This window comes from Tenrec ecaudatus, chromosome 14 (genome assembly GCF_050624435.1).
Source record: "Tenrec ecaudatus isolate mTenEca1 chromosome 14, mTenEca1.hap1, whole genome shotgun sequence".
Lineage (NCBI taxonomy): Eukaryota > Metazoa > Chordata > Mammalia > Afrosoricida > Tenrecidae > Tenrec > Tenrec ecaudatus.
This window is the reverse complement of record NC_134543.1, coordinates 72,962,427-73,106,605: the sequence shown is the minus strand read 5'-3', so window position 1 is coordinate 73,106,605 and position 144,179 is coordinate 72,962,427. Positions and strand designations below refer to the sequence as shown.

General features: G+C 42.2%; 1 protein-coding gene across 1 annotated transcript; it reads left to right on the top strand.

Moving 5' to 3' along the window:
* Positions 1-46,177: 46,177 nt before the first annotated feature.
* Positions 46,178-129,843, top strand: AKAP6 (A-kinase anchoring protein 6). The gene is made up of 4 exons (XM_075532213.1): positions 46,178-46,372; positions 78,850-79,065; positions 118,088-121,416; positions 126,773-129,843. The coding sequence occupies exons 1-3, from the start codon at positions 46,178-46,180 to the stop codon at positions 121,373-121,375; spliced, it is 3,699 nt and encodes a 1,232-aa protein (XP_075388328.1). The 3' UTR covers positions 121,376-121,416; positions 126,773-129,843.
* Positions 129,844-144,179: the final 14,336 nt, after the last annotated feature.

Sequence of the window (144,179 nt, the reverse complement as noted above, 5' to 3'; positions counted from 1 at the left end):
TCCTTTTCCTTGAATACTCTACTGTATTATATTTAATGAGCCCTGGTTGTGCTATCGAATAAGCATGGGACTCCAGACTTCAAGGTCAGTTGTTCAAAGTCACTCCATAAGATAAACATGAGGTTTTCTACTCCCATGACAAATGACCACCTCAAAGACCCTACACAGCCTCACTGTAAGCCTGACTCAGCTGAGAGTTTTAAATGATAAATACACACACACACACACACACACACGTACAGTCTTCCTTGCTGGCACAGCATCCCACCAGTTTGTCCGTCTGGTTAACCAAATGAGAGAGGCACAAGGAGAGAGAAATGGGGACCATAACTGAAGAGGTACTTTTCATATGAGCACATGTATGTTAGTCCTTCCTTATTAGACACTCTCAGAGGTGAGAAAGACAAGTCTAGTGGTTAAGAAAGAAAATCACTGTAGTGACTTAATTGGTTTTTATTACTTCCAAACGAGATATGATTTTCAAAGTTCTTGGTACTCAAGTGTTGCCTCTGGTCAGAAGCATTGGCAGCACCTAAAAGAATCTCAGATTTTCAGACTTGACCCTAGAACTGTGGAACTAAGTTCTTCCAGCCAACAAGATCCTCACCTATTTTCCCCATACTCGGTGCTTCTGAAATTTCTGGCTGTATCAACCAACTATACCCACAGCTGGCATTTAGGAAACAATTGTTAGCCAATGCCCCTTGATAGCCAGTGACTAGTCTTGCCCTTGAGTACTTAGGGTCCTATGAAGGATCCATACGGTCATAGTAAAGTAATTAGAATAGAAATTCTAGATATAGTCTTCCCTCAACACCAGACACCCTTCAATTTTTTGACAGATCTATTAAGATTAAGTTGTAAGTTATTAAAAGTGGATGTTAATTTTTTTAAAGCAGTCATTTAATATATAGCAGGAGGTAGGAACAAGGTAGTAATAAGGTACTCGCTTGATAATCCCAGATTCACCCCTGAGGCTGCTGCTTCATTAGCACTCTCACAGGGCTTTTCTCAGGTATAGTTTGTGAAGACTCCAGGATTTCTTGTAGGGGATGATTTTTGAAGGGAGGACAATGTCATAGTTTTCAGTCTGCACTTTCATTTCCTGATCACAATTTTTTTAGAAGAATCTGTGCTTTATGTATTCTCCAGGCTTTCAATGGAGACTCACATTAATCCTTTTAAGCTCCTTATTCTAATGATTTATTTTGTTGAAACCATAGTGATCCTCCTTTGAATTTTAATGATTGCTGGCTGTTCAAGGATTCATTGTTTTGACTTCCTGTCCTTACCTTTGTTTCCTACATGTCTGTGGGGAACACCTGTCTAATACTGGATCTGCCCCTGCCTCTCACTGGCTTACCAGAGTCATTCAAGCCTAACTCAGTGTTAAACTGAAATAATGGCTGTTCATCCATGATAATAAATGTAGGATCTATGTTTCCAGAGATAGGCTATAGACAACAGAAGGACAGATAAATGATTGAGTCATTTCCCACCGAAAATAATAATTTGGATCTGAGACGATATTTTGATCACCAGAGAAATTAGTTAAATGTATTATGCTTAGTCATAAACCTATTAAGATTTTATGTGGATGAGAAATCTAGCGGACAAGAGCATGCCCAAGTTCAAAGAGCTCTAGCGGCATCGCAGTGAGAGCGGCAGGCTGCAGCCTAAAGGCCAGCAGTTGGAGCCCACGAGCGGCTCCACAGTCTACCCCTAGAAGGTTTCCTTCTCGGAAACCACCCTGGGAGTCAATTCTGCACCGTCCCTCGGGGCCGCTCTTTCTCAGTATTCTGAGAAACCTTCCGTAAGTCTCTGACCCTCTGTTGTGCGGCCTTTCAACATGGCGCCGTCCTTTCTCAAGGACGCCACGGACGCCATTCTGTTCAAGACCTACAAATCCTCAACCATGTTCAGCAAATGGAAATTGCCATTGGCATGTCCAAAGTCCGGGCATTGGAATCACACGTTATGCTTTCAAAGCCTAAACAACGGCCGGGTCACGAGCCGAAGTTCTTATTGTGCCCACTGTGTGCCCACTCCGAGAATTTTCCCCTTCTCTTTTCTCAGGTATCACCAAGGAACACCGTGGGTTTTCAGGAATATGTTATTTTATACAAGATTTTAAGAACTCCACTGTATTTTTGCATAATACATTTTGTGTATTTCTCTTCAGGCTTCTGGACTTTGATTCAGAATATCAGGAGCTCTGGGATTGGCTGATTGACATGGAGTCCCTTGTGATGGACAGCCATGACCTGATGATGTCAGAGGAGCAGCAGCAGCATCTTTACAAGGTTAGTACCGCCCTCCCTGTCTTTACCTTGCCGTGGCAGATCTGATTAGCCTGACAAGTCTCTCTCTCACAGGATACCTTTGTGTTCATTGTACGTATCATGGTATCTATTAGAATTCCCTTCTCTGTCCCCAACCTCATTTCCATCCCTTGTGTGCTGACAGACTGTACCAACATCATAATTGCTAGAAAGTTCCCTTTATCACATTCTATTTGGTGTAATTCGACGGAAGGACAAAGATTTATCTTCAAGATGAATAGCAATAAATGAAACTGCATTAACAAATAGACTAAAAGAAAACTGAAGGCTAAATGGACTGGGAACATTTAACAAAATGTGTTTTGATTGGAACAGTCAGATTTTATCCATTCCTCAGATCTTCCCAGAAAAAAAAAATTATGCCTTCCGTTTGGCTTGCCGCTGCCAGGGTACAGGACTCCTCCAATTTAATGTTTATTAGTGATACATAAAGCAGACGTTGTCATATTAAGTCAATGCATTTGCGTCTGATTTAAGAAAACTGGCTTGGAACTCATATTGATTGCAGGCAATCCATCTAATAAATATCTATATTGCTTTCCATGTCTGCTAATTCACCCTTAGCCTAGTGTATTTTACCAGTTGCACTTAGCAAATGGTCTTAGGAGGCCCTCCAAGACAGCCGTGCGATCCTGACTGAAGCACTGCTCCAAGCTTCACCGTGCCTGCAAAGGCTGCTGGGGGAGGGAGCAGGGACTTCCCACTGAAATACCAGTCTGCAGTAAATCTTCCTCATTTAGGCAATTTTTATTGGAGTAATTCTGACAGTTGTCATCCTTGAATTGCTTTGAGCATATGGCATATTTCAAAGAGCAGATTGTGAATCATAAAAAATAAAATTAATAACTAACCACAGAATCAGCAACAGTATAATGGCAAGAATCAACTACTCTCTAGCTTTTTAAATTTTCTTATAGAACAAGAAGGACATCCAAGGTCAAACCAAAGTTGTTTTTCCTCTCTTTCTTCCATTCCATGATTTTAGATTTCTTCTTCCTTTGGATATCATCCTAACTTTCACCTCTTCTAGGAAGGGGTATTTGCGCTTTTCCAGGGCCTGGGCAACTTTAATTACTATCCTCTGGGATTCGTCCTGGTTAAGAAAAGATGTAAACTCCCCGGATGCCCAGCAAATGGAGGGGCATTGCGCTCTGGAGAATTGCTCCGACGTTAGTCATGCTTGTTGATTAGCTGCGCTTTTCTGTCTGGGACCTGTCTGTGTTTAGTAACAAAACTATCTGATGTCTTAGAAACCTTCAGCAAGGTTGAGGAAAAATCCCATTATCTTTCAGTTCCATATTTCCATGAACTTTTTGAAGTTCCCTCGTACCTTCTGGCAAACACAGACTGTAACAGTCGTAACCTAAAGGAACGGAGCCAGGTGATTTTGCATTTCATATCAAGGTCAATGATTATATATGAAAAATTCTATATATTTATTTTAATGTAGGCATATAATAATATTTGTCTCATTACTAAAACTTAGGCATCAAAATTTGAATATCAAAAAAATTACTTAATAAGTAGGGCAGTCCTAATACCAAATGACATTTTTAAATCCATTTTGTCAAAACAGTGCTATTTGTCAAAATCACATCCATGTAAATTGGATCACAATTAACGAATAATCATTAAACAAAAGCACCGTCTTATTTTTCTTGTTATTTCCTTGCATACAAGCTCTCCATGCCTGAGAATTCCCATGTTGGCACATTACAGACCATTATTCCACCCACTGAGTACTTCTGAGCTGTAGCGCTTTCCCAAATATTTTCTTGACTAGGGTTCTTGCTTGTGACTCCTGTCTAGTCATCGCCCCTCTGCTTTCAGGTGCTCAGCATATTTCAGCTCATTAAGAAAAGTAACTTTGCATTTGGCCAGTGCTTTCTCGAGATCTACTGAGCAACATCTTGGGTGGTGGTGGCGGGGAGTTGGAGTCTTTTGATCATAGACTTCATAGGGGTTACCCACCCCCCAAACAGAATGTTTTCACCCAAAAGCTATGTATTTAACAAAGTTAACAAAATTTATCACCTTCAAAATACTCTCCATAACACTTAATACATTTGTCAAATCTGCGATTCCATTCTTGGAAACATTTTTCAAACTCATCCGTTTGAATAGCTGACAGCACCTCCTTTGTTTCTTTCTTCACCTCTTCAGTGTCCTCAAACCTGTGTCCTTTCATGCCCCTTTTCCTTCGTGGAAGCAGAGAGAAGTCACACAGAGTAAGGTCAGGTGGAGCAACAGAGGCATGTTGTTATTTTGCCCCAAACTGTCGCACTGAGATGGCTGTGTGCAGGTGCACTGTCGTGGTGGCAAAACCGGTTCCCCTCTGCCACAAATCTGGGCCTATTTGTTACACACTGCTTTCAGAACCTCTACACAGAAGGCGTCAGTACCTGTCTGACCTGGTGGAACAAGCTCCAAATGCACTGTCCCCACACATCTCAAAAACAAGTGAGCATCCTCTTGATCTTTGATTTCACTTGACGAGCTTTTTGGGGGGTGAGGTGACGATGACGTCTTCCATGTCTTCCACTGGCTTGATTGATGTTTGCTTTTGGGGTCATAAGAACAGCACCATGTCTAGTCAATAGTAATGACCTTGGGGAAACCCCAGATCACTTTGGACCTGTTCTTTCAAAGCACGACAAAGTCTCCAATGGACTCTCTTTTTGCTGGTCACTCAGCACCTGAGGCACAAATTACACAGCGACCCTTCTCATTCCCAAATCATCCATTAAAATTTGCCGAACCGAGATCCAAGACAGTCCAGATAACTTCCCCGTCTCTTCAATTGTCCATTGTCAGTCTTCGAGCGCAAATACCCAATTTTTTTCCATGTTTGTATCCCTTTGGGAAGTTGACAGGAGTTCAGAATGAGGCTTGTCATCAAGAAACTAGAAAACCACTCACACACTTGAGTTTTCCTCATAGCGCTGTGTCCTTGTAAGCTGGGTTCAACATCACAACAGTTTCTGCAGCATTTTTCCTGAGCAGGAAGCAAAATGTCACACTTGCACGCTGTTCTCTTAAATCTGCCATCACAAAAAAATGAGGTTCGAGTGACACTGCTTTTACGAAAAAAATTCACTGTGAGCAGAGAGAACCTTCCCTGGCAATGCTACTGGGTGCACTAACTCAGAGTGAGTTGCTGGATGCTTGCCTAGTGGGAGAAATGTGTACTACGAAAGCTCCACCCAACAGGGCTGTGTTCCATTTTGGGGGGTGGGGAGCCCAAAATGATTTATCAGCATTGTTTATCAGGGGCACCATTGACATTTGAGGCCAAACAATGTTTTCGCTACCTTGTGGGACTATCACCTGCACTGAAAGACAGCTGCAATTCATGTTCCCCTGTGTTTGTGATAACGCAACACGGCCCGGCTCTTCCAATGCCCCTCCTTGACAGAGCAGAGTTTTACCTCTTGGTATCTGAAACCACTGCTTACCCGTTGAACTGCCTTCTGGTTTGGTATGAATTATGCATTGTTGCAGCATGTCTCATCTAGCTCACCTTTATTCTCTCTTCCAAGCCACCGAGTGTATGTCAAAAAGCACTGGTGCTAAGACCCCACTTCACAAAGCATGGATAGCTTCCAAACAAAAGATGCTTATACAGTCTTTGCAACAGTGAGTCGCTGCAGACAGGTTCTCTCAGTCTTACATTTGCCCTTGTCTCCTTAGTGTGACTTCCCAAAACAAAGGTCTACTCCATACAGTGGTGTCTAAGGTGATTGACTGGGCGAGTTCAAGTCAACGCCAAGAAGTCAGCTCAGCTGGTGATGGCACCTGGTTTGGGAGAGCCCACAGGGGTCATCTTGATAGCTTTTCTTGAAAGACACAGTGCAATCCTGGGGTCTTAGGATGAAGAAGTTTCAAGAAAATCGGACATTGCGTTGGTCAGAAAAAAGGCCAAGGAGGTTGCCCCATGAACTTGCTTTTCTTTTCATTATTACATTGTTCCTGTTGCCCCTTCAGGGTTAGCCAGGGAGATCCTGTGAGAAATTCCTCAGGATGCAATGTTTCATTCACCCAAAAGCCCTGATCTTGCCCCTTCAGACTTTTTTTGTTTTTGTTTCCCAGATTCAAAAGAACCTTGAAAAAGGACAGCGGAGGAGTGAGTCCTTTGAGGGCCCCAGACGTGCCATTTTGACATGGTGTTCGTTGAAGATCTCCTGGGAGGGGCTGGAGGAAGGGAGACCCTTCTTTCAGAAGCATGTACACCTAGGAGGGGGCTGTGTCAAGACATGATCGTTTCACATTCTGATATTTTATTCCATAAGGGCTCGATAATTTTATACCAGTGCTTTTCACTTAAACTCATTTTTGCTAATTCTCCATAAAGGAATATTGACTAAGAATGTCCCCCCGCCATATTTATAACCCTCCTTCATTCAGCTAATGTCCTAACTTCATTTTCAGGCCTTAGACAAGCCTATCAATTTTTAATTTGTTTCATTGGCTTCAGGTTTTTAAAACTTTTATAGGAAAAATACTTTGTATTCTTTACACAGTTGAGAAAACATCTTACATAGTTGATGATGGAGTAACAGTCATTGAGTAAAGGATTAAGGTTCGAAGCTCACGGTCCCTGGAATTAGTGAAAAGGAGGAGTGTGAGACTTATGGGAGACCTTCAGGGAACTGTAGACAGGGATGTTTCAGCACGCAGCGCCTCTGTGGCTCAGCTAGCCCTGTCCAAACTCTGACCCCTGCATTTCCCAGCCCCAGATGGCTCCCCACACCCATCTATTGGAAATGTTAAGCTAGGGACTATCTAGAAAGATGGTTGTCAGTGATGATAAAGCTCATTTTACCTTTTCATGATTGGTACCACCATCTTGAGTTTATCTATTTACTATCTGTTCTGGTTTCTTTTAGAATAGCATCTAGTCTTAATTCCGACAATAGAACTAGCAGATAAATACCTCAGGCTATCCATTCAGGAGACATCCTGGATGGGCTATCTTGTGATGGCACAGTCAGGAGAATGCAAACGGAAATTATAAAGGAAAAGAAGGGGATTTGACAACAAAACAATGTATTAACACAGCCTGACAACATTTTCCAGTTGCTGCGAACCTACTCACTGCCATCCAGCCTCTGTTGACCCATAGCCATAGTGGCCCTAGAGGACAGAGCCGAGCTGCCGCTGTGAGTTTCCGAAACTGTCGCTCTTGATAGGAGCAGAAAGCCCCATCTTTCTTCCGAGGAGCGGCTGGTGGCTTTGTACTGCTGGTTAGTGGATCACCCCCCCCCCCACACCCGTCCCCTGGCTCATAGCCTCTGTGGCACCGGGGCTTCTCCAGTTGCCTGAAGTGAACTCTAATCCCTGGAACCCCTGTGTGAGGAGTTGAGCTGCCCGCCATAGGGTTTCCAGGGACTGATTTTTCTTCCAAGGTAAAAGATTGACCCTCCAACCTTCCAGTTAGCACCTGTGCTGGGACTCCTCATGTAATTCAGAGACCTTATATGACAATGAATGTTAAGGTATAATTTATAGTTAGATTATTAGACATTTTAGTTCTTTTCTTTTTTTTTCTAATTCTACACGGTAACATCCTAGAAAGAACCCACTTTCTATTAAAAATTAACCACTTCATCTTTGTTGTGTCTTCCCTTCTCCCTTCTCTGTCTTGCCCCCACTCTGAATCTCTTCTGCAGGCATGTTCCAGTAAACATTGGCAGTGTCATCAGCCCAGACCGTGCAGACCCAGTCCTCCCCTCCGGGCTTTGTTCTCTTCCCCATGATCTCGCAGTCACCTCCAAGGGGAACTTGCTCCCACGCGCTCACTTTCATTCTCTACGTTCCTCCCACCTTAAGTAGGACCATTTCATTTGTCAAAAGTAACCACCGTGATTTTGAAAGTTCAGGTCCTATTTGTACTAGAGTTACAAAGCCAGAATTCATAATCACAGGGAGCTGTCACTCTGCTGGTCTGCATGTGCATTAACTATTAATAGAGAAATATTTAAACCCACTCGCAAAGGAAAAGCTCGTTTTTTTTTTTCATTTCTGCAGATTAAAGGTGGCATTATTCTTGGGTTCAGAGATGCTTAAAGCAACTTCTTCCCCACTCATGAATTTTATAACTCAGGGACCTGGTAGAATTTCAATTCGACAGCTGCAGACTTGTAGCTCAGGCTGCTACTGCCAGTGCCATGCTTCAAGGCATTCACAGCTGACTGGTATCCTCCGGTGTGCCTGTTGTGGCTCCTTATCCAGCGTCCTGCTATTGTCGGCTATCTAGCTACCACAAACGACAGAAAATGCACTGCTGTTGAGTCAACTCAAGTGGAGGTGGACTCATAGTGACCTTGTTGGGTTTCTGAGACTGTAAATCTTTATAAGAGCAGAAAGCCTCATCTTTCTCCCAACGAGCAGCTGGTTGATTTGAACAGTGACCTTGTTATTAGTAGCCCAGGTTACCTACCAGGGCTTCACAAACAACAAATTCCCCCTCAGTCCTGGATTGGTGTGGGGTTCAAGTCCCAACTGTTAATGTCACAGGGCAGATTGCGAGGCTGCAACCTTAAAAAGTTCAATGAATGTCACAATTGAACAAGAGTTGTTTTCAGATAGTATGGGATTCACCAAAGCAGTGCGTTTACAGATTTGTTGCTTGAGTTAATCGTGGTTTGGCCAGTCTATGTCTATAAAATGTTGGATTATGTGATTTTTTAAATTACGTCAAACTTAAAAACAGTATGAGGTTAGCATCCATTTCATCTTTATTCATTCAGGGTGATATACTAAATATTTTATATTTAATTGTGCAGCTTAATTATTCATGTGGTTCTAGTTTTATTTGGGAAGAAAATGTATGTTTCCTGTATTTTCTCCTTCAGCATAAGTATCACCCAGTCAAAGAAAAAGGAAAGGCCATTTATTTTGCATAAGGTGCTTTTGAAATCAATATCATTTTTATCCTGCTATAGATTTGAGATTATTTACAATAATCCACATAACATATACTAAAAATAGAAATATAAGTCAGAATTGGGAAAAACACACTGACAAGAGAGTTCTTTTTATGAACAAAGTTAATTTTGCATATGATATAAAATCCTGTGTAGTTACTAAAGATGATTTCAAATTTTTCTTTTGAGTTTCCTGGTAGTGAATGCAAAAAGAGGAATGTGTTCATTTGAAAGATTTGCAATTTCCATGAGAAATAGCATAACATTTTCTCTGGAAGAATTAAATTTGTTCTGATATTTACATAAGAAATATCTTTGGGGAATTGGTTTTATATGAAGGACTGGAATAATAAGCTAGAGAAATTTCTGACCGTAGTATTTCTTACAACCAAATTTCTAACCACAAGATTTCTAACAAGTCAATTAGTTATTTGTTCTACAACTGTCTCCCCAGATAACGTTATAGAAATTTTGAGCATAACTCTCATCAAGAGATGACTCCATTTGATAAAACAACATGTCCACTGGGACGATTGTGTATTAGAAAAAGAATATTAGTCAACTGAGAAAGAAATACAACCACTGCAGAGCAAGAAAAGCAAGTAATATGAAGTTAAATTAAAAAGATAAAAGGGAGCGGCTCATCACTGAAAGATGGTTTGATGAGTCAATGGATGAGAAAATGCTGAAATTCAAAATGCGAAAAATTTAGTACAAATCAATGAAAAAACTAAACAAAAGAAGAATTGATTTATAAAGGAATTTTTTTAAAAAACAGGAAAAGAAATCTTAAAGGAGTAGAGGAAAATATAAATTTCCAACATTTTGGAGGAAAATACCAATTTCCAGCATTTGGGCATGTACTCAAAGACAAGCGTTATGACTTTTTAAAAGAAGCACAGGTTTGGACTGGGGTGAGACCATCTTGTGGAATTAGAAATGTCGAGTAAAGGAAGCAAAGGGATACATAGTTGACTGGCTTTTTCATAACTGTCCATGTCGAAGTGATGTTTCAATAACCTGATCGCAGACGTCAGAGTAATCACACCGTCCCCATAGTTTATCAATCCACAAATTTCAACCATCTGGATAGATTTAGCTCTTTCATTTTGTTCTGGTCAGATTGATGTAAATTATTTCAGATGTGGCTTTATGACTGAACTTTGAGATCCTTGAGCCCCTAAAAATGTAATGCCGGTCCAGTTCACAGGACCAGCGACAGTAGCTTTGCTTAAAACAGAAGCAAATGTGTTCACTTTTAATTTTTACTATTTTTTTAAATTTCATCTATCAGTGCATGGAATAGAAAAGTACATGTCAGAAACTTAAATTCGGTTAATTAGACCTCATGCTGTAATTTCAATACCGAATTTCACATTGTACCTTGGTTATTCAAAATGAAACAAATTGCTGGTTATCGAAGCAGTGAAAGTATACCAGGCACAAGAACTTAATGATAATTTTTACCTCTTTCCCAGAAGATTAATTATATAGCTTAATTGTATGTTAGATTAAATCTCCATTAAGTAAGAATATGCTTAAAATCATTATAACATTTCAAATAACATTATCTAGTCATTTTAACAGTGATCAGAATGGAAACACTTCGACTGCCTCCCCCACCCCACCCCTACCCCCACCATCTAGAAATGAATTTGTTGTACCATTTCGGTAAAAGTTCAAAAAGTCTTTAGACAAACTGTCATGCTAACTTGTGCTTTGATGAATCAGGGTTTGCCACGAAGTCTTGAAGGTGTGTGTGTGCGCGCGCACGCGCGTGTGTGTGTGTGCGCGCGCGCGCGTGCAAAACTCAAGCTGAAAACGTTTTGGCGGATGAGAAGAAGAATGTGGTTTCAGAGCAGTGTGTGTCACGCCGTTGTGCTGGGCCCATAATTCCTAACTGAAGCCCCCTTTAAAAAACAACTTTAAAAGAAAGGGCAAAGAGAACGCACGGTGCGGAAGAGGGTGCCAGGAAAGCGCTGGGCGGCGGGCGGAGGAGGAGAGGCCCAGTGCATCCCGGCTGCCAGCGTCTGTCCCCAAGGGCGCTGCCTGCCCTGCAGGCGCGTGGGCCCAGGGGGCATCAAAGGAGCCCTGGGGAAAGCTCCCCTCATTTGCATCCCTTCTAGACAGCCCTGTCCTACTCTCTGCCGACAGGAAATCACTGTCTTTGTCACCTTTTCTCAGGGCCCTCCTTTTGGCAGAGATGGACCATGTGACCAGGCTCATCACAACAGCAGCCCTGGCCCTGGCCTCAATGACATGCTTTCCTTAGTCCCTGGATAAGCAGGGAGAGGAGTCAGGAGGAAATGACTACATCAGTGCTCCAGTGAAAAGACCATTAACACGGAAGGGCTGATGCTACCCCTATGAAGTTATTCTTCAACTGGAAGTTAACTTTTAAAAAACAGTCTCCTATGATGGGACTGCATTTTTTTGTTTGCTTCTTTCATTTTTAAAATTAAAAAAAAAACCTGGAATAGTAAGAATTGGGTATATGTAGAGGGCGAGTGGGGAGAAGATGGGGGGGGGAGCGGCAGAGAGGGAGGGGAGGAAATCATAGCAGGCATAAGCTATGTTTGAAACAGCCACTTAAAAGTTCCACAGCTAAGCAGAGAGGCCGAGCTTGTAAAACGCCCCCCTCGATGATATGAATGGGACACCGGCGAACAAAAGCCGCAGTGTGCTCCTGGAAGGCTCTGCTTCAAGGAGTTTCCTTGGCAACAGAAATGCAGTTCCAAAAGTAGACAGAACTTTCCTCAGAAAACATACTATTAATAACAACCTTCCGGAACAACTTGGAACAATCTGACGACTTGGCAGTGATCACGGCAAGTGCTCTGCAAATGAATCTCACACATAGCAGCCATGCCCTCCCTGCCCGTCATTCTGCTGGACTCTAACCTAGAACTCACTGCTCTTCAGGGGCACAACTGTGAAAACATGCATCCATTTCTAAACGCTGTCGTGGAAAAAGCAAACCAACAGCAATGCAAGCGGCCAGCTGTGGCCAATGATGGGCTCAGCCTTTTGGAACCGCCGAGAGATCGGGGTTTAATGAGATGAGCTGATTCCAATTAAAACCACTGCGTTGCGTCTCTCATGCCAGCAAAGACGTTTTCCACGAGCCTGCCCTGTGAAAGGGTTAGAGCCTCACATTTGCTGTGATGGGAAGCACATCTTGAGGCCATCGGTTATATAAATGGAACAGTTCACTAAATATGTGCTGAGTGGTATTTTTAAAAGCATCATCATTTCTTGTCAGCCCAGAGAATAAACTAATCTTGGATCTCCTTGGCCAATGAGAATCATTTGAATTCTCCTGAAGCTACACGTTTGCCAGCCAAGAGAGGTAGAGTCTTCCCTCCTCTGACCTTTCCTGAATCCTTGGATCTAAAGGTTAAAAGTAATCAATAGCTCATTGTGCTGCTTGGTTTCAGGGTAATAAGTAATAACCATCATGCTAAAATCCAAATGATTACAGATAGCACTTAAATGAGTTGACCTGTTTGGGAGCTTTTATTAATTGCACTCAGGGTAATCATTAGAGTTTGCTAATAAAATTTCGGATTAAATTGCAAAAATTCTCAGACGTTACCTTTTTGAAAAAAAGGCAATCACTTAATTAGATGTGAATGCAATATACCCTCGTGTGGTGAGCCAAGGATTTTGCCTTCATCCTGAGATATTTGAAGATGCCGTTCTGGTTTCTGTAAAATAAGTCTGAGGAACATTTACATTTCTAATAAGAACGGGTATTTGGGTCACTGACATCTTTGACTCCTGAGCTACTCAATACTATGTGTATGTTTCAGGTCAGTGACTTAATGGAAATCTTCCTCACCTGGTTTTTGGTATCTCTTACTTTTAAAAAAAACGACTTACCTTGAGCGGCTACATTCATGCATTGAGGTCAACCTAGTTTGAAGTGAAAGCATTACATGGTGTGCGATTGAATTTTACAGACAACCCTGGTGTGAATTTAATGTTACTTATTTTGTAAAAAGAGGGATAGATCGACTGCAGTGTAAAAATGTAAGATATTATCATTGACAAAGAGATCTTGATAAAAAACAGATAAATATTAGGTTTAATGTTCCATGTAATTACATCAGGAATTATTGGTTATCATTACTGTAGCTGCAAGGAAGTATAATATATATGTATGTATGTATGTATGTATGTATATATATATATATATATATATATATATATATATATATATATATATATATGGAGGCTTCAAAAACTTGATGGAAATATGGAGTTAAAAGATAATGGAAGCTTTCCACTCGCTTTCTGAAGTCATCTATGGATCTGAATATATTTGGAGCCCAGGTGGCAGGGTGGATTACTTGCTGGACCGCTAACAGAGTTAGCCATTCAAAAGCAGCAGGAGAGAGATGAGACTTTTTACAGTGGCCAACAGTTACAGTCTGAGAAACCCACAGGGGCAATTCTACCCCGCCCTGTAGGCTTGCTATGAGTTGGAATTAACTCGATGGTAGTAAGATATATGTATCTTTGTACCAATATTTTCTTTGTACCATTTTCCCTATTTATTAGAATTCAGTATATGTATTCCTGAAGCCCACCACTTGCCTGTCAATCATTCTGATGGACTGACACAGTGGCTGCAGCAGTGGGCTCAAACATAGCAATTGTGAGGGTAGGGTAGGCCCAGGCAGTGTGCTGTTCTGTGTATGATGGACCAGAACCAACGTGAAGACACCTAACGAGAACATCAATGTTCCTAAAGCAGGAAAGTAAGACAACAAAGCTGCCCAAATTTCAGTTATTTTGAAAGAAATTCCCAGGAGCACGTTAGAATCAGCGACTGGGAGCTAAAGGCAAAATGTAGCCACCGGGTTTTCATACTTCCTTCCTTTTTGACCGAATCTCACGTCTGGGCTTGATTTTGTTGTGATTGCGATCCTGTCACTCACTTTGTTCCTAGTTGCCCAAGAGACACCCACCCACTTATGTCCCTGGACCGAACATGTGCACTGCCTCAAATCCCATCTGAAGGTTCACTTCTTTGGTGCCAGTGAAAGAGCAGGCACTCTGTTGGATGTGAAGGCGCCGTGAGGGCAGGAAAACAGCTGCTGCGGCTTGATGTGTTGATTCCCACCCCCGGGGACCGCATGTGGCCCAGTAGAAACGCCTCTAAGGGGGTTTTCCAGGCTGTGATGTTCATCTTTCTCCCGGGGAGCCGCTGCGTGGGTGCAAGCCACCCACCTTTTGGGTAGCAGCTGGGTGCTTGACTATGTGCCACCCAGGATCCTTGGGAGAACGAGACTAGATTGAATCCTAATGTTGACCTGGAGCTTAATTGGAAGGATTCTGGGAGAGGAGAGGAAGAGATGGAGATAAAATGGGGAGGGCTAAAAACCAGATGTCTACTTCAGCATGTGATAAAAGATAAAAGGTGTTTGTGTGTGTGCCCGTATGCAGGTAAGTGTGTATATGTTATGTGGTGGGCCTGGGATAGAAGTAAGCTAACATTAGCGGAATCTTACTGTTTGTAAATGCAGTGCCCTATTCATGTTGCCTTATTAGATGCTTCCAATGATCCTGGAAGCCACGTGCACAATTCTCCTCCTTTCATAGACTGGGCATCTGAGGCGAAGAGGGGTGATATAAAGATATAGAGCCAGTTCCCCAGTCAGGTTGAGTTAGGGTGTGCTGAGATAACAAATAACCCAAACTCTCAGCAGCTTAAAAGACAAAGATTTATCTCTCAGGCATACTGCATGTCCATCAGGTGGTCTGTAGACTCAGCCTGGCAGTTTACTCTCCCTAACCCTCAGCATAAAGAGACACTCTCCTCTCAAATACTCCCTCAGTGTGGCACAAAAAAGGAAGAGCTAGTGGTTGCGTCAGAAAACTTAGGGGACAGAAGGCCAATCCTGTCCCTCACAACAATTTAAAAATTATTCAGGAGCCATGAATATACTTTTACAAACTAATGAAAGCACCATTATCTGAATAATATCCTTTAAAATTGGAATAAATGCAATTACCCTCGTTTTATGGTCATTTTTGATTTTACTTCAGAGCCACATGAATACACTGAAAGAGCCGCCTATGGCTTAAGAGCCACTGTTTGCTGACCTGTCATCTAGGGGGTCTCCCTGACCATTAAACCTTCCTCCCGGAAGAGACATGTCACTTTTGCCAAACTTACTGCTGGAACAAATCCTATGGCTCCATCCAACTTCAAAGTAGGTAACGGAGTACAACCCTACTCTGTGCCGAGAAAAAAAAGAGAAAGTCACAAATATTTATTAGGCTATGCCAATGATGATGACAGGAAACACGTCAATGAGTGAGGACCTTCCTTCATGTACGAATTGCCTGTTCCTTCTTGTCCTGTGTCCTCTCGCTCCAACAGGTAGAATTCTTGCATGCACTTTTGTACTAAGGTGGTAAGAAATATGTCCTTAATGTTAGGGGGCATTTCTGCAGTCCAGCGCGGTGGACTTGGGCTGGCTTTTTAACTAATCATCAGGCCCGCAAGCACCTCAGCCCCTGGGGAAGTTTTGCCCCACTGAGCCCCACGGGAGCCTGCTGTGTTTGGTTAGATTCAGGACCCTAAAGCCGAACATAGCTTTGTTTGGTGGGAGATGCACTGACAACAGCATTGCCCTGGGAGGATTCAACCTCGTGGTTCCTGTAATTTCCAGAGGGAATTCCTTAAGAAGGGCCCCAGAGAGGTGCTCTCTAGGAATAGCATTTGCAGAAAAGTCTCTTTTTCCCAGCCTGTGGAGGCAGCAATTTCAGTTGGAAGCAACAAGGCCATCCACCCCCAAGCATCTTTGACTGTGGGCTTGCATGACACAGTCTGAAACTGGGCACTCGGGAGACCCCCCTACCCCTAATGAGGCACATGGGGGTAAGCTAAGAAAGAAAGAACCATGAGTTACTTGCCTAAGACACAGCGCACATGCCCGCACACATTTCTTTTCTTTTTTCGTTTGTTTCTCTCTTTTCTGCACTCGTTTTGCGTTTGTGGTTGGTTTACACGTTTTCTTAGCAGACGACTGAGCTCTCGCCTTTCTCCAGAAAGCTGTCTCACAGGCCTGAAACTCACCTGCACGTGTTGTTTCAGCTGCGGTCTAAGCAGCAGATTCCATAGGCTCTTGGACGTTCACACCGAGAAACGGTGTCCTGAGGCCGACGCCCTTGTCATCTCCTGTCAGGTTTGAAAACGGGGGCTTTGTGCTGTGTGTCAGGGTCTGCAGGTGCGTATGGAGGCACAGCCATGGACACATGAGCACAGCCATATAAGAGCTATTGTGTACTATTTCTGAAAGTAGCTCTTTCATCAGGACTTAAATGGGATGAAGCCAGAGTCTTTGGACTGGACATGCTGGTAGTCACAAGATATTCAAATCCCACATATTTAAATAACCATCAAAGATTTGCTTGTATGTCAAGTTTCAATCTGGAGCATGGTGGTACAGATCTTGGCATAATGAGTATTGCTACCTTCATTATAACGGTGTAACCCCCTCTCCATACTTACAAGTTCTACCTTAAGAAAGTTTGCCTTGGGAAAAATTGTAGAAACTTCATTATTAATTAACTGCATAGTTTTAAAATAATGATAAAATATTTAGACCTTATAGTTTAAACTTGAGGAGTTGATGTGATTTTTGTTAGCCCACACCTCCAAGAGGGCAGGGCTTGTTGCGTGTTTGTTTTTACTGAGTTATCTCCTCTGTCATACACGGTGCCTGGTGCACACTAGAAGCTCCATAAAAATATATTAAAACACATAAAACAGAGCTTATTCCATGACCTGTTAACTAAACTATCTTCACAAGAGCTATGCTCCAAGTCATTGCTTTTCCAAGAAAACAGTCCTAACCCATTCTGCGGGGGATTGAGCCCCTTATGTTGAATATCAAAACAAAAATAAAAGCCAAGGTACATAAAGGGCAGTCCCTGGGGTACTCAGGAGACTCAGCTTTGGCTAGATGAATACCAAGGCGGGCGAAAGGGGGTGGAGGGAAGTGAGGGACACAGCACACCTATCTGCAACATCTACGAGACAGCAGTGTACCGCGAAACCCATGGGCAGTCTCCAACTTCTTAAACCAAAATACTCGCTGATGTATCCTTGACTATGTATGTAAAACACACACCAGTATGATCTTTGTCCATAGGAGGACAGTAAGTACTGTGAATATATGAAACCTAAAATAGAATAATAGATACAGGTAAAAATGAGTAGTCACTAACAAGAGGACGTACATTAGTACCATTGATTCTCACACCACAGATAGCAGGAAAGCTTACTGACATATTAATTGTCAAGAATGAAGTTTGCAGATTAGTGTATGCTTCTAAAAATGTAGTCATAAAGGGATGAGGAAAAAGGCAAGAGATGTGGATTTGGGCAGCCTCTTAAGTCCAGTTGCCTCATGACTTGAGAGAGAGGAAGGGAGAGAAACACTGAAGTATCTTTCCAAAGCTGTAACTAACTCATTCAGAAAATGGAAAGCAAAGACGTAAATTCCACTACTGTGTCAGGAGAGGGCGGAAATGTCATTTTGAAACATTCTCTTCCCCCTTCATTTAAAAAATCACACTGGTTCTAATATTTAAAATAATCATCATGCAGGGTTGTTGATTGTTTGTTTGTTTGTTTTACTAATGAGGCCTGGTGGCATAATGGCCACCCAAGGCTGCAAGGTCAGCAGTTCTCGAGACTGGAGAGAGACGAGGCTTTCTATACCCATAAAGAGTTGCAGTCTTGGGACTCCACGGGGGCAGGTCTACCCTGTCCTACAAGGTCAGAGTGACTCTCTGGCTGAGAGGGAGTGACTGCTTATGAACATTAATGGTTTAAACCAATGAAGGGAAAGTTTCAAACATGCTAATACAAATTAGAATTTGTGAAGCGTTTGTAGGGATTTCTGTCTTCCCAAAGTATTTTGTCTTTTTCCCCAACTTGCCTCAGCTGGGACATCCTGAGATTTGAACATACAGCATTCAAAATTTTCCTATCTGACAGACAGCCCATTCAGGGAAATGCAATAAAAGACTCCCATGTTCACTAAAACTTACAGATAAAAGGAATCTCCTGACAGCTCATTGAATCTTCTTGTTCAACATGGGCATGCGCCCAAACCAATTCATATTTGGCTAGCATTTTACAGTCTGTGGTTTTGGGATAGTTTCACAAGTCTCCATCGGCCCAAGTGTTAGTTGGGAAGAGAATAAGGCATGGAAACACTGTCAGAGGGGTTTTCTGTTTATTAAAAGATCCAGGGATACCATGACTAATGCCAGAAACCTCATGTGACCGCCAGCACTGAGGGGATTTTTAAGTCACTAAATTCAGGAAAGGGGTGGTTCCAGATTGGCACACGCACACACGCGCGCACACAGACACCTACTTGTTTGTTTTTAAATTTTGAACTGAAATGAATAATTATTTTCCCTGTCCCTTACCCGTACTGCCACTGACGTGTGCCCTGCTGGGGTGGACCTCTCCCTGGGCTTGAGGCTACTTGGAACTTCCTAAATGCTTTCTGAATGGAATCCGCTGCATATTGACTGTTTTCATCCAAATGCTCCAGAGTGAATCTCTAAGACGTTCAGTACGGTCATTTAATTCCATGGAAGGAGACAATTTTACCTGGGCTTTCAGGATTGCAAGTGGCCTTGAAAGGACCTTTATCTCATCCCTTCTTTTTCAAGGATTGTTTTTTTGTTCATTCCAAATAGGAAAGAATTTGTCCTCCATTAAAGATCTTTCCAGAGGGAATTCCACAATCTCCCATTAAAATGTCTAACAACTCTCCCTGCCATGAAAGTCGTCTGAGATAGCTAGTGTAAACCCCTTCTGTTAGGCTTAATCGTCAAGTTGGCCAGAATCCACGCTCTGTAATTTAACCTCCTCGCTCAGTTTCCTGTAGTGCTAACAATTCTTTTCCACCTCGGCTTTTGTGGTGTTCCCCGCCATTTTAAAGGGGGGCATTTTTAATTCTTCGATTTCACTTTTGCCTATACCCCATCTGAGTGACACCACTTCTATCTTCTTTGGTAGGAAAAACACATGCTAATATTGAGAGACTGCTGATAAATTCATAGCTCAGTGTTTGAGGGGCTTTAACAAGCTCCCTGAATCTCTCCATCAGGTTTTTCATCTCTCTCTTATTAGTGCTAATGAAATATAGTTCATGGATCGTTTGTAAGTGAAGGTGGCCTGAGATGGTATAACCAATAGGTTGCACTTGGAGGGGAAAATAGAAGTGAAAGAGAAAATGATATAAAAACTGACAAAACCAACCCTCTTTCCATTTAGGGGCAAGAGCTGCTGCTTTCCCGGTAGATGATAATATACAACTTATGTCCGCATGAGCATAGGGCTTTCGGCCCACGTTCTACTTGGAGCTTAGAGAGGATGACAGTTTCCTCGACTCATTGTCGCGTATCTGGCTATCAGTTTTTAATACATTGCTTTTGTCTCTGCGCCATGCCTGCTTACATCTGTTGTTATGAAAACTGACATAAAGTTTTGAAACATAAGAGAGGTGATGGAGAGATGGTAAGAGACAAACAAGGAAGAGTGGGCCAGAGAAACAGAAGCAAAGCCACCATTCTCAGCACCGAGGGAAACGCAAAGCGGCTTCTACAAGATGAATGGGAGGGAGCGTCAGAGGAGCGTCTGCAGTCACCGAGGGGAAACAGCCATGAGGCTGCACAAAGCATGCCTCCGCCAGAAGGCATTCCCCAGCGAATTACTCCAGCCTGGCTAGCTTCAGCTTTCAGGCCCGGGAAATAGCACCCACCTTGGAAAGTCATCCTGAAAGGATTCAGTGAGGTCACGTGTGCAGGGAGCCAGCGAGCTGCTGGTAAACAGAACGTGCTGTGTACACAGTGCAGCCTCAAGGGGGCCAACTGTGCCCCACCGGCCAAGGGCAACCAGCCCAGAGCCTGTTTTGATCGACACAGTCTTATTGGGCCACTCACTCCCTGGCACATTTGTGTCCATGTTGGTTTGGGCTACTTTTACACCCCCGTGGCAGAGTTGAGGAACTGCCAAATGGCCAAAGCCTAAAACTGTTCACTGTTGGGTGCTTCACTGAAAGGGCTTGCGATCCCTGGTACGAATCAGTAAGTGCGAGGGCAGCTCTCTAGACACATGAAATTCGTCCTAGAGATTTCAGTGGATTCCCAATGAAAATTTTCTCTCTGCTCTATTTCAATAGGATTAGTACCTCTTTTCTATAATCAGTTTGCCCTCAATTTTCCTTCCCCTTTTGTGACATCCGAAACCCTACCTGTTCCTCTTGCTTTTCCAGCCTAGCATTAAATGGTGAATTGGTTCTTTTTGCCACCAGGTGGCCTCCTAGACTCTATTGTGAGGGTGTGACCCAGAGGAAAGCCCAGAAAGTGGATCTCCGTGCACTTCTTTCAACTTGAGCTCTTGCTGTTCTCCCATGATCAGGACTGGTGGTTCGGTGGCTCTGAAATCACACTGTAGTCCTTCCATTTCATGTTATTCTCTGAAACATAAATGCACACTGGCCTCTTAGGAAAGTGCATCCTAAATCAGACTTATGGAAGAAGCGAAACAAAATATTTAAATGCAAACACACACACACACACACCGAACTATAATTTTAATAAACAAACTTGGTTGATCAATCTAATATACCACGACTTATCCCTGCTCGCATCTGTATGCTTAGCAGGGTTCAGTGATCGTGATGCTTATGCAGGAAAGACAAAAGCCACTGAGGCTCCTCTCCATTGTGGCCCTAATTTCTCTGGAAGGGAAGGCCCGGGCCTCTGGGCCTCCGTCTCCTCCTGCTCTTTTATTCCATGCAAGTCACCTTGATTGTGGGTCCAGCTTCACGCACAGCCAGTGTTGCAGAGGGAAGCTTGGGAGGCAATGTGAGAAAGATGGATTCTTGTTTAGACTCTTGTCCTCTCAGATATCATTTTCCTCATCTGTAAAGTGAGGGATATATTGATAGATGGCTATAAGGTTCATTCATTCCAAATTCATGATTTCCTCTTTGGTTAACAAAACACTAAAAACTAATATTGTTTCCATTAGTAATTGAGTTTGCCTGTAAGCAATTTGGCAAAATCAGACTTTTAGGAACTCCATTTCAAAGGTTAGTAGAACAGACTGATGGGTAAATAGAAGTATTTTTCTGTCTAACATGAAATGTGTGTAATTTCTAATCACTACCCTAATTTTTATTCATTTCATATAGTAGTCATAAAACCCTGTTTCATGAATGCCCCTTAGACCTTTTTCTTTCATTTTATTTTTATTCAATGGTAGATAAACAGTCAGTGGGATACTCCATAGTGCCTTTTACTAAATCTCTCATGGAAGTCCAGTTCATTTTCCTTTGACATCTGATTTTTCCACATTTTAATTACCTTTTTCTTTTGGTAGAGTAACCAAATGTTTCTCATATTTTTCATAACACCCATTCCTATATTTCCATAAAAATTGACCCTCTCCTATCAACTGGTTAGCTGTCCATGAGGAAAGACCTGAAAGCCCTGGAGGGTATTTTGGTTAAAGAACAAGCTCATGTTTGAATTCAAAACCCATCCTGGAGATCCAGTGACAAGCAGTCACTCTTGTTTCCTCCTTTCCTATTGGGTCTACTTCTCAGGAGAGCAAGACAGCCAAAGGCTGATTCATAGTTGCATGAGGAAAAAATCTATTGCAAGTTTTCATTTAGAAAAGTAAGACACAAACACAAAATAATTTAAAAAAACAGTACATTTGCTTTATAAAATAATGCTCTCATTACAAAATGATGGTTACGGAAGAAAGGCAGGTTGAGCGTCACCTTGTTGAACAGAATGTAAATCTGTGACAGAGAGCTGCCACACAGAAAAGTGCAACAATGGGAACTTTCAGATCTGCACGTTGGCGGGGCATGTCCAGGACACAACTAAAATCCCAAGGGCACAGTGGGAAAGACGAGGAGACAAGGGTCCGATCATAAAAGCTTCTTCCAGGTAGTCAGTCCAACCCAATAAATAGAGTGCTGTCTTACTGGATTGTGTTTAGTAGTGAATCCTAGAGTCAATGTTTCCTTTAGTGAAGAAAAGTCACATCCACAAATATACATATTAATGGACTTCAAAAAGTTCATGAAAAAATTTAATTGAAAGACAATTGGGTTTTCCCACAAACTTTTTGAAGCTCCCCTGACCCCATATTAGCAGCAAGAAAGGGATAAGAAACATTATCCTACAGTATGATTTTCTTACCACGTGACATTTGAATCAAATTTAGCAAACAATTGCATACAGTGCTTACTGGGTATGTAACAGGGCGTAGGCTAAGATCTTAGTACACCAGTGCTTTAGCTCATTCGATTCTCACAGCAATCTTATGAAATATTTTCATTCTTTTGTGGATTGGATGAAGGTTTACGGAGTAGGTCCATTCTATACACAACAACCCGTGCACGTTTGTTTCGTGTTACTGACTGCAATGTACCATGGGATAGCGTGTATCCCATTTCCACCCTGGGCTCCCCTTTCCACTTGTTTCTTTGTCGCTCACCCTTCGGAACCGTATTCTTTGGCACACACTGCTGCTTTCACTGCAAATGGATGATCCTCCAGGGAGCATGGGTCTCCCTAAACTTACTGTCCCCTGAACTTTTCAGTGTTTGACTGAAAATTGATCCACAGGAGTGAGTTCATTATTGCTATTATTCCCAGATGAACACAGGCTTGTCCTCAGTTAGTAAACAATCCGAAGATAGTTAAACCATGGGCACTCTGGCTTCAAGTGCATCTTTTTACTTTGATTTTTTAAAATATTGAACTACTTGTTTATATATCTATTTGCCAATATCCTTAATCACCTTGTATTACAGATCATGACATGTTAACTCTTTACACCACCACGTTTATAGCAGGTAGTGGTTGAAGTGTGTGTGTGTTGGTGTGTGTTAGAAGCCAGAGCACTGCGCATTACCAACAGGTTCTCTCCTCCTTTCAAGGAAGACAGGGGAAGATAATGACACAGGCCTGGTGTATGTCCTAATTGAATAGACATAGCACCTTTCTATAAGTCTACAAGATGTAATTGACGCTTTAATATTGCCAGACAGTATTTATATTACGTTTAAAGCAGATTATTAAGACCACCAGGAAATTTGCAGTCTTGTTGGCAAATGGTTGGTGGTGGTCTTTCTGTTACGTGCCATCGAATCAACTTAGTTCATAGTGACAGCCGAAGGAAACGCTGTCCGGTCCTGCACTATCCTCAGCGTAGCTGTTTGCACCCATTGTTGTTGCTTTCCGAATGAAAGTCTCACTTACACGCATGCACACACAGACAGTATATATTCCATAGAGATCTGGAGTCTCTTAAAAAACACAGCTATTTATTTTTGAAAGATCTGTAATAAGTAAGTGGCAAGAGCACCCTTGTCCTTGTTTGGCGTATTTAACCTGGATGGCATGTCCACAGAAAAGCGAATGACTGGTCTGGGATCATGTAGCAAAGCAGTATCAAAACAAAGACACATAACAGTTACAGGACAGATAATATTCCATGCAGGGCCTTCCTCTCAGTGGCACTGAGGGAAAAATCCTGGCATCTACAGGTCTTTTTTTTTTTAACATTGTATTAGGGACTCATACAACTCTTATCACAATCCATACATATGCATACATCAATTGTCTAAAGCACATCTGTACATACTTTGTCCTAATCATTTTCAAAGCATTTGCTCTCCACTTAAGGCCTTTGCATCAAGTCCTCTTTTTTCCCCTCCCTTCCTGCTCCCCCCTCCCTCATGAGCCCTTGATAATTTATAAATTATTATTTTTTTCATATCTTGCCCTATCCAGCGTCTCCCTTCACCCCCTTTTCTGTTGTCCGTCTCCCAGAGAGGAGGTCACATGTAGGTCCTTGTAATCGGTTCCCCCTTTCCAACCCACTCACCCTCTGCCCTCCCAGTATCAACCATCACACCCCTGGTCCTAAAGGTATCATCTACTCTGAATTCCCTGTGCCTCCAGTCCTATCTGCACCAGTGTCCAACCTCTGCTCTATCCAGACTTGCAAGGTAGAATTCGGATCATGGTAATGGGGGCAGGGGGGAGGAAGCATTTAGGAACTGGAGGAAAGCTGTATTCTTCATCGGTGCTATGTCACACCCTGACTGACTCATCTTCTCCTCTAGACCCCTCTAGGAGGGGATCTCCATTGGCCGACAAATGGGCTTTGTGTCTCCACTCTGCACTTCCCCCTTCATTCACTATGGTAAGATTTTTTTTTTTGGATGATGCCTTATACCTGATCCCTTCAACACCTCGTGATTGCACAGGTTGATGTGCTTCTTCCATGTGGGCTTTGTTGCTTCCGAGCTAGATGGCCGCTTGTTCACCTTCAAGCCTTTTAGACCCCAGACACTATCTCTTTTGATAGTCGGGCACCATCAGCTTTCTTCGCCACATTTACTTATGCACCCGTTTGTCGTCAGCGATCGTATCATGGAGGTGTGCAGCCAATGATATGATTTTTTGTTCTTTGATGCCTGATAACTGATCCCTTCGGAACCACATGATCACACAGATTGGTGTGTTCTTCCATGTGGGCTTTGTTGCTTCTGACCTAGATGGCCGCTTGTTTATCTTCAAGTCTTTAAGACCCTAGACGCTGTCTCTTTTGATAGCCGGGCACCATCAACTTTCTTCACCACATTTGCTGTTCACCCGCTTTGGCTGCAGCAGTTGTGTCGGGAGAGTAAACATCATAGAGGCATCTACAAGTCTTAACAAACATTTCTTCTTGGAAAGTTGCCCACGTTTGATGCTGTAAACTATGCTAAATGGCCATAGCCTTGTGGTTCTACTTCTTTTGTTTCCTATCTCCTGAGTGAATTTCTTCAGACTTTATGTAATTCTCATGTCATCACCATGTTTTTTCCATCTGATAGTTTCAGAGAAGTCACCCACCTCCTCGAACTATGATTTCCACCCTCTTCTGCATCATGCTGTATACTTTCATGTAACTTTTATGATTTGTCACTGTAGAACAGTCATTGGTCCCGCTATCTGATCCAACTTTTACAGTTTCCCTTATCATTTCCTACCTTATCTCAGGTCGTTTATGCGATTTCTTCACTTTTAAAAATCAGGCCTTTCTCTTTCTTATTATCACTATTGTGAGTCACTGTACACACACACACACACACACACACACACACACACACACACGCTCCTTGATGGAGCTATTTTAATAAAATTTCTTGAAGGTTTTGGGTAGACTTCTTAAGTAGCTTGGACAAGGGTCACCATCCATTAGCAGAGGAGAGGTTGTCTCTGCATGGTCCTAGTTTACGCCACTAAACACCCCCCACACACATTCCAGGGTCTCTGCACCGCAAGGCATCATCCCTCTACACAAAACACACGAGCGCCCCCCCCCCCCCCCCGCCAGCAACTCTCCTGTTGGCCCCTTGAGCCTCACCTTCGTGCTATTCAAAGTCTCATCTGGGCAGATGAGCAACATCAAATTGAATGTTCCCATAGACGCCACAAAAGTTGCTTAGTTTGTTTTGGCCACTTCTGAAACACTCTGAAGGGCATGTTGAGCTTAATTCCATTGTTGCTTACATTATTTATTTACATTTTTACTCTGACCCTCACTCACTGCCACCAGAAATACATGAGAAATAAAACTTACCGTTCTCTCTCTGTCCTCGAGTCAGTGCTAACGCATAGACTCAGTGCTCACTCCCAGTCAGTGCTGACCTGTGGGTTTCCGAGGCAGAAACTGTTCATGGGAGTAGAAAGCCCCATCTTTTGTGTGCGGAGCTGCTGGTGGTTTCAAACTGCCGACTGTGCCACTAGGCCACCAGGCCTCCACCAGTTCCTTCAAGTGTGTAGACTGACTTCTAGAGATCCATTTCAAAGAGCAATAGCATGTCCGGAATTCTTCCTGAAAGTTCTATTTCTGGGTTTTATCACTGTCTTACTGACCTTGGGCAAGTCACTTAGCTCTGTGTATCAATTTTTAATCTGTGAGACAGAAGTGATATTACTACCGCTCCCCGTGGGCTTGCCATCGGAGAACAATCTATTGAAACGACAGGCACGCTTTCTGAGGCTCGAGCAGCAAACAGTGCTTAAAGCTTAGAGCCTAAAATCTCCGAAATTTATTTTCTTAAACTCTCGCTGGTAAATATGGGCAGGGAGGGCAAAGATACAAAAATGGGAGACTGGGGTAGAAATGTTTTTCAAGTCGATGGCAGACAGATATTGGAAGTGGAATTGGGACTCAGCCGCTGTGTCTTGGTCACATGTTCCTGTGCTGCCGTAGCCTCATAAACGGTGAACAATTGCTGTCACTTCTCTCTCTCTCTCTCTCTCTCTCTCTCTCTCTCTCTCTCTCTCCCCCCCCCCCGCCCCCCCCAGTGGATAGAAGCTCTTCTTGTGTCAACCATTTGGTTTGTTTGTTCTTTGACATTTTCTTGTTATTTGGGTAAAAGTTTACCGAGCAAATTGGATTTTCATTCAACAATCTATATACATTCTGGTTTGTGGCACCGACTGCAGTCCCCATGAGGTGACAGCCAAGCACCTCCCCCCTTCTCCCTCGGGGGCGCCATTTCCACCCTCCTGTCTCCCAGTGGGTTGGAAGCACTCACTCGGGGGTTAGGAGCCCAGCAGTTAGTGCCCGGCGCTGCCAGGATGTCTTGTCTTCGCGTTCCCCCTGGGAAAATGTGACTCTTTTGGTCTGGTTCGAAGGGGTTTCAAGAAAGTCCATGGAAAATGGAGTTAAAAGACAATGAAACATTTCCACCGATTTTCGTGTGCCCCTTCATAGGATGGATTGTTTTAAGGTGTGCATAGCTCCCTGGTGTTACTGGTTTCATTGTCTGCCTCGTAGACATATCACGCAGCTCAAAGCAGACCAGAGGGGCGAGCGCAGTCCAGGCCTGAAGGGTGCCCAAAGACCTTAACTCGGGGCTAGGACACTCTCTATCAGCCTAGTAAGCCTGGCCTTTTAAAAAGGTATCAGGATCTCTGTTTAGATCATTCCCACTCTATCTAGAAACTCCTATCATGATTCCTGTCAGACTGGTCAGCAGTGTTAGCTGAGTACCTGCTAGGTCTTTGGGGTTCGTGGTGATGGAAGCTGAACTTCGCATGGTCCACTAGTCATGTGGGCTAATTTGATTCATCGTTGGGTTTCGTCCCTCCTCTTGGAAAAGCAAAGACAGAGTTGCACCTCAGATGGCTGCTCAGCAGTTAAGATTCAACAAATGACGTTGTCTTGGTAGACTCTGCTGGGCCACTTGTCCCCATGAGTCAGGATTGACATGATGGTAGTGAGTTTATGCCAGTTGACCTTCGTGTCCCCCAAGAATATAGTCCTGAAGCCCAAGGACCAACTGTACGTGCTCTCAACGTGGTTTTTTATGTCTAGGGAGTTTTCATAACGTTGACCTATCACATTCATTGCTATATATACAGCACCTATAAATCAATACATGTTGAAATGTCCTTTGTCCAACCTGTGTTTGTGAGCATAGTCCTATTTGCCTTCCCATACTTGTTCAGTTTGAGTTTCTATCGATGGAGGTTGTTGTTGTTATTGTTATTGCAGGGCTGGGTATGTAAGTAAACCTTGATCACTTGGCCCAGCCCTTCCCCTTATTACATATTGCCTTTCTCTGCATGCAACTTAATACGTGTTTACCCTGCAGTTAGAGATGTACCTCGTTCCCACCAGTGGTGACCTTCAACTACTGTGTCTTGCTTTGTACAAATCTTTTATATATATATTTTAACTTTTTACAGTAGTTGTTTCATACGATATATGCCCTTTGGTGATTGACTGATTTCACCCAGCATACTGTGCTGTAGGTTCCGCCGTGTTATTTGGCATTTTGCAAATGCATCCTTCTTCTGTAATGTGTCATGTAGTCTGTGGTGTGTATCTGCCATAGTCTGTTTATCCTTTCGTACAATAGTGACTACTTAGGTGGCTTCCATCTTTTTACTGTTGTGAAACTGTGATAAACATACCTGTTCTTGCCATGGCTCTTATTTCTCTAAGGTATATACGTAGTAGTATGTAAATTGGTATATAGAGAATCTATTTTTCATTTCTGATTCTTAAAAAAGAAGCTTCATACTGTTTCCCACCATGGTAGTAGCATTCTATAGTACCAACAGCAGCGTATGAAAGCTCAGTCTCTCCATTTCCTTGCCAACCTCTGTGAATTTCTCATGTACTTGTTGTTGTTTATTTGTTTGTCTGGTTTGTCCCACCATTGTTTTAATTAGCATCTCTCTGAGTGCGCCTACCAGTCTTGACCAATCTGTTTATAGTTTCTACTGGAAATTGAATATGATGTTGACTGCACTTGTGAGTCAGTTTTTTGACCAAGAAGGAAGTTTAGAGATGAATCAGGAGCACGCTCTTCTCATTCTGTCTCCCGACCCTGTATCTGGCGTGTAGTTCAGTCTGTGTTGTGTTGTCTCTCGTTGGGGTAGTTCAAATGGATATTTCACAAGTGCCTTTTTAATGTAAGCCACAGTGCTAAGCATGGCGGCAAATAAAAGGTGGAGAACGCATGGTCCTTAGTTTTATCCAGTCATTGTAGGAGCTTATAATAAAGTGCACATCTGCCCCCGTCACAAGGAAAGACAGCAGAGACAGCCTCAGAGAGTGACCTAAGACACGGAATGTTTTTCAGGTCAAGCAGGCCAGGCAGCCTACCCACAAAATCTCATTGGAATGGGTCTCTTGACCTTATAAATGTGAAAACACTTTGAAATTTCAAAATGCCATACATAGATGAAGTCCTGATGAATACACAGAAAACAGTGATGGCTTTTCATTGTATTTTGGGGGTGGGCATCCTCTGAACAAGATGATGGTCTCTGTCTTACCACCTAACCGTCCCACGGAACGCTTTGGATGCAGACACAAAGGTTGCCCACTTGTACTCAGCTTGCAAAGGTGCTTTATTGAGGATGACAGTAAAGGGCTCGTGCCTTCTGCCTTCATGCGAGGCTCTGATTTACATCGATTTCTAAAGCCATCTGCCTAGCTACACCTTTTGGGGCAAGATATTCTCCTCGAAGCATCATTTTCAACAGAGTCCCCATAAGCATTGTATAGTCTTTTCCTTATGAAATTAATTTGGCATTATTTTTGAGGTGCACAACATCTTGGCAACTGCTTTGGTTTAAAACTCTATGTGATTTGGAAAAAGCACGTTTCAGAATGTTTAATTCAGCGATACAAAAGGCACTAATGAAATATGCATGTATGAATTTTATATCATATTAGTTCCCTCTTTCTTGAAGTCTGAATAAAAGCCAAACATCTGGATTACGTTGAAAAGCCTGAATTTCCAATTTTCGGAGAGATTCAATCTATTTTGACATTGCGCACTTAGCCCTGACGTTTACAGCGTGCTATTAACATTACTTGCAATTGTGGGGGAAAAAGTCCAGATTTAAACAAACTTGGTGCCTCCTAATGCTAAAAATATATCTATATTTGAAATGGCTGTTGCTGTGCTACTATACACGCTCATAGTTTTGACTTCATCAGCGTTTCCATTATAAATACTTGCACTGAAGGCCTGTAATCCAGCCATAAAGATAGGGGGTAAGCTTATAAATTCTCCTGTGATTGTCTGCTACAACAATGAATAGCATTTCATGTATCACTTGGCTTGAGAGCTATTTATTGACTCGGTGTTTTTGGAAGCCTCAACTACTCCATGATTGACCAAAGAAAGATATAGCGCTTGTGTTTTAAGAGTTTATTCTTCTTTACAAGACAAGTACATAGAGTTCTGTTTTTTACAGTTGGGCATAGGTAGTTTTTAGCAGCTAAATCAACAGTAAGCAAATATTGATGTGTTTTAATTTAAGGAAATACGTATGGATAGCAATGTTTTATCTATTTCATTATCACTGTGCTTTTAAGACACCGTTCATCAAATTTTGCGAGGCATCCAAAAATCTCCCCACCTTAGAGTCAATTCCGATGTATTGAGCTACCTTATAGGACAAGGTACAATTGCCCCGATTGGTTTCTGAGATTGTCACTCTGGAAGGTTCATTATGAGATACCATATCAGGCCTGTAGAAATCCTCACCTTGTCTTTCGCCCAAAGTGTTGCTGGTGGTTTCGAACTGCTGACCTTGTGGTTGTCACGATGGGCACCACCCACTAGGCCACCAGGGTTCCTTGAGAGATGGGGCAAAAACAAATGCTCTGCCTGCACAAGAGATCAAGGAAGACAGAAAACGCAGTGTGATGGAAGTTTGCACGGCAGTAAGCCTTCTGTGGACTTTAATTTCTGACACTTAAATTTTGCTAGATTTCTGACAGAATATATTAGGTGAATCTTGTTCTTTGGATGGAGAACTACTAACACTGAGAAACTGTCTTTTCTTGTCTTCTTCATATTATTTTGCTTCATTTAAAAAACTTAAATTATATCGATATTGTAATTACATGAAAATAAGAATGTATGGCATTTATGTTGGTTTAGCAATAAAAAACAAAAGATGATACTTTTAAGTAGGAAACTTTTTTGAAGGGGAAAACCAAGTGGCAAGGCATTACTTGCTGCCCCTCATTTTCTTTTCCACCATCCGCTGCAGACGCTAACAGATACTACGTAACCGCATAACTCTTCATGCTGTGTGCCGAGATGACATTAGGACGGCAGCCCTGATATGGTATATCATAATGAACCTGTAATTAGAGCAGTCATGATATATTATGGAAATGATCCACATTGTCACTGAAAGTGCATTGAAATGCACCCAAAAAAACCCAACCCACCACAATGTGTCGATTTTCAACATAATGTAGCAAAGGTACGACATTTCATAGCATAGAGGAAAGATTACCAATATGCCAGCATTGGTAGCAACAATGATTATAGGACATTTCTTAGGTATTTGTGGAACCAAGATCTGTAACAGAGAAAAAAAGGAGGAGGGGGAAATGCCATTTGTGAAGTTTTTATCTTTCAAAAACAAATCTACAAGAAGGACCTTGTTTGAAATATTGGAATAACTGATCCAGTCCACTTTAGAAGTCTTCAATATTTATCAAGTAAAAAGCCCCGAAAGATCTCATTCAGGACCTCAAGCTCCGTGAAATGTCTCCCTCAAACAGGCTGGATGGAGGACGGAGAGTTTTCCGTCGGCTTCGTCCCTCCTTTTGGGTCTCAGTGTTTGGTCTTGAGTTTAGATTGTATAGCTCATATTTTATGTGGTTGCGTCTTTGCTCAGTTGTGGTCCTTTCAGATTTTCCTGGGCGAGAACTTATATCCAAGTCAGCTTCCAGCAAGTGGCGGTTTCGCCTTAATGTGGTGTTTGTTTTCCAGGCTTGAGTGTTCGTTTGCTCCGCGAGTAAATGCGATTGTTATGGCTGATTGCTATGAATGTGGCCGGAGCGAAGGAGCTCAACTCTTCTGAAACACGGAGGAGCTGTGGACTCTGTTGTCTAGTCCAATGCTCTGCCAGTGCCTCATTGTCCCATAAAATATCCTAACCAGGTCGCTTTCCTGTCTCTGTCTGGACACTTCAGGTGCCTGGGAATTCATTCTCTCCATTGCTACATATGGATTTATGCTTCAGCCGTTGATCCAAGAGATCAGATGAAAGCAATTGTTTTTAATGTACAGGTTCTCCACCTCAGAAATTTGCTAACATGTCAATTCCCTCCCTTCTCTCACCTCCCAATCTGGTTTTCTCCTGGTCTGAGTACGTCCAGCTCCGTCAATAGCTTGCTCCTGGCAGAAGTGTTCAAGCTTTTCCTGCCTTGAGTGCTTCTCTGTGGACACAGAATTCATTGCGTAGGTCCCTTTAGGAAAATGGAATCCAACCGGAACCAAGAAAACAGGATTGGAACTAATAGATCACAGCCCAGCTGGTTCATTTATTACGTTTCTTATATATTTTTAACTATTTTATTGTGAAACTGCTGTGAGTTCATATTTCAAATGCTCAGTTTTGTATTCAACAATTTAAACTGCTTATCAAAGCCCCCAGTAGCTGGCCCTCCCTCACTTTGATTTGTCATCTTTCTTTTATGGACTACTATCTTGCCCATCACCCAAAGTAATTCCTATCTACCCAGTGGTTCTCAACCTTCCTCATGCCCTGACCCTTTCATACAGTTCCTCATGTGGTGGTGAACCCCATGCCCAACCATAAAATTATTTCCGCTGCTACTTCATAACTGTAATTTTGCTAGTTATGAATCGGGTGACCCCTGTGAGAAGGTCATTCGACCCTAAAGGGGTTACGACCCACAGGTTGAGAACCGCTGCTCTAGGCGATGGCTTCTTCCCTTTTCTCAGTCCAACCCTGAATGGTGCTTACTCTCCCTGTTGTCGGCTGATCCATATTGAACCTAAAGTAAGTGAAGCCTTGTCTCTTTCCTTCTTGCTGCAGTGGGTCTGGGGTTTCTTTTTAGGGGGAAGGAGACACGTTGGGAGAAACGCTACAGGAATGAGTTGCAGAGCAGACCTGAAATATGCATTTCTCCTTCTTTCATTTGATATATTATGCTACTTGTTTTGTCTTCTCTAAAGTTGAATATTATCATCTAAAATAGAGTTTCCAAATGGTTGCCTACAGTTTCACTTCCCACTCCAAGACATAGTTTGGTCTATAAAATGTTAAAAAGTAAAAATGCAACATTAAAAAATATTACATTCCACATAAAAATAAGGATTTTGGGTTTCTCTTAAACATACCTGGCCACAATGAAGCCACGATGCTGCGTGAGACTAATCAGCAGAGCTGGGCAGCGGCTGTCCCTTTGAAGCAGGACATGTTCCCTCTTGTAGGGTACCAGCCCCCACAATTGAATGAATCTGTGGGGCAGTTGTGTAATTGAGGGTGAGATTAAAAAGCCATCGGACAAGATGAGGCAGGCAAGTGCTCACCTCCACGACCACCATGACTTCAGGAGCCAGGTCCGCACACTGAACGAGAATGTATTTCCAAGGCTTATGTACACTCGGGGGCATGCAAGCACCCCTAAGTACAGGTAACCACGTATAGAACAAAGTGGGCTGTACCCTAGCCCTAAAGGACCCTGAGTTCTTAGGAGGAGTAGCTTAATACCAGTGCCGGGTGGTGCTCATGGTAGTGCTCATGGTGGTGCTCATGGTGGTGCTCATGGTGGTGCTCATGGTGGTGCTCATGGTGGTGCTCATGGTGGTGGCGGCGGTGGTGGCGGCGGCGGTGGCATTGGTGGTGGCGGCGGCAGGTAAGGGGAGTGGCTGTCTTCAGAGCCTAGAGAGAAATAGCAATTGCTGCTCCGGTAGTGAAAGCTTCAGGCTAGACAGCAATCAGACATGGGCTTGCAAGAGGTAACTTTAAGGCAGCTCTATTATGGGAGGAGATAGGGGAATAATATTAATTATGAGAATGATTGGGAATCACCTCTAACACACAAGGGTGAAGGCTTCCTCCAGCCCACAAACCCAGCTTGCCAGGCTGCTTAATAGATGAGAGTAAAGGATTCATCTGCATACACTCTCTTCCCATTATCTGCTTCCCACACCCTCTGACCTCTCTCATCATCCACAGCCCACATTACTTACAAGTCTAATTGTCCCATTGATGTATTTAGCTTTGTTTTGGTAGAGAAAATTTTTCTTTTTTTTGTTTTTCCATGATACCAGTACTAATTAAAGACCCCAGGCAGTGCTGTTGGGTAAATGTTGGACTACTAACTACTGATTGGCAATGGAAACTCCCAAGCCACTTCATGAAAGATGAGGCTATCTGATTCCATAAAAGCATAAAGCCTTGAAAACTCCATGTGGGATCACTATGAGTTGAAATAACCTTGACAATAGTGGATGGTAATCACTAGAATATCTCAGTTAGAAGGCTAAACTTTGCCCAGCCCAACGCCCTCACATTCCTTGTATTGCACTGCGTGTAGACCTGGCTAGTTCTGCCTTATGGGAGCCGAGTTATTAAATACTCAGCAATAGGGAAACTGGAAACCCTACAAATCAGGCATTTATTTTTATTTTTCCAGAGATCCAGTTTACCAGCTCACCATTTACTTGTAAGAATTTGAATTTAGTATATCTGAGCTACAATACTTATTCTTCATTGATTAATGATATTAATATAATCTGATAAATATGCCATAGATATTTTGACTAATTTATACCGTTAGTAAAAATGTTGAGTAAGACAGTCATAATAACCAAAAGCCAAAATCAAGAATACCAAAAATAAACCCACAGCCATCAAGCCAATTCCAACTCCTAGTGAGCCAGAGACTACATCTTTACTGAAGCAGAGGCCTAGTGTTTCAGCAGCTAGTGGATTTGAACAGCCAGCCTTGTATCTAGCAACCCAGCCTCTAGCCCACAGGGCCACCAGGACTCCTTCTATAGCTTAGTACCCAAAGCACTGCCATTGGTGTTTGAGCCAGTTGATTCTGGCTCGAAGTGACTATAAAGGACAGAGTAGAACTGCAGGGTTCCAGGATTGTACATCTTTACAGGTTAGTTCTTGCCTTTAGTAGCCCAAGGCCTCCCCACTACACCAGCAGGCTGCTGCAGTGGTGTCGTAGTATCCAACCAGATATCTTTACACACACGCTCGCCTGACTGCTCAGAGGTTCTCTGTGATATTGCTGTGCTTCTCTTCTTCCCAGCGATGGCATCCACCCGCTCCCGTCATGCGTATGAACATCTACACACACCCGATCCAGGAGTTCACATCCTTGCTGTAGGAATTTAAGCCATTAGATTTGGGGTTATATGTTCTCAACAATTTAATTATGTTTAAAATCTGGATAGTGAAGTAACTGATATTACAACAAAATTGCATTGAGAAGGTAATGGGATTGAATTTATACACAAGTTGACACTCAATTAAAATTTCCATATATCCGGTGAGCTAGCCAGTTCTTGGCCAGAAAACAAGAGCAAATGCCTTCCCCCTAAGCTGATCACTTCAAAACCAGCATAATTTACAATAAAGCCAAAGCAGGATGCAGTAGACCAACTAAAACGTGTGCGCGGCTTACCCCATACAGATCAAAAGTAAGAAATGGACTGAAGAGCACCGTGGGTATTTCTTACTTAAATTCTTCCATTTATGACTGTCACTGAAGGATAAAAAATCACACATTAAAATCTCCTCCGTGAGTTCCTGTCCGAAACCAAGAGCTCCCTGGGACTTGTTCAGCTAAAAGCCACAACAGACTAGTAATGCAGTGATGTAATCTTGGCTTTGTGTCATTAATATTCAACCGAAAGCAATCACAACCACAACCACCACAACAGAACAACAATTTTTTTCCTCCAGAGACAGGCTGCCAACAATATTGTTCGGGGTGGGTTTTTATTTGGATCACTTCCAAACAGTTCGCATGCCTTCACAGTAACACATCATGCTTGCTTACATTTTTTCCCCCTGAATTCCAAAGTTTTCTCCTTTTCCTAGCATTCTGTTTTTCTTTTAAGGTCTCAGATATGTTTGTCAAACTAAGCAGCTCCACCACAAAATTAGGATGTATCTTGCAGAGTGCATTCATTTTACTTTTTGCATATTTTTCCCGAGGTCATGTCAAGGTTAGTTTGAATTCCCTCCTACATTAAGACTTCTTTCACAGCTATTTAGCTCGGCAGCCTACTCCCCGCTGGGGTCTGCCCCTTGGGCACGTCAAAGCTTCAGACCTGACAAATCACACACAGATGAAGCTGTACAGTTTTTTAAACAGTTTCATCAGTAACTTTTTTTTCCCTCTTTCTGTTTCAGGATTCTCCTTCATGTTCTCCCCCCACCCTCCCCCTGCGTTGTCGTTTTGGGAATGTTGATTCCTGTTGGAGACAGTGTGGTATTTTTTCAGAGTTACAAGCTAGCAAGACCCTTTATTTGAAAGTAATTGGGATTTTAAAGTAATTGTGCTAATTGCCTTTGAGGCCCCAGCCTAGAGAGCTCCAGCCCATTCCTGACTGCACAACTGAACTGGAATGGCATCATGGCAATCTTTGTGTAGCAGGCGACTCGGGTTGGAAAGGTGACTATATCACGGTGCCTCCTGGAATGGGGGGACTGTGAGCCATCCCAGCGCGACCAGTTTAGCGTGTATTATGAGTTGAGCCTGGAAACACTTCTCAAATGGAGAGTAATATGCCCTTATCAGTATTTTAGCAAATTGGGAAACTCATGGTGCGACTCCATTTTGGGTTTAATTGATGGAGTGAGGACAGTGTGTTTGCTAATGAGGTGTTAGCAAACAGTGTTCCCTCATTACTGGCTGGAGAAGATCGGAGTTTTCAAAGCAGCTTTAGAGGATGAGAAATCCTAACTGACCAAAACTTGCTAGATCAACTGAAGAATGGCTGTCATGTGGTGTAACTATTGTTGAACCATCATTCTGGCAATATCAGGTGACCAGATTATGCATCCTCACACCTGCACTCGAATATAGGTATTTTCTTTTGTACACCATAGGTGTTTTGTTACCTGTTTATTCAGGACAAGCGATACCTCAAGATCTTAACTGCCGACTAAGCAGAAAACTTAGACCTGGGGGGGGGGGCGGATACTGGAAGATTCTCTCCTCCTCCATCCCCCTTGACAGTGAGCTCAGGATGAAAACACCCAGGCAGGGTTCTATACAAGACTGGCTGCTTGGACGAAACTAATTAAAGACAGGTCTAAAGAGAACAAAGCAAAGGGGATCAGAGGAATGACACTGTGTCAGGATGTTTGTTGTTTGGGCCACTGTGTTTCCATTTTTGCAATTCTACTTCACGCAAACGCTGCATTCTGAAAGTGCCCACCTTTTTGCCATAACTCCACATTTGCATTATTTTTGCAATAAGATATGTGTCAACAGGCAAACAGCTTGAAGAAATCATTTCAGCATTGGCGCATTAACGCATGATGGTGCAAAGAAAGGCTTGCGCTTTTCACGCAGTGCATTTCAGTCTTCAATTAATGTGCAAGCACTACAGCGCCTACGCAGCTTCTCTTGCCTAGTGGTGCACCATTTATCATTGCAGTTTTACATTGACCTTGACACCCACTTCATTAGAATAAAGATTGTCTACCATTTAGGTTACATTGTTCCTCTGCACAGAGACCCCATGCAAATTTCTGTTCAGATAGAAGAGCTGGGAGGCTGTCAGGGGTCATCTGCATTAAATGATGGCGGCTATTTTCCAACTGCTTCTTTTCATCCTGCTCAATGCAGCCTAGGAGGATCAATCAAGTCCTCTGGCTGAAACAGTGGGACTGCTGGGAATATAACTGTTTTGGGTAGGAGTGGATCTGCCCTAAACAGTATTAAATATTTAATATAAACTCATTAAAGGCCATGCAAAAGCTTCAGAAAGATAGAAAATGCACAGGAAAAAACTACAAGAGGCTGGAAAACCTTTTTATAAAATAACTAGACTAAAGATGATCAATTTCCCAATTTTAGAGGCTATGATCAGAGTAGTTCTTGAACTTCGTGAGTTTCTACCCTAGGAAACTTTGTTTCCCTCCCTTGACATATATAGACAAGGGGTTGGATGGGTCATCTTGGTGCTGCTTACAGCTTTTTAGTTACTAGTGTGTATTATTATTATTTCCGTTCTATACCAATGAGTTCTGTGCTAGCTCTATTTATTAACAAAGCCTTAGGTATTTGTTATGTGAAAGAACTGGTTGGGGAAATAAGTTGCCAGGTCTCCTACTTAAGTTTCTGAGTGATATAATTGGAATTAAATTATTAATGGGAGATACTTTAAAAAAGATTGTTTTATGATCTTCTATTAGGGAATTTGCAATTCATTTTAATATTTGTAGTTTGATTTATATTAAAGATAATGCAATCTATGTCCAATTAACAATACATGGCCAATGTAATGTGATTTCCAGATCATGCAAATGGAATAAGCTGGAAAAGGTGGGGGCGAGGGGGGGGCGCAATTCTTAACCTCAGATGTAATTTGCTGTGCTAGTTCTGGCAATTTTAAATGACATTGCACTTTTTAATTTTTCCAAAGGCTCAGCAGCAAATTTATCCCAATCAAGAAAGCCTATTATTAATTTACAAGGACAATTGTAGGAGTCTTTATAATTTCTTTGTGCAATTATTCGCTATAAATCGCTTGTGGTAAAATACCAGGCGTTTGCAAGAAATAACGACTATTATTTGTCTCTGGTTCGAGCCCTCTCCTCCAATACAGAGCACCTTCCCCAATCCTGGGCGCTCTTGGCTTGGTGTGAAAGCTCACCCGCAGTGGGTGTGAGCGGATGCTGGTGTTCTCAAAGGGGAGCAGCACCAGAGCTGCTGGGAAGGCGAGCCTGGTCTCTCGCGGATTCCTGCACTGACTGTAGAGCTGAGCTGTGGGCCCTGGGCTTTGTATAAAAAGACTCTTTGTTAACCACTGAATGGCATTAGGCATGGCCTTGCTGAGGGGCCACCATGAAGCCTCGCATGAGGAGGGCAAACACTAGCCAGAAAGCACAATGCAAGAGTCATGGACACATCACTGCATTTTTGTGGGGGGACAAGAAGAAATTGCATCTTTTCACACGTAATTTTGCTAGCAGTTGGGTATTTGGTATTTTCCGAGCACATGTTTCCTTGTCACTGAGCTAGGACGGATTTGGTCTTCTCTCTCTCCTGTCTAGCTGGTTAGCTTTCTGTTTTTGCTGCTGCTCTGTCTTGCGTGTGTGGGTCACGCTCGATATCCAGGAGAGAGATGTAAACTTCTCAATATAATAGCGGGATCCGTCTGCTTTTCAAAAACTTTCCTCACATGGACCCAGTTAAAAGTAATAATGGTGCAGGATGTACATAAAGCCTCAAGCCTCGGTGACATAAAGTCTGGCAGACCCCTGTTAGTAATCGAGAAAGCGCTCTGGTTAATTCTTGTTTCTCGTCGCCAAGCCCCGCTCTGCGTCCAGCAATGTCGGGTCTCTTTTCAGCATAACCAACAGAAGCGCCATACAAAAGTCTTACAATGGATGTCTTAATCTCTCTGTGTGCTTTTAGAACATTATTTTGAATTCCATCATGCTGCCTTTTTTCTTCCCTCTTCTGAAGTTTTATTACAACAGCAGAATTCCCAGGGAGCTTTGAGGGCAAGGTTCACATAATACAGCCCTGAAGTTTTGCTTACGTGGGACCCACCCCCAATCCCGGCCATCTTTTGATGGTCTTTCTATTTCAAAAAGATTCACTGGGTAGAGCCTTGCAGCATTAGCTGGAGGTAGTTTGCTTTATATATTTTTTATTTACTAGACAGTGAGCATCAGGATGCTTTCTTTCTCTGACCTCTCAGTGACAAGGCATCTTGTTCTTTAACATTGAGGAGGCAGAAAAAATGCTTGAGTTACTCAATGTGTGCCTTCGATACCAGTTTCAAAATGGCTTATTCTTCTGGTTTCCATGGTGACAATTAACACTGTTTCCAGGCATTGTTCCAGTCTCCATTTGGGCAGAATTTTCGGTGTGATTTTTAACAAAAAAATAAAGAAAAAGAAGAAGAAGAAAAAGAGGAAAGAAAGAAAGAAAAAGGTTTGGGGGCTGTCTGTAGCATAACTGTCAAGAAAGTTATCTCAATCACGTCTTCACGCATTTCTGAGCATATTTCAGAAATCCCTATTTTTTGCTGGCTTTGTCTTAAAACTCATTTTTTTAGCATTTTCTCTTTAAAAAGTAATCACTGAGGGAAAATAGTTTTTAAAAACTTTGTCACTTCTTAGTTAAAACAATGCACTAATGTTTGTGGTTATTTTTAATTCTTTTGAAAGATATGTACATGTATGTATTATGACATTCGCATGTGGCATTTAAGAGTGGGCTGTGTCTTTAATTTAGACCATTCACATATCTATTAGGCAGCTTCATTAGTCAAAATTGAATTGGCCAAGCAAATACACTTAATAATGTAAATATGCCCTTTCAATAGAGTATATTTTATTTTTGGCTAGACAGAGAGGCCCACAGCAGGTGCTGTGGAGAAATTCAATACTGGATGCTTATTTACCTTAACACTCCAGAAAAGCCATCTGACTTTAACTTTGCTAATCTCATTTTTGGCTATTGAAGAGTAGTCTCTGTCACAGCATCCCCAGAGGACAGGACACAATGGGATAGTCTTTGCTCACTTTACTGCTGTGGGGGGAGTGAATATGAAGATTAAATTATCTTCTCACCACAGGATAAAGTAGCCCTACTCGAGAGACCGGTGCAGACCAGACCGAGCTGACACTTGATTCTCGCCCAGCTAATGTTTCTGAAGAGTTGGTGGAGAGAGAAGAGCAAAACCGAGTCATATCCGCAAAAACACACCTCTCCTGACAGTACTGTATGCCCAGCTTTAGACCCTAAATCTCATCAGATTCAACCTCCAGAGTGCTTCCGAAATCAAAATAAATATTTCCACCGTCACTCACCAGTCATTCTGCTGCCTTTCATTCACACACCACACAGCTTTCTGCGGAGCTGGATTCTCTTAGCTCGCATAGTCTGAAGGTTTTGTCCAGCAGTCACATCTTCCATCCTGCTGTTTACATTGCAGGTTACATGGTAACAAAGAGCGAGCCTATATAAGACAAACTTTTTAAATCTAATAATCTTTTATAATAACTGGTGCAGACCATTTGTACCACATTTCACTGAGACGGTTATTTTATTATGTTTAACATTAAATGAATTGCTTTTAACATTCTTATTATTCCAAGACTATCATTTTCATGGTACACATCTAAACTTGTTTTCTTTCTAGACTGATCTGCTACATAGGAGCCAGTCGAAGTCGGGGTAACAAGCTGAGCTATGAACTTGTTACAAGTTCAAATGACAACTGGTCTAGGCTGCTACCAGGTGGCCCAACCAGAGGCAGTCCATTAATTCATGTGGCATAAGGAAAGGGTTTGAATGGGATTCCTTTGCTTGCCTGAAATATTGGCTTTCTTGATCTTATGTCAATGTTTTACAGAATTAATTATGTAAATCTTTGACAGTTACAACATCTTTAGATGGAAATCTGATTACAAAAAGCAGATTGTCCTCCCTTCCAATCATCACGCTGATGAATAAAACACTATATTTCTAGAATACTTGTTGAGTATTGAATCCAGAAAACTCAAGTGGACAGTCTGTTCCCTAAATGTCAGAGTAATGTGGATTTAGTTATTGCCTGCAGCTAGGAAACGCAGTCAGAATTTCCCAAGTATCACATACAAAATTCTGAAATCACTCTAAAGCAACCCTTGATTTTTTTCCTACCATGCATATTCATGCAATTTTGGATACTCTAACACCCTGATCAACATTCATTAATAACATGAAATGCTTTAAATCACCTCATTTAAAACATTTTTGTTCTGTGAGCCACAAATGACTAACATTTGGAGAAGTTTACATAATACAAATGATGTGCATGTTTAGTGTAAATGAGAGATTAAAATATGAAACTAAAAGTATGCAAACATATGCATGCAAATGCTGGAGATCTATTAACTGAAACCGATTTCGCACCTTCTTTTCTTTTAAGCGGCTTTCAACTGTATCTTGGTTTGAGATTTTATATAATATGATATTAATACAATGAAAAAATCACCCACATGTTAGAGCACACTTTGAATTTGTGGATTTGGCCGAGACAAAGCTGTTCTTACTATCTGACAAGAAGGCTTCTCTTAGCTCCTTCAGGGCAAAAGACAATGCTACCAAGGACTTGAGTGACCTCACTTTGTGCCCCAAGGAAAGGAGTTTGGGGATTGCCATCATGTTTTAGAAAGGTGCTAAAAATGGTAAAAGGATTTAATGTTTTTATACCTCATTTTTAAACCTGGTTTTTCTATTCAGAAATGTTCTTATATCTGCATTTAAAATACAGTTCTAAGAACTTATGCCCATTCATCATATAGAACTTTATAACGACGAGGTTACCTAAAGAGAGATATTTGAAGAGAACACCATAGTAACTGTCCTATGAAATGGCACTTACACGATCTCTAACAAAACATCTTGTAGGAGAGGCTCAGCTTGGCAGTTTGTCAGATATAATGTATATTGAGGGAGAGGGTTTTGTAGTCAATTTTGATGTTTGGGGACACGTTATAGTAATCGATAAGGAAGCATAGATGAGTAAACATTGCCAAAGCATTTGCTTTCTTTTTCTCTTTCGATGGACCTCCTCCCCAAGTCCACTCCGGGTTCTTAAGTAAAAGGAAAATGAGAACAGAATATTCCCTGGGGATTCCTTGGGCTTACGGGATAAGAGGGAGGTCACGTCATCTTTCTGGATAAGTGTATTTGTACCATTCAGACTGGTGCTGTGGGGACACCGATGTTTAACTCACCAATATTAAATGAGATTTAAATACATCTTCATCAGAGTTTTTTTTTGTTTGGAACAATTTAAAGATCTAATATGCTGGGAAACTTTGGTTTACAAAGGCACAAATCTTCATCAACCCACTGACATATTCTGATGTTTACGTACGGGGGTGTGGTAATAGTGTGCAAGCTGCTTTTGCCGAATCCTCAATGAATCAAGGTGTTAACAGTTAAGTCTGATCCTAAATTTTATTGGAAATAAAAAACTTTCAACACTCTGGGTTCAACGTTTTCTGAGCAGAGTAATGAGGGCTCTTTCTCTCTTCTGGTTCTAGCGATACAGTGTGGAAATGTCCATCAGGCAACCGAAAAAGACCGAGCTGCTTAGTAAGATTGAAGCTTTGAAGAAAGGTGGCGTTTTACTACCAAATGATCTCCTTGAAAAAGTGGATTCAATTAAGAAAAAATGGGAACTGCTTGGGGTATTTGCATTTTTATTACTGTTTGTAGGTTATGTGTACATTTTTTGTGTCGTGAAGTACTCTATCTGTCTGATTTCTAATTTGAGGCACAAATATCTCTCTCTTTCAATTCACTACCTACATTTCAAACAAGCTATTCATGCTGTTATATGGGGGAGACACGGCTTTTCCTCTTCTGTTGATTTTTTTTTTTATTCTGAGCTTGTCTCCTCTCAGATTTTAATAATTTTGGTTCTTTAATACATAAAAAAGTAAGTAATATATGCCATGTATTATGGGTATGCACCCAGTCAACTATAATATAGTATATCTGATATACACTGACTGTCATGCGTGAATGAATGTTAATAGAATTTATTCTGAAGGTACATGCCGGAGACATCCACTGTTTAACTATTTACTGTACCCTTGCGATGAAAAGTGAGGATGTCACTACGCTTTTCATGTCACATGGAAGCAGCCAAAACAAAGATGCAAATTGGACCCAAATCTGAATTGCAGAATTAAGTCAGCCTCTGTTTTGTGCCTCAATTTCCAGCTCACTTTTAACAAAAGCCACCCCCACCCCCACCCCACCACCCCACACACAACAACAAAAAAAGTTTTATGTAATTCATTTCACGCAATGATGGGCTGGGTCTCAGCCAAAGATTGAGATGCAAGATTCTGGCAAAAAGGGACTATCGAGATCCTGTTACCCAGAGACCAGGATGGCACTGCGCAGGAGCCAGGGCTGTCCTTTTGTTGGGAGGCAGCTGAGAGAGAGGTGAAACTATATTTTTTCATCAACTTCCCTCCTAAATTGCCTTCACTTCAAATCAAGGGTAAGCTAAATTTGTCAATTACCTCAGTGCTTCAGTATAAGAGCTTAGTATGGGTGGTGTCAGTTATGAAACATAATTTTGCATGCTTTCCATTTTCCGCCTTTAAATTTTTTCAACCACATAATACTCTAAAAAATATTTTGAATGAACAGCTCTCCATGAACCTTGATGACTTGGAGAAGTGCCAGGGTTCCGTTTATGCCATGTTTAATCTAGGTGATCTTAAAAAAACTGCATTTCAAACCCTTGCTTTCTCATCAAAATGCGGTACACTCTGAAATTGAGCAAAGTAACTTAAAACGTTGAAAGTTTTTTCTTCGACCTCTTCTTACATTACTTTTTCATAGCAATGAGTGGCAGCCACTCTATGAAGCTGCGACTTAATTCAGAAACGACTCTATTGAGAGTGAGCAGTGATCCAACATGGGTGTGTAAAAAACATGCGTGTGTAGTGATATTTTACGAGGTTATATACTAAATAGAGAAGAGCCGTGTCTGCTCAGTAGTTGAAAAGGTGGTCTGTTTGCGTTCTATTCGAGTGTCTCTAATACTAATATGATAAATAACTAATAATAGTCTTCTGGAAATTGTTTAAAATAGACCACACGTGTTGTTTCTTTAGACATTTTAAATCAACACTGTATATATTACCTTTTAATGAAATATTTAATTACTGCGTATGGACCCGCTATCTTAAAAATGGTTGCCATTCTGACAAAAATGTCATTCATATACCACATGCAGAATTTCATCATGATCCTAGATGGAACGTGTAGGGGTAGACGGAGATTTTAACAAAACATGTGCCACACTAGCACCACGAGGCATACTGTTTTAATTGGCATGATTACATTTTAATTGGCATGGAAAAAAAAAATCAAAGACAAGGATTTTAACTTCTAACAATAGTAAAATAGAGGGATATGGTTTTTAATATTACTTTCATCTAAGGTGAGCAGTGTGGAATGGAAATACATTAGAATGAAATGTCAGTGGTGCGTACAGTTTAATCTGTGAAATTTTGTCCCCTGCGCTGCATATGACTCTGTCTCAATTGCATATTAAACAACCCTATCAAGGCAGGCATTGGCATCTGCTGTGCTGACACAAATTGTGAATTAAATGAAATTGATGTCCTCTGTCGTATATTTATGAAGACGGACCATTCTCTGAAGTATTCTGTTTATGAAGAATTTATGATTGCAAACTGTTCCAGAACAAAAAAGTGGCAATAAATTCTTTTTTGTGACCCTACCCTCCAAGGGCATTGGTTTCGCCTCCTGCTGCTACTTTTGCTACAGCATAAAAACAATAGCTAAATCCGGATTCCACTGAGGGGATGCGAATGATCAATATTTACACCATGAAAATACAAGGGTGTTGCCAGGAAAGGCCCCTGTTTTCCCCCTGTCCTGATCCCCTACAGACACGGTTTACAGAACACCACACAGCAGATGAGTCTGTGGATTTCATTTTATTGGGGTTTTAAAGCATATTTTGTATCTTTGATTCATTATCGTAGATGAAGCCTTATAGATCCTCAAAGATAGTGTTTTCAACTAAAACAATCACAGTAATAAGGCCACCCTCAGAACCACCCTCGTGCTGTGTGGCTAGTCTAAGGAGGCTTCAAGCACAGTAGATCAGAAATTATTGTAGCATATATTTTAGAAAGTCCAGCATCCACAAAAGGTACTTGGGAAGTGTGCAATTGAGCAGTTTCCAGGCCAGGTGAAATTAACAGCGCATCGCAGGGACCACCCTTTCCAAACCCCACAGTCATGCAGTTGGGGAAATAACGTCCATAAAACAAAAGCTGAATTTACCACTGCATGCACAATCTACTTGTGGCCTCTTCAGTGTATTGATTAAACTCAAGCTTCTATCTCCTGACAATTTGATACAGGAAGGATTTTACTATAAACTCTCCATTTGAGAATTCAAATGAATTTATATCACTGCTCATCAATGAACTTTTTGGGTCAAATCTCCTTTTGGTTAGAAGAAAGTAAAAGTGGATGAGGTAAACACACACACACACACACACACACACACACTCTGAGAATTTGAATCCCAAATAGATTTACTGTCAGGGATGAGGTGGCAAGGACAGCTGGGCCCATCCGGGTGGTCTTGTTAGCAAGCTTACTACAAAGTGTTTTTTGTTTCCTAAACTAATGGGTGTTTTTTTGTTTTTGTGTTGTCTTGTTGTTGTTGTCTTACTCTGATGCCTTAGAAAACCCTAGGGGAGAAGATCCAGGAGACAATGGCAGGGCACAATGGGTCTAGCCCACGTGACCTGCTCTCCCCGGAAAGCGGAAGCCTGGTGAGGCAGCTGGAGGTCAGGATCAAAGAACTGAAAGCTTGGCTGAGAGACACGGAACTTTTCATCTTCAATTCCTGCCTGAGACGAGAAAAAGAAGGAACAACCAAGGCCGAGAAACAGCTGCAATACTTTCAGGTAATAAAAAAACAATCAAAGTTGATAAAAAGCTTTCTTTATGATAGGGATGAAATATTTATCAAGTACATAAAGTATTAGATCCGTGTATCTATGTATCACTGTGCACTTAAATGTTCCCTTGGATTTATCGACACCCTCTACGTTTCTCATATGCCAGTGTCTCTGTGTGTGGAAAGATGAGCATTAAGCACAGCAAACACACGTTGTACAGGGTCAGTCTTCGCTGCTCCAGTGTTTTGTGCAATGCCTATTTCAGGGAGGACACTGATAAATTAAAATCAAACCAGCACACACTACAGATTGCCGGGGGCCTTAAAAGACAACCCCACCTGTTCTGGAAATACCCTGGCGGAAAAACACTTGCATAAATTGGTTGGATAAAAGCACCTGATTTCATTGAAGGACACGAATGCTAACCAAAGGAAACGTAATCCTCACAAAAGAGAGAATCCACGATTTAGGCGGTAAGAAAGAAAGTAAAAGTCCTTTCCACATGGAATAGTTGTTATTTAGAACCATAGCACCTTCTCCACTCAGGTGCATGCATGTTCACTGGAGGTCCACGATGAAGGAACGTTGCTTTCAGGTTTCCTCCCATTGTTTATACAATGTCTGTCCAAAAGCAGGGTACGTTGAAATATTTCCCCCTCCTATCCAAGCCAGCCTCCTCCTGTCTCAACCCTCCCGTCGATGCAGTGGCTAGTTGAGGTCTCAGTGGGGTGAGCCTAGATGAGATTTTTTCGGGTTATAGAATAGGAATGGTAGCCAGCCTCTCTGGCATGAAAGGTCAAAGAAGAGACAGAGAAAAATGAAAGAAGCTCACTTCTTCTCATGGCCTCCTTGGTCCAGATTTTATTCATCCAATTCTCCGCCCTGCGATCATCCAAAAGTCTGTGAGTGAATGTTCTCCCATAGGTTCTTCTTCCAGCCACCCAGGCTCAGCTTGCTTGTCCACCTAAACAAAGGAGGAGACATCCTTCAATGCAGGTCTGCCATGTTGTTGTTGCTAGGTTCCTTCAAGTCGGTTCGGACTCACAGCAACCTGTGTGCAACAGAACAAACACTCCCGCTCTTAGGCCGTCCTCGCAATTCTCTTTGAGACCATTGTCGTGGCCACTGTGCCGTCCAGCTCACTGAGCACACTCCACTTTGTTGCTGCCCTGCTGCTTTACTAAGCATGATGTCCTTTTCCAGGAACGGGTCCCTCCTGACAACCATGTCCAAAGTATGTGAGACATAGTCTCTCCACTGTTGCATCTAAGGAGCATTCTGACTTCACTTCTTCCAAATCAGAATTGTATATTCATTTGGCAGCCCATGGAGCTTTCAATGTGATTCATCAGCACCGTAATCCAAATGCATCAGTTCTTTGGTCTTCCTTATTCAGCCCTCACCGTTCACGTGCATGCTGAAGCTGAAAATACTGTGGCTTGTGTCTGGAGCATGTCGGCCCTCAAAGGGGCACCCATGCGCGTCAGCGCTTTGAAGAGGTCTTGTGCAGCCGATTTGCCCGATGTAGTACACCATTTGACTTCTCAACTGCTGCTTCCGTGAGCCTTGATGGGGGATTCAAGCCAGATCAAATACTTCACACCAGCCTTTTCTGTTTATCATGAGGTTACCTGTTGGTCCAGTTGTAAGAGTTTTGGTTTTCTTGACATGGAGTTGTAATCCGCACTGAAGACGGCAGTCGCAGATTGTCATGAGCAAATAGTTTGAGTCCTCTTCACTTTCAGCAACCAAGGTTTGACATCTGGATACCAATGGTTGTTGAAAGCCTTTCTCCAATCCCGATGCTTTATCCTTTCTCATGTACTCAAGCTTCGTGGGTTATTTTTTCAGCATGCAGATTGGATAAGTATGGCGATAGACTACAACCTGGATGCACGGCTTTCTGATTTTATATAAGAGTATATAGTATTCTCTTCTTGTCTTCAGATGGACGAAGTACAAGATGCACTCAAGCATTAGCAAAACCAAAATAGACAGAAGACTCATTGAAGCGTTTCAACAAGCTGATGAAGTTCTGGAAGCATTCGCTCCCCTTTGCTAAGAAGTTTTAAAGACAGCTACCTGGCCAACTAACTGGAAGAGACCTGTATTTGTACGCATTCCAAAGAAAGGTGACCCAACAGAATGCAGACATTTCAGACAGCATTGTTAACCTCACACGCAAGTAAAATTTTGCTGAAGATCTTTCAGCAGTGGTAGCATCAGTACATTGACAGGAAGCTCTTGGAAGTTTAAGCCGGATTCAGAAGAGGACATGAAACAAGGGGCATCGCTGCTGAAGTTGCACGGATCTTGGCTCAAAGCAGGAAATAGCAGGAAAAAAATGTTAACTTTAAAATTGTTTCAGATCCTTAGATGGTCCGGATGAGTCCCACGCATCTGATGAAGTTGCAGAAATCCTTCCCAGCCACTAGGGGAATGAGTCACTACACCTAACTCCTTATTTGCTAAGGACACTTTAGTGCTTGAAAAGAATCCTGGGCCACATCTACGACTATATAAATCTAGTTATGGGTATATAATATCTATATTTCTAGATTATATACATATAGCAAAGATAGAAACATATTTGTCGTGTATTTATATATATATATATAAAATATCCTGGACCATATATATCTTGATCTCAATATAGATGGTCCAGGAGAGTGTGTGTGTGTGTGTGTGTGTGTGTGTGTATACACAAGGGGGTAGTCCCTCTCCCCAGTGGACAAAAGCTCTGCTGGGGGAGCTTTTATAGTACACGTTTTCCCCCACAAGGTGAGCATCCAGTCACTGAGTCAGCACACCTAGTGACCTAGTGGGGTCACCTGGGGATGCTCTCTCTGGTGAGAGTGAATTTTTTTGTAAAAGCAGTTTCACTCCAACCTCATGTTTTGGCGTGTGTGTGGTGGCCAATTAAGAGAACAGAATGGGGATGTGAGATTTTGTTTCCTGCTCGGGGAAAAATGCTACAGAAACGGTTGTGATGTTGAACATAAATTACAAGGACAGCGCTATGGGAAAACCTCAAGTGTAAGAGTGGTTTTCTCATTTCAAAAAAAGGTGATATGTCGACTGTTGACAAACTTCATTCTGGACGTCTCTCAACTTCCCAAATAGCCAAAAATGTCAGAACCGATCACAACGAACTACATATAACCCCCTCCCAGAGGGCACGGACAACAGAATAGTGGGTGAAGGGAGACATTGGTCAGTGTAAGACAGGAAAGAATAATAATCATTTATAAATTATCAAGGGTTCATGAGGGAGGGAAGATGGGGGAGGGAGGAGGGAAATCAAGAGCTGATGCCAGGGGCTCAAGTAGAAAGCAAATGTTTTGAAAATGATGATGGCAACAAATGTGCAAATGTGCTCGACACAATGGATAGGATGTATGGATTGTGATAAGAGTTGTATAAGCCCCCAATAAAATGATTTTTTTTTAGAAAAGAAAACATGTCAACAAAATGCATGCACTTATGATTGAAGACTGGGGACAAGGGACCATTGAAGAGATGGGGAAGTTATCTGGACTACTTGGAGTTCAGTTCAGCCAATTTTAATGGACGATTGGGAATGGGAAGGGTCGCTGTGAACGTTGTGTCTCGGGTTCTGACTGACCAGGAAAAAGAGCGTCCAGTGGAAACATGCCGTGCTTTGAAAGAACAGGCCCGAAGCAACCTAGACGTTGTTTTCCCAAGGTCGTTAGTGGTGAGGACGTGGTGCTGTTCTTACAACCCCCGGAGCAAACATCAGTGAAGCCAGTGGAAGATGCCATTGTTACCTGGCACCCCGAAAGCTAGAAAGTGCTCATCAAGTGAAATCAAAGATCAAGAGAATGCTCATTTGCTTTTGAGATGTGAGGGGGAGAGTGCATTTGGAGCTCCAAAATGATCACAGAACAGTGTGAGACATAAAAGGCCTGATTTGTGGCGGATGGGGGGCTAGTTTTGCCACCGCAACACACCGGCTCATGCTGCCATCTCAGTGTGTCAGCGTTTGGCAAAAAAACAAACAAACAAAAACAACAACAACAAAAAACCCAGCATGCCTCTCTTGCCCCACACCCCTCTCCTCACCTGACCTCACTCTGTGCAACTTCTTTTTGTTTCTGTGAATGACATGAGGGACATGAAAGGACAGTGATTTGACAAAGTAGAAGAGGTGAAGAAAAAAAGGGAGGTGCTGTCAGCCATCCAAACAGATGAGTTTGAAAAACGATTCTAAGAATGAAATCATAGATTTGACAAATGTATTAAGTCTAATTGAGAGTATTTTGAAGGTGATAAGGTTGTTTTGTTAAAAAAAATGTAAATACATAGCTTTGAAAAAAATGTTCTGTTTTGGGGGTATCACCTCACATTGTCTTTTAAGCTTTCATTTTTCTTTAATATTTTGATGCTGAGATTAACTCCTGCTGTTGACTGTGACTGTATATGTGTATTTTGACAGCTATATGATGTTCCCTTGTGGGAACATTCCCATTATGATAAAAGCACCCGATTGAGCAACCACATGAGGCTGCGTTATTATCCTGAGTTTGTAGAGCAGGGAAGCAGGCACAGGAAGGTTAAGGCTCGTGGAGCCAAGGTTACGTGGGAGTGGTAGCACATGGGCTCAAATGCAGGTCTGTCTGACCCAAAAGCCCGCCCTCTGAGCTACTATACACAATTGTCATTCACTCTTATTTACTGAGTGTCCTATGTCAAAGGACTGAGGCAAAAGGAGGACAGAACCAAGGTTTGTTGTTAATTCATGAAAGGTTCATCGGACACCGCCCTCAACCATTTGGTCAGAATGACAAATAGCTTTAGCTACTGAAGAGCCCAGCAAGTAAACTATTTTTGTTTTTGTGTTGTAGTTTCATACTGTAGCTGTGTGGATTTATGTGCTGACACTGTCATCTGAGGTCGAAACTTTTCAAAGCTGTTGGCATGATGGGGCCCTGGTGACTCTAGTCCTATCTGAAGTTTTTACTTTGAGAATTTGGTCAGAAAAGTTGAGCTCTAGCGTGATAGCATGTTTGTGGTTTTTGTTGTTATTTAAAAGAAAACTTCGGGTGGGCCTCTTGTTAGAAATCCTTGACCTCTTCCTCTGAGCATCTCTCCTGACCAGGTGTTTTCAAGAGTTCTGCACTGTGTACTCTAGACGCTGGCCTGTGATTGATTGAGACTTCTGTGTGTTACGCAGAGGAGCCCTGGTGCCATCGTGGGTCCGAGGTGGGCTGCTAACCACGAGGTCCCCACATCTCTCAAGGCTTCTAGGGTCGCTATGCATTGGCCTGACTCGAGGGCGGTGAGGTTTTTGGGGGGTGTTATAGCTAATACTAATGAACACGGGGAAGACGAAGCAACAATGCTTATAATAAGTAGTTGCAATCAAGTGAACTCTGGTGATTGCATGTTGTCTCTGAGTGGACCTGAGATGCAGCGTTCTCAATGGCCGAGGTCCAGCCGTAGATCGCGGGGCGTTCTCTCCAGGAACAGCTGCGTAACCTTTTGTTTAGCTGCCAAGGACTTCCCCACTTTGCCCCACACAGGGACTCCCCGAATGCTTAATAAGCAGTCAGATTCTTGATCGGAAATTAGCCTACACAGACTAGAAATGGTTACCCAAAATGTTAAAGAGCAGTTTCCCTTGCGCTGCCTTTCCACTGTGCTGTAAAACAGATCGAGACGTTACAACGGAGCCTCTGTGTGTGGGAACCCCCGTGGCATGTTCTGCCTCCTCCAGGCTCTGAAAGATCTTGTGCTGCCGTATGTCTTACAGACAAGGACAGGGTTGACTTTGCAACACTCTCGGCTCTCTGACGTTTCAGGCTCTTCGTGGAGCTGCATCCTTGCGTATAGCACCCACAATACACATCGCCAAGTCCAAGTCGCAGTGCACTGCCCAGGAGGGCAGGGTGGCGGTGGTGGTGGTGTGTGTGTGTGTAGGGGCTGGGGGTGGGGCTGCCCAGAAAAAGGACAACCCATCACTTTGGAGAGAGAACAGTGTTTCCAGTTTATAACTTCCTCTGGGGTGGGAGAAAGGATCAGGGTCTTCAGTTTTCAGGGGGGGGAAAGGAAATTTTGAAGGCACAAAGTATGCTAACTGCAGGACTAAAGTCAAGGGGACCGTCTACTGGAAAGCACAAACAGTAAAGAGCTGCAATGGCGCACCCCTGAGACCCCGGAGCTGAGCCATGGGCCAGAGATGCAAACCCAGCAAGGACTGAAAGCAGCGGGACAACAAAATGCAGGAGATCGCAGCAGGAAGGCCACCAGGTTCCAGCTGGCCGCGGGCCTGGTCGAGCCCCGCGGTTTCCGTGCCATTGGTTGGAAAGCAAAGCTTTCAATGATGACCCTTCAAAGAGAAAAGAAAATAATTACTTAATCATGTGTTCCAAGTCTCCTATAACCGAGTTGATTATTCTGAAGGCTCACGTGGGGGAGAAAGTCTCCATGACTGCCACGCTGGCCTCTGCCCAAGACCAGACTCAGAAGGGCAAGTTTAGACCTGCTACCAGCGAGGCTATGACATCAAGGTTGAGCGAGCGGCCTCACTTCGTTAACCTCTTCCATGATTCATGGCCCCGATTTGCTTTTGTCTGGAGCCCCACTGGCACAGTGGTTACCTGTTAGCCAGCCGTTTCAAACCACAACGTCAGCAGTTTGAAACCACCAGCCTTTCTGAGGGAGAAAGACAGGGCTTTCTACTGCCGTAAAGAACTAGTCTCAGAAACCCACAAGGGCAGTCCCACCCTGTCCTGCTCTGTCACTATGAGTCGGCATCGACTGAATGGCAGTGAATTTGATTTGGGGGTTTTTGGTTTGGTTGCTTGCTTTTTGGTATTTGCTCTGCAATGTAACTTTGACCAGGTACTTTTACCCAAAGTATTGTACTTAAACCTCAGACAAATTATGGAAGTTGCAAACTGTGATCACTTTGCATGTACTTTATGAAGGAAGAACTTGAGAAAAGTTGCTTGTTTGAATGCACACAGCCACCAGCCTCTGAGACAGCTACATTCATGGTCTCTGGGCTCAGATTCCGAACCTCTTGCTATCCGGTCATTCACCAATCCTTCTAAGTAAACACTGACCCTTCAAACTAAACATCGAGGTGTTTCTTTCCTTTAAAAGAAGGTCTGGCCAACAATATCTAAGAGGGGCCAGATAATAATATGATCCCTACCCGTGCACTCCATTCTGCCATTTTTCGGCAATGAATAAATGAGTACAAGTAGCTGTGCTATGTAAAATTTTATTTATGAAAGCAGGCAGTGGCTGGATTTTACCTGGATTTTTCTGGACCATTCTTTAAAATGACTACAAATCAACAAACAGAGCCATACCTATGAGAATGGCTAAGGCCAGCATCTCTTTTAAGAAAGGGAGGCCATAAGTACTAGAATTGCATTATAAAGGGTAGAGGAATGGGTTTTTTAAAAAAAGTAATTATAATGAGAACACTTATTAAGAGCCTGTGAAGTGGGAGGTACACTTTTTGATTTCTTTACCTACATTTGTGATGCTCTTTGATCATCACCACCATCCGGAAGCACCTACTATTATTATTCCCTATGCGCAGATGAGGAGCCCTGTTGGCAAGCGCTGATCTGCTAACCAAAAGGTCGGTGGTTCAAACCCACCAGCCACTGTGGGAGAAACCTGAGTCTGTCTGCACTGTTAAAGATGTGTAACCTTGGGAACCATATCTTGGGCCCCTGTGAATGGGACCCTATCCAGTGGGGGTCCCTGGATGGTTGAGCCCTTCACTACTGGACCCAGCATTTTCAGTGTGAACTCACCGGAAGCCCTGACTTGGCAATCACACTTCACAAAAGTCACAGCCTCCGAAACAGGATGGAGCAATCCTCCTCCGCACACGCGGGGACACCATGAGGGAAATGGATGGCAACAGGCAGCAGCGCAACAACATATAAACGAGAACTCATATAGATGGGTGGCATCATTTGGTGCTCAGCTACTGAATGGTCGGTGGTTGGAAATCCCACCCCCCCAGGGCGGGGGGGGCGGGCGGGGGCATCACCGACCTGGCAATCAGCTTCTGTGGAAACTGCATCTCAGAAAACCCTGCAATACAGGCTCAAATTTGGCTTGCTGACAGCAAGTTTGGTTTTTCGGGTTTTTTTGCTGTCTGCATCGATGAGGAAAAGAGAGGTGGAGAAAATTGAAATAATTTACTGAAGGTCACACAGTTGGTAAATGGTGGAGCCAACAGACAAACCTAGAGAGTATGTTCCAGAATCTGCCACGGTTCTGTCGAGCTGCGGTCTTCGGTCAAAGATAGTTCTGGAAAGAGAAAAAGACGTCAGGTGGTGGCCATGTTCCGTTGTCCTGATCCCATCTCTGCAAACTTGACAATCAGCCAGAGGAAGTCAGCTCTCAGTGTTTTGAGTCTTGGGAATGAAAATACATGGAAGAGGGCCTTTAAAAAGCTTTCAATTTACTACGAAATGTGCAACACGACCGAAGAATTACTCTTCAAAGGACAATCACTGATGATACTTTGGCAAAATAAAAAGATAAATACAAGAGCCTAAACACAGTTCACAACCGTTTAGAAGCATTTCCCCAAATACCAATCTATAGCTTCCAGAAATAAAAATAAGGCCAATGCAGCCAAGATTTTTAGGAAGAATTTAACAGGTCTGTTGTATATAACCAACTTCAGGGGGCACCATGAATCATCACACTTCCTGGGACTTGACTCCCTCTCCCAATCCCCCCACAGAATCTAAAGGAGATCCGCTTCAAAGACAAGAGAGATTATTTTAGAAGTTTTGAGAGATGAGGAATAAATCCGTGGCTACTACAGGTGCCAGGATCAATCCTGCTTTTGTATCCTGGAGCCATGGCGAATTTGTGATGCTGCTGTTGGCAAAATTGCAAACTGAGAATTACAGTAACTCAACCCGGCTGCAACAAAAGCATGCAAAATACTTTCAAGATCAGCTGAGGTCAGGCAGGGTTTAATTCGCTCTATATGTCTGAGGTGATTTTTTAAGACATCCTATTAACTATGTTTATCCAAAGGAAACACTGACTTCAGTTCTTATCACAGCTCATATATATGTGTATATATAGCCATCATCTCACACTTCTTTGGCCATAATTTTAACTAATTGGCCATGGTCCAAACTGCCTTCTAAGAAAAATTAGCTTGGTTAAGGATGAAATTCAAAGATAGATTTAACTAAATGTTGTTCACACTGCCATCTGGAGTGAGGAAGACCCATAGGAATTTTGCCTATGGTCCCGTGGAACTTTCTAAAGTCAACGAATATGCACCAAAGTAGACCCGCTTCTCTCAGGACTACCCCTCTTACTGGTGGAAGAGCTGAGCATTTGTCTGGTGGATGCCTTTCAATTCTTTGACTTACTGCTGTCAGAAAAAACAGCGCTATGATCACCCTGAGCTGCCATTTTAATCTAGAAAGAAAGCCAGCAAGTTTACCCCGATTGAGTTCATTGCCACCCTGGAAGCCGGACTTGACTGGATGTGGGATGTGACATGAATGCTCCTTGCTTCATTCTTACTTAATTGCCCCCTTAAATGAGGTTCTAGTTGTACACATACACACTTTTTCCTAAGTAGAGCAATGATCAGGAGGAAATACTACTTTGTAATCAGTGACTTGACTTTGTTCATAAAGTCAAGTGAAGGAGAAGAGACCGGAATTGCCAAGGAAGCTGCATGTCCGACAGCTTCCCTGTCCAGTCAGAGCAGTGCATACGGTCCACCATGTAGAGACCTGAAGTCAATGCATTCGTGATGCGTGGGTCTCTCCTGGTTCCACCTCTTTCTAATCCACGACCTTCCTTCAAGTTCCAGGTCCCTTATCCCAAAAGCATGAGTGATAGCAGTACCTGCCTCATAGAGTGGTTATGGGTACCAACCAAGACTACCTGGCAGCTGATGAAGCTAGGGCCCGCATAGTTAGAGCAAAACGTACTTACTTCCGCTGTCTGCTTTCTGTTTGCCATGGCAAGCACCTGCATTTGTTTTAAGCATTTATATCTAATAAAGAAATGGGGAGCTGATATCAGGGCTCAACTGGGAAGAGAATGCTCTGAAAATGATGATGGCGGCATATGTGCAAATGTGCTTGACACACTGGTTGAATGTACGGATTGTGATAAGAGATGCAAGAGCCCCCAATAAAAGTATGTTTTTAAAGAAGAGTCATGTGATGTATCTCACTGCCATAGAGGGTAGAAATGCCCCTGTGGGTTTCTGAGACTATCACTGTACAGAGCAGGAAGCCCTGACTTGCTTACCTTGAGCACCTGGTGGTTTCTGGATGCTGACCTGCAGTTGGCGGTCCAGCCCGTAAAGACAATGCCACCAGGACAGGTTAGGAACTCAATGATCTAGGGGTTGGATCATCTTATTTTTCCCATCAAAGTAGAATCAAAAGAACTTTTTTTCCCTTTCCTCTTAAGAACATTGGAGATAATCAGTACATCTCCCAAGCTTGCCATTTGACCTTGCAAAGGAGATCTTTTGGGGTACAGGAAGCCAGGGAGAAGATAATCACAGGCCGATGTACTCACCAGGACTACTTTTCAACTGTTGAGCAAGATAGTCAGTTAGTTACTTGGGATCCATTTTCCTTTCCACTTACTATCTCTCTGACCTTCTTTTTAAGCACTGCTTTTTATATTACCCCTAAGTATCTCCCGGATGATGCTTTACTTTATGTGTGATATTGTGTGTGTGTGCAATTAGACCTTCGTTTACGGGGACACACACTTTCTCTCATTTTTAATGGGCATATTGAATTGCCAGTAATCTGTCATAGCTTTACTACATGTAATCTTAAAAACTAATTGGTCAATTAGTAGTATTTATTAAGGAGACTCAGTGGGTTCTTTTAGGTACCAACATTGTGATCTCGAACTTCTGACTGCATCATATTGGGTAAATGATGTTGCTATATTTTTTCTTTTTTCCCCCTGATAATATTTTCTCAAATTTTTAGGGTTTTAGATGTAAAAGATTTCCTTCAACACAAGCAGTCTTTTATAATGTAGAGAGGATATATTTTTCCATTGGTAAATGTCTTCAGTTATAGATTTCATTTAATTCATCTTAATAGCACTGACCATTTGGCACAAAACTGCTCTTGCATCTAACCAATTCTACACATGAGGACATGAAAATGTTCCAAATCTTCATTGAAAATTATATTTCAGATAATAAAATATTTTAAACCCAATACAATGTTATGACCTCCGAACAAGCTTTTTCCCTGTACCCATTTCCTTTCTACATTATAATGTATTTATAATTTTGACAGATATGCTGGTCTAAAGGGGGAAAAACAAAAGACTTTCTAGCTATGAATATCCAATGGTCAGGATGGCAACACAGGTAACATGAACATATTTTTATTATTTTATAAATCAATAGAGACTTGGTTCATGGAGTGATTTTAAAAGCAGAAAGAAATAAACCAATAAACTGCTTCTATAGGGATGACAAGCAAATGGACAGGCCTGTCAGAAATGGAAGATGGAAGTTCTTGGCTAAAATTTACCACAAGGTTAAAAAGATAGAGAATTTTATTCTAGTAGAACTAGCTGGCTTCCCTTCAATCATAGACTCACATTTTTCATCTCTTAGACAGTTTACAGTTCTTTACAACACATCTAAAAGTGTAGCATTTCCTTGCGTGTCTTATCCATTTTTCAACACAGTATTATTTAGGTAAGTCTCTTTAAAATTACATTGTAAAAAAAATTACATTGTAATAACTGAATCTGAAAACCTGTATTTTTCGATAAGAACATTAAGCCACTCACATGTATTTGCTTGGTAATAGTTATTGAGATAACTTTTTTCATCTCATATTTATTCATTTATTTATCTGATATATATTTATCTGGCACCTGCCATATGTAGATAAGGTCCTGGTGATGCCATGGGTTAAAACTTGTACTGCTAATTACAAGTTTGATGGTTGAAACCCACCAGCAACTTCCTGGGAAGACAGGTGATACTATCTGCTTTGGTAAAGATTTACAATCTCCAGTGCCAAAGGGGCAGTTCTCCTCTGTCCTCTGAGATTGCCATGAGTCAGAATCAACTTTCTGGTAGTTATAATGAGGTACTACGCTTGGCAGTGTGCTCTGGAAAGATCCCAACCTTGGGAATCCCATGGGGCAGTCCTACCATGCTTTATAAGGTCTCTGTGAGTTGGAATCGACTCTATAGCAATGGGCAAGATTGGAATCATTTACCAGATGACAAAGAATTTTGGTAGTTGTTTGTGATACATGAAGCATATAACATGGTCTGGTTTAAATATTTTGCTATTTGGAATGTCATTTTGTTCACTTCATGCTGGTGCATTACTAAGTATACTTTCATTTTCATTTTGCTGTAATTTCCTTTATATCCAACTTAAAGAATGAATCAGGATTTTTTTGACGCCTATTTGAAATTAAGCTTGCTTTTCTGGCTTCCTCGACTCTATCACTCCATTTTTGTTGATATAATCCTGAGTTTGATTATTAGATAGTATTGTTATTACCAATGAGATAACATTCTTTTTTACACCTTTAAGAATTTATTTTTATATTTACATTATTTAAATTATAATTGAAATATAATGTAATATTTAAAAAATATTAGAAGTATCTCAAAGCTCTCATAAAACAGATTTCACTGCTGTCTTGTTATCTAGTGCTGATATAACAGAAATACCATAACAAAACAGACATTTCTTTTCTCAGCACTAAAGTCTGGATTCAGGATGCTGGCTCTGGGAGAAGAATTCCTTTCTCTGTTGGCTCCCTGGAGCAAGGCCCTGGGATCTCGAGGTTATTTCTTGGTTCCTGGGAGAGCCCCATGTGGCTTGACTTCAACCTGTCCCCGTCTCTGCTTGTTCACTTTCTTGTTTAATCTCAAAAGAGACGACTTAGGATACGCATTGCAGTCCTTCTGAGCTCGCATAGCAAAGACCTATTATAAAATAGAGTTAAACCACAGGCATAGACGTTGGATTTATACATATATATGTATATTTTTGGAAGAGTGGCTACAATTCAATTCATAACTGCCCAACCTAAGTTGTTTTTTAAGCTGAATTTTCTTCCTTTTCAAAATTGTGATCTTAACTATAGCCATCGGATTGCCTTCTTCTACTTTTTATATCAAGCATATAATCATGGTATATTTTCCATACTTTTTCAAGACACAAAAATGTATTTTTCTTGAGCATACACACACACACACACACACACACACATGTGCACATCTTTATGACTCCTGCAAACATTAAGCTGAAAGTACTAATGATTCTTTAGGAATTATAACTGCAAAGAAGAAGTTTCTATTTTTGTTCCTGTACGGTCCTTTTTGTTCCTCACTAGTATATAAGTGGATAATGATCTTTTTCATTTCTTTTGCCTAGTACGTGGTGGGTCCTAACTGATTGCAAATCAACAACTGACTGCCATTAAGTCAACTCTGACTCACAGTTACCCTAAAGGACAGGGTAGAAGTACTGCTGTGGGGTTCTGGGACTGTAACTCTTCTGGGAGTTGAAAGGCTCCTCTTTTTGTCAGGAAGCTGCTGGTGGTTTTGAACTATTGACTTTGTGGTTACCAGCCCAATGCATAACCCACTGTGCTACCAGGCCTCGTTCCTCCTAATAGATTTAGAAAACGTAATCTTGCTTCCTATCAGGAGGTTTCCCCATTGGCTTTTTGACGCTCACGTCTGCACATATTTAGTTGCTTTCTTTTGGAGGTTCTACTCTGTGCTTGTTAAGTCCCCTGGATCTTTCTTACACTTTTAAAAAGGGGAGTATTTTCTTTCATCTTTTTCACTTCCTAATTCAGGGACTTGTGATAGATTCGTTCAAGTTTTTATTTATTGCCCTCGCTGTGATTTTTAACTCCGCCTACGTTGCTGTCATGCTTGTGCAGCCTTTGCTGAGCATTGCTTGATCCAGCTTCAGAGCTGTCCACCTGCATGCCAGCCACGCAGACTCCTTGTGCAGGTTTTTGAGTCAGAGATCCGAAATTTTCTAAGATTTTCTTTTCTCGCATCAATTCTGCTTCAAAGGAATCTGTTGCTTTGTTTTCCAATTTCCTCCCTCCATCTTTTTTTTTAGTTTAGTGTATATTATATTGATATGAATGCTGATTTTTCCCATTAATTATTAAGAAAGGGATTTCTGTTATCTAAAACGGAGTGTTCAGGTAGGTTGTTTGAGAAATTATATAAATGGTTTCTGATATAAATATTTGAGACCCAGACTGAAAAAAAAAGGAAAATTTTTATTTTCTTTAGCTTACTAAAATTCAAGGATGAGACAATAAAAGCCATATATATGGAGTAGTAAAATGTCTACAGTTACTACGGCATCAAGGCGGCCCAGTGCTGTATAGTCTGGACTCATAGGAACCATGTGAGACAGCCAAGACTGTCTTTCACCTGAGGAGTCACTAGTGGCTTCAAACCACTGATGTTTTACTTACCAGCTCAGTGCTTAACCTACTGGGCTACCAGGTCTCCATATTCGAGCAAAGTGGTATCGACAGGTTTTGTGTCAGGTGAGGTTAAAAAGCAATCCAGAAACTCAGACTTGGTTCGTGCATCTCGGGCATCCTCAATGTCCCTGAGCATGAGACCCATCTTGCCCGTTAAGAGGGATCCATCAGCCGGGAGGAGGAGAGGCTCACTAGGTGGTACAATAGGGTCTAGATAGAACTGAAGTCCTGGGGAATGAAACATTGTCGTTGGAGCAGGAGGCTAGATTTAAGAGACGCTTCAGAGTTCGGCATGACAAATGGAAACTGCTTCGCTGGTGGTGGTTGATAGTTGCCGTCGTGTCCATGGTGATGCGTGGTGATACCACGTGCGCCGAAGAGGACTGCTCCAGAAGGTCTTCAAGGTAGGAAGACCTTTGAGAAATAGGTGCTCCGGCCTGTCTTCCTAGGCTCCTCTGGATGGGCTCAAACTGCCAACCTTTTAGCACCCCGGCACCATTTTCATAGGGGATGTTCGGTGTCACCGTGACATAACCCAGGGAACCGAGAGTCAGAGCTGACAAGGAGGAAGAAGGAGGATGAGGCCACAATTCCTTCTTTCTTCTCAGGCTGCCTGTATCCTTCTTCCCCCAAAGTCAATCCCACCCTCCACTCTGTGATCAGCTCTTCTTCCCCCCACGCTCCTCAGACCTCCCGTCCCCCGTAAGCCTCACTCCTCCAGATCATTAACTCTTGCCTACACGTCCCTTTGATTGTATTTTATTTGTTTGGACCTAAGTCCAAATCATCTCTGTCATCTATCCTGGTATATACCTATTTATAGGTGCACTCCCATTGTTTCTCCTGCGCCTCTTCAGCCGGGGTGTCTATCCACGCCTCTACTTGTAGATCACCGCTAGTGCAGGCGTGCACCAGCAGTACTGGCCTCTAGCGCTCCCACATCTTACTTCTCCACTTCCTTGTAAGTAAGAGAGCGCCGGGAGTGTACTGTGGAAGTAGACTAGAGTGTGACCTGTGCCTTGAGAGGCGTTGGCACAGAGTGAAGTAGGATTCTACAGGACAGTCCTAGGAAGGGCCAGGCATGTGCTCTTGGGAGGAAGTCGGGAAGGTTAGATTGTGGAACTCTAAGCTGAGAGATGAAGAGGAGCCAGAGAAGGCGGGATAAGGTGGGATGTGGCAAGGCCTGAAGATAAAGCAATCCAAGAAATTCTTATATCTCTTTTGTGGTTATTTAAATGTTCTTCAAACATGGAATGTGTGGAGCTATGCACTGTGTATACAAAATAGAGTGGGCATTTTGTTAAAGCAAAAACCATTTGAGGTTGTATCAGTTTCCCTTTTCTGTCATAATACAAAGACAATGCCTAATAGCCAATATAGACTCAAGAAGCACTTAATAGGTCATCAAATTTAATCACTGCCTAACACCTGATTTATCTGGCTCACCCTCTCTATTCCAAAGGGGAGGAAACCAAGTCTCTGGCAAATGATTTACTTAGGGCCAAGCGACTTGGGTGGGGATTAGAATCCTCATCTCCTGAATCCCCTTCAAGGCCACAGTCCAATATCAGTGGACCAGTGATTTCACGTGTGTCTTCACTGGTATCTTTGCACCTTTGACATCACAAGTACTATTTTATGAGATAAAGAGGATAAATTGATCTCAGTCACTGATTGGAAATAAAAGATATTTCATAAGAGATACCAGGATTAATAGGAAATGTAGAAATGCTTGCTAATAATAGAAAAAAGGCATTTTAAATTATATATATATATATATATATATATATATATATATATATATATATATATATATATATATATATATATATCTTTGGGTCCCATCTTGGCAGCTTCTAGTCTCCAAGGAGTTGTCTCCCGGAAGCGCGCTCCACATCACGTTTGGTGCTGTTCTCACCTTGTGTTTAAATGTCCCTTCCACACGAGTGGTGTACAGAGCTCACCAATCCTTCCCAAACCTCTCCACAGTAGGGTGAAGGCAGAAATCACCTTTCCTCTGGGGGCAGGGGGGAGGTAGGGGGACAGATAACCAGCTTATCTCTCTTCATTTCACTGATGCTATAAACTGTTGATTAAATCCCACCCTGCCATGTATATTTAGCAAATTGCATGCTGATCCCCAAGGAGACTTTTTCTTTTTGTTTTGAATTTCATGTCATGAGGTTCCTTGTGAAACAGCCCTATAGCCCAGGTTTCTCCTTCCCCTCAGGCTCCCGTTTCTCAAAAGTTCTTCTTCATGGCCCTTCAGTCATGACTAAGACAAACAGCTTTCAGAAGTGCATCCCAAGGCCCACCCACTTTTTTATCTGTTAGCTAGACTACCAGGAAGAGCGTTGATAGGTATCCATTCAATCATACAATCTTAACAATCCAAAGAATGTATGTACAAGGAATTTCAAAGTTTCCTGAAAGCAATGATGGAAGTTAAAATTTTAATCTTGTGTGCTTTGCTTCGGTGTATTGTTCTCACTGTAAAAAATGTTTAGAATTCAGATCCAAAGCCCATCTTTACACAATTGGACATCCCCTTACAGAAGGGTCACAAGGAAGAGATGAGTCAGTCAGGGTGCAGCATAGCACCTGCGAAACATACAACTTTCCTCTAGTTCTCTAATTCTTCCTCTATCATGTCCCCAATTCTACCTTACAAACCTGGCTATAACAGAGCGTGTACACGGGTGCAGATAAGAGCTGGAAATACAGGGAATCCAGGACCGATAAACCCCTCAGGACCAAAACTGAGAGTAGCAATGCCAGAAGGGTAGGGGGAAAGTGGGTGGGGGGGAGATCACAATGATCAACATACAACACCACCATCCCCAGTGGGATGAACAACAGAAAAGTAGGTGAAGGGAGACAGCAAATGATGTAAGATATGAATTTAATAGTAATTTATAATTTAGCAAGGGTTCATGAGGAGGGATGGTGGGAGGATGGAAAATCATGATGAGAAGTTGATACCAAGGGCTCAAGTAGAAAGAAAATGCTTTGAAAATGATGATTGCAGCTTATGTACCAAAATGCTTGACAATGGATGGAGGTATGGATTGTGATAAGAGCTGTAAGAGCCCCCAATAAAATGATTTTTTAAAAAAATGTTTAGAGTTCAATTTTGAAGATGCTAGAACATGACTAAGATTTGAGCAGGATCTGAGACCAAGCACAATTGTTTCACACAAATGATTATGACACATTTGTTGACTTAAAGCAGTTTTACACCATTCATCAGTTTTACAAAATAGTGACATGTAAAATCAAATTGAATCAATAAAAGCATAATAAAAACTGCTCAAGTCCCTGTACCTCCCACCCCTGCTGTGCCAGATGTGGCTGTCTCAGCCTTTTGCTGATCCAAGGCCTCTTCTAGCCTTAACCTTTCAGACTAAATAAGACTCACATCTCTAAAAATAATGATAACAATAATTGGTATCCAATGTCAGTAAGTTGGGATTGTATTTTACAGTGAAAGGTTATCAGAAATATGAGAGCCTTAATGATTAAAAAAAAGAAGAAATATGAGAGCCATTCTATAAATGGTTTCAGAAATATTTAAAGTTGTATTTTGTTACCCCTTTACCAAATACATGACAGACTGACATTTTTTTACCTCAAGTCGCTCAATAGAAAAGAATAAACTAACACTGGAGGATGTTAGAGGCTAAAGGGATCAGTAAAAGGTATTAAAGTCATTTAGAAATGTTGTCCATGAGTTAGCCATCAGTTTGTCATAGTGTGGTGGCTTGGTGTTGCTGGAAGCTGTACCCCTGATACTTCAGATAGCAAGAGGGTCATCAGTGAAGTTGATTGTCAGTGAAGCTTTCAGACTCATAAGACAGATGAAGAAGAAAGCCATTGTTCACTTCTGGAAAAAAATGACTGGGAAGTGCAGGTTCTTCAAAGTGGAGTCGACTTGAGTGGCGAGGATGAAGTAAAGTATCCAGGATACATATTTGTCAATGTGGAATGACTCAAACTGAGAAGCAGCAGCTGCAGAAACCACATATGTGATGTATGCTTCTAGAAAAATTGGAAGACATCAAAAATATATGAAACACAAAGAGATTGATATCTGATATGTTAGTGAGCTGAAGTGGACCAGTATTGGCCATTTAAACTAGACAGTCATAGAATCCACACTGCTGGGAATGACAGTGTGGAAGAATGGTGTCCACCATCATCACAAAGAAAAGTTCAAGATCTAACCTGAAGTATAATTCTGTCAGTGATGGGATAATATCCAGACACCAATAGAGAAAACTAGTTAATGTAACTATTGTTCACTTTATACATCACCTACTAGTGCCCAAACTAAAACAAACAAACAAACAAAAACCTCACGTCGATTCAGTGAATTCCAACTTACAGTGACTAATGCCACGCATGAAGGAATTGAAGATTTTTAGCAATTTATATAATCAGAAATTGAACAACCATGTGATCAAAATGTTTGAATTGCGCATTTTGCGATTGCATTGTGCAAGTTGGAAACACAAAAGGGCCGTTAGCTGGAAAGCCAGGCCTTGGTGATAGAAAGGGTTCTAAAGAGCACGCATTAGAATTTTGCAAAACTGACTTATTCCTTGCAAATACCCCTTTTCACCACCATTTAAGTGGCAACTGTACACAGGGACCTCACCAGTTAGATACATAGGAATCAAATTGAATACATATGGAAAGAGATTATGGAGGAGCTCAGTATTATCAATCAAGACAAAAGCCAAGGGCAATTGAAGAATGTATAACTAATTGCTCATATGCAAGTTCAAACTAAAGAAAACTCACGTCAATGAGATCCGAACACTGTCCTTGATTTCACAAACCAACTCAGAAATAGGTTTCAAACAATGAAAACTACTGGCTGAACACCAGATGACTTGTGGGATGATATCAAGGCCATCAGAGCAAAAAGGCTTGAGGAAAATCAAGGATACCAGTAGGTAATTAGTACAAAGGACTAAGGGGCCTCATTACCCCCATCCTCCATGACTCTGATGCCAGAGAATCTAGATGGTGCCCAGCTACCACTACCAATAACTCTAATGAAGATCATAATAGAACATCTTGGACACAAAGAAAGAGAGAAAAAATAGACCAATATTCAAAATCATTAAAAAAGAGACTAAACCAGCTGGTATGATTGACACACGTGGAACCTATCAGACTGTATTCTTAGACACCCTCAAGCCTGGAACCGAATCTACCCCTGGGTTTCCACATTCAGCCGTACCGTACACGCCTATAAAATGAATAACAGCAGGAAAGAATGTACTCGTCAGCATAATCAACTAAATGAGACCAAGGTAGCATCATTTTCCCCAAAACAAAGCTTAGAAGGCAAGAAGGGACAGGAAAGAAGGCCAATGGGAATGATGAGGGAGGAAAGAGTGCTGATGGGACTGCGATCAAAGTCATGTGTATACATTGTTGTATGAAAGACAAATTAGCTCTCTACATCCCACCGAAACGACAATAATAAGGAAATAAGAAAGATGATTTATCAAAGGGTAGCTTGAAAAGACAGAGTACAAAGATGAAATGTGCAAACACTTATAGTTAGAAAACCAAAAAGTAAGTACATCTTGGGACATCTCAAGCTGAAAGAGGTGAAGAAACATTCAGATCCAGAGTTTCGATACTGAAGGATTCTATGGACCAATAAGCAACATCATGACAAACTGGGGAAAAGACTGAGGTTGTTAAGGATTCTACATCACTGCCAATGGGAGCAGCAGTCAAGAAATCAAATGGTTTGTTTCACTGGAAAAACTGCTGCAAAATACGTCTTTCATTGTTGAACAGTCATGTCATTTTGAGGACTAAGCTGTCCCTGACCCAAGCCATGATATTTTGAATTTCCCACATGGACATGAAAACTAGACAATCACTAGGGAAGACTGAAGCAGAACTGATGCCTTTGGATTCGGGTATTAGTGAGAGTATTGACTGGACTGCCAGAAGAATGAAGAAGTCTGTCTTGTAAGAAGTACAACCAGAATGCTCCTTAGAGATGAAGACGGCAAGACATTGCCTCACGAGCTTGAGACATTTTATCAGGACCAGTTCTCAGAGAAAGACACAATCCTTAGTAGAGGGTCAGTGAAAACGAGTAAGACACTCACAAAATAGATTGACACAGTGGCTTCAACACTTGGCTCACACGTTGCGTATAAAAATGAGATGGCACAGCACCAGGCAGTGGTTCACAGGGTTGCATGAGAACACATTCAGTAAGTTTTGTGGTTTACTTAAAGTCGCAGAACTAGTTATTGCAAAGTTCTCACTCTACTAAGTTCTGTGTCTTTTCCTCAATCAGCATTGCTCTTCGAATCCCCAACACAAAGTATTTACATCCAGGGTATTTATAGTTGGTCTTGCTGCCTGGATGTTAGATGAATGAAAAGATTACCCCCATGTGCGAAATCTGTTGTAGGGGGACAATTCAGGAGGGAAGCGTGGTGTCTCCTTCCATAAAAGAAGAAAGCATACTACTTTGAAAGCAAAAATTGTTTTATTCAAGAAAATAGTCTAGAACATTTTTGCATCTTCACTTTGTTTTAGCTATGGGAGTGTTTGAAGGTTCTTTTTACATTTGCTTTTCACAAGATTCTGGAATATTGCTTAGGGCTAATTAGTCATTATAGCAATTTACCTTTTGGCTAATATGTAGTCAGCATTTCTCTACTGCTGCATACAGTAGTTGAAGAGTTTTTTTTGTCGTTACATATTAGTTAAACTTCAAAATGACCCTGCAGTGTGGTTAGAATTACTGCACATCTGGAAATACTGAAAACTGGTGAAAAGCAGTCAACTGGCCCTGTGCTTCCACCATCAACACAAAGGAAAGAGCTAAGAAGCCAGCTTCTCGCAGAGCTCACAGGGAAATGTACCATTTGGATGCTATGAAAATAAAATCAACAATATGAAGTTTACAAAGCTCTCTGCAACTCTGCCTGTTCTAGGCAAAGGAGGAGTAAATGAATAAACAGACGGATCTTTTTAATGTCAAATTATTCTCATTAAATCGATTTCTTCTTCTCTATTATTCAACTCTTTCCCAGAATTCCTACGCAGAGCCTCTAGTGTTCTTGAATCCATTCATTTCCCATCTGTTGGATTCTGGAATACAGGGCTTTAACCATACACTGTATTTCTGAGCTACTATATTTCAGCTAACTCTCTGATCTCTGTGACAATTCACGAATGGTTTCCAATGAAATACATAATTGAATAAGTTAGACGTAGACAAACCTGGAAAAACCGAGGTTGAAAAACCAGTGGTGTGGAGGGAGGCCAACTATGTAATGGTCCTGCTGTTGATAGTTGTTTAAAGTCACAGCGACCCTGTGCACAACAGAACAAAGCAGGGCCCCATCCGACACCATCGTCACGACCTTGGTGGTGTTTGAGCCCATCGTTGCCACCACCGAATCAGTCCATACCTTCAAGGATCTTCTGCTTTACCAAGCATGGTCTCTGTCTCCGTGCACCGGTCCCTCCTGCAGTCCTTGATAACTTGGCTCACTTCTGGAGTAACAGGGATATTTCCCTGCACTATAATTCTAAGCTACTACGTAATTCCTTGATTATAATTCTTAGTCACTACCATGGTATTGTATTTTGGTACAGTGATGAGGATTTTTGTTTTCTTTGTATTTAGGTGTATTCAGGTGTAATAAATAGTGCTTCAAAGCCTCTTTGCATTCAGGAGACATGATTATATCATCTGCATATTCCAAACTGTTGATGAGTCTTTCTCTAATCCATGCAGCGTTCTCCTTCACAAAGTCCAGCTGCTCAATTATGTGCTCAGCACAGAGGTTGAAGGTATGGGGTCAGAGGATCCAAGCTTTTCTTGTTTCTCAACCCACAGTGTCTTCAAGGTGTTCAACTAGAACACCTCTTGGACCACTGACAGGCCATGCATGGAAGCACATGCTCTGGAATTCTCATTCTCTGCAATGATACTTATAATTTGTTACGATCCGCAGAGTTGAATGCCTTTGCATAGTCAACACAACCTAAGTTAACGTCTTTGTGGTGGTCTCTGGCGTCACTAACATCAACCTGATGTCAACAATGATAGCCCTTACCTGAATCCAATGCATTGCTGCAACAGTTGATTCCTTTGAGCACTGTTTTCTGCTAACGACTTTGGAGTATCTTGGACGCATTACTTCCGTGCCCTTAGACCTTGATCAGATGCTGCGTTTGGAATGTGTAAATGGTGGCTTTTTAAAAATAGAGTGCCTCGAAGCATTGCTTCCGTCTTCTTTTGACGTGTCTTCCACGGGTCAATGTTTTTCCTATGACATCCTTCAATGGCACACCCAGGGCTTCATTTTTTCCCTTCCGTTCTTTCGGCTTGAGAAGTGCTCAGCTTATTCTTCCCCGTTGGTCTGTGCACATTTCATTAAAATAGTTTACTTTGTATTCCCAAGCTGCCTTTTCAAATAATTTGTTCCCTTTTTTTTTTTTTACTTCATCGTGTCTTCACTTTTCTTTAGTGACTCCAAGTTCAAGAGCAAGTTTCAGAGTAGTTTCTGTATCCGTTTTGGTCTTCCTGCCCCCTCCCTGTCTTCTCAATGAGCACTTGTTTCCTAAGGGTAGGCTGTCCTACGTGTGCTCCCACAATGCCTCTCCTCTGGTCTTCAGTCATCAGTGCTTGATGCTTCAATCTGAATTCGGATGGGATCCTCTCGCGGTTCCCATGCACTTGTTTTTACTTTCCTTCAGCTCGAATTTACATAGAAGCAATTGATGGTCTATTATGCCGCCAGCGCCGGGCTTTGTTCTGACTGAGGATATTGATATCCTCCGCTGTCTCTTTCCACAGATGCCGTTCATGTGATTCCTGGATATTCCATCTGGTGAAGTACTGATGTCTAGGAGTCATTTATATTAGTTAAAAAGTTTCGTGCAAGGAATAAATCGTTGGTCTTGTAAAATTCTATCAGGCAGTTTCCAGCATTTTGCCTATCACCAAGGCCATGCTTTCCAGATACCAATTCTTATCTGTAACTTTCACATTTCAATCACCAATAATTATCATTGCTTCTTGATTGAATGTTTGTTCAATTCCAGACTGCATACTTTGGTAATAGTCTTCAATCTCTTCATGCTTAGTGGGATTGTCTGACTTTTAATGGCTGCTACCAGCCCATTTCAACTCACTCATACTTGGAATAGTGATCTTTTTTGTTGACTTCCAATTTTCCTAGATTCATACTTCACACATTCCATGTTCAGATGGTAAATGTGATGTTTTGTGGCTGTTTCTGTACCCTTTGAGTCATTCCACACCAGCACATATGAATCCCAAATGCTTTGCTTCACCCACATCCTTAAGGTAGATTCTACTGGAGGCGTGTTCTGAGTGCTTTTCAGTGGAGGCCTCATTCTTTGGCACTGCTTTAGATTAGATTATGCTCTGCAGTTGTTTGCATGGTTTGTACTGCCCAGGCTTTCAGAAGTAGATTGTCAGGTGTTTCCTCTCTTAGTCTAGAAGCTCCTCGGTTACCTGCCCACCACAGGGGGAACTATGCTGTCACTTAAAATAGCAGTGACACAGCTTCAGGCATCAGAGTATCACGCCAGCCATCACAGTGCAGCAAAACTCCTGGTGAGTGCTGGGGGTACGGCTGAAAAATACAGTGCCGAGGTGAGTTAGTTGTGAGTTCGAGTTCAGCATTTGACCCTCTCCCAGGAAGCAGGCCGCCTCTGTCTTCTGCGTCATTCCTAGAACTCTTCTTGAATTGTCCTGGTTCATGCGTTCTCTTGTCCACCTAACTAATGCTCTGCCACACTCCAGGCATGATCTTTAAAATGATTCTTCTTTTCAGAGCATTACCTGAATGGGTGTATCATGCTAGGCATTGTCTTGCTGAATTATTTACTTCCTTCTCCTCAAGAATTGGCCTGACCAGTGAATACACAACATCTGTGAAGAAGCAAAGATGAGTTCACAGAGCTAGGCTCAACAGGTAAATCCAGAGAAGAAAACTGCCTTTATTGGTACTGTCTCCCCAGAATAACTTTGAAACAACTCCCAGGAATAAATAAGAGATAAAAAGCAAAGTGGGTGTTGTAAATAGATCTCAAAATATAATAATGTAAAAACAGACGACAATTAATGCTCTATCTCCTTATGAAAAGACTGATTGTGAGGTTTTAAGAAATGGTGTTTTGTAGTATAATGGCTAAGTTGCATTTACTTCCAGCATCCTCGACTCCTTATTGCTTAAAAGTTACCTTTCTATAATTGCAGACTAGTTTAGCATCTTAACAATAATGGACATGTTTTTAAGAGATTATTGCCAAAAGTACGCTCTTTATTCCAGGGAGACTCTGTAATAGATACCAGCATTTTAGTAATGATGCAAGCAATCTGTAAGCTATTACAGTTTTCTTTAGAGTAACTTAATCTTCATATTGTTTTGTATGTCTGGAATTTTAATAGTGTTTTTAATTTAGAAAAGGAAGTATGTGGCATATTACTAATTACATGTGAATAAGAACTAAACACACAGCCACTGAGCTCAATTCTTAGAAACAACCATATTTAAAAGTACTTAACCTAATATAGAGGAAGTCACAAAGAAATGAAAGAGCACCACACAGGAGAACAGCAGCTTTGTGGTATAACACGGCGAGGAGCTTTAGGGTAGTGAGTATATCTTAGTCTAGTCTGAAACAGTGAAGAGGAATAGCAATGCCTTTTTACAGATAAAATTCATGTGTTTTTCAACATATGAATTAAACCAAAACCTAACTCACTGCCATCAAGTCAATGCTGACTCATAGTGACCCTAGGGGATAGGGTAGAACTGCCCCCGTGAGTTTCCGAGACTGTAACTCTTGAATAGGAATAGAAAGCCCTGTCTTTCTCCTTCAGAGTGGCTGGTGGTTTTGAACTTCTGACTTTACAGTTAACAGCCCAATGCATTAACCAGTACACCATCAGGGGTCCTCCAACTTATGAATTAGACATTATCAAAATTTAAATGTGAGTCCTTTTAAAGGAGCCTTTCCATAGATGACACTGTTCATCCAAAGTTACAGTATTAACTAATAATCCTGCCTCTCTTCCCCCAATGATTCTTCTTGGTTGGTAAGAATATTAGATTGCAAGAAAAAGTAAGATCTTTTTCTGGGCCCCAAGGTTATGATAATCAGGCCAGAGAGGTTAAGTCTCCTTTAACGCTCTTTAAAGTTATCTTCTGACAAGATGAATATAAATAATTTTTTCTTAAAGATGGAAAAAATTTTAAATATGGTGGTTTTAAATGATGAATGATTTTAATCTCAAATGTGAACTTATGGGATCGTGGATAACATCAAAACTATTGTAGCAAATATCTTCCCCTCTACAAGGAACCCACAGAGATGTGCTTGGCGAGCCAATTCAAGGAGCTTCATGCTGTTTTTAAAATCTACCACTTACATTAAGTAAACCAGTTTGCTATTTTGAAATAAGTTATAATCTACTTAAAACTGTCATTCTCTGTTTCTGAGTTACAATTAGATGATATTTCCAAAATGTCAGACCTAGACTCTGCTTCTACCATCACCATAATAAAATGTGACAGCTGAGATATTATATCAATACCTTTTCCGTAATTAGCAATAAGGATCCTGCCAAGGGTTAACTAGAAAAGTTTCATAAATGTTCCTGAAGGCGGTATTATGCTTTCAGATCTGCAAATGTAGCAAAGACTAGTGACAACCAAGAGACAAATCTATGAGCAAAACTGTTTGGAGAGAATAGTTTTGTGGTGTATGATGTATGTTATGTAAATGAGCTTATTAGGACTCTCATCTATTTTATTATTGGTGACCAATTTAATAGAGGCATTTAAAAGACAATATTTCTGCCTGACTCCGAGAAATGAAGAAGATACATTGATGTAATTGAGAGCAAATGATTGCATGTCGTGCCATTTAATCATGTCATTTTTCAATTGCTTTTTTTTGCACTTCACTGCGTGCTTATAGAATATTTAGCTTCAATATAGATTAAGTCTCGGTGTTTGCAACTGAGCTGAGTTCCCATCATGGCTGACGTTGTCTTTTAAGTTTGGAGTAGTTACAATACTCAGCTCTCACCAGATCATGTTCTCTTTAAATATGCAGGTCATCATTCTTACCTCACTTGAGGTAGTATTTTCTGATCCTTTGAACAGTCATTTCTTTACACTTCTAGGCTAGAAATTCTTATTTGCAACATTTCTCTCCTAGTTATGGTTAAGCACACGATTGACTCCCGAATGAGGTATCAGAGCTGCTGGCCCTTGCTGCACGTTCTGGCAATCATTCATCCAATAACCGTCTCTGCCCTTTCCCAGCCTCTTGTTTATTACTAATGTAATGTACATATTTCTCAGGAAAATTAAAATCTCCAACTATTCACTAGAGTGTGAGTGAGGGCCATGGGAGCAGGAATTATTATCGCTCTTATATCACTGACATATATTACTCCCTTAGACTAATGCTTGGCATATAGGGCTTCCATAAATATTTGATGCATGAGTGAATTCGTTTTGTGGTATTTTTTTCAAACCCTGGTATTTTAACCTGGCTGGTCTTAAGTATTGCCAAGGCTGCTCATTTGTGATACATCCAGTGCTCTAGAAATTGTTAGAAGATTGGGCCCCCGAGGAGCGGACGAAAGAAGTCACTGGCTCAGTTGTTAAAATGTTTGGGGCTGTGGCCTTGGCTGCCTCTAAGTCGGGGGCAAAGGTCGGCTAATTTGTTTTACAAGCTTCTTTGGATTTCATACAAGTCAGTATGCTACAGGCACAGGCTTTTTCTGTTAGCTCTAGATTCAGACTGCTTGGGTTCAAATCCTGCCTTTGCTGATGTGCCCTTTGGCTAGTTACTAGCCTCTGTGTCTTCCTGGTAGGTAGATGAGAATAATATACACCTATGGTGTTGGTTTCAGTATTCAAGTCAATCTACAAAATACCTAAAATAACATGACACACCGAATATATTAAGTATAGACGTTTAATCAATGACTAAGAAACTAATCATATGAAAGCGTGTTAGCGACCACACTCCACGATTGCTAGTTATTATTTTGTAATCAAGTGATATTGATAAAATATCTAAAGAAAATATATACTTTATTTTGTATTAGTTTAGACGCATATAGCTGACTCACAGTGGCCTTTCATGAAGTGCACGAAGTCTGACAATATACCAGGCCTCTTACTGTTGCACTTACACCAGCAACGGAAGAGATTGTAGTTTAACAAGTTGTGTATGATTGTATATGAAACTCATTACTGCACTCATTGGATTTAATTAACATCCTTCATTTCCTACATGTGATTCTTCTCCTCTTGCAGAGATGCACTCTGTTGTGCATACAGTTCTGTGCGTGCACTGTGCTATTCTAGAAGGCGGACAGCTCTGGGACAAATTGCACAGGGCTTGTTCTACCATCGCAGGATGTCTCGTCTAGTGACTGAGATTTATAGGTTTGCAGTTATGACTGGATCCCAGGAAATGTTGTAGGCATTAAGCTGGTTTTGAAAAAGCCCTGGTTTGTGTTTGTAAGGGTACTGACCCCCGGTTGCAGGACCATGGTAACAAGATGTTATTGGTCATCCCGCAGAGTCTGGCGTCACGGCACTCTAGCACCAGGTGAGCGCTCTGATCAGACCATGAGTTAGGTTTAGCAATGCATGCTCTTGCATAGAATTGTGAACATAACAGATCGTTGAGAGAGAATCCACATACCATAAAATTCACTGTTTTTAAAGTGTGCAATTCTGTGGTTCTTAGGGTAGTCCCAGAGTTGTGTAACCATCACTGAAATCTAACTGAAGAACATTTTACCACCACCTAAAAAGTTCCTGCCCATTATTCTTCATCCTTCCCCATCATTCCATCCTTAGCAACTCACCTACTTTCTGCTTCTGTGGGCTTGTCTGGTTTGGATACTTCATAAAAATGGAATGACACAATATGCGGTCTTCTGCTTTTTATTTAGTGCCCTATTTTCAAGAGTCGCCCATGTTATAGCATGGGTCCACATTCCATTGCTTCTTATGTCTAATACTTTTCCATTGCATAGGTGTACCACATTTATTTCATTAATTCACCAGCTGATAAACATTGAGACTGTTTCCATTTGGGGGCTGTTATGAATAGTTCAGCTCTGGACAATGTACACACAGATTTTCGTGCGGTCCTATGTTCTCATTTCTCTGGGGTGTGTACCTGGGAGCACCATGGCCAGCTCGCGTGGTAATCTTTAAGCCTGTCAGGGCGGTCACACTGCTTGTCACAGTGTCTGGCAATGCTGTCCACACACCTTGAAGGTTCCAGTGTCTCTTCGTCACAGCAACCATGGCCCGTGCCCCTCAGTTGTATGATGGTCATCCTAGTGAGTGAGCAGGAAGGGGTCTGCCCGTGGAATTTTGATAGACTGCCCCCATGACTGGTGCTGTGGAGCACATTTCCCTCTGTTTATGACCATTTAGATATCGTCTTAGGGGAAACGCACATCTTTTCATCCTTTGCTCATTTTGAACTGAGTCATCTCTGTTCGATTGAGCTGTAAGCGTTATTTGCTTAGATGTTACAGATGTAAGTTCCCCGAGAGTGGCGCCAACAGTCAAGTCGTCCTATGCTAGCTGAGAAGCAGGTGGTTCAGACGTACCCAGGAGACAGCTCTGAGGATCTCTTTCCGAAGGTTCACATCCTTGGAAACCTGAGCAAGCAGTTCTGTTCTGCGTGCACCTGGGGGCTTCAGGAATCAGATTGGACTTGCCAACTGACAACTGCAATAAACGAGGGCACTTGCAACTATTTCCTCCAATTTTGTGCGTGATGTGTGTCACGTTACTAATGACGTCCTCACGGAGACCTGGGGGTGCTCTCAGGTGATCGCTGAGCTGCTAGCTACACGGTCAGCATTGCACACCCAGCAGCCATCCCCGTGGGACAGGAGGAGGCCTCGTTTCTCCAGATGTACAAAGCCTTAGGGAACAAGGAGTTGGAGTTGATTTGACGACAATGGGTTGGGTTTGGGTTTGATTTGGGGTTTTGGAGCACAAAAGTTTTACATTTTGATAAGTTTCAAAATTCAGTAGTGCTTTGAATATAATATTGGTGAAGGCCTTGCCTAAACTGATGTCACAAAGACTTGCTTTCTTCTCAGATGCCTGTATCGTCTTAGCGCTTTCATGTAAGTCTGGGGTCCACTAATGGAGTTAACGTTTGATACAGAAGGAAGGAATGGACTTCCAGTTTCATTTTTCACACATGGAAATCCAACTATCCCATCATGATAGGTTGAAAAGACGCCTCTTCCCGCACTTAATTGCACCAAGAGTTTTTATTTTCATTTGTTTTATTTATAGAGACAGAATATTAATAATTAACACACTATAATTAATCATAATACAGACCTTTTACAGCATAAACTAGACTATGTAGATTATCTTTTCTAAATTGCTGTAATGTTAGGTCACTGTCATTTGTTTATTTTTAATTCGATGCCACTTCCTCAGATTTTTCTGTTGGCTCCCTGATCTAAAGTAATGCCCGGCACTCTGCATCACGTCGCCGATGGGTTAGATCGTACCCCACATCGTTGCCTTGCACTGGCTTCTCTAACTTGGCCGAGCCACTGTCTTGCCTCTCTAGCCAGATCACATGCTCCTTTAGCTAGGCCTCCAGTACGCATTGTGAGGTGACAGGCCCATGTGTAGCACGCGGACCCAGACCAGCCAGAGCCACTGCCGTCAAGTCGTTCCTGACTCCTGGTCGAGAGCTCCTAATGATGTAAACCTTCTCTGTGAAGCCACGTGCCTGAAAGTGTCTCACATCTGGAATGCATAGTACCTGTTTAAGGAGGTCAAGGCAGCAGGGACAAGATTGTCTTATTTCTTCACTGTTTAAAACGACTTTAAAAAGTAAGCAAAGGGATTATTATAATAACAATTTGCTATTACATAGTTATGCTTAATTTTCCTACCCCTTCACTTTTAACAAATTAGTAACAAAGCACTGTTCATGCTTACCGGGCTCCTTTAAACCAATTCATTTGGCTAAAAGTATCTTGAAGTGTTTCATATTGGACCAATGAACTCAATGGCAGTGATTCAGTGGCCATGGTATCTGGACCTGGCCCAGAGAGAAACTCGAAGGTGTGTGTGTGTGTGTGTGTGTGTGTGTGTGTGTGTGTGTGTGTGTGTGTAGGGCTAAGATAACAATTGGAGGAGGAGCTAGAAAATTTGTTAAAGAAACAGGTGTTATCTTTGATCTCTCCTTATTCAATATGGACCTAATGGCCTGCATCTGTATAGAAATTTGTCACACCCCCTGTTTGTATCAGGAGTTGCATGGGACAAGCAGTAAGGGTCCCTCAGAAAAGAAATAAGCATAAGTTCAGGAAGCATAACTGAAAATGCTGCACCAGTATAAATTGAATAATAAAATTCCTAGTCATATTTTGCCATAAATAGAGGTTTGGGAATTTGTCATTCACCTTATTTAAAATTCAGAAATATTAAAGGTACAGGGTTCTCTCATTACAGAAATAATAGAATTCCCGCTATTATGGAGTTCGGGTCATTTAAATGGCTGTTGCGTGCATTACATCAATGAATAGATCATCTGACGGAAATGTCCACCTGCTGGTCTACCACCCCCACTCCTCACACATTCCAGTGAACCACACTTAACCATTTTAAGACTTCTTCTAATGAAGCCTTATCTGGATTAACATTTTAAGCACAAATACTTTCAGGCATTAAGACTCTCACACTAAATGAAATTGCATTGTCTTGTTTACCCTTGTTGATTAATAAGCAATCTGTTAACTGTTAGAACAGTCCAATTGTGGCTGTAGAAAGAGATTAGTAATTCAGTGATGTTTGTGGATATAATCATCATTCCTGCTGAAGGCTTTGAATTAGAATATCACTTACACAATATCCGTAGGCAAAGAAAGGATATAATATTTTTAGACATGTGTACCCACTATTTTGCTCAAACCATTCCGCTTAGGGCCACTGCAGCAATACATATGCTTCTGGGGGCAAAATGCTCTTTTGATGCATGAATATCTGTCTTAAATAGGGTGAATGCCTATTAAAAGCCACACAGCAACCAACAAATCGTGCAGGGATAATCCAGAATCTTAATTTCTGTTTTCAGAACATTATTGCTTTGTGAATCAAGCTTTGGAGAGAAATATTGTTCATCTCAATCCGCCTCCTCTCCCCCACTCCCACCCCCACCAGGACTGCATTACCCCGCTTACACAATTCCTTGCAATCTTAGGCAACTTAGTCCCTGCCAGTAGAAAATTAAACTTTTTGGGTCCAAAAACCCCCAAACAACTGCTATTGAGCCTTTACTGACTCACAGCTGCCCCTGTGAGTTTCTGAGGCTGTAACTGTCTACAGGAATTGAAAGCCCAATCTTTCTTCCATGGAGCTGCTGGTGGTTTTGAACTGCCGGCTCTGTGGATTGCAGCCCAACTTGTAACCACTACACCACCAGGGATCCAGAATATAGACATAATTTGGAGAAAAAAAAACAAAACTCCATTTCTTTTGGGGAGATTTTCTTGATATTTGTGTTTTCCTGTGGCCTTGAATCAGGGTCTATTTGCTTAGTATTCATATGCCCCGAATGACTGAGTTCGTTTGATTAGATACTATTACCATATTGTCAAGGAAGGGCCCTACAATCCAGGGGAGAGACCATTGGAAAAGGATGGAGGAATGGGATGCAAGTAGGTTCTTTGGCATTAGTTGGGTATCGATGTGTATAAGGGGCTTTCTCTGAACTAGATGAGACCCCCCAGTGCCTTTTTTACTTGTCTCTTTCCTGGTCCAGTGCCTCCTTCAGTTTCTAATGATGCTGGAAGCTAGTCCTTCTCTTAGGGACTGTGCCCTGGACACACGCATCTGCCCTGCTCTCTCTTGCAGACCCTCTGCTGTGAAATCAAGCAGCGACGCCGAGGAGTGGCCTCCATTCTGCGCTTGTGCCAGCATCTTCTCGATGACCGCGAGACCTGCAATGTGAGCGCAGACCACCAGCCCATGCAGCTCATCATTGTCAATCTTGAAAGGAGGTGGGAAGCCATTGTAATGCAGGCCGTCCAGTGGCAGACTCAGCTACAGAAGAAGTTGGGAAAGGAGTCGGTGAGTGATTTTTTTTTAAGTCTTATGACTTTCATTTTTCCCAGAAAGAAAAAAATAATGTGTATTTTGCAGGGCTTGGGTTCACTGACCGAAAGGGGTAACTCTTAGGTGACATTTGGTTATAACACAGACACCAGTTTGCCTTACTAATATATTTTAGTGTCTCCCATTGTCTTTGTACAATACATGGAGATCTTGCTCAACCTTACCAAAGGATATCATTAATTCTTTTGATCGTGCCTTCCCCAACTATATTCATTAATCATACAATTGCCCATGAATATTTTGCTAGAAGGTGACTTAATACTCTCAGAGCATATGGAGCTATGTGTATGTGCTGCAGACAAAGCAATCAAGTCAAGCATACTGATTACTTTTCTATTACATGATAAGACTTATCACCATCCAGTTGCAGCCAGTTCTTGTTGGGAGTTCTTTGGGGCAGTATTGCATTACTCGACACGAGCGACCTTCCGCCTAGAGTTATGAGGCAATATGGGGGTGGGGAGGGGGTGGAGGATGATCCTTTTCAGGGATTTCTCAAATAGATTTTAAGTTCTAACTGTTGCTAGATGAAGGAGATACATGTGTCTAGAAAAGTATCTTGTTACAGAATAGAATGCACACTTGTCCCATGAATACCTTCCCCTTCTTAATGGAAAGAATTTATTGATAAGGCCGCGTTCCCCAAATTAACCTTGAACTCAGTATACATTCATCAAAAGTCCAACTTTCATGTTTTACTTGCATAAATGAAATGTTTAGTACATGTATTTATTATATAATATATGTGTGTATATATGTATGTATATATATCTTAGAAGTTTGCCTTGTTTTATTTCAAATAAATATTTATATAGTTCTTTGTTTTCAATATTGAAAAACCAATTTTAAAATCTGGTCACTAGAAAACCAGGCGCCTCTTATGAATCCTCATTTTAATCAAACCCTGGTTTTTGCTGTCTGGTGGGTTTGGCATTGGGAACTGGCGACAGAGGGACAATACTGTCTATATGCTTTCTTGCTTTTTTTTTTCTTTTTAATCTGTAACTATATTGAGGTCAGGGGCTGATTTTATCCTCATCAGTTCTGTTTAATTGTTTTGAGCTGAAGTTGTTAAATTTCTTAAGACTTCCAAATTATTACCAGCAATCAGAGTCTATATAATTGGATGTCTCTTCTTAAAATGAGCTGTGGTGAATCTCTTTAATTGGAATGGTTCTCTCTCTTTCTCTCCCCACCGCCCCTCCCCGAGTGTTTGGGAGGGTCTCTGCAGGGTGAAACCTTTCAATGTGGTAGTGGCCATAACAAGACTTACCCAAAAGCCAACCATAGCTGGAGAAGTTCAGCCATTTGGGAAGCATTGACGCTGCTTAGAAGGAGACAGAACTAGGTTCTCATGGGATGTGTTTGAAGTCAGCTAATCAGGGTCCTAGACTGGATCTCTTCAGACTATCTTTCTTCTGCAGTAGAAGCAGCTTTATCTCTGAGAAACCCCCAATGCTTCTTATTCATAGTACAGAAGCAAGGCAGCTATAATTGGCAGTTAGGGACAAGTCTCATTCTTCTTTGGATTGGCTGCTGAGTGTGTAGGTTGTTTGTAATAATTAATGTAGCGAATAACGTCGACTGGGCCATTCATGGTTGAAAATCACATCCAGGAAGAGAAGGAAAGATTATAGAAAGCAATAGTATGAACAATTCAACGAGCACAGGAGACAGCAGTTGGAGATGTTTCTCTGCTTCTGATGCTGGCTCGTTGGGTAGAGTCCAACTTGCTTGGATGGACAGACTGCTGTTTTCCAACGTGAGAGGCAGCCTTGCAGAACACTGGAAGCCCCTCTGGGAGCTGGTGAGTTCCCACCCAAATCTCACCCCTGCTCATGTGCAGGGGGTTAGTTCTATTCTCCATTAGACCCTTCCGGCCAGGCCAATACATAGCACACAAAGTATGTGTTTGATTAAATTTGCATGCTCTCATTTCATAAACTTTGTTTCATTTTAACAGTTGGTTTTGAGTAAATCCAAAAATTAAAAAAAAAAAAAACCCCACTGCTATCATGTAGATTACGTGTGTGTGTGTGGAGGATGTGTGATTGGAGTTACTATATATTAATTCTGATATCGCGTGTGTTTCTGTAAGACTATTTTACGTTCGTAAGACCACCAAAAAGATGCCCTTTAACCTTTCCTTTTGTTCAACAAGGAACAAGGACGTTGTTTCCCAATTCTGAGCCAACATTTGAAGTACCCTCTGGCATGCTCTTCTTATTTTCAAAAGTCATTTCTGAAGGAAATTCTAGCGCGATGTTGGATTAAGTCTTTCCGACCACGAGGGCTAGACTTTCACGTTTAGAATCAAAGGCTGTGATTCTATTTCTGTTTCGGTTTTCTTCAGTGGTCATTTTGGCCATCGGCTTCGCAGAGCATCACCCAATCATCCACCCCGTGTTCCTCCTTGCTCAGCTGACTCCTGTGTGAAGATGTGATGGCTGTTTGTCTTTTCCGCTCGCCCGGAGCTCCTGGGGGGGTGGGGAGGGCAGTTGTGCAGCTGGGCTCTGCTCACCATTGCGTTCCCAAACTCTATAATAGCTGGGACTTTGCAGGTTCTCCACACGGTTTCTAAATGCGAGAGCAAGTGAGGCTCTGTGGTCATCGCGATTGGAGATTCGCGGTTGAATATTATTCTCCTCTATAAGAATAATTCAAAAGACAAGATAAATCTAAAAGAACTATAATCTTGGTTGTTTGGGGGGAAAAGCCACATGTAGATATCATCTGACTTCACAAAGAGAAAGGAGAATTGAACTCAACATCAGCTCAGGACTGTCTCCATCCTCCAGCCTCCTTTAACCAGCTATCCTTCCCAGGGAACTCTGCTTCGTTTGAAGATTCCCTGCAATGATCTCAGAAAATGCTTATGATGAGGGCGGTTAACCGCCTACAGTTCAGGAGGAGAAAATGTTCAGGACACATGTCTTTAGTCAGCACCGCCGTTTGCTCTCGTGCCCCCAACACACCTCTCTCTGCTCCTCGGGCAATGGTGCACAGCTCATTCAGTGCTGCCCGTGCCTCTGTCCGCCATAAACGTCAGCCCAGAGGTTCTCAGCCCCAGCCCCAACTCAGCGAAGCCCCTGGAGAAATCTTACTGTGCAAGCAAGCCTCCTGCTGGAAGGCACTCAGCTTCCTTCCCTCCGTGAGCTGAGGGCCCCTGTCCTGTGTCACCCTGTTGTGTTGCTGCTGCTGCTGCTGCTGAAGCTTCCCCGTTGTGACAGCTCTGTCTCATGGACAGGGAAGGCTCAGCCTCCCAGGATCGTGGCGCTCAGCGGATGGACTCCGCTCCTGCTTTGCTTTCTTGAGGGTATGAGAGCCTCTTTCTTGCTTCTGAGTTGGCTCAGAATGACAAGACTGGCCAAACTCTGATTATATGTCCAAGTTTTGATGCTCACAGTTAGCTTTGTTCACGATCGCTCATAACTAACTCACGTGTTCCTGTAAGCACTGTCCTCCATCTTCTTTCACACATGGGTTACGTCTTCAGCACATCCCCTCTGACACAGTCAGAGCCAAGCGATGTGAATGGCTTTGCCGTCACCCAGAGAGGATTGTAAGATTGATTATGGTGGACATAGCTCCGTTAAAGTGAGATGCCCCTTCATTTGATATCCCCTTTGACCTATGCTCATGTTGTTTCAGTTGTTGATATTTTCTGCTTTCTCTCTGACTAAGGTTTTCTATGTTTTGTCCAGTCATTATTGCTATTGTTTGTTGGCCTGTTTGTTTACTTTATGTGATGCTGTACATTTTGTTTTGTAGCATTTTCCGTATATGAATTCCAAGCTGGGTAGATCTATGAGACGATAGCTGGATAGCTGGATAGGGGCATGGCAGGGGAGGAGGGGGAATGGGGAGCTGACAACAGAGAGTCTGAGATGAAAACGTTCTGAAGTTAATTGTGGTGATGCTTGCACAAATCACCTTAAATACTTGAGCAATTGTTGTACAATATGTGCAGTATATGCTAATAAAATTAATTTTGAAAAGTAAAGGAGGAAATACACCCCACCTGCCTGGCCCTGCCCCATCACTTGGCGGCAGCCACACAGTTAGTTGTGGAGCAGCTGCGTTGAGTGCTCACTATGGAGGAAACAATAGGTAGTAGTCAGAGGTAACTAGTGACTTCAGTCTTACAGTTAGTGAGAAAAAATATGGAAAAGCTTTCCATAATATTAAGCAAACTTCATCTACATGCATAAATATCAAGGAGTGTCTCTGTAAAACTCACAGTGATCTCTTAATGAGGTAAATATGAACATACTTACCTCTTTTATAAAATTTAAAGAAAGTAAGGGAATTCACATTAAATTTTAGGAGCAACAGGTAGAAGCAAATGCACCTTGTCTCCTTGTCATCAGGGTTGTAAGTTGTACAATTATTTGACAACCAGCTTGTTCCTCTTGCCTTCAAGCTCTTTGCCCAGCCTGATTTCCATCTCTTTTGTGTTATCCGTAACAGCAATCTATTATTGTAAACCATGCCATATGCCTAAATGACATTCTGGTGTAATGATTATGAAGATCCTGAGTTTTGTTATTTTTATTAAATAGCACTTCCTACAACGCATGCAGACTAAAATTCATGAGACTGTCCATCACAACAAGAGTAATCCACAGTAATAACTCGTAAACCCACTCAGAACAGTGTTGCTTAATCCTATGTAGCAAGGCTATAACTCCTTGATGAAAGCTATGAAGCCACTATTTCTTAAATGCACTGGTAGATTTCCCCTTCCAGCCTAGCTAGAGTAAGGAACAAGTTTTACCCTCCCACCTGGAACAATTCAAAACCGGAATAAAATATAAAACCATAGCTTTACAGACAATGCAAACTTGGCAGTGAAGAGATGGGAAATAGGTAAAGTAACAACTATAACTAACTATAAAAACCATTTTTATGCCTGGAGCAAATTTCCAAGCCGTAATGTATGAAGGATAAATCCATTTAGATAGAGGCAGGCAGTCTCCCTGAGTTGAGAAGACAGGGACTAGGAATCTGGGGACCCCCTGGCTTGCTTTGCTCCTAGAGAGAATGCCAGAGAGGGGAGCCCTGCATGGAGAGCAAGGGAACTTGGGAGACGTGCAGGGGGACTCTTGAGTCATCCACAGAAACACCAACCCAACGAAATGAGCAGAAAGAGCCCCTGGCGCTCACACAGTTAGCTAGGTTGAAGCGAAGAAGACAGAATTCTTAAAGTACAGGATCCAGTACCAAGAAGGGTTTGACTCAGCCCGGTTGCCAGCTGCTCTGGTGTTTTCAAACCTTGGAATGGTGGTTAGTGGTCCCATGCATTGAAATCCCTCTTGATGGCAACGGGACTGAGATTAGGCTTTCTTATCATGGCGAGTTATAATCTTGGGCTTTCTACTCCTGGCGAGTTACAGTCTTAGAAGCCTGTAGGCAGTTCTGCCCTGTCCTGGGGGGCTGCAGTGAGTCAGAACTGACATGATGAAATGGAGGAATTGTTTAGTAGCCATACCATTCATATATCACAATTTCATCACTCAAGCATATTAAGAAGAGTTGTGCAACAATCACCGCAATCAATTCAAGAACATTTTCTTTTCGTAATCGTTACTGTTAGCTCTACTTTTCTCCCCATCTCCCTTGTCATGCCCCTAGGTAATGATGGAGGTTTTATTACTGATCTGAAGGAATCTTGGTTTGCAGTGGGTAGACCCAAATTAGTGATTTGAACCCACAGCTACATAGCAGAAGTAAGATCTGGCCATCTGTTCCCATAAAGATGTACAGCCGTAGGAAACCCAGGGGCAGCCCTGCCCTGTCCTCTATGAAATGTGAAAGATCAGGATATTCTAACCGGATGTAGGTAGAGCACATCATTTAGAAGCTAGTCCTGTGCTACCCTGTATTCTCATTGACTGGCTCCTAAGAAAGAGTTGGATTCATCAGAAAACATACATGAACAAAATCTGATGAGATTGTTTATAAAAAATTAAACTGAATAAGGAGAAATCATGGGAAAATTAAAACTTGATAAATGTTTAATTTGAATAACTAATAAAAATTATAAACAAAAATTAAAGCTTGAATAAAATCATTTGGAAAATAGAATTAAAATTTTGACTTTAAAATGTTTAACATTTATTTTGTGAGTGAGTAAAATATTTATGATAATATCTTCATATTCAATCTATTGATTTTTTTATTCAAAGGAAAATTTAACCAAATGTGTTGTTTGTAAAACTCTCTTGAGTTTAGTTTACAGCTCTCTTGAATCCAAAGACAAAAATGTAGAGGGAATGATTGGAAAGGTGCTTTTAGAGTATTATAAATGGAAGACTCTTTAAGTATTGACTTGGAAATGAAGTTTGTGATTCTGACATAAGTAATCACTGTTCTACCAGGCTGAAAAAAAATGCTTGTACATTACAAATCCTCCTTTTTCTCATAACTTTTTCAATTCAGATTCTTCTCTCATCTGCTGGGTATAAACAAATATTGTGCTTATTTTGAGATAGTCACACTAAATCAAGGTCTAAAATAATAAGTAAAAGAACAATAGCTATTGTTTTCAGAAATCTATGAATATGATTTCCTTTTAGGAAAAAAGCTAGTGAAGACGCAAGGTCGTATTCAGAAAATGAAAGTGTTGAGTTCTATTTCTTGACATGTGCCTTAGAAAATGCCCTAACAGTTCTAAAATCTGAAGGAGAACTGACCTGGGTGGTCATTGCTACTGATATTGGGCACTGACAATATTGAATGGATGGGTTAGGGAGACAACAGTCATGTACACAATGATCCCAGACCTTGAAGAATTGTTCCCAAAATGCCAATAGGGTCCCCAGTGGGAAGCATTCTGAAATACAACCATTTTGGAGTGCTCATATCTTCACATTTATGCTGAGGACAGATCTCTGCACACACACACACAGTATAGTTAGATAATAAAATACCTCTACATAGTACTAACTACAATTCTCTTTAGGGCATTCTGGTGGTGCAGTGATTAAGTGTTGGTTTAACCAATAGGTTGGTGGTTCAAACCCATCAACTGCTCTGATTCTGTTTTCTCCACAAGAGATTTATAGCCTCAGGCACCCTATGAGGTCCTATAGTGTCTTTATGATGCCTACTTAACTTGATGGCATTTGAATCATTGTGCTTAGCCTTTTGGACCCCAAAACCTTTCCCTAAAGAGCAAGAACTTATATCCTCCTTGTTTGATACCTACTTCTCAGTTTGTTTACTGACCTCATCCTGAAAGGCCTCTGAATGGCCCCCGCACTTCTGTTGTAGTTAAGAAGGAAGGATTCTCAGCAAAAAAAGAAATATTTGACCAAGTTAATGTTCTAAATAGAAATGATCTGGCTGGTTTCAAGATTCCTGTATTTCAGGCACTTTGCCTCTGAATACTTAGTGATATCAGGGTTTTAGATTACTATTCTTTCTTATGCACTCCCCACCCCCTCCTGCCCCCACTCCTTTGCCCTGCCGCTCCAAAGCACTGGCATTGAAAATGGAAACCTGTGTCCAGAAAACCGCAGCACATTTATTGGCCTTGGAAGTATGCAACACATGGAGCCACATAATTGAAAATAATAAGGCCACGATAAATGGGATGGCCCCAGGGTGAAACACCCAAGGGATTCAATTGGTGTCACTTTGCATCAATGTCCATGCATCATGGTAATTGAGGTAACATAACCAATTACCACATTTTAATTAGAGTTCTAAGAACTTGAGAAAATTTGCAATGAAGAGACGGCTCACTTTTTAAAAAGGCAAGAAAGAAAGAAGGAAAGAAAGGAGAGAAACGCTCCACACCACATTACTCAAGCGGGCTTCTTTCAAGCCGTGGCTCTAGCAAATGGTCTGGGAGGCTTCCTTATTTCCTTTTCTGTTAAACTAGTTTCTTTAGTGATGCAGTTTGAGAAGTGGGGGAGGGGTGCGGTTATTTTTGAAGCTACTGTGATAGCATTCTACCTCTTTATCAGACTGATGGTTTTAGATATGGACCAAAGAAATGTTGTTGAATGCTATTTTGGTTTACCATTTCGTTTCCCACCTAAACGTTTCTCGCTATCATTCTAAGTTTTAAATCAGTGTCTGAAGACAATGGCATTATTAAATTACACACTTCTCTGTTTCTGCTTGCGACACAAAAATAGACAAACTCTACCCCCCCCCACCACCACCAAAAAAATTAAAAGTAGAAAAGAATTGCTGCATTTAGAAAATAATTCTGACTGGTGGTAATTATTTTTATAAGGCTAGAGTTTAAGTGAAAAACCTCCTGTAAAATTTTAGTGCTGCCACATAATCAAGTAATTATGTAATGACTTGTACTTAATTACTTACAAGAGAGATGGTTGTTAAAAAATCTTTATACATGTCAAAAACAGCTCTCTAGAGTATTTCTATCCAAGCTTCAAATACTAAAAAGCTCATTTAAAAGTGATATCCAATAAATTTACTTTTCTTTCCAACATCCCTTGCCATTTTGTCAAGTATATGAAAGCGTATTACATAGATATCTACATAACCCCTTCTTGCTTTCACATATAGTAGCCCCCCCAAAAAAAAGAACACTAAGAGATTTTCATGTAAACACACCTCATGGTTTAATGTTAAATATAATACACATGTAATTAATGAGAGGATTTCCAAAAAACAGATGGAAGTTCAAGAAATGTTGAAGAACTCCCCTCTCAGAGTATTTTAATAGGATATAGCTTAGAGTCAAAAAAATCAACAAAGTCACTGCCATTGAGTCAATACAGACCCTTGCAGACCCTATAGGATAAGGTACAAATGCTCCTGTGACTTTCCTAGACCACTGACAAGAGTAGAAACCCTGTGTGTGTTGCTTGCAGCGGCTGGTGGTTCCATGCGACTGATGTCATAGGTAGCAGTCCCATGCGCTGCCACCACAGCACCTTATTTTTCTCCCCCCACTACCGATTAATAGCCAAGTGTTTGTAACAAATTATTTCATCTCGGTAGACCTCAGTGTCCTCCTCTGGAACAGGGATAACAATACTACCTACCTTATTGATTACATGGGCATTCGAAAAATTAATATGTGGAAAATATTTCAAACAGCTGCTCCCAGAGGCAATTAATGATAACTGTAATTATTATTTAGATTATTCCAGGGAGAGTATTATTTATCTTTAATGGCTAAAATTAATATATCATCTGGCCTATTAAGTAATTAATATATTATTTTCTTTAGTAAACAAGTTAACAAAAAGCAGACAAGTCAGTACATGAGGACATCTTAAGTGACTGAATGTATGGTTGATGCTACCACCAATCTCTAGCCCCTTTTCTGGTCAGAATAGGCCAAAGATGGACAAGTTGAATTTCTCTTGAATTAGCTTCTTATTGACTTCAGTGTTATTTAGAGTGTGTTGCTTAATCCCCAAATATTAAAGGGAGGATTTTTTAAATCTATGTTTCCAATATCGATTTCTAGTTTAATTCCACTGAAGGGTGTGTGAAAACATATTTTGTATGATTTCTCTTTTAAATTTGTAAAGTGGAAAGATTTACAAAGGTATAAAGATTTGTAAAAATTTTAACAGTGTGAAGGTATAGTGTTTAAAAATAAAATATAAATATTTTATTTTACCTTTTATTCCTTCTTGACTACTCTGTTTTTTTTTTTAATGGCGATCCAAGTTTTTGACATGTATGGTTTTTCTTCTTTCTGAGGAACTGCTTTTAGTATTCCTTCCAACCCAGGCCCGTTGGCAGTGAATTTTCCAGGTTTTGTTTGCTAAGATGTGTATTTCCATTTAAATTTTGAGGTAGAGTGTTGCTACGTGGAGAATCGGGAGCTGGTGGTGGGGAGGGTTAGTTGTTGTTGCTTTCAATGTTTAAAATAATATTGCACTCTGTTTTCTTCCTGCTTACATGACTTCTAAAGGAAAATTCATTGATTTTTTATCTTTGTTCCTATATAAATAAGGTTTAAAATCCTATATGAAGTTTTTTGTTTTGTTTTAATCCTTTTTGGTACTCTCTAAGCTTTCGGAATTTGTGATTTGGTATCTGTCACTTAGTTTGGGGAAATTTCAGCCACTATTACTTCCAATATTTCTTCTGCTTTGTTCTCTCTCCTCTTCCTAATATTCTAGTTATGCGTGTGCTACACTTTGTGAAATTGTCCCACAGTTTAGATGTCCTGCCCAGTTTTGTTTTGCTTTTCTCTCTCTCTCTGCAGTTCAAGGAAAGCTGTGGGGGTTTTGCCCTGCTTTTTCTTGTTTCCAGGAGTGATGACTTCCAAGTTCTTTATCTGTCAGAGCTGTACTCTTAAGTCCTCAGAACCAGCTGAAAAGGAATCGTCTGACGCAGGAATCTGGACACTAAGTTGGGTGTACAGGAAGAACAAAGCGGATTTAAGATTGTAGAGTACACATCCAAATATTTTCAAGAGGCAGGATCCAGGGCAGAGCAGGACCAAGAATTTAGGAACTTGCTAATATAACTTGTTCCTCCCAGATGTGCTCCAGCTCATACCGATTAACTTTCTAAATATTTTTTTAATCCATCTATTCTTCTCTGAGTCCGTTGTAACTCTCTTAGACCTTCAACCTCTCTCTTCAGTAAGGTAACAAAACCTTGCTGCTCGTGGACCTTCCAAGTTACTGTGGCAATTTGTTTCCACAGAGATAGTTTTTTAAAGTGTGTAATGCTCAAGGCAGATATATCTATTTTGCTACTTATGCTAAACTATTAAAAATCTATGTCACGATTCCCATTCGAGCAGTATCCAGACGCATTCATCCATGATATACCACAAGGCTTCTGCTTTTTAAAGGAAAGGGGTTCTCCTTTTTTATTAGTACAGTCTTCTCCCCACAACCTCTCCCCGCCCACCCAACGGTTTTACTGTACTTGATCTTAGCCAAAAGGCCGAGAAGCAATTGCCCCAATGGTTTTAAAGATCCCAATTGGAGATTCTTTAAGGACTGTCCCTTATGGGTGATGCAAACAGGTAAGAGAGGGGACTTGGCTCGGGGCGGTCCCTCGGCTTTGGCTGCAGAGAGACAGTCAGTGGTGGTTGTGGGATGCTCCTGTTGCTCAGACAGGTGGAACCGGGGCAGGGCTGGGCGTGCTCTGCTCCGTGCTGCTTATTTCTCCTCCCTTCACTCCCACCCTCATCCTCTCAGACTGGCATCAGTCGTGCATCCTCCACCAGCAGCCCCAGCAGCAGGGGAAGGTGGGGAGGATGGCCCGAGGCAGGTTCTCTTAAGGTTTCAGTGTGCTGTTCGCCGGTCCACGTTACCTAACATCCATTAAGCGATGATTTAAATGCATTAAGAGATTTAAAGACAATCTCAGGGCAATAGTTTTGGGGGTTCATTGGACCACCGTGGCTCCAGAAAATCTGGGATTCATGAGAATCTGAGATCCTATTCTGTATTTTATCCCTTCGGGTCAGGATTCTTTTGCGAAACGTTTGTGAAATGTTCCGTCCTGATAACAAGATGCTATGGTGTTCTGGTTTCATGGCAAAGGAGCCAGTTATTTATGGAGGCAGTTAGCTACATCTGTCCTCGTCTCCTCCTGTTCTGAACGCTCCTCCTTTCTCTGCTGCGCCAGATAAAGAGAAAGCGCTTGTTAGGCCTTACATGACCGCTTGCAAGCTTTCAAGCCCTAAGGAACTACATAACAAAACTAGGAGCTGGGATGGAAGCACTGAACACATCCTTAAGCCAATTAACTGGGATGTGCCCTGAAACCCTAAGCCAAAGCTTGCAAACCAAGGGAGCAGAGCCCGGGCGGGGTTGGGTTGTACACAAGAAGCCTTGGTAGATCCTTTTTCAGGGGCCATCTTTGTAGATGTGTTTATCACCCAACCTTTCCCAACTCAACGTTGTACAGTGCAGAGCATCGTGACAGCAATGGCAATGATTGCCTGTGTGACCCTGGACCCCACACTTACTCAGTACGACCCACTACCTTCAAGTCCTCCTGATTTCTAAGCATTCATTTAGTTTCCTTACTCTCCCCTAGCTCCACTGTAACCATCTCAGTCCTCCACAGCCCGTCTCTCTTCAGTGAGACCATATGGGCATAGTGCAGAACATCGAGACAAGGTTTCATAAGGAGCTGTTACTACCCCTATTCTTGCCCTTACCGTGATGCTGTGACCTCTAAACGTTGCTTTCTCTCTATCGTCTCCTGCTCCCTGTAACCTCCTCTCCTCCCTGCAGCCTGCATCGTCTTTCCCTGACACTACACGATGCCATAGGCTTCATTCCAGCTCCTCCTTTACCTCTGTGCAGAAGCCTACCTGCATTAGCGCTTTCTTCTGCCGCCTCCTGGCCTTCCGGGAAACAGCTGTTATCCTTCGGAAATCAGCTCAGAGCTGCATTCTCAAGCAAGCTTTCCTTGAGCTCCTAGCATCAATCAGGCCCATCTCCTGTAACTTCTCAGAGACCTGAATGCTTATACTCACAGATCTATAGCTGGTGTAGAGTTCTCGTTCATAGCAGTTATAGATTGTGTCCTTACCCACTAGATTCTAAGACTAAACCACCCATAATTTACTTGGCATCAAGTACTCAATAATTACGTATGCACATTTGTGTACATATTAATTGAAGAATGAATGAGTGAAGTGATATGGAAAGTGCATATTAGTTGAATTTAATTCCTTCTTTCTGTCTCCTCCTGTCACTTATTTAGGGTTTAGTCAGCCACTTCCCTCCACCTTCTCATACATTTATTATTTTTTTCAATCAAACTTCTAGTCTTAATTATTGAGTACAGAGTTACCCCATGATGCATCTTGAACCAGATACAAGTGGGGTAAGGTTTTGAACACTTACCAATTCTAGAGTCTGGCGGAGGTGGGGACAGGGCATGATCTGAGAGAAGGAAGCCCAGACTTGTTGCCTCTAGTGATCAGCCTCTGACTTTGTTCCTGCATGCAAGACTTTATTCACATGTTCTCTGTGTCATAGCATGTCAAAGGTTGGGTAGCATTGGTCTAAAAATAATAGTTATTCAACCTCAATATAAACCTGCTGATCACAAAGCAACAGTCACATTTAAATTTTGATTGAACAGAAAACATTTAAGTGGAAATGCTACTGGAGTCAGATAATTGTCTTATCTGGATATCAGATCATTTGCTTTATTCTGATTTTCTTTTTTATTTGGAGCTGATATTTTTTTTAATTGATTGCTTTCTATGAATTTTGTTTATGATTTTGTAACACATAAATGACCAAGTTTGCTGAACATCAGAGAAAAGGTGATTGTGTTTAATCAGCCAGAGGGATAAAATTGAACTAGCAATTTTGAAAGGCTAATTTTTTGCAGAGCAGAATGTTGCTAGTGTTGTTGTTACATCCAATCAGCCTGGCTCCTCAACAATGCTGCATACAGCAGAGCAAATCATTCCCTAGTCCATTGACATTCTCATCACCATTGCTATGCTTGAAGCCTTTGTTGCAGCCACTGTGTCCAACCAGATCTCGGAGGGCTTTCCTCTTATTTGTAGATCCTCAACTTAGCCAAGCGTGACATCCTTCTCCAGGGCTGGCCCCTCGTGAGGTTACTGGTTCCATCAGTAACTGTGATGGATTGGTCCGCTGGCAATCATGAGTTAGTGACAGTTGTCTTTGTTCTCCATATCCTATTTCTGTGTATACTTAGATACTCCTGAGGCCAAGTTTTGATGGTCTCCCTCATCCAAATGATTTGTCTCTGTGTTCTATTTGTCCTTTTTAAGACCTAATAAAGGTGTCACTATAAGTTAAAAAAAAGAAATCACCAAGGCTTGATACAGGTACATCTTAGTCTTCAAAGTGACATCTCTGCTTTTTAATACTTTAATCTTTTGCAGCAGTAAACTACGTCATTGGCTTTCTTGGCTGATCTTTGCATGGACACTAATTAGAGACAATAACTGGGGACTAATTGTCACTAACTGACAACTGTAGTAAAAGGAAATCTTCAACAGCATCAACATCTCTTTTCTGCATGTCTGACGATGCTACTTAGCAGTCCCTGTGTGAGGATTTTCATTTTCTTTCCATTGCGGCGTCATCCACAATGAAGATTGCAATCTTTGGAGTTCATCAAGAAGTGCTTCAGGTCTTCCTCACTTTGAGTGAGCGAGATGGCGTTGGCTGCATGTCACAGGTTGCTAACGTGACTTCCTGCAATCCTGAGGCCACGTTCTTCATGCAGTCCCGTTTCTTGCATTATTTGCCCAGCATACAGATGGGATAGGTGAAAGGGTGCAATCCTGATACACACTTTTCCAGATTTTAAACCAGTCAGTATCTCAATTTTTTCCCAGCAACTGCTTCTTGGTGTATATACAGATTCTTCGAGTGTTATCTGTAATTTATGATCCTCCGTCAGTAAAACACAGGCCCGTATTGTTGTGGTAGTCTCTGCTTTCATTCGAGATCCACCTGACATTGGCAATGGTATCCTTGCTCCCATGTCCTCTTGAATCTAATTTGAATTTCTAGGACTTTGCTGCTGATTTTCCACTGAAACCCTTTCAAGATTATTTTTTACAAAATGTTGTTTATATGTGATATCAAGGATATTGGTAGATCATGTCCTCATTCTGTTTGATCGCTTTCTTTAGAACGAGAACAGTATGGATATCTTCTAGCTGGTTGGCTAACTAATTGTCTCCCAAATCTCTTGTAAGAAACCAGTGAACACTTCCAGTGTCACATGCATTTGTTGAAACATCTCAGTTGGTATTCACTTGATTCCAGGAACCTTGTTTTCACCAATGCCTTCAGTGTAGCTTGACCTTAATACCATGGGTTCTTGATCATACACCACTGTCTGCAGTGGTTGAATGTCAATCAGCTCTTTCTGGCGCAGTGACTCTGTGTATTCCTTCCATCTTCTCTGATGCTTCCCATGTCGCTTATGGGAGAGACACGAGGCTTCGACTCCTGATAAGAGTAACCGTCTCAGACACCCACAGGGGTGGGTCCACCGGCCCCTTGGGGGTACCTAAGAGTCAGAGTCAACTCTGGATGGCAGAGTTTGAGCTTTTTTGAGTATCACTTATTCTTTTTCCATAAGATTCTTCAAAATTACAGCTTAGAGTTTCCATTTTTCTTCAGTCCTTTTAGCTTGAGCAACGTCCAGCTGGTTCTTCCCTTTTCTTTTCTAACTCCATATCTTTGCACCTTTTGTTATAATGATTTTCTTTCTTGTGGGAGCAACCATTTGAAATCTTCAGTTTCGCTCTTTGACTTCATCATTTTTTCTCTTTGGGGCTACTTTATGTTCAAGGGCAAGCTTCAGCATCTCTTCTGATATCTACTTTCTCTTTTAAAAAAATAAATCACTTTATTGGGGTCTCTTACAGATCTTAAAAGAATCTATACATCAATTGTATCAAGCTTATTTGTACATATGTTGCAATCATCATTTTCAAAACATTTTCCTTCTACTTGAGTCTTTGGTATCAGTTCCTCTTTTCCCCCTCCCTCCCCTCACCACCTCCCTACCCTCTCACCCTCGTGAACCCTTGGTAAATGATAAATTATTATTATTTTCATGTCTTACACTATCTGCTGTCTCCCTTCACCCATGTTTCTGTTGTTTGTTTTTATTTTTATTATTGTCTTTTTAATGACCTCTGATTTCTTCATGAATAATTTCCTTGATATCATCCCCCGACTCATCTGGTCTTTGGTCTTTAATGCTCAATGCACTGCATACATTCTTGCGATGGTCCATTAATTCCGGTGGGACACATATTCAAGGCTGTACTTTGCCACTCATGAACTTGTTTCAATTTTCTTCAGCTTCGCCTTGACCCTGCATATTGTTGTTGTTGTTGTTCGGTGTCATGGAGTCAGTTATGACCCATGTGACCGTATGCATAACTGAATGCAACATGGCGTGGTCTTGCACCATCCCTGCAGTTATCCCTATGCCTGAGTCCCTTGTTGCAGCCATGATGTCAGTCCCTCTTAGTGAGGGCCTTTCTCTTCTTCACTGCCTCTCTGCCAACCATGATGTCTTCCTCTAGGGACTGGTCTCGCCTCGCAATATGTCCAAACTATGTTTTCTTTACATTGAGTCATAATCCATACGAAAGGCTACACTCCTTGATCTCCATCAACAAGTGCTTCAAGTCTTCCTCACTTTGAGCAAGCAAGGTTGTGCCGTCTGCAAATCACAATTATTAATAAGCCCTTTTCCAATCTTGATGCCACATTCTTCTGCATATAAATCAGCTTCTCTGATGATTTGCCCAGCATACAGATTGAACAAGTACTGTGAGAGGATACAACCTTGATACACACCATTCCTGATTTAAAACTATGCACTATTCCCTTGTTCTGTTTGAGCAATTGCCTCTTGATCCATGTACAAGTTCCTCATGAACACAATGAAGTTTTCTGGAATTTTCATCCTTCTCAAGGTGATCCATAGTTTGTTATGATCCACACGGTGAATGCCTTTGCACAGTCAGTAAAACACAAATGAACATCTTTCTGGCATTCTCTGCTTTCAGCCAAGATCCATCTGACTTCAGCAATGATATCCCTTGTTCCACATCCTCTTCTGAACCTGGCCCAAACTTCTAACAATTCCTTGTTGGTGTACTGCTGCAATCATTGTTGGATGATCTTCAGCAAAATTTTACTTGTGAGCAATGGATCAACTTTCTTTGGAGTGGGTACAAATATGAATCTCTTCCAGTCAGTTGGCCAAATGGCTGTCCTCCAAATTCCTAGCATAGAGTAGATGAGTGAGTGCTTCCAATGCTTCATCAGCTTGTTCAAACATTTCACTTGGCTCTCCATCAATTTCTGGAGCCTCGTTTTTGGCTAGTGCTTTCAGTGTCACTTGACTTTCTTCTTTCAGCACCATTGGTTCTTGCTCATATGCTTCTCCTCTAAATGATGGACTGTTGATTAGAGCTTGCATAGGAGCAATTAATGTTCTAGCCGGTTATCAGCCCCTGCCTTGTTCTGATGACTTTGAACATCTCCTTCATATCTATTCACAGATTAGTTTATTTTACTCCAGAATATCTCATCTCTTGTGGTCCATGTGTATAGTACCATTTATGTTGCTGAAAGAGAGGCAGGTAACAGTGCAAAACTATGTTAACATAGATTAAACACTTGCCAATGATTTTTCTCTTCTGAGTTTCTAGTGTTTAATACTATCAATGGAAGACGTATTGTTAATGTATGAACCAACTTACAAGGGTGTAATTCCTTTGGGTCACAGAATTTAAAGGAATTGAAGCTTCTCAGGAAAGATCCCTGGTGGCACAATGGGTTAAGCACTGGGCTGCTAGCTAAAAGGTCAGCAGCTGGAACCCTCAACGGCTCCATGGTCACAAGCAGGCAGTCGGCTTCTCGCAAGTTTACAACTTTGGAAACTCAATGAAGCAGTTCTGCTGTATCCTATAGGGCCACAAGGGTTGAAATCAACTTGGTGGCAATAGGTTTGATTTGGTTTCATTTTTATGTAGCGATAAACAATCAATAAATCATCCTTGACTTTATGTTATAAGCTTAGCAATGCTCAGGGATCTGCCTACACAAATCTTGTATAGGATATGATCTTCACTTTTAAGGAATGTGTGCACTAGATGGAGTGATGGTTTTGTTAGTTGCCTTTGAGTTGATTCTGTTCATGTTGACTCCATGGATAAGGATTTTAAGATCCTACGGATGTCGCTGAAACATTCCCGGTGGTGTAACAGTGACAGGTTGGGCCGCTCACTGTAAGGTCAGCAGTTTGAAACCACTCGCTGCTCTGAGAAAGACGAGTTTTCCACTCCTGTACAGAGTCGGACTGTTGGAAACTCACAGGCGGTTTTCTACCCTGTCCTGTAGGGTCACTAGGCATAAACATCGACTTGATGACAGTGAGTGTTGTTTTGTTTTGCTTTTTGGTGTTTGGTATAAAAACAATATAAAATACAGAACTAAATACCAAACTGAAAAATGCTTAAAATGTGAGTCTCTGCTTGTACGTCTTAAATCCACTCAGTGTTTGGGCAGCATTAAGGAGTAATTATTCAGTGCCCATTTGTTGAATGCATAAATGAATATTAGTGTTAAAGGGTGTATGTAGTCCTGCCTCTACTGCAAGGTGGCAGAAAGACTGTCTACTCCAGTAAACATTTGCAATCGCAGAAACCTATGGGAGCGTGGGATATGGATGGAGTCAGCACTGACTCAATGGCAATGAGTTTGGCTTGGATTTATGTCTAGTGCAAGAGTAAAATGAGAGAGACGTATAGAAGGTTAAGTAGCCAGAAAGATCTTTTGGGAGGTGTTTAAAGTCTGGATTTTGAGAGACTTTGATACAAACAATAAAAATATATTCAGTCATTTACTTAAAAACAAAAGCATGTATTTAGTACCTACTGTGAACAAAGCCATAGTTACCTAGGGAAGCAAAGAATATTCATGAGGCAGTTACTATAATAAAGGTCAGCTTTGGAACCACATTAAGAATTTTAATGATGTTTATGAGACCAGAGTAGGGATGCCTTAAATGTTAGGCATAAAAACATAGTCCAGAAAATAGAGAGCCACTGGGCGGGGGGTGTTTTTTAATGAGACACATCATGAAATGGAAGGTTCTAGAACTTGGTTGGAAAGTCGTATATAGGGTTATTCTGAACACACGGTTATATCTTTGACTTTTCAAAAAGTTTAGAGATACTTTTTCCACAAACTCTATTGGAAGTCTATGCGAATGTATTTACTCTTTCCATAGTAGATTCTTCTTGTGTATCTTGCTTACCTGTTGCTTGCTGTGCTCTGATTCTGTTTCTTCAGTTTGATCTTCAGGTATTCAAGAACTTTGTCATTGCCCTGGTTGCAACAACTTTTCAATGCTGTAGAAAATAAATCCCTGTAAAACATTTTCATCACCTGGTACAGTAAACCCAATTCTCTTAACCTTTGCAAATGACTTATTTCCTAAGTTTACTGAATACTCTTTAATAAAATTCAATTGACTGTATTCCCCAACAAGGCCCAGATTTATCCCTTTATTTTTATACTTAAGAGAAAACATCATTACAATTTTAAAATTGTAATTTTAAAAATACACAATTTCATTTAAAAATTAAAGTGCTGAAGCCTCCCCAAACAATCCTATTGTAAGAGCAGCTTTGACATGCATGTATAAAGTCACCCTTGTCTATTGTGGACTAAGGGATCTGAGGACTAACGTGTGCTAGACTCAATGGTATTTTCCATCTCCTCATATATGTATGAAAGCTGGACCACAGAAGACCAAAGAACTGATGCACTTGAATCATGGTGTTGAAGAAGAATATTGAACGTACTATGGGCTGACAGAAGAACAAGCAAATCTGGCTCGGAGGAAGTTTTACTAGAATAGTTCAACTAGAATGCTTTGTAGAAGCAAAGATGGTGAAACTTCATCTTATTTATGCTGACTATATTATACCAGCAGAGACCAGTCCCTGAAAGAGTATTATGCATGGCAAAGTAGAGAGTTAGCAAAAAAGATGAAGACTCTCAACAAGATGGATTGACCCAATGGCTTTACCAATGGTCTCAAGTGTAACAATTGTCCAGATGGTGCAGAGTGGACATTGTTCTTTTGTAGGTAGGATCCCTGTGAGTTGTAACTGACTCGATGGCACCTAATAAGAAAATAGCTTGGATTATCACAAACATTTTTGAAAAGAGGCATTTTCCAAAGTGGCATTTGCAATGAAGAAGTCATGGGTCTTAGAAAAGGACGTGAGACTTGGTAAAGTAGAAGGGCAGCCAAAATGAGAAGGATTTTCAAGGCGGTAGACACAGTGGCTTCAAACATAACACCACTTGTGAGGATGGTGCAGTTTCCTTCTATTGTGCATTCTGTTGTCCTTTTAGTTAGTGGCCAAGAACCAGACGCAACTCAAATGGCGCCTCACAGCAAACCAGCATCACAACGATCATGTGTTAGCTTTTAGTTTCTTAGCTTTTCAAGGCTCTTAGCAGCCCCAAGGATTGAAAGAGGAGATTAGAGCAATAGATATCCAGAGGCTATCCCTCCCTTCCCAGCACACTTGCACGGAGAGATGAGGGCAGGAAGGGGAAACGGATTTGCACATTCAGGAGTGAGGGGACAGGACATGTTCACTGTGGACACTGGGCAAGTCCTTTCCACTGAGTAGTGCTTCGTGAGAAGCTTGTACGGGCCCCTTATCACATACGTGACCAATTCAAAGAGCCACGGATCCAATTCAAAGAGCTTACATTCGTAATTAAAGGACACGGTGTTTGGCCAAACTTATGAAGGATGAAGATAGTGCTAGATAGATACTCAAAGGGTCCCTGCGTACTGCCGTCAGTTAAGTTCTTGGCCACTAACTAAAAGGTTATTATTTAAAGCCACCTAGAATAGCTCTGGGAGCATGTGGCTATCAGTTGGGCAGTTCAGCAGTTGGAAACCACCAGCCAGCTCCACGGGAGAAAGATGAGGCTTTTTATTCCTATACACAGTTACAATCCCAGAAAAACCTGAGGGCAGTTCTACTTTATCATATAGGGTCTCTATGAGTCAGAATTGATTTGATGGCAGTGAGTTAGAGAGGTAGGTGCCTTAGTAAAGAGACCTGGAGGTCAACCGTGGAGGGGAACACAATCAGCCACAGGAAACCTATGAAGCACAGTTTTACAACACACGAGAAGTCGCCATGAATCAGAATCAACTCAGGGGCAACTGGATCTTGGTTTATATATATTTTTTAATCTGTTCCTAAAAGAACACGAACCTACCTCGTCTACATCGACGTGCCTAAAAATGTATTTCCTACCCCCGAAGCCCAGAATGTTCAGGGATCCTAAATAACCGAGTCCTTTTTGCAGTCTGAAAGAACCCACTTCCAATATGGAAGGAAGTCCAATGTCAAAAAGCGCTCCTGTTTCGTTTCCTTCCCCTCGGAGCAGCATCATACACAGGAGCGGTGGTAAAATAAACAAGTGTGTGTTGGATTGTGTTTCTCTGTATCTGTGTGACATTTGTGCCGTCGCTGGAGCGCTAATGCATACTCGGGTCTTCATGTTTGCGGTGCAGTAATATGTAAATGATCTCGCCAGCTGCACGGAGCAGTGTTTGTTTATTCTGTTTCTTTTGGCACTGCCCAGAACTGAATTTCTGCCAAAATGGGGCTGCTGGAGGGAGCAGTAACGCGCCAGGAGGAAGTTTTGAAAGGAAACGCACATCAGAGAGTCTTCACTCTGTGAAGCAGCAAAATCAAAACAAACTTTCTGTTTACTAAAATATCGGTATTATGAATGTAAAATAATGTGTTTGTTAAAATATAATGAGCTTTCTGCCCATCTCCAGAGTGCTCCGTGAACGTGGGCTTTGGAAATGAGGACACAATGCCGATGCATTCTTTTTCTCTGAAAGGAAGTGGGTGAAATAAAACAGACAGAGACAGAAATCTAGAAGTTTAAGCGGCTGGGGATGGGGTAGGGGTAGGAAGGAGAAATATTTTAATATGGCATATTAATCTCTGGAAACACATGGCATTTACATGCATTTAAATGTGGACAGCTGTGGCGTTTAAGTGTTAAAAAATTTCATTAATGATGCATAGAGCTATCTACTTCTGTTGGCAGGCCTTTCAGTCTTCAATCTGACACTTCCTTTTTTATCCAGCAAGCTAATTTCCCCTCTTTTGTGAGGACTCACTGGTTTCACACTGCTGCTTACCCACAAGCCTCCTTATTGTTTCATGGTAATTATCTTCTCCAGCTTCACCTTCGCCAGGAAGGGAACAGGGCTCTTCCTCCCAGCACGATGGACCCCGGGGTTTATGGGCGTGCTGCATGCATCAACGAAGGTCCGATCAGGCAGCATCACAAGGACTTCCCGAGGTTTAGGGAGTCACAGGTCATGCAGTGGCTTTCTCCACAACCAAGGACATGCTTTCATTTTGGAGAACATTGTCTAAGAAAGGAAAGGGAAAGCGTGTGTCGTGTGCAGGTAAACATAAGGGGTCTCTCTCACTCTCTCTTTCCCTTCTCGCCTCCTGATGGCAGTGACAGTGTTTGCCAGGAAAATGTCTTGCACAGAATCGGCCTCTGAAAAATATTGTTGATTTGTGTTCTAGGGGAGAAAAGGAACTCCCAATCCCAATATACTCTATAGAGACACAATTACTAAGCCTTAAACAAGACAATGACGGGTCATCCGGTCGAGGAAGACCACCAGCACAGGCTTTGATGACATCCAGGCTGTACAGAAACACGCCTGCTTAAATGGGTCATGGAGTACGAGGGAAATTGTCGTAGAAACATGCTTGGTGGCAGATTAATACATCCTAATTGCAGGTTGGCTCACAGAAGCAGGAATGGGGCAGTGGCTGAGATACTGTTCTAGACAGGAAAGTTGACAGGATTGGCTCAGGGCCTTCTGACGAGGTAGTCAGGATATGACTCATGCAAATTACATCAAGGGCCCACCTAGATAAGTCCTTAAAGACTCGATTGTCTTTCCGTGGCCTGTCTGGGGGAGTGCCCGCAATCCATCTTCTAATGCACTCTGCCTGAGGACAAAGCTCTTCATGTCCCTGATTAACGGTCAGAAGGGTTCAGTGGAGGTTGATTCTCTGGGGAGACTCAGCATTGGATCTGGGCCTTTGCCTCTCCACTGTAGCCTTTCACAAACCTAGTGCTCAGAATTTCAGCTCAAATAAATTTGGTAGGGGTTGAAGGTGGCCCAGCTTTAAGTTTCCTTGATTGCTTACTATTAATCTATTGAAAGAAAAAAAAGCAACCAAACTTTATGTGTGTAGTTTGCTCCACTCTTCCCTAACTGTGAGCAAAGCTGAGAGATCCATTACACTTGACACTATTATCAAGTGCTTGGAGCTGGAACTTCAGGTTGGCCCCAGGCTCTACGGGCCTGGCCAGGGCTTTCCCTCTTGCGATTATGAACTCTTATGTGTTAGGTCGGGTTGTCTAGAGAAGCAAAATCAGTGATGCTTGTATGTGTTGGACATAGAAAGCGATTCATATGGAGAAATGGCTGACACAGTTGTAGAAATAGCCCGAGTTCAGTTCAAGCCAGGCTTCTCCTGACGTATAGAAGCTGAGGAACGGGAAGCAGGATGACAAAGTTGAGACAGCAGGGGGCACAGACTGGTGGATGTAGACGTAATATGAACCCGAAGTTGGCTTAATGAATCCACCCTTGGGCGTCCACTGACAGCTCCTGGGATCAGCCGCGATGCAATAGGAGTGAAAGGCATGAGATACAAGGTACAGCTCTGGCAGAGGGTGAAGGGCTACGAGGACTCAACTCTGCTCCATGGCTCTCCCTCATGAAAACCGGCCACTCCCAGGGCCAGACGAGGAAGTGTCATCAGGCTGAGACCCCATTCGTAGGTTAAATGCCACCCTCACCCCAGAGAATCCAGTTGACACAATCCCTAATCATCACACTCAGGGCTATTTTCTTAGTTGTCGTCCCCGAAAAAGCATGGAATGTGGAACCATTGGGCTTAGGGTTTTTCTGGTTGTTTGTTTTGTTTTATTTTTTACTTGAAAACTCATTTTATAGGATTGAGGTAACGTGAAGCTTGGTGATGCTGTCAGGTAACCATTGCTCTTCAGACCCACCAGCCGCCCCCGTACTAAAGATTTATGACCTCAGAAACCTGTGTAGGATCTCTATGTGCCAGAATGGACTCTGTGACAGCAGGCTTGGGCTTTTAGCCCCTAATAGAGCTGTTTATTTACTTCAATTCACAAAATGAGTTCCAATGTTTAGATCGTTGCACTTTAGAATGAAGTTTACATTTCTTTCATTTAGGAACCTTTGATTTGGGTTACAGTTTGAATTCGGGTCCTGACATTTAAATCTCTCAAGTCATTCTTTCTAGAGATTCCAGGACCAGAACATCGATGCAAACCAAGAATGTGATTTTAAATCTAATTGGGTCTCAGGATCCTTAGAACTTTTTCCGTGAGATCTCTAAAAGAAAACCCCTCCGGGAGACTGAGGTCTTCAACACGCCTGAGGACTCCAGAATAGGGATCACAAGTAGATAAATGTCTTGGAAACTTACTTCAAAGAAGTTTATTACGTCTTAGGAAAACTCAGACTGAAATTTCAAGCAACCTTCCAAGTGTCAGCGTCTAACTCGTTAACTCTTGGATCACCTTTGTGGGAGGGGCAGTGACAGCTCAAGGGAAGTGTTCCAGCAACTTGGGGACTTTTCAGGACTTCCTAAGCCCAAAGCAGCTGTTTTATAAAGGAGGCTATGAAACCAAAAACGTACATCCAAATGAAATGAAATCAGATATAGAGCCCAAGGTTAAGCAAACCATCTTCAGAAAACTAATAACAGCATCCTGGACCCATTGCATCAATTAGAGAGCAAAGCATGAGACAAGCAAGATGGGTTTGGTTGATGGGTCTAGATATGATTGACCAAAAAATCTTATAATTTTAAGTCACTTTTGATCATTTTTTTACTCATTTTATTGGGGGGCTCTTACAAACCTCATAACAATTCATCATCATTCAGTTGTATTAAGCACACTTGTACAGATGTCATCAACATTTCCAAAACATTTTCTTTCTACTTGAGTCCTTGGTAGCAGCTCCTCTTTTTGGCCCTCCCGTCCCTATCCTGCCACCCTCGTAAATCCTTGATCAATTATATATTATTGTTGTTATTTCTAGTCTTACACTGTCTGTGTCTCCCTTCACCCACATTTCTGTTATTCGATCCCCTGGGTAGTAGGCTGTATATCCAACCTTGTGATGGGTTCCCCTTTGTTCTCCAACCCCACCCCCATCATCCCCCTACCCTCATGATGACTGCTCCTGAGGGTTTTATCTGTCCTGAATTCCTTGTGTCATAAGGGCTTATCTATGCCAATGTGTGTACTTTGGTTTAGCTGGATTTGTAAGGTAGAACTGGGTCATGGTAGTGGAGGGGAGGAAGCATTCAGTAACTAGAGGAATGATGTGTGTTTCGTCAGTGCTATACTGCACCCTGATTGAATCGTCCATTCCTTGTAACCCTTCTATAGGGGGAGATGTCCAGTTGTCTACAGTTGAGCTTTGGGGCTCCACTTCAACCTCCCCTCTTTCACATCAGTATAATTATTTGTTTTGGATCTTTTGATACCTGATCCTATGGATACCTCATGATCACACAGGCTGTTGTGCTTCTTCCATGTGGGCTTATTTGCTTCCCTGCTAGCTGGCTGCCTGTTTTACTTCAAGCCTTGAAGACTCCAAATGCTATATCTTTTGATAGCCGGGCACCATCCACGTTCTTCACCATATTTGCTTATGCACCCATTTTATTTTCAATGATCGTGTCAGGAAGGTGAGTATCAAAGAGTGCCAAGTTATTAGAACAAAGATTTTTTGTGTTAAAGGAGGCCCTGAGTAGAGGCCCAAAGTCCGTCTACTATCTTAATACTTATCATAATGTATGTACATTTGTCTGTATTCCTTTGATTATAAATCAATCTATTTACATATATACATGCCTATAGCTATACCTCTATAAAGAGCTTTTGTCTCCTATTTCTTTCCTCTATACCCTTTCACCTTCCTCCTATCCCACTATCATGCTCTCCCTCCATTTGACTCTCAGTAATTACTCTTGGCGACATTGCACTTGATCAAACCTACCAGGCATTATAGGCCCTCCTTGTCATCAGTTTTAGATCTCTTGTTGTTCCCTTATCCCTGAGTTTGTCAGCTTCCTGCTCCCCCTCCCTGCCCCCTCCTCTCCCATGGTCCTCACCCCACTGACCACCAGTCCCTTGTTGTTTTCTCCTCAGGATTGTTTGTCCTGCTTATCTTATGTAGAGAGACATAGGGAAAAGGGGGGGGGGGGAGAAAAAAGAGAGATAATTCCAAGTCTGTCCGATGACCCTTACGAATGTTTACCAATGGGTCTGATGAGGCGGCAAGCCCTGTCTCGAGTCAGAAGTCTGTTTTCAGGATTCCTCTGGGACGTTGTTATTTTGCTCCCCTTGCTGCCCTGTTGCACTCCCTATTTTTGATCATTCTTGATTTGTTTATCCACTTTGTCAGTGTTTCATTCATTTCCCCCTTCTGAATAGCAAATTGTGATCATAGTCTTAGATTTAAAAAAAGAAGAAAGTGAACACAGCAAACAATTAAGAGCAATAACGACACCAAACACCTCTCTGAGCTACTATGACTTTGTAAGTTCACAACGAGGCCTTCACGTGGGCGCTCCATGGTACCTGATGTGTGGCTTCCCAGGCAGACCACAACACGTGGGCAAATTTCTCTGTGTACATTAAGGCTCCCTATGCATCGTGCCAAGAATCTGTGTTCTTAAATTTTGGTTTGAAAGTTAGGAACCTGATTCTATGTTACAGGAAAGTCCAGGTGTTTGAATTTTTTATTTGCTTATGTGATGACTTTATACAACTAATAGTCTTTGTAGGCTTTTAAATTGTAGATTTGTAGTAATGCAAGATCATTATCATAAAGGAGGGAAAGGAGTGTGATTTTCAATAAAGCAAAGGTGAGGCAAAAATTACCGTCGGAGCTTAAAACTCAAATGTTGTGTCAGTCCCTGACAGTCAAAAGACAAATACAACTAGAACAATTCCCCCCCACCCCCCCAAAAAAGGAGAGGCAGATATTCTCATTAGGGGGAAAATGTTTATGAGACCTGGCATGTGGGTCTGTCCTCATCCAAATAGATGTGCCTTGTGATTGAGTGCCGGAACCGCCACCGTCTCTTTGTTGTTGGGCTGTTTACAGCTTCACTGAGGTGATTTTTCTTTTGAGTTTCCTCGTTTGTGTTTCCATTCAGACTGGAAAGGTCCCACAAATAAATTCTTTCTGTTTAAGAAACTCCTAATATTTTAAAACTTTTTTAACAACCTAGAAAAGAAAAATGAACCATTTTTTCTGTTTAATCTATTCTTAGTATTAAAAAATCCTGTTCACATGTAAAACAACATTTTTATGAAACAAAATTAAAAGTTAGTTGCCAATGAAAGCAGATATTTTTTTCTGGTTATTTCTAGCCGTACATTGGAGGGGGAACAATGAGCATTTTTCCTTGTAGTGATTTCTTAAGAAAGACAAATCATGATTTTTGCAAGAATTAATTTGTGTAAGAAAAACCTACGTTAATACAAGACACTCATTTGTCATCACCTAACACTAAGGCTTCTGCATCTAGGAATTCTTTATAAATTATGACCACATCTAAATTTTGTAGATTTATTGACATAACATATTGCTTCTTAATCGAAATAATACAACTTCAGGCAGACCCTGCAGAGAAGCTAAAGCATTAGGAAGAAAGAGAAGGAAAAATGCTTCTGTTTTGTTTATCCTCCTTTTCTTCCCTGTAATTCCTTTCTGTAGCCTCCGGACCTCTCTGTTTATAGGAGATTAAAGTCCTTGGCAATCTAGTCTTCACAAACAAGTCAAATCCAAAGCAAATAGCTAGAATTTTTGTGTGTTTGTTTTCAATGGATACAGACTCAGGATGTGCTAATATGTCTGAGTTTAAAGGTCACGGTGTTAGAACAATTGATATGTTTCCTATTTGTTCTGGGGTCTCCACGATTTCTCTAAGTCTGCTCTTCTGAACTGGTGCTTGAAGACCAGAGCGGTGGGGAACCGAGCCTGTGGCAGTACAGTCTCTTAGGGAGGTGGGGACCAGATTGTGTAATACTGCCAGAGAAAATGACACCAAAAGTATTGTCGATACAATTTTTGTATAGTATTCCAGCAGAGATTTGTTTTGTTTTATATAAAAATACCCGCATGTTGTTGGGGTGGCTAGTGACCGTTGAATTGGTTGTGACGCATAGCATCCCTTCCCACAATGGAATGAAGCACTGCCCGCTCCTGTGCCAACCTCACAACAGAGTGAATGAAGCACTGCCCGCTCCTGTGCCAACCTCACAACAGAATGAAGCACCGCCCGCTCCTGTGCCAACCTCACAACAGAATGAATGAAGCACTGCCCGCTCCTGTGCCAACCTCACAGTGGTTTCAGAGCTTGAACTCACTGTTGCGGCCACAACGTTGATCCACTTAATGTAGGGCCTGCCTGTTTCCCTGCCCCTCTACCAAGCACAATGACCTTCTCCCAGGGGCTGGTCTCTCTCAACAAGCTGTCCATGATGTCAGCCTAAGTCTGGCCGCCCTTGCGACTGTAGAGCAGTCTGGCCATCCTTCTTCCAAGACAGACTTTTTTGTTTTCTGGACAGTCTGTGATACATTTCGATCTTCTTCACCAGCCCCACAATCCACATGCATTATTTCTTCTTCAGTCTTTGTTCACTGTCCATGCACATGAGTGGATGGAAAAAAATACCCTGGCTGCGTCAGGCACACCTCAGTCCCCAAAGTTAGCACCCCACTTTTCAATACTCGAATGAGCTCTAGTGCGCAGACTTAACCCAGTGTGGCGTGTCCTTTGATTTTTTGACTGCTGCTTTTATGAGCATCGATTGTGGATCCAAGCAAGACAAAATTCCTTGTCAGCTTCCATATTTTCTCTGTTTATCATGATGTTACCCATCGGACCATTTGTAAGGAGTTCCTTACTTATAACAATAAAAACACTTTTTCTAAGCCCACCTTACATACATTATACCTACAAAGCTAAAACTATACTAATTTACTTTTTGAACCTTCTCACGAACTCCTGTTCAAACTCAAAAACAAACTCATTGCCATTGAGTTGATTCTGACTCATAGCAACCCTACAGGACAAAGCAGAACAGTTCCTGTGGGGTTCTGAGACTGTACATTTCATAGGACTAGAGAAAGCCTCATATTTCATATGCCCAGTGGCTGGTGGCTTTGAACCGTTAACCTCACGGTTAGCAGTCCAACACATAACATACTTTGGTACCCAGGCTCCTTCATGTTGTCCTTATTACTGTCTTGCAATGAGCCGTCGGATCGCGGTCCTGTCTACACCGACTACAGCAACGTTGTGATTTTCGTTGCCGTCAGTGGTTCCCATAGCGGTTTCTTTGCTCTGAGCTTTCACCCTTTACTTGTTGTGCGTGTGACGCTCACAGAGCACATGGTCCATTTCACATTCAATGTGTAGACGTTTTGTTTGAGCGCGGCCTCTTCCGTGGGCCAGCCATACCTCGCTTTCTTCTCTGTGCTTCCTATCTCCATCCCCCCTTCTCTCCCAGCGCCCCGTCCTGGAGTGCCTACTGCCCTTGTGATCTACAGTGGTTGATTATTCTAACATGTGGGTGTGTTCAATTCAGACTTGAAGGGTGATAAAGGGCCGTCGTCCTGGGTGTCCCACCCGTGTACCAGACCAACAGCCATGCCTCTTTATGATAGTGAGTTCCAGTCCCCATTTTCCTCCCATTCCATCCAGCACTCTTGCGCAGAGCCCGTCAACATTTTGCAGTCCGGTGGGCAAGGCCTTGCTCCTTCAGTTCATTCCGTATGTATTGTTTTGGAACCTACCCTCTTCCAGGTGCTGAGATGTCGTGGGAAGCAGGCAAACCCCTGCCTCATAGAGTTTATATCTGGGAGAAGTCTCATTTCTCCACATTGACTTCCCCTGGTCCCTGTTGAGAACAAAGGCAGATTTTCCTATTTTTAAAATCTTATTTAATCAATGTATTATTTTTTAATTATTTCAGGAATATCTGTATACTCAGACCAGGCAATATGCCCTTGTCAGCATTCCTTTTAGTGAGATGACTTTGGATTTTGCTTGTCTATTCTGCATTTCTGATCAGCTTCGTTCCTAAACACAGTGCATTCACTAGAACAGTTTTTGATCATTAATGTGGGGTAGACTTTCAAAGCATTTCCTGAGTTGAGACAGTTGCTGTAACCTGATTGTCAATCTAGTAGATAGCAAGGAGGACTGGATTGCTCTAATGTGTCAGTTGTGATAGAATTTCACAGACAATGGATCTGCCTTTTTTTAAAAAAAGATTATTTTCAGGAAATAGAAAGCCCTTGAGCTAGGTAGGGGCTTTGCTGAGAACTGGGCAGGTGTCTGTTTCTCGTTTGGTTATACCTGAGGGAATAAATCCCCCATAGCACATAATGCAAGCCAGTGCCCCATTTGCAGGCCAGTGGGAGGAAGAGCCCTGATTAGCGTTGAAGACATTGACTTCTATCTACGTGGTTGTCCTACAAGAACATCTTCCTCCAACCACCAGTCTTAATGCAAACACTGTGACATCTAGATGCATGATATGCCGCTAAGCACCAGGAGCTGTAACTGCCAATCATTGCACTCCGGTGTCCCAGGTCCCCCCTAGAACTTTACATGTAGTCTCTCATTCAGAGCTCATAGTAACCTGTGAAGTCGGCACAATATACTATGATTATCCCACATATCTAAATGATGGCACTAAAACAGAGAGAAGTTGAATCATATGTCCAGAATCCACCAGTTGTGAGAAGGGATTCAGCTTCCAAACCCAGTTCCCTTTGAGCTGCTGCCCTAAATTCCAAAAGAAGCAATGAATAGTTTTGTTTGTCCTTCTGTTTCTCTCATATATGTGCGTGTGTTTTCTTTATAATTCTGGATTCATTTTCTATTTATCAAGACACTCAGTATTTACAAAATCCAAGTTCTCATAAAATCAGACGTGCATTTTCGGAGGATTAGCTGTTTGGTGTCATGGATGCTACCTTGTTTCTATAAATTTGCTACTTAAGTCTAACTTCAGAAAATAATTATGCATCAGCAAGAATGGCATGGGTCCCATGCCTGATCTCCCCTGACTTCACAAGGGAGAAGGCACAGAATCACCAGTCCAAGACCAAGCAGGTGAGGCAGAGGTCAAATGTGTTCCCACCCTCCACCCTTTGTTACCTTATTCGGATACCAACAATCCTTCCCACAGCAATCAACTTCTCTGCTGGGTCTCATAACCCATCGCAGTAGCTGCATAGAACTCACGGTGGTGGGGTTTATTAGGAAAGTTAACAGGTTACAAGTCAGGATCAGAAATGTTAAGAATACAGCTTTCCAGTTCAGGAGTACCTCTACTGAGCCACACTGGCAAGCTTGTTGGCCTTTGCCCTCCTCCGGCGAGTGTTACAAAGCTCCTTTAGTGCTGATAAATGCCCAAAGGGCACTGTTCTCGGCAGACAGCCCCCAGCCTCACTCATCTTGTGGAGCGGTAAACCCCCCTCTTCTGCTCTGTCTGGATCCTTCATGCTGCCCTGTCTGCTACCAGCTCACCTTCTCCACGCAGAGATGTTGGAGTCACCCTGCGCCTGGCTTTTCTCTTTTGGGTGATCATGAGATTCTTCATTCATTCTTCTGAGATGACTCACTGTATACCCAGTGGGATGGCAAAACTGACCAATCGCCACAGTAGAGTGTCACATACCCTATTTGCATGCTCCTTCTCCCCCCCTCTCCTCCCCCCACCCCCCGTCTTGGTGGGAGTTGCAAAGATTTAACAAGCCATGCCATATTCGTAGTTCAGCTTCCCCACCACATCTAACACTCAAACACTTCAGTTTTAGTTTGGAGGTATTACATTAAAAAAACAAAAGCAAATGCATGAACTTTCCATTTCTCTTATTTTAAATGGATTCTCTACCTTGATGTATATCTTCTTTTCTCTTTCTTATGCATTACCCTGTGCATTCTGCCTTTCTCTATAGGGCAAAGTATTTCACTTTTCTTTTTCAATCATTTGATTGGGGGCTCTTTCCATTTCTCATGACAATCCATCCATCCATTGTGTCAAGCACATTTGTACCAATGTTGCCATCATCCTTTTCAAAACAGTTTCTTTCTACTTGAGCCCTTGGCATCAGCTCCAGTGTTTTACTTTTCTGTAGGCGGTTCTCTCTTCCTAGATCTTTGCATGATGGTTGCACAGTTAGCTCTTGGTCTAGCATAAGCTGAAGAAACATAAATTTCAAGGCCTTCTAATGCTTTGACCATTCTAAGCTCCAGAAGCTTGTCTGTAACATTCAGTTCGATCTAAATTCTGAAGTGCTTCTGGGAAAGTATTTTTAAAAGATCTAACTTTAAACATGAAGTTTAAGACTCTAGAAGCAACAATACCAGATCTCTATTTGATTGTTATTTCGTGGAATATCGAGCCCCTTTATCTCTACTCCTTAGCTCTCTTCTTGAGTTGCTAATGGGTTTCTCATTTTATAAACACCCACAATTTAAGTTAAAATTTGAATAAAATCCTAGAAATGCAGTCATAGAAACCGAAGCCAATTCAAGTCCTGAAAGTACAGGAAGAAGTTCATTTGGATACTTTGGCTTCCTGCAATTTTAATCGTGATTCTTTCATCATTATCATCATTGCCCAATTGTGTTCTGCTTCCATATTTTGTATTAATATAAATAATGTGCTTCAAAGAATAAAAGTAAAATGTAATAAACATACTGCTGTATGCCTTTGACTTCATTCCGATGTATAATGACCCTATAGAACGGAGTAGAACTACTGCAAACACATTCTTAGATGATAACCCTTCTGGAGCAGAGCACCAAGGCTGCCTTCCCATGGAGCTACTAGCAGATTCGAACCACCAGCCTTTTGGTTAGCAGTCAAGTGTTTAAGCATTGCTTAACACTCCAACTGACACCAGGGATAAGCCAGACAAAGTACTTATCATGGGATCCCACTGCGTGAGGGAGAAGTGGCCCTCACAGTAGCATTGGGCCTGCAGCTAGTGGCAGATCATACACACTCACGCACACACACACATAGTGTAAAGTGTGTGTGTATGTGTGTACATACACATGTATACACACATGCATGCATAGGCATGTAAGTCAAAATAGACTCAGGAGAACACAGTATAGAATATAATCCACTACAGTGCCACTGAGTAAGCGTCAACTTCCAGTGACCCTATATCGAGTTTGTGGGGCTGTAAATCTTTATGGGAACAGATAGTTTCATCTTTGTACTACAGAGAAGCTAGTGGGTTTGAACCACTGACCTTGTGGTTAGCAGTCCAATGCTTCGCTGACAGATGACCTTCTATACCTTTTGATCTATTTCTTCAATAGATTTATATTATGTATGATTATCTATATAGTGTCATCGCCTTAAGCTAAGATTCAATACTTGTGAAGCAAGGTTATGAATTACAGGTCTTTGCCTAACTTAATTAAACATAGATTTATCTCTGGAATTGAAAAGTCTGTTGGAACCTCATTTATACTCACCAGAGTTTGGTTTCAATCAAATATCCAACGATTCCATATAAATCCATTGTGATTTCTGATTGATTAAGAACAAGGACACGTGTGTGTTTTTTCAAAGTATCCTACAATCCCGCTTGGTGGCAGGAGGGCGGGGAACCAAAAGAAAGAGAAGAAAAAACAGAAAGAGAGAAGGGATGGAGGGGGAGAACCAGGGGCGAGGGAGAAAGGAAAACACAGGCAGAGGGCTGGCAGAGCCAGTGGCTGGGAGGATCTTTTTCAGTTAAGGTGAATGGCTTCCTTTTGATTTTGTACTCATTACTGATACAGTTCCGTACAAAACTGAATTAAATTTTACACCTACAACAAGGAAGGACTTTTCCTTTATCAAACACCAGTGATGGATTGGTTCGTCTGTAGGATATTGACAATGTTAAGCCATCAACACAGAGAGAACTTCAGAGAAAATCACTTTTCCTTCTGCTACAATACTGTGTGGGCACATCTTTCTTTTTTAAGTCAATTTTTAAGTCTATATAAATGTCTTTATATTATTCCACTTGGAAACACTTCACTTTCTTGCCCCTAGGGTATGTGTTATGAGGTGAGCCTGTCTCTTGAGGAAATGAAGATTTTCTTGAAAGTACTGACAGGGTTTAATTTGCATCAGGAAAGAAGCCAGTGAGCCCTGGGTCCGTGGCATTGCTTGTGGGTGTAACACTCAAAAGTCTCAATTGGTGATGTTCTAATGGGTCCTTTCAGATTTTCTCTGGAGTTGGCTTGCAAAGAAACTTCAGAAATCACTTCAGAATAAATGTCACAGATGTAGCTCCCCCCAGACCATCTAAACTCATTGTAATTGAGTCAATTCCAACTTGGAGTGACACTCTAGGACAGGGGAGAACTGCCCCAGTGGTGATGAGCCTGGAAGTCTTTATGGGAGTAAAGATTGGTGGGGCGAATTAAGAAAGGAAAAAGAATCTTACCTTCAGAAGTTTAATCTTTTACCCTGGAAATTGTTGACTCCAACTGTTTTATTCTTTTAGGTGCTGCAAAGTTTGGTTGTTTTTTTAAAAATACTTTAAAATATACTTTTATCACAATCCATACATTCCTCCAGTGTGTCAAGCACATTTGCACATATGCCGCCATCATCATTTTCAAAGCATTCTCTTCCCGCTTGATCCCCCAATATCGCTCCCCATTTCTTCCCCCTCCCTCCCCTACTCACCCTCCCTCATGAACCCTCGATACGTTATAGATTATTATTTCCATATCTTACATCATCCTCCGTCACCCCTCACCCACTCTTCCAATATTTGTTCCCCTGGGAGGGGATTGTATATTGATCCTTGTGATCAACTCCCCCTTTCTCCCCCCACGCTCCCCTAATCCTCCTGGTATCTCTACTCTCCTTGTTGGCCCTGAGGGGTTTATCTATCCTGGATTCCCTGTGTTGCAGGCTCTTACCTGTAGCAGTGTGCATGTTCTGGTCTAATCTGATTCATAAGGTAGAATTGAGGTCATGATAGTGGGGGGAGGAAGCACCAAAGAACTAGAGGAAAGTTGTGTGTTTCATTGGTGTGTACCGCACCCTGACTGGCTCATCTCTTCCCTGTGACCCCTCTGTGAGGTGATGCCCAGTTATCTACAGATGGACATTGGATCTCCACTGCATATCACCCGCCCCCATTCACCCTGGGTGTTTTCACACTTTCTTAGGCTTGAGTTTGTAAGTCCTCAAGGCAGCTTTGGGTCAGAAATGGGCTGTGGCTCGGAAAGCCAGTCTGAGTCGCCTCCATTGTTTGCACTGAACTGTCCACCTCCCAGCAGATGGCCCAAATCCCTTGTCTGGGTGTGAGCTCCCCAGGTTTGGGACCCTCTTGGAAAATCTGTTTTCCTAAAAGTTAAAGCCACCCAGAGAGTTTCCAAGAGAGCTCCAGTGAGAAACGGATTCAATTATTTATTAGCACTCTCAGAGTACAGTGTCAGCCAAGACAGTACTTGAAATTAATATACTATTTGATTAGACTGATTGATTGTTCTTACAGCTGAGGATTTTAACATTCATTAGCCACACTATCCGGTCATTAGTACTTCCTTTATCAGCAAGCAAAGAATCAACAGAACTTCTAATAAAAATTCATCACAGTCAGTGTATCCCGTCCCGGAGCTTGTGCACAGATTGCCAGTGTGCTAGATTAACTGCCGTAGCGGTGGCAGAGGAGAGCGTTCTGTTAGAAAAAACTGAAATGCCCCTAATTAATGTTGACTTTGTAACTGGACTCCTTTAAAATCTAAAGATAATCTCTTACATATCCAGTGGAATAAAGTGCTGATGGGTATTTTATACTTCCTGTATTTGTGTGGGATCTTTCAAGTAGTAGTAGTTTCGGAGAGGATTGAGGACCTTCTGAGGAGCGTTCTGCTAATGCGCTTCAGGTGAAGCTCCCTCCGCGCTAGTGGCAACTCCGCTGCTCAGGAATAAAGCCTCCTGGCCTCTGTCCTCAGTGGGTCTGTTTAAATAAGTGCCGCTTTTAAAGGAAATATGCTGACCTGTTACTCTGGGTGGCACCGATCTCTGTACTGTGTCATGAGCTCCCTTGTGGTTTGAGAGCACATTGGAAGGAATGAGGAGAAGGAGGAGAGAATGGTGGGTAAGCGGGGAACTCTGTGACTTGCCAAAGCCTCTCAAGGGCAGGAATTCTGGCAGCCCCATCGTGAGTGCCTCCTCACCATTTTACCGGCATTGATCACTTCCTCGTCCGAGTGATCTTTCTGGTAGATCGTACTGTTCCCCTTTTGCAGAGGCGAACACTGGGGATCAGAAAGGCGGAGCACTTTCCCAGGTCATACAACTGATCTGTAGCACAGTCTGTCAGGACGACAGTGATTCTGTGCATTCCGGAGCTCGGCTCTCCCACTGGCCACCCTGCTCTAGTACAGCCTCAATCAAGCATGTGCTTTTCTCTCTCGTAGGTGGGCCTGTCAAGGTCTACAATCCACCTACTCCTCGTGCATTGATGACATCATTACCTGACATTTTGCTTTTGTGGCAATAGTCATAGAGGAAAAGTCTAGTTATTTTGAGCAGGTGTGTTGGCAAGGACTGGAGCCGCCCATTCCTTGGGGAGAATCTCAGGGTGGCCGTTAGGAAGCTGGGTGACATTGTCTTGTGCCTGTGTCCCCTCCAGCTGTCAAGGTGGACTGGCCTGCTCTGTGGCCCCACAGGGAGACACAGGCAGCACCAACCGGCGGATGCCTGTTCTGGGCTCCCAGCTTGCATGAGTTGGACACCCTGTGGCTCCAAGTTGCTGTGTGGTGGGAAGGGAGGAGGAGGCCCGGGGAGAGGTTTTGAAAGAAACCTGTGTCTTCTGACACCCCAAAGCGAACTGGGCTGGGCCAAGAGCCTCCGCCTCAGGGGGGTCTGAACACACAGGCATGCTCCCCACGCCTGTGCAAGAAGCCCTGAGCCTCAGCCCTCTCCAGGTGTGGAGAGGAAGCAAACTTCAGAACCTTGTATGCAGAGCTTGCAGGGCATGAGGTCCTCGAGGAAGCTCTGCAAGGGAAACTTGGACTGAGCAGGGGACTAAGGGCACGTCTTCAAACCTTGAGCTTTCCAGTCGGACTGCCAAGCTTTCTCCAGCTTCGTCTCCTTGAAGCACCCTTCTCGGAAGAGCAATAATCTATACGAGACTTGTCACAGTCACGAGCAGGCACATCAGTAAATCTGAGCTGTTATTTTTTCGATGGTCATATGTTCTATGTAAATAACTATGTGTATATGTGTATGTACATATATGTGTGTGCATTATATATTAACATGTGTGTACACATGTATAAAGGTGTGTGTGTGACAAATGAAGACAGAAGAAAAAAATCCTCCATTTTCACATTCTGACCTGCTATTTAAAAAGTAACCCCAGCAGGCAGTGAGGCGTGGCTACATATACAAGGGCAAGTACAAAAGTATTGCCACAAAAATCATAGGCACCTTTTCAAAACAAAAATATAAAAAAATGAAACTATTGTTTTCAGCATATCCTCTATCTAGATCTATCATTTCTGAAGGCTGTGTTTCCATCTCTCCACCCCTTCTTCAAATAATTCTGCACTCTTCAATTGATACAACATTAAAACAGCAGCGTGGGCATGTAGAGAGACTCGGGTTATGTTCCCTTCCGATTTTCCTTGAGGTTTTGCAACATAAAGAAATCTGAAGAGGCAAGGTCGGGGCTGTAGGGTAGGTGTGGGACGGTTTCCCAGAGAAATCTCATAGGAAAACCCGTGCCGCCCTTGAAGAATGAACGGGTGCATGGTAGCGATGGGAATTCCCCGGCACCATTTGGTTGGCATCTTTCTCATCAATGTCATTTTCCATTTTCTTTAAAACTTCTGTATAGTATGCCCTGTAATGTTTCTGTGTCCTCAAAAAAAACCCTATCAAGCTGAGCCCTTTGGAATAAAAACAAACCAATGACAATCACACAGTCCTTTGTGCTGACCTCTACCTTGACCATAACTGGCCCAGCAGACCCCCTAGGAAACCACTGTTTTCATTGGACTTTTTTAAAAGCCATCCCAATGAACCTGGGACAAGCATTGCTGAGAGAGCTTGTCTGCAGCCACCCACTTATGACAGAGATGTTCAAACACGTTTCCTTTAGAATAGCTCATGCCTTATACACTGGAACCCGGACAGCCATTCTTTTGGACTGGCCAGCGTGTATTAGTTCTCTTGTCTCTAGCATGATTCCAGACAAGTGGATAGGCATGTGAGAATGGTGAAGGAATCAGACAGCTGCTAGGAGCTACGCCGTCCCATGGGCTGGCAAGATCTACCGGAGTGGAGTCAGCGACGAAATCCCATGACTGGTTAGGGAGCCCTAGCGAGGCAGACAGAGGGAAGTGTAAAGGAATCTTGATTATTTTACCCTTGGTGATCAGAAATAATCTTCAGGAAGTTACTAATCTGAGAATAGGGGTGTGTGTGTCGGGGGGGTGGCGATCCTACCAATAAGAAATCATGACAAAATTGAAATTGTTCCCCCCAGAGTTAGCCAGTGTCAAGAATCATGTGTCACAAAGAGACAGGGGAAGAGAAGGACTGAGGGAGTGGGGAGGAAGGGATTCCCTGGGGCTGCTGGTCCTAGGACTCAAAGCCCAGGAAGACGGCTGATACAAGAGGAGGAAACCAAGAACCAGCCTCCTCATCCTGGGTCTGATCCGGTACAGGGTTGAAGAGACAGAGCTCTGCGAGGGAAGGCAAAGGAAGGGCTTAGGTGTTGAGAGATCTGGTCCCTGAGTGGCTCCACAGGATGGCTACAAGACCCCAGGCACACACCACTTAAAGCGGAGGTCCCCAAAATAGAGGTGGCAAGGGAGTTTTCCAGGTGTGTCTACAGATAGTATTCCATTATGTCTTTGGACCTAAAACAGAGTCAGGGGAAATGTGCTTTAAGAGATGTCACAGACCGTAGCCCCCACTGCCTTCATTTGCATGACAGTTTCAGCTTTACCCAACCTAAGATTAAAAATGTAGAGGAATCGATAGGAAATGGCTCATTCCATAAATTACAGTTCAATTGCAGTAAGGTTCAAGTTTAATCTATGCTTTGCCCTCACTGACAAATTACTATTGATAGAAAAGCATGTTCCAACAACTTTGGGGTGTTACTCCACAGAAGAATAGAGTTCATAATTCTGCTCTTTCAAATCCATGATTGGGGCACTTTTACTTTCTGACTCTTCCAAAAGATTTTAAATGGATGCAATTTTCATGCTTGTGTGCCTTAATTCGCCCTCTTCTCTTTTTTCCCTCCTATGCAGGAGACTCTGAATGTGATTGATCCTGGCTTGATGGATTTAAATGGGACAACTGAGGATGCCCTAGAATGGGATGAAACTGACATAAGTCATAAATTAATCAGTTTAAATGAAGAGTCAACTGATCTTGATCAAGAGCACCCAGCTGGCAGGCCCACCTTGGACCTTGACGAGACAGGGGGTGAAGACCCTGGCTATGAAGAGGAGGCTGGTGATCTTGGGGGACCTCACTATGCATCAAGCATTACTGCCCCCTCCAGCCCACACATCTACCAGGTGTACAGCCTCCACAACGTGGAGCTCTCTGAGGACAGCCACATGCCATTTCTGAACAGCCGCCCGAAGCTCACCAGTGTGACACAGCCTGTGGCTTTAACGAAGAGTCTCAGTAAAGATTCTTCATTTTCATCGACCAAATCTCTGCCAGATCTTCTAGGGGGGGCCAGTCTGGCAAAGCCCTGCCCGTGCCACGAAGGGGACATGAGTCAGAATTCAGGCAGCGAGAGCGGAATCGTCAGCGAGGGAGACACTGAAACCACCACCAACTCTGACATGTGCTTGCGCCACACAGCCGATGGGTCCCCAAGTCCCCCTGACGCAGAGCCTCTGGACTCCCACACAGGAGAGGCCGTGGACGTGGTAAAGCCCAAACATCAAGATGAGGGCGAACACGTTCAGCCATCCCTTTCCCCAGTGGGTTGTGTCAGTGGAAAAGTTGGAGATTTCAGCAGTGTGAGCAAGCGTCCCCCTGACTGTCTGGGTGAAGAATTACAAGGGAAGCATGATGTGTTGACGTTTTATGATTACTCGTACCTCCAAGGCTCGAAACTCAAATTGCCAATGATAATGAAACCGTCACAAAGTGAAAAAGCACACGTGGATGAGCCTCTCCTTCATGGCTTTTATTTTGATAAGAAATCCTCCAAATACAAACCTCAGGCTGCAGAGTTGCAGCCAGCTGCACTGCCCCACGAGAGGCTTTTGGCAAGTGCATCCCAGGAAATGGATCACAGTTCACACAAAAGTGGCGATGGGGATAAGGCCTTTCCCAGCATGCAGAATGCCAGGCAGTTCCCCCTGGTACCTCACAGCGCATCCATCGAGTCGCTTTCTCCCAGCGGGGATTTATTTGGACTGGGCATCTTTAAAAATGTCAGCGACAGCCTGCAGCGTAGCACTTCTTTAGAAAGTTGGTTGACATCCTATAAAAGCAATGAAGATCTTTTCAGCTGTCACAGCTCGGGGGACCTCAGTGCCAGCAGCGGCTCCGTTGGTGAGCTGAGCAAAAGAACATTAGATCTCCTGAATCGGCTGGAGAATATCCAGAGCCCCTCGGAGCAAAAGATAAAGCGGAGTGTTTCCGACACCACTCTCCAGAGCAGTTCCCAAAAGGCGCCCTTCCCTGGCCAGCTGTCCTTGGACATGGCGTCTTCCATCAATGAAGACTCCGCAGCCTCTCTCACAGAACTCAGCAGCAGCGATGAGCTCTCGCTTTGCTCAGAGGACATTGTGCTGCACAAGAGCAAGGTCCCGGAATCGAACGCATCCTTCAGGAAGCGCCTGCCCCGTTCGGTGGCCGATGAAAGCGATGTCAATGTCAGCATGATCGTGAACGTCTCCTGCACCTCGGCGTGCACCGACGACGAAGACGACAGCGACCTCCTCTCCAGCTCCACCCTGACCTTGACAGAAGAAGAAGTGTGCGGCAAGGACGACGAGGAGGACTCCAGCCTCGCCACCGATGACGAGATTTATGAAGACTGCAGCTTGATGTCGGGGCTGGATTACATCAAGAACGAGCTGCAGACGTGGATTCGACCGAAGCTTTCCTTAGCCAGAGAGAAGAGACGGTGCGCGCCCGGTGATGAGATAAGGAGCACCGAAGACGTGAGCAGCAGTGAACTGACCAACCCCCCGGACACCCTGAGCATCGAAGCCCTTCTGAACGACTCTCTCAAATGTCTCTCTGAGAATAACGGGAATGACAGCAATGTACCCCACACCGACGAGACAGGGACAAAGGCAGAAAATCAGAAAAATAGCTTCCAAGTTACTAAAGATCCACATATGGCTGACATGGAGAACGGCAACTTTGAGAGCGTTCCAGGGAGGCAGGTGGACAAAGCGGGCGGCGTTGCAAAGGAGTCCGCAGGTCTTGGTTCAGCTGGGCAGCGGGCCGAAGGCGAGCTTTGCCCGTGTAAGGCGGATTTAGGACGCTCAGATGAGTCGAACGCTGCTGGGAGGGAACGTGTTCCTCACAATGTTAAGCGTCATCCCAAGAAATGTCGCCCCTGTGACCAGCACAGTGTCACTTCCCTCTCCCCTGAGAAGTGGAGCCCAGCACTCCCTTCGGAAGCCAGGGTTACCGACAGAGAGGCCGCAGAGGTCCTGACGTCGTCATCTGCTGACCCATCACCTGTGGGTGGACACGCTGCCAGTTGCCGCCGCGGCCTGGAAGGGAGTGAAACAGAGGGCGGTGCTCCTCTCTGCGGCAACACTGCCTGTTGCAGCTGCGAGCCAGAGGCTTCCCATCAAAAAGATGCTGCAGAGTGCTCAGTGCACCACTTTGTGAAGGAAATCATTGACATGGCTTCCACAGCCCTAAAAAGTAAATCTCAGCCTGAAAACGAGGCGGCTGCTCCTACGTCCTTCGCTCAGATCAAGGAGAAGGTATTGGAACATTCGCACCGGCCCATCCAGCTAAGAAAGGGGGACTTTTATTCTTATTTATCCCTCTCCTCTCATGACAGTGACTGTGGGGAGCTCACCAACTACGTAGACGAAAAGAGCATCACTCCATTGCCCCCCGATGCCGCCGACTCTGGGGTGGACGACAAGGAAGACATCGAATGCTTCTTTGAGGCTTGTGTTGAGGATGACCCTGATGGAGAGGAGCCCGGTGTTCCCACGACCCCTCTAACTGGACCTGCGGTCCCCGGTGACACTGCAGGGTCCCTGCAAGCCACTGCTCTTTCAAGACCTCCACCGCAGAAAGGAACCAGTGTGGGAAAGGAAGGGGATGGTCCTTCCCAAACTTCCAGTGCCTGTGAAGTCCTCTCAGAGCTCACTGCCCGCTCAGGGCCGGGCAGCACCAAGGCGAGTCCAGGAGACCCAGGTGACTCTGGCACGGCAGGACGCAGTGCTTCAGCCACGCCTGGGACGGCAGGCCTTTCTCCGACGGCAAAGCAGCCAGAGCAAAAGGCTGCCAGGCCTCCCAGTCCCCAAACCTTAGCCTGTGAAGAAGCTCTTCTAAACCTTCCCGAGGAGCCACGCAGAAATATGCCTAGGTAGAATGGAACCCTCTCCAAGCATGGAAAGCATCACATCGAAAGGTGCGTAAAACGGTGTTTTTCACAACCTACAATGAAAGGTAACGATGCAAGCTAGAGATTGCATCACTTAAAGCCATTTTCTATCAGTTATTTGCATATAAATTGTGTGTGTGTGTGTTTAATATGAACTCCGGACAACAGAACCACGCGAGGAGCACAGAGGACACGAGGTGACACTGGCAGACATTTATCTGAATAAGGCGTCGGTGGGGTGCAGACGCACTCGGCAGCACGCAAGTAACTGGGAAGCAAGGAGGACAAAGAAACCGTCACACTTGGCAGTTCCGTGATGTCATTTTTGTGACATCATTCTGGCAAGAAGGTTTGCTCCATATAAAACTTGAGGTATATCTGAACAATATAGGGCCTCAGTGGATGTTGCAGAAGAGGCTCTTAATTCTTCCCTTGAGGTAGCCTAAATTTTTTTTTTAGATTACTTAAGTTGCAATTATACCTTCTGATCACAGCCCAAGTATGGTCACGATGCTTCACACTTCAGTTTCCTGTACAGGAAGCTGCTTTCTCCCTTCAGTGCCTGGCGATGCACCGTGATTGGGTCAAAGGCGGCTTCTTCCGATTTGGGCCTGCCTTTATGCTTCTGTCTAAATTAACTATCATCACCACTGCCTCCCTCGGTGGAAGGCTGGGCCTGTCATGGCCTCTAATCATGGTCAAGTCCGAGGAGTCTCCAGGAGGGGAAAGTGGATGTTGCCGAAGAGGCTCTTATTTATCCACACACACATTGAGAGCAGGCACAGAAAGCAAATGCAGAGAAAATACATGACAACTTAATGGCATTTTGATAAAAACAGAATTTCTGAATTTGGCCTGACGGTGACAGGCATATTTCCATCCATTTTCCCCCAAGAAAGTCGTTCCCCTCTTCATATTTAATAAGACAGCTATTGATTGATAATTCTGAGATGATGATGTATCTGCAGGAAGGACACGAAGGTTCCGTTATCCTCATTTCGAAACCCCAGTGAGAAATGTGCTTTCCCAATCAGGTTTAAAGGTGAAAATTCGCGCTTTCAGAGGTGGGAGTTGTATTTAATCCAAGTATGAGGTGCCTGATGACAGCTCCAAGCCACCACCCCCACTATCCCCCCCACACCCAGAAGCTTAATGCCATAACCCTAACTCGTGCTATAGGAAATGAATTACAGACGCAATCTACCCTAATTTGTTAACTTATTCAAATAACAGTTATTATACTTAACTATGCTAAAGATTATCTTTTTTGTGGCAGATTGTTTATTTTTTGATGAGCCTAATTACTGATTTTCTAAAAGTAATTTACATTTATTACAAATACATCTCTTAAAATGTGACAGATAAATGTTGTTCCCATAATGTATTATGAAAAAAGTTACTATTTAAAAACACATTATTTAATTTGAAAGATGAATGGCAAACATCATTATTTTTTTTCCCTGCAACACCTGTGCCCTCAGCTCATTAAAATGTGTGATTCTGTGCGGAGCTGCTAGAAATGGGGAGCGAGGGGGGAATCTATACCATATCTATACCCTAAAAATAAACTCGGTATGCAAAACTGAGGAAAAGCATCCCACTTGCTAATGTAGCTCAACTAATTTTATATGTTTCAGACTCTATTTACTGCAAGTGGGAACAAAAGTAGGAATGAGAGAAATGTGTTTTCTGTGCAATGTGTCCACCCTATAATCACATTCTCCATCAGTATGCAGGAAAACTGACCATTAAGGGCGAGTAGCTGCACTTCCATTAGCTGCTTCCAAACAAGTTCTGTTAGGACGGATTGTGCGGTGGGCCCTGCCAACCTCTGCAGAAGGCCTGGGAGAGCCTGGCTGACGTTTTCTGAAAGGGGATAAAGGCTCAACAGAAACACTACTCTGAGCAGGACAGCACGTGACTGTGACCCTCAAGCCTCCAGCCCCACTGAGATCCGGAGCTTCAGAAGCTCTGCACGAGCGGCTCGGCCGAGGGTCGCTGTGGGGACACTCGTGTCCTGCCTCTGCGGTGCCCCGGGAGTTTTCGTCCTTGGCTTCCATAGATGTGAAGTTTGAATGATAAGCAGCTCCATCCTGAGATGGCGTGGGGAAGCGAAAGTGCCAGTGGACCTGTGTTACCCTCCCCTTTCACCAGCAAGGTCAGAGGGGAGCTGTATATCAGCCTGCCAGCCGGTTGGCAACACTTTCTTAAGCTCCTCTGACGCCTGCCCCTTGGTTGGGCAAAGGGAGGAAGCAGACTTCACTTGGTGTTGAGCTCAGCTCAGCCCCAGTGACTTCCTATCAACCCACAGCTGTTTAAATAAGCAGACCCACCAGTCCCATGCAGCTCTTTCAGAACCAGGAGGCCCAAACACCTGGAAGCCGAACTCTGCCCCAGTCAGTAGCACAGGGTTCCTGGGCATAAATCGTCCCGCATGGGCAAAGTACCACCAAGCGGCCACTTTCTGGAATCTCAAAGTGCTTCTCTGCCTTCGGGGTTAAAAGGTAAGGGATAGAGTATTTAGAAAATAGGAGGTTTCCCCCGTCATTGCTCTTCCTGCAAGATTCAAAAGAGCAAACTAGACAAAGCCCTGCTTTCTTGAAACCATTTGGAAGACCATCACTTGGGGTGCTCTGCTACCCAGAGTCAAATTCCCCCCATTCAATTTTTCGTTGTGATTTTGCAGAAAAAAAGCAACTCGCCGGTGGTGCAATCACTATCATTTCATCCAGAGACAGGGGATTTTAGACTCACCAGACTCAGTCTGCAGCAGCAACGAAAACTAATAAAAAATATTTCCAAAAGGTGTTTATTGCATTCTAACTAAAGCATGCACACACACACACACAAAGTAAAGTTTACACGCTCACACAGAAGCTGTTGGCGAAGTTTGAACCTGCTCTCGCTGAGTTTGCCTCGGCACCGATTCCCAGGCCGACTGCTGGGCTCGGCGGGGCTTCCTGTACGCGTCACGTTTCTGCAAAAGCAGAGAGGTCCATTACAGCAAGTCACATTCAAAGAAAGGTAACGAGAGATTCAGATACTCGGGCCTAATTCGGGGAAGGCACATCATGTGTGGCAGCAGTGCCTGCGGGGCTGCCTGAGAGCTGCGCGGTGCGCTGATCTCTCCGTGTACCGCACACTTACCTCTTCATAAGCCCTGATCCCTGGTGAATGCCTCAACCCTACGCTGCTGCCTGGAAGAAACCCCCGTGGTATAAAAATGTAACTGGTCACATACACTCGGTGCGGGCGCTCTTGCCTTTGGTGGGCTGGGGGTTGTTTCACTAGAGTTCTCTTGTTGTTGATGTCTTACTTTGGAACGTGTCAGCTCCATTGCCTCTCCTGCTCTTTGGGTTTGTCAGTGGGGCAGTTGGTGGCCGGAGGAGTTTGTGTTAGGCATGCTGAGGTATGCAGGTATATTGGGAAAAGATCCGCTCCATTTTTGACAAACCTCAAAACGCTGCCAGAACAAGCATTTCACATGAGCACCTCACAAATCCTGATTCCGTTCGTGGGATTGACACTCAGAGTGTGTGGGTTTGCGCGAGGCTTGCCAAGCCAGTTGAAGAAACTGCCTTTGGTAACTGTGTACGATCACTGACCAATGCGGGTGCCGTCATATCAAGGTTACTTTAAAGTCGCAGGGATCATGATTGCTCTGGATGTGAGCGGCTGTTTAATCAGTGTGCACTTTTGAGTCCCTCGGCCGGTCATGCTAAGCAGCAAAGCTTTGCATGGTCAAACCCTTGAATATACACATACCACAGAACCTATACCCCAGCCAGTCGGGCCTGCCCAGTGGACCATGTTGGAAGAACTGATTATCCAAAGAGAGCTTAAATAGCAGGATTTCGTAAAACCAGATTTTACTCACCTAAGGATTCCCTAGGCAGTGGCCAGATTTCAAATGAGTCATGTCCTCAGCATGTGGACGATGTGCCATGGTCTTTCTTGAATGCCCGCGTTGTTTGGCCATGTCAAATTTGGCCCCATCTGTCCCTGCCTGTCTCCCCCCTGTTCTGGACAGCTTTCCCTCCCCGCGGCTTCCACTCATTCCAGCCAGACCACTGTGTGCGCAAGCTCTCCTGGCACACAACAGGATGCGGGATTATGGAAAAGGAAAGAGCTAGGCAAAAAGGAGGAGAACATTCCTTTCTAGAAAGAGAGTAAAGCAACCTGACCTCAGACTTCAGAACGCAGTGTAAACTCAGCAAGTAACAGTGTGCTTGACCTGAGAGTGAGCCAGAGATGGAAGCATGCAACACGGACTAACCTCACGTACAACAGGCTGCTTTTCGCTAGTTAGATATGGAACAGATTGGATTTGGAAGAAATCCTATCTAAACCCTGAGATGTTTAGATAATAATAGGCGAATGAAATCAGTCTCGCTTTCACAATACTCTCTGCAGCTGAAAGAAAATGCATTTGTCTTTGAGCTAGAAGCCCAATAGCTCTCTCTAGGCACGGGACTGAAGCATTTACAATGATAACTGTTAGAAACATTTCGCCCAGGAATTGTTCAGTAGAACACCCACAGTTACCAAAGGAAAGGATAACCCTAAGACGCCGGGTTGCCAAGCTATGAAGTCAACGTTGTTACTATCTCTCTGCATCACATGCCATCAAGCCACCTTTTCACACTGATTTGAGGCTATCTATCCTAGTCAAGGTGTATCTTTTTTTTTGTTTTTTTAATGAAGTGAAATGATAGCCAAATGGGGAAAAAAATTACCTGCTAAATAAATACCCGGATTGGAAAAATCGAAAGTGGCATAGTGAGTCCCTTCAGACACCTGAGGCAAAAGATTGTATTGTTGGCAGGGAACACTAGGTAGCGCAACCGGCGGCCATCTTTGAGCAGGGCACCACTCTTCCTGCCTCTGCTGCTGAGGAGATTCGGTTGCCGTGCAGCAGGCACGCTCCTTTGTTTTCTAAAAGGGAGGTGAGCTTCTGGCAGGGGGGCTAACCCGTACTTCTTCCCATTCCAGTTCCAGTTCACATCCACCACATTTTGCAGATTCGGATCCAATCCAGTGTGCTGAGGTGGCGGTCATGACTAAACTGGGGGGAACTGGTTCGAAGTCTTGGTTCAAACATGAGTTCAAACACAAGAGCGGTTACTTATGATCCAAAGGAAAGCTCGAAAGTTCGAGTTTTTCTTGTTTTCTTTGGGGAAAAAAATTCTTGAAAGAAAATCAATATTTTCCACATTGATACTGAAAGATCTTCAACAATCGTATGAACTGCTAACTTCACTCTGATGAATGCCTTTCGAGAGTCCCCCAAAAGTAGTCATAATGGCTTCTCAGGGGGCTTTAATTTTTCAAATGAAGCAAACCTTTCTGAAACCTTTTCTTGTGCGTTTTGTGTTTCTTGTAGAAACAGCCTGGCTGCAGCTCAGGGTGGCCTTGTCCCCCAGCCTGGGCTGGTCTCTGGTGTCATCACATCACTGCCGTTCGTTACATTGAGTTCTCCCAAGAGGAGTCTCCCTCTGAATGCAGTTTGTCCACATGAGCCTTGTGATCTGGATGTGTGCGCTGGTCCTCTTTCGGTGGTCGTCTTTGAAGTTCAGCAACGCTGCTTGTTCTCCCTTGGAGTCCTGTCCCAAGCTACCTCTACCAACCCTCTCTCCAGCAAGACTTTTCTGTTTGCCTCTTCCCGTGCTGATCTCTTTCAAGTTCTGCAGTTCATCAAATGGATGGATCATTAAGTTCACCTGTCTGACCAGTACTTGACCACTATTTTGGATTTTTTTTTTTAAATAGTAGAAAGCCCAGTTTATTTGAAAGAGGTTTTACCTAAAAAGCCAACTTATTTAGTTTTTAAATTGCACCATAGGGAAAAAACACTGGTCCTGCTTTAAAAATTAAGTCACTTTTTAAAGCACCATACTATTTACTCCATTTAAAAATAATCTATGCAGCACTTCCAGAAACAACTATCTAGTGTTGTATATTCTAACGCGTGACATTCGACTATTGGATTATTTACAACAGTTTTGTTTTTTATGCTTCCTGAGGTGGTAATGAGAAAAAATGTTTTGTTTTTTTTAAAAAGTGTGCCTTGCTGTATTTCTTATGCCATTTATTAAAAAGCTGCATTCACAGTAAAATTGTATTGGTTTGAAAGGAGGAACTAGCAAGGTTAAGATGTGTGAATAATTTCTGTATATATGTATAACCAAGTGCAAACATTGATGTATAATGACAGTATAAATGCTTTCATGTTTGTGATGTCTAGTGATGTGGAAAATATAAGCCTTAAATCCATTAGATTGCATGGTAATTAAAATTGGCATAATAAACATAGTTTAATGGGGGAAACGGAAAACTACTGATCTCTTTTACCTGTCTTCTTTACCAAATTGTTGTATCTGTTTCTGGGAAAATATAATCGTTAGAGGCTTTCAAAATGTTTGTGTTGCATAAGAGGCTTAAAATTTACTGACCCTAGAAACTGGACATGACAGCATCACCGTTTTCAAAGTCATTCTGGTCACTATAAAGATCTTGAAAGAGCATATCATTAAATGCCAATTCCCCCAAATCAATTCAAATTTACACCAGATTTTAATTTCATCTTATCATCAATGACTGAATGTTGGGCTTCAGGATAGCTTGTATGTCATATTTATTTTGCATAATTATTTTGAATGAGTCTGTAAGAAAGATGGTAAGTAGGTATGGGAAATCTGACTATGCTTTGGGGTTAGACTATAAATTTCAGGTATATTTATTTTGTCTAAAAGAAACTAGCCAGGAAATATTCCATTTTGTCTTTATGGACTCTTCTTACAGTCAGTATTTTATCCATATCATAGTGTCTACTAAAGTGCCTGACAAACAGTAGGTGGTCAATACAAATTTACTGAGTTGAAGTGTTGAGCAAGGTAGCATGGTTGGCCCCTAGCTCTTTGTTTCACAGAAACACATAAGGAATCTGCTTACAAACTGAGTCGGTCACTGCAAACCCTGGATAGTGCAGTTCTAGTCTGGTAGGCATGGGGTCACTCTGAGTGAGAATCAACCCTGTGCCAGGTGGGGCACTGAGACAGACGCATTGAGGAGAAGGTATGCCATAATCTATAGACCGACACAATGTAAGTGATACAAAAATTCAAAAAAGGGAAGATCTTTGTGAATGCTTGTGGACATGAGAATGACAATCATTGAACAAATCAATCAGAAACACTTTTGTTTTTATGTGCAGGACACTGGTCTAGGAACTGCACTGATGAACAAGCAGGAAAAAGACCCCGCCCTCAGGATACTGATTTGCATGGGGACGAAGTGAACACCCAGTGGGTTGCAGCGCTTGTCCTAGAGGTGAGGAAGAGATGGCATGAGGGAGGAGGCACAGGGAAGCAGCATGGAGGGACCAGAAAGACAACAGACTGTTAGTGAAATCATGATTAAAAGGGCTGTAGGAGGTGAGGATTTCCTGAAGGGGCCTTTAGAATTCAAAGCTTTTGTATGCTAGGTGGTGAGGAATCTTTGTAGTCTTCTTTCTTATTTGTAGAGTCTTTCTTTTTTTTTTTTAAATTATGATTTTGTTATCAGAGCACAGATAAGGATTTTTAAAACATTCATCCGTAACTCTGCCGTCTTAATGACTGCTTGTGGTTTTATGCCCCTTCTAAGAGGTTTTCCTTTTCCTGAACAAAGGGCTCACTCTAGGTTCCTGAGGAGGCGTGTTGTTGAAAAGGATTTTGAAAAGGCAGTTGAGTGGAGTTGGAATGTGTAAGGGGAGTAAAGGTGCAGAGATAAAAGTCTAGTTAGGAGACAGATGAAGAAAACGAGTCAGGTTTAAGATGATAATGGCATATATAAGAAGTGGCCCAGAATGGAAGAAAAAAATTTTCTGCCACCCCTTAAGCAAAAAGACAAACATCCTACACTCTTAGAAATACCTAAGAGCACTGTGAATCACTAGGACGTGGCATTCTGAAACAACCTAACTGTCCCTTAAGCAACGTTAGAGCAAAGGCTATGTCCTGGTGAAACCTTCAAGGGCCCAAACCAGGATGTTCTAGTTATGTGAACTGTTGGGTGACCACGGAAGGCCTCGGAGCATCTGAAGGATTCCTTTGTGAGTAATTATCTGCTTCATATTAATACTAAGTTTGTAGGATGTCCTTTAGGCTTTGTGAGGAGGCGACAGTTTTTCAGATCACAAGGAAAGGACTAGCACCAAGCTCTCACCCATGCAAGTTCTGCCTTCCCAGTCACCCTTGACAGGGCCATCTGCCCACACACTCCCAGTGACCTTGGTTCCACGTCTGCTGAAGCGAGCCGTTGGGCGTGTCTCTGTTAGAAAATGTTTTCTTTGGTTGTTAAAATCTGCATAGTTCCCGCCCTCCCCTGGCCCGTTAACTTTTGCTCTCCTCTCGGTCCTCGCTCTGACCCAACCAGGGGCGTCAGAGCGTGTCTCCATCCTCCTTTGCATGACACCCCCAAAGACGACTGAGACCAGGTGTGTGTTTGCTCCCGAACACGACTCAGTCCTGAGTCCCTTCAACTGTCCTTGAGATGTCATGGTTTTCTGATTTATTTCAACCCGGCTGACTGTTAACAGACAGAATCCTTGAGATTAAAGACACTGTTTTCAGCATCATACATGTAGAAAAAAAAACTGAACATCTAAGTGCTGCGTTTTCTCTAAAAATATATTCCAGATATATGTTTATTCTATTATTGTACATTTCAATAAATAAATGAATAAATAAAAGGAATCCACGACTTCCTTCAGTGGCCTAGTCCAATATCAGAGTCACCTTGAACCTCTTTCTTACGTCAAATCCAAACCTAACCTGTCTGGATGTGAAACAGGATGCCCCCTTTCACGTTTACGTGTCCATGTCGTGCTTCAGCGTGTTCCGGCATGGAGCGGCTCCTTTGGGAGGGACTGCGTTCGCCACTAGAGGTACAAACGCAACTGGAACTTGGCTTTGTCTCCAAGGGGTTAGCGTGCTTTTTCTGGTGAAGATGCCTTTCATGTGCATGAGTGATCGTGACTTTTAAATTAGATAATGACTCCATTTGTTTTGTTTGCTCTCTAGTTTCTCTACATTATTTCAAAACCCGGATGAGCAAAATAATGGGCAAAATGATCAGACTCTGGTCATGGAATAAATTAGATGATTTCAAAAATTCATGGAGAAAGGAAATTAACATATAGTAGAATTTCCCACACGCTTTTTGAAGATCCTCCTATCTTACATATCAATTCATTCAGAGCTCTTCAGGACCTGTATGTGATGAATTTCTTGTGTTGGGTTCAGCAAGCTCAGATTTTGCCCATTCTACCATTCCCGGGAGCAAAGGAGATGAAACTTTCAAAATGGACTTAAACAATCGGTAGTTTTTTGCACGGCCAGTTGCTTTCATTTTAAAATGAAATTGGTATTTTGAATTTTAAAAGAATACCTGATCTTTCAAATTCAAAAACAACTACATTTGCAACACATTTTTGTATGTAGATGTTTTTTCCAACTTTTATTTTAAATAACTTCAGGTCTGTATAAAAATTGAGGCACCAGAGTTGCATAGTGTAACTATGTAACATGTAAGGAGCTGCAATCTCAGAAGCCTGCAGGGCAGCTCTCCTCTGGCCTCGCGGGACGTTAAGGAGCAGGATCCACTGGATGGCAGTGAGTTTGGGGTTTTTTTGGTATAAAAGTTGAATGAATGTCACATGCATATTAGGTACTAAGGTTCATTAACAACTTGCTACTTTTACTGCCATCTCTCTTCCCCACTACACACACACACACACACACACACACATTTAGTGTGAACCATTTAAAATTAAATGGAAGTTCGTTATCATTGTCATGAGTTCAGCATCAAAACCAAGAATTTTTAAAACATTCATCTATAACTAAACTCTTGGCCATCAAGTCAATATATCACCTAAAAAGAAAAGCATTTTTCTAGAAATTCACCATCTTGTTATCACTTCCAAGGAACTTAATGACGACACAATTGTTTTATCTGATAGCCATGTTTTCCCAAATGCCTTTACTTTTGAATTTTTAAAAATGTATATTTTATCCTTTCCCCACACCCCACAGAATCCAGAGATGATGCTTTGCTTTTACTTTTTGTGACTAATCTTGAAGTGTTTTCCTAATGTTTTTATTTCATTTTTTGACCTTTCATTATATTGAGGTCTGAAGACTTCAGACGAGTTTTACGAATAGCCCACAACCTGCGTGGGGCTGGCTATTGCCTGATTACATTAGCTAAGGATACATTTATTTGTCACGTGTTCTACATGGCAGATGTGTTCAGCAGCATTCCGTCTTGAAGCTATAAAACATGGCTAACTCACTGACATTTCCTGTCTTGATGTTTCCAGCGTCTCCTTCCAGCTCATGCTTCATAATTCTAAGGCAGGGGTCAGCAAACATATGAAACCTAGCCCTATTTTTTTTCATTATATGTGAGCTAAGAATCAACTTTACATTTTTTAAAGTTTTTGAGACACACAGGAATAATTTGTGATATGTAAAATTCATGAAGTTCAATGTTAAGTGTCCATGAATAAACTTAGTAAAATACAGCCACACTGGCTATCGCTGTAATCACAGCTGTGGCAGAGACCATATTGGATCAAGAAGCATAAGCTAGTTGCTCTCTTGGACGTTGAATAAGGAAGAGCAAAGAAACGATGTGTTTGAATTGTGGTGCTGGAGGAGAATATTGAAAGTACCGTGGACTGCTAAGAGGTACAGCCAGAACACTCCTTAGAGGCAAGAATGGCAACACTGTGTCTGACCTACTTTGGACATGTTGACAGGAAAGACCAGTCCCTGGAGAAGGAAGTGGAATGCTCTCAATGAGATGGACTGACACGGCCGCCACAGTGAGCTCAGGCACAGGAACGATGGGGAGGATGGTGCGGGAGGAAGGGCAGTGTTGAGTTCTGTTGTGAACAGGGTCACTATGGGTCTGCACCTCACAGCTGCAGCAGTAACAGTTACCCTCTGGCCCATTACAAGGCAAGATTTTCAACCTTTTGGCCGCCACAGTGAGCTCAGGCACAGGAACGATGGGGAGGATGGTGCGGGAGGAAGGGCAGTGTTGAGTTCTGTTGTGAACAGGGTCACTATGGGTCTGCACCTCACAGCTGCAGCAGTAACAGTTACCCTCTGGCCCATTACAAGGCAAGATTTTCAACCTTTTGTGTAAAGTATTTTACTCTGACATCTTTTTTTTTTAACATAGATTGTATTTTTTTACAAATTTAATATAACCTATAAGAAACTACAATCGTTACTTTTTATTTTCTAGATTTCATGAAGTTCTCAATTTGGGTTGTATATTATCTTAGAAAATAAAATATACTGTTTCACAAACTTAAAATCAAGTTGCTTATTATTACCTGACTTTTGACTAAACTGGTTTGTTAGTGAAGGACAAAACTGTCAGGAAAATTGGCACAACATAAACTCACTTCAATTCACCAATAAACAGGATTCCTTTCTCTAAATGTTTTTTTCCAAAGTGGTTTTAAATGTAGGCCACTTCACAGTCAAGTTTTCAAGTTTATTTTTCAACTCAACCAAAAGTAAAACCACTATCAAAAGATTATTTAATGGGCCCTTTCATTTCCTGAATGCTTGTTACAAATAGATTCAATTAACCAACTTGAATTTAGATTAGCCAGATTTGGATTTATCAAGAAATTTGAGGGATCTTCAAAAATTTCATGAAAAAATATGTACTATGAAAAAACTGCATACATTTTAAAAATGTACAGCAAAATAAACTCTTACTAACATGTCATACAGTGTCAGAGAAAAGAATGCCTACCAGAGTAACATGAATGAATGCGGATAAAAATAAAGCAAGAACAAACATCAAATTTGTGTTAACACTTGGGTAGCAGAATGGTGAAATCATTAATGCATTGCCAAAGATCTACAAGCTCATACCCCAAAGAAATCAGCAGCGCGTAAAAGCTGGTTTGGGGAAGGGGGGAAACATGTTGAAGATGAAGGCCACAGCAGTAGACCATCCCAAAAAAGCTTCAAAGAAAAAAACCGAGCAGTTTGTCACCCGATTGAAGAGGATTCATAACAGCAGAAACAATAACCGTTACAGATGCCAATTTTTGCACAACTTTTTGTACAACCGTTACACAAATTTTTGCACAACTGTAACAGATGCACAGTTTTTGCACAACCTTTGTACAACTCTGACCAAAATTTCTGAGCAAAATTCTCACTCGATAGATAGCAAACCTTCTGTGCCCAGATCAGCTGCAGACAAGAAGAGAAGCATTCGACGGAAATTTTACACAAGTGGAATCAAGATGCTGAAGTATTTCTTGAAGGAATTGTAACAGAAATGGACGCGTGACTTTACCGCTGTGATGCTGAAGACAAAGCAATGTCCACCAAGAGGTGGAAGTGGTCCTACCGAAGTAAAAGACTGGCCACGGGTCAAGGTCGTGGTAAGAGTTTTAGGGGGCAGTGATCCTGAAGACAGTTTGCTTGTTGACCTTCTAAACGGCTAGAGAACAATAGCATCTGCTTATTCTGAGAGCGCTGTAAGAGAGTTAACCAGAGTTCTTGAAGAAATACACCTGGGAAAGCTTCCCCACAGTATCCTCCTCTTCCAGGACAGTGCTCCTGCGCTTTATCAAACAAAGGCACCTTTTCCAGGTGTGTTCGTCTGGGTATTTTAGAGAAACAAATTCCACAGAAACTCATGGATAAGAGAGAGTTTTATATAAAGGTTAAGTGCACATCAAGAAAACATCCCAACCCAGTGCTGCCCAAGCCCACAAGTCCAACTTTAGTCCCTATGTCCAACACCAATCCACAAAGTCCTCCTCCAGCTCACAAAACACACACTATGACGCTGACTGCAGGAGGAAAGTAGAATCAGTGTACGTGTAAGCATCTCAGAGCTGGCAGGGGTCTCCACACGGCTGCTCCAGCACCCAGGGCTGCATTGGGGTAGGTCCATGCAGCTTCTCCTTGGGGATGTCTTGCAGGAAGTGAGCCTTGCCAGCTGAAGCCAGGAACTGGCTAAGACAGCTGCATCCTGGTCCGACCATCAAAGAGCAAGAGACCCGAGAACTAGAAAGGCGAGGCTCACTGAGCCGTTCATCCCTCTGCCCTTCAATTAACCCCACGTGTTTATTGGCCAGGTTGGCACACTAAACTTTATCTCACCAGTATTTCAGTGGAATATCACTAGGCATCTACCTCACAGCCTGAGTTTTGCTCCTTCTGATTCCTTTTGGTTTCATCTCTTTTTCAAAAAAAAAAAAATGTTGCTGTTGTTGTTAGGTACCATTGAGTAGTGTGGTCTATGTACAACATAGGGTTCCTGGGAGCCTATGCACAATAGACGGAATCATCCCCTAGTCCTGAGCCATCACAGTTGTTAGGTTTAAACCCATTGTTGAAGCCACTGGGTCACTTCACCAAGCATGATGTCCTTCTCCAGGCGACTGGTCTCTCCTGATAATAGATCAAAAGCAGTGAGACCAAGTCTTACTACCTTTGCTTCTAGGGAGCATTCAGGTTGTACTTCTTCCGAGACAGATTTGTTTGCCCTTGTAGCGGTCCACGGGCCTTTCGATATTCTTCTCTAGCACCAGAATGAAAATGCATCAGTTCTTCTTTGGTCTTCCTTATTCAATGTCCAAATTTCACATGCATAAGAGACAACTGAAAATGCTTGATCAGATGCAACTTAGTCCTCAAATTAACATCTTTATTTTTCAACACTTTAAGGAGGTCTTGTGCAGCACATGTACCCAGTACAATGGGTCATTTGATCTTTTGCCTGCTGCCCCCATGAGCATTGATGGTGGCTTCAAGCAAGATGAAATCACTGATAGCTCCAATCTCCTCTCTGTTTACCATGATACCTATTGGTCAAGTTGTGAGGATTTTTGTTGTTGCTGTTTTTAACATTGAATTTCAGTTCACATTGAAGGCTGCAGTTCTTGATTTTCATCATCAAGTGCTCCAAGTGCCCCTCCCTTTAGCAAGCAAGGTTATGTCATCTGTGAGTCACAGGTTGTTAATAAACTTCCTTCCAATTCTGATGCCATTTTTCCTGATGTAGTCCAGCTTCTCTGATTATTTGCTCAGAGTACAAGTCGAATAAATATAGCGAGAGGATACCACCCTGAAACACACCTTTCCTGGTTGTAAGCCATGCACTGTTCCCTTGTTCTGTTTGCACAACTGCCTCTTTACCCGTCTACAGGTTCCACATAGGCACAATTAAGTGGTCTGGAATGCCCATTCTCTTAAGGTTTGCTGTGATTCACATATTAGAATGCCTTTACATAGTCAGCAAAACAAGTAAACATCTTCCTGGCCTTCTCTGCTTCCAGTGAAGAGCCATCTAACATCAGCACTGGGATCCCCGATTCCATGTCCTCTTCTGAATCTGTCTTGAACAGCTGGCAGCTCCCTGGCAGCATATGCTGCGACCATTGTGGAGGATCATCGGCAACATTTTACTTGCACGTGATATCAATGATAGTGTTCCGTAATAGTGCATTCTGTTGGGTCACCTTTATTGGGACCATGGGTACAAGTAGAAATCTCTCCCAGTCGGTTGACCAAGAGCTGTCTTCCAAATCTCCTGGCACAGCCAAGTGAGTGATTTCGGAATCTTTTAATACCATCGCTTTTTTTCAGTTAATCATCTGAAAAAGTCTCTCTTAGCCTGGCAAAATTCCCAGATCTCCTCAGTTCTTTAGACTAAATGGCTAGTATCATCACTTACAAAAGTGTCTTAAACGTGATGAATCTTACGTAGGGAAATAAATTTTTTTAATTTGAATCTTTTAATCCATTTTTTTTCATGGACATTTCGAAGTCCTTTGGTGAGTATTCACCACAGACCTGGCTGGTGCCCCACAGATGAACCGGCTGTGGTCACAAAGGAGCAGCTGACGCTCCTGTGCTTTTATGCTGAACCCGTCATTGGCCATCTCCACCTTCCATTGCCACATTCCTAAGGAGGGAACCCTCCAGAAAGATTTTAGACACTTCTTCCCTCTTCACCTGCAACCACAGAGCGATGGTGGAGCGATCAGCTCTTCATTTGAGACTCCAGCTATAAACCCCAGAGTTACCAGAAGAAAGTCACAAATTATTTTCAAGTCAGGCAAATAATCATAAGGTTTCTGTGGGAACGTTCTTATGACCCGGGCCTTGAGACCATATTGATACTTGATTAAGGAGTCCTCATGAAAATAGGAACTAGGCACAGTTTACATGCCCTTGTGTTTTTGAAGTCAATCAGGCTCTGCATAAATAAAACAACTTGGCTCCATCTCTTGGCTGTGGAAGAGCTTCCCATCGTGGAGAAAGCTGTAGGCTTTTGCCAGGTATTTCTATGCACTTTATAGTCCAGGGAAGACTGTCTCAAGGAGCTTCGTATCTTACCACAGTGGACTAGAATGATGCTGCTTTCGGAGTGACTTTGAAGCCCATCTAATTAATATTCATAAAGAGCACCTTATTTTTATGGGTGGGTAATGTTCTTGCTACAATGAGGTGCCTTGAGCCTGAGAAAGGGTTTCCAGAGGACCAGAGACCCGAACCCACTCTGCATGGGCGTACAACCACCCCCCACTTCCCCCCCCCCGCCCCATCCCACACCCCAGGATGTGCCACAAGCGGAGCTTGAGATGGCTGGCATGTTCTTTAAAAATGTGAATTCAGAGTGAAGCAAATGTAAAATGCAGCAGAAGCTGACCTTTAATTCATATTATAGAAATGACTGATTCTGATGATTTGGCCCAGGTAACAACCTTTCCCACTGTGAACTACTGAGACACAAAACAGAGAACATCAAAGTTTTCCAGGTGCACACAAAGACTCTTGTGTCTCTATCATCTAAGCCATCTTGGTCATTAGTTCTGGAATGTAGCATTGCTGGCCCTCATTTTTTTTAGTATTTATGAAGGCATTTGAGCAAGGATCACCAAATGTAAATTTTCCTATTTTTCTACATTATCAAGACATGTAATACTGATTTTATTACTTAATACAAATGGCTAAACACACAATAAGAAAGAACACTAAATTTATAATAATTTTTAATTTTCATGCAACCTGTCACTTCTTAAAAATATCCCAATTCTTTGTAAACAAGTAGATCATTACAGACCTAAAATAAATATTATTCAGCAAAATTCATCCAAGGACTTAATATGACTGAAAGCATTAGGAACATAAAAAAGCATAAGATTCCCTTTAAATCCCAATATTCCCTAGACTCTGGTTTATAAAAAGTACTCTTTAGGGTTTCAGAATTAGGCTGGTTCTGTTAGTTGATCAAGTTACTCACACTAAGTCAGCATTTCAAAATAAATAATCCCCACTCTGTGTGCATGTTTGCTTGCTTGCAAATATGCTTCATTTATTTTAAAGTGTCTTTTATATAGAAAGCCAAGTTGCTGAAATTTATCTTGTCATTAAAATGGCGTGAATATCAAATCAGTCTTCATATTGATACTTTCATCGCTACCAATCTCAAATGACTAAAGATGCTTAAGCAAGGTTTTGTAAGTGAAAACCTCTTAACTTTTCATGAAACAACATTATTTCATGAAACAACATTATTTACAAACATGCTATTTGCCTCTTTTGTAAATTTGAAAATTTTAGAAATCCCTTCTAAAGTTTATCAGTGATTCTTTTCATACACAGTACATATAAAAATGTTTTATGGAAAGCCAACTTGCTACTGATTTATAGGTTGAGTATTTTTTATAGAATGAAATCATATGTTAGTGTGTAAATAAGAGAAAACATGAAACAATTTGGTCAGAATGATTGAACAGATTATTCTTTTAAAGCTGAGGGTCTGATTGTTTTGATCATAAGTGACTTAGTGTAACTCTAAAATCTTTCCACTTACTCTCAGATGGTTCATTATCACCATAATGATGGTCAATTACTGTTTAGGATACTTGATGAGTCACTTACAGGAGGACCAAGCTAAAGCAGTAGATATACTCTGGGTAGTCTTTCTAAAATAAGTAAAAATAATGATAAAATAAATGATTATCACTTGAATGCTTATTATGTGCCAGGCATGACACTAAGCACTTTACACACTCAATATAATTTAATCCTAATGGTATTCTAGGATGGATGATACCCATTTTGTAACTGGAAAATTGAGGAATAGAGAGATGAGTTCGTTACAAATAGCTTTTTTCCCCATAGAAGCAGAGTTTGGAGTGTAGGGGGAAGCAATGTTTAAAGCTCGTTTGCTTTCTGGATAAATAAGGATTTATGGTCGTGTATAGTTCTCATCCATACATATGCAGCTAAATTTTCAGTCTAGATCAAATACTTACAGCAAATATAATTCATGCCAAAACTGAAGAAAGGACTTTCATTTTAAAAGGTATTTCTTATAAAAAATTCTATAGGAAGAAATGATAGCTAAACTAGCACTTGATAAAGGCCAAAGAAAATTATATACTGTATATAATTATGCCTCATTATGACCTCTACACATTTTCCAGAAAAGTTAGGCATTAAAAACACACACAACAGGGACACTTTAAAGGTCAGAGCCTGATGAAAGAAGACGCCATAGTTAATTACGAAGGACGAGATGAATGTTCTAGTGGAACATACATTTGTATCATTACATTTTGTTTGAGAAATAGTTTAAATCTGCAATTTCCCTTTTATGTTTCCTATCAGAAGGAATGGTGCAGGGAGAGAAGTTGATAAGTAGAAATGAAATCCCAACTTAGTGAAACAAAAATGTAGGTGTTACTGTGGTTCTTAGCCTACTTTATGTGACCCACCCCCACGGGTCTTTTGTCCACTGAAAAATTTTAACTTTAAGAGTAAATACTGGGGGTCTTGTTTTCCAGTAATCCATGACAGATTCCTCATTTCCATCCAGAGGTGTTTTCCATAATAGCAGAATTCCTAGGTCATATCTGTCTGGCTTCTGGAACTGGCAACATAACTACTGAAAATATGTAACAACAAATCACAACCATTTTTAAATATTTTCAAATTTATGGGGCTTGCAAGAACAAAAATGGTTCAGGTGGCCCAAATTTGCCTATTGTTAATATTGTACCCATTGGCTAATGTGTGTGTGTGTGTGTGTATATATATATTCCTTTGAAAGTAAATAACATACATTATAGCCTTTTATCCCCAAATAGGCCACTGTATGCTTATTAAAATTAAAGAATTTGTTATATTCTCTTATATAACCATGGTACAGTTATCAACTTGACGAATCTGCATGGAAACATAACTTTCAGCTTCAATATTAATTGACCTCAATATTCTTTGTAGCACTTTCCTCCTTCTTGCATAGGATCCCGTTGAAGCTCAGGTACTAGATGAACTCGTCCGGAATCTCTAGACCGCCGTCACTGGGCCAGTCCCGCAGCCTTCATTTCTCTTTTGATGACAGGACAGCTTTCGCGCATAGTGATCCCATGCCCCTTTTGAACGGATTAGTGCTCATTGTAGCTCTTCCTGATCTGTCCTTATGATTAGATAGAAATTGTGCATCAGGAGGAATGTGGCATAGGTGAGGTGGCCTTTCCCAGAGTATCACATTTTGAGACTTAACCTTCATCTGTAGGAGCCCCGAGGGCCTAGTTAGTGGTTATGCTTCAGGCTGCTAACTTCAAGCCCAGCAATTTGCAGCCACCAGCCACTCCAATGGAGAACAGTGGTGCTTTCTACTCCTGTAAAGAGTTATAGCCGCAGACACCCCAGGGACAGGCCTATCTTGCCCTGCATTGCGCTGAGTCAGCCTCATTTTGACGGCATTGAGTGTGGTTTTGATTAATGTCAGTCTGTCCCTCAGTGATCTTCATTTTGATTATTTTATGTAGAAACACTTTAAAATCATACGAATAGTTCAGTCCGCATCCAAATTTCTCTGTAGACTTAGCGTCTATTGATAATTCTTTCCTGATCAAATCTTACCCAGACGGTTATAAAATTGTGATTCTTGCCCTTGCTTTACCAATCACTCTCCCCACATTTAATTGTGGGTGCCTGGGATTCCCTTCTCTCTTTATTTATCAATAAAGTGTGATTTGATGAATTCCTTATCCCCATTGTTTATAATTCACCACTACACTTAAATTATTTGGGTGGCTCAAATAGTTCGCCAATAAGTATCTCTCCAATTGGGTTCTTGTATTCTTCTAACTTTCCTCCGTTATCTTATAATCAATTCCTTACTTGGTAGCAAGGTATGACAGTCTTCTTATGTACCTACCTGCCTCAGCCCTAAATCAGCCATTTCCCTGAGGAGTCTTGGGTCCTTTTGAGTGACACAGTTGATAGGTATAAAAATATGTGAAAGCAAACATACATACACATACATACAATTATACACAGAGAAAGGTATATATATATATATATATATATATATATATATATATATATATATATATATATATATACCATTATTTCCCAGTTTATGCTGGGACTACTCGGTTGTTAGTTCTAATGGAAATCAAATACCTCCTTTTTTTCCTCTAAGTTTTCATTATTATTGACTTTTATGTCTAATATTGTTATAAATCCAATCTTTATATTTGGGAATTAGAAACATTATATTTATTGTTACAGATGTAATCCAATTAAAAACAAAATAGCCCCATCGAGTCAATGCTGGTTCATAGCGACTCCCTATGGGTTTTTGAGACTGATTGTTACAAGAGTAGAAAGCTCAGTCTTTCTCCCAAGGTGCCGCTAGTCATTTCAAACTGCTGACCATGAGGATCGCAGCCCAGTGCATAACGGCTACGTCACCAGGGCCTCTCATTTCAATAACTTCCCATTAAAAAATAAATCCTAAAAATTGTGCTCCAACAATTAAGAGAGCTGGATGACATTGACATTTTGTAAATAATAATTCTATCAAGAGATGGTTCTACATCATATGGGTTATTCCTGGAATCGCATTCAGAAAATTAGGAAGAGTTGTCCATCTCGCCCTTGTCTTTTTTCCTCATGGAGTCTATAGTAGTGTCTTACTGCTTTCAGAATCTGACATTAGCAAAGAAGTCGGTATCTGGACCCATATTTTCAAGCACTAGAAAGCCCTGATTTAGAACAGAAAACTAAATCAATATGGCGGTGTTTTGAACAGAAAATCATAAAATTGAAACTCTGTAGGTGAATGAAATCTGAGAATGAAAACATCAGCATATTTTGAGCTACAGATTACTAATTGTATACCAATAAGGTGGGGGGGGGGCGGACACCAGTCGGGCGATTCACTGTAAATCGGGACTACTTGTATATACACACATATGCACAGAAATGTGCACATATACATTTCTATATTCATTTTCAAAATCACAAGTTCATATCAGAATCCAAATATCTACAAGACTCTTTCTCACCTTTCCTGGTCCCACGTTTCCCTTATCTTTAGTCCACGGTGAGAACTCTGGCTATCAACAGCCATGCGTTGGTCTACCATGGGAGAAAGTTGAAGCTGTCTGTGTTCCCAGCAGGATTACAACCTCAGAAACGATACAGGGTTGTTAGGAGCCAGAATTCACTTGATGGCACTGGGTTTGGATTTTGGTTTAAAACAGTTTCACCATTGCTTCACTCACACGATGACACATAAATCGATTTAAAAGACCGTAGGATTTATGTGTAGCTCCCCTTCACACCATCTTCCCTCCACACCGCGCCACGCCTTCCCCTGCTTCCATCTTTATACCCTTCTTTCTTTCCATCCTCTCTCCCTCCTTTGCTTCCTTTCTTCCTCCTCCCAGGTGCCCTTCCTTGCCTGCTTTCCTCTTTGCGTGTGTCCTCCTTTTCCTACCTTGTTTCCCCTTTATTTCCTTTACCACCACCATGGCACTCATTTAAAATACAACTCACCAGGAAATGATAATTCGATCTGACAGCAGTGACACTCTGGTACTGGAAACCTTTCTTTAAAGCCATTTCTCTTTTGACTTTTGCAGCCTGAAATTGTCTTTCACCTGTTACATTTTGACATATATAGTGCAGGGATCAAATCAGCTACATTTGTGTAGAGACAATACAGAAGCTAAATATCACCTGTTAGAACAAGGCCAGGGGCCAACGGAGAAAACAGATCATCAATTACTTACATGCTCGTTGAAGCAGCAGAAAATGAAACTATGTCCACGAGCGCCAAAGGATAAACTTGTGTATATTCCACATGAATCCAGAGACAATCCCGAAAGAGATTTGACGCACTTACCACTAATTCCTGAAGACTAAATTAGTGGTGGTGACATGGAGTATATCATATCTGAAGAGAGCAAAAAGTAATTTAGAAGACAGGAGAGAGAGAAAAAAAGATCAAAGTGAATGTCGGGAGAGACTCTGCAGTCACACTTGGAATGTAAAATATTTCCAGCAAATGGAAGACACAGTAAAATAAAAGAGTTGAGTAGAAGGTTTCAGAAGGTGACTCAAGAACACAGAGGAAAGCACTCTAGTGGAATTGGCAAAGACCTAGAGGTAGAAAACCAAAAGGAACAAAAACATGCTCATCATTTATCAAGTTGAAGAAGGAAAAGAAAAAAATCTCTTCAGCCGCAATTGATAATACTGATGGATTCTAAGGACAAATGAATGAGTGACTTGGGAAGCATCCAAAGACGTGGAAGGATGACATATACACTGTACCCTAAAGAACTGCTTACCGTTTAACTATCTCAGGAGCTAACATGTAATCAAGAATGATTCATGTTGAATAAAACAGTCAGAGCTTCACTGAAAGCATTAGCAAAAAAAAACACGGCTCCAGGAGTTGATGGACTACCAACTGAGATATTTCCAAGAAGCAGCTTCGACATTGAAAGCACTATGCCAAGACATTTTTAAAATAGCTTCCCTGGCCACCTGACCAGCAGAGATCCGTATCTGTGCCCATTCCAAAAGAGATGCCTTGGAAAGTGTTGAAGAAATTATTAAAATCACAAGCAAATCCAAGTGTTGGAAAAGGGAACCAAAAGCAGGTAAAGCCCTACTGATCTCAGGAAGCAGCTGCCAGCGTCTGACTCAGAAAACGTGGAACAAAGGCATCATTGCAAATATCAGGTGAACCTTGACTGAAAGCCGAGTATACAAGGACGATGCTTCCTTGTATTTTACTAACCATGCAAACGAATATAGCAAATAATGTATAATGGATGGTATCTTCAGGACCAGTGGTGAGAGTGGCAATATTGGGAGAGTAGAGGGAGCGTGGGTTGGAAAGGAGGACCCGATTACAAGGACCTATATGTGACCTCCTCCCTGGGGGACGGACAGCAGAGAAGGGGGTGAAGGGAGACATCGGAAAGTGTAAAATATGACAAAACAATCATTTATAAATTATCAAGGGTCCGTGAGGGAGTGGGGGGAATATGAGGAGCTGATGCCAGGGTCTTAAGTGGAGAGCAAATGTTTTGAGAATGATGAGGGCAATGAATGTACAAATGTGCTTTACATAATTGATGTATGTATGGATTGTGATAAGAGTTGTATGAACCCCTAATACAATGATTTTTTTTCTTCTTTTACATTTTATTAGGGACTCAAACAACTCTTACCACAATCCATACATATACATACATCAATTGTATAAAGCACATCCATACATTACCTGCCCCAATCATTCTCAAGGCATTTGCTCTCCACTTAAGCCCCTTGCATCAGGTCCTCTTTTTTTTTTCTCCCCCTCCCTCCCCTTTCCCCCCTCCCTCATATGCCCTTGGTAATTTATACCTCGTTATTTTGTCATATCTTGCCCTATCC

What these genes read in the sequence shown, in the direction of transcription:
- AKAP6 (XM_075532213.1), top strand. Translation starts at nt 46,178, where the DNA reads ATGGCAGGGCACAATGGGTCTAGCCCACGTGACCTGCTCTCCCCGGAA. An exon ending in AACAGCTGCAATACTTTCAG is followed by an intron (nt 46,373 to 78,849) that starts GTAATAAAAAAA and finishes TCTCTCTTGCAG; the next exon opens with ACCCTCTGCTGTGAAATCAA. An exon ending in AGAAGTTGGGAAAGGAGTCG is followed by an intron (nt 79,066 to 118,087) that starts GTGAGTGATTTT and finishes CCTCCTATGCAG; the next exon opens with GAGACTCTGAATGTGATTGA.